General features: G+C 43.1%; 2 protein-coding genes and 1 non-coding gene across 6 annotated transcripts; all 3 read left to right on the top strand.

Moving 5' to 3' along the window:
• The first annotated feature begins 43,790 nt into the window (after nucleotides 1-43,790).
• Nucleotides 43,791-50,581, top strand: LOC134379964 (cyclin-dependent kinase 20-like). 4 transcript variants are annotated; one of them, XM_063099405.1, is made up of 8 exons: nucleotides 43,791-43,947; nucleotides 44,282-44,395; nucleotides 45,431-45,619; nucleotides 45,866-45,987; nucleotides 46,133-46,195; nucleotides 47,507-47,630; nucleotides 48,066-48,221; nucleotides 49,862-50,581. In XM_063099405.1, the coding sequence occupies exons 1-8, from the start codon at nucleotides 43,873-43,875 to the stop codon at nucleotides 50,051-50,053; spliced, it is 1,035 nt and encodes a 344-aa protein (XP_062955475.1). In that variant the 5' UTR covers nucleotides 43,791-43,872; the 3' UTR covers nucleotides 50,054-50,581. The 4 variants fall into 4 exon arrangements, with proteins under 4 accessions (XP_062955475.1, XP_062955476.1, XP_062955479.1 ...); XM_063099406.1 differs by having other exon boundaries at nucleotides 47,507-47,647; XM_063099409.1 differs by lacking the exon at nucleotides 45,431-45,619.
• Nucleotides 50,582-57,828: 7,247 nt separating this feature from the next.
• Nucleotides 57,829-93,073, top strand: LOC134381122 (F-box/WD repeat-containing protein 12-like). The gene is given in 13 exon segments (XM_063101170.1): nucleotides 57,829-57,889; nucleotides 58,194-58,549; nucleotides 61,160-61,197; nucleotides 68,986-69,149; nucleotides 69,625-69,743; nucleotides 78,762-78,945; nucleotides 78,948-78,970; nucleotides 89,117-89,275; nucleotides 90,482-90,692; nucleotides 91,755-91,796; nucleotides 91,799-91,932; nucleotides 92,015-92,142; nucleotides 92,947-93,073. Coding segments are annotated over 13 exon segments (1,746 nt in total).
• Nucleotides 61,712-61,785, top strand: TRNAI-GAU (transfer RNA isoleucine (anticodon GAU)). Its single transcript has one exon. It is a non-coding gene; the product is annotated as a tRNA-Ile (tRNA).
• Nucleotides 93,074-127,972: the final 34,899 nt, after the last annotated feature.

The raw sequence follows: 127,972 nt of genomic DNA, 5'->3' as shown, positions 1-127,972 counted from the left end.
GGGGACAGGACATCTGCAGAGGGCTCAAGGTGCCTGAGACAAGCCCCATGCTATGCTATGGAGGGCAGGATGGGCTGGCTGCTGCAGGGTCAGCATGGGAGGCATGGGGCTGGGGACAGGTCACATCCTAATGATGAAGGGACCCCATCTGGGGAAGTGCCCAAAGGCCTGGCTGCATAAGTCCAATGTTTCGTGTAGCAAAATCTTCCCTCAATTAATTTATCCAAAAGATAGTGCTCCAGGAGGTTGAGATGCTCCACAAGTTTTCATGTTAGTGACACGGACATTCCATTATGGGAGAGGAGAGTGAGGCTGTGGCTCTTGGATGATGACCCACAAAAGCCACGCTGGACTGGTTTTCTTACAGTACACTATTTATAATTAACAATCCTTTGCAATAAAGGCATAAATAAGCAATTCATGCCAGAAATGAACACAAAGAGTCATGTAAATGAAACCTTACTTGAAATCAGATGAATTCATATTAAAATAAAATATTTGTTTGATTAAATATTTTTTAAAGGTTATAATACAACCATTTACCAAAAAAAGTTCTATTTCCTATATTGCTGGTGGGAAGTATTTGCTATGACCATTTTGAAGGGCATACCAAAAACCTTAAATATGTCTATATCCCTCAACCCAGCAGTTTCACTTCCAGAATGTACCTCAGGGAAATGAACATGACTGTGAACAAAGCTCTAGCTACATGAAAGTTCATGGCAATAAAAGGGTTGAAAATTCCAGTGTTCAATAAAGTATTGTATATCCATGCAATGGGATATTTTAAATGACGATGCAGATGTGGAAAAGAAAATGTGTTTTCATAGCCAAGAAAAATCTGAGAAAGAAGATAAAGGAGAGAAATCTGTGTATGAAGACAGTATAAAGTCAGATTAGGGCTGGTCGGCTACTCAGTTGGTGAGAGTGTTGTGCTGATAACACCAAGGCCCAAGACTTGATCCCTGTACTGGCCAGCTGCAAGAAGAAAAGGCAGAGATTAAAACAACATGGTGTTGATTTAGGAATGATAGATACATGAGTGAAATTTAAGAGACTCCACAAACAGAACGACATTTATATGTAAATTCTGTAAAAAAAAAAAAAAAAAAAACCAAGAGGTATATCGAAAGAGTAGGAAGAGGTTCTGGTTATCCATTTAGACCCTTACTATATTCTCAAACATAAACTCCAGATGGATTAAACAGGAGATCATCACCTGTAAACAGTAGAAGGGAACAGAGGAGAAACATTTTCACCCTTTACAGAACTCCCTAAGCAAGAAATAAATCCAGAACCTGTGGCAGAAAACAGGCTACATGTTCACCAAAATATTCCCTGTTTCCCCTGGGCATGCAGGGCAAAGACATTTCTCAGCCCTCCCTGTCCCTGTGTGGGAACCTTAAAGTGAATTCTGACTGACAGAAAGTGGGTTAAAGAGGTGTGTGTCATGCCCAGACCTGCCCTTGCTGACTTTGAGCAGTGTTGCCTGCTCTGTGTGTCTCTTCAGTGATGGCCTTTGGAATGACAGACACACCAATGGAAGCACCTCAGATCCCTGAGTCACTGCCTGGAGGAGAGCAGACAAGAAGGGCTGCTGGAGCAGGAACATCTGCATTAGAAATAAACATAATTTGTGTGTATGTGTGTGTGAGGTAACTGAGACTGGAGTTTATGTATAAATCCATAGCCAGCACTAATAACAGAAACCATATACAAAAAGATTGTCCTGTTTGGTCTCATGAAAATTTAGAATTAATGTACAGTATGGAAAAATAGATTACAAGCAAAGTTAAAAGTCAAGTAACACATTAGTAGAAAATATTTACAACATATTTAAAAGATAAACTATTTGTAAACAAAAGTGCTCCTTAAATCAATAATAAAAAGTAAGACAATTCAATCAAGATCTAGGTAAAGGATATGACAGAGATGTTTACAGCAAAAAATGTGAAGGACAGATATGAAAAGATGCTCAACCTCATTTCTAGTCTAAGTGCAAATTAGAGTCACAATATACCCAGTATTTGCTCACTTGATTGGGAAATTTTTTAAAAATTGATTGTATTCAAAGGTTTGCAAATATGTGGGGAAAGAGGCATCTTTATGCTGTTTGGGTTTTTTTTCTAAATTGTTTTGGCAGCATGTTACAATTTTAAATGTGCTGTCCTTCAACACAACAATTCTACTTCTTAGAGTCTCCAGTAAAAGAGAAGCCTGAATTTTGACACCTCGACACTTGGAACACAATGCAGTGGTATCAAAAAACTCAACTATAAGCAAAAACCAGAATTCATCAACGCATACTGTTACATAAAATGGTATCATTTGTGTAAATATTCCCCCAAAGGTTTTTGGCTAAGTGTATATGTCAACATGTCTGTAAGGAAATAGGAATGATGTGGAGGAAAGTCCACTGAACAAACGTGGCTCCTACCAGAGTGGAGACAGGAGGGGGTGGTGCGGGGTGGTACGGGTAGGGTAGCAGTGAGCCTGCATGCTGCTGCAGTGTTTGAATCTCCTTACAAGAATCTGATAGTGTAGCACTTGTAAATTGTATTTAAAAAATGAAGAATATTATATAGGCTCTAAAATGTTCATGAGAATGAAAACTGAACATGTAGAAGAATTAGTATTAAAATGATAATAAAAGCTGTGTATTGACCTGGCAAATACTTATGATACGATCTTAAAATAAAATAAAATAAAAACATACTATAATGGTTAAAAAGAAAACATAAGATTGCTTGGGGATAAAAATTGGGAGGAAATACTGTAGTATCCTGGCTGATTCTTGAAATCTATTTTCTAAACTTTTATTTAAGGATTAGGATGCAGGTTCCCCCTCCCCACATGTAGTTTCTTGGAGGAGGGCAGAAGTCAGCTGGTAATCTTTTTGTGTGTGTGTGTGACTGATAAGGCGATCACAACCCTTGGCTTGGTGTTGCTTGCACCGCGCTCAGCCAGTGAGCGCACCAGCCATCCCTATATAGGATCCAAACCTGCAGCCTCTGCACTCCCAGCACTGCACTCTCCTGAGTCAGCCATGGGGTCAGCCCCAGCTGGTAAATTTTTAACAACCCTGGGGGTGTGGCAGGAAGCCCTGATTTGCAGTGCTTGCCAATTTCTGTGGTGTAACTACTCCCACTACAGCCAATTTCAAGCTACCACTTCAGTGTCAACCAGCTCTGAAAAGTCCTGACAAATTAAAAATCAGCTCTCTCCTGCTGATATGAGCTGGCTCGAGCACACCACTGGAGATGAGATGGGGGATGTGCAGTGTGTCCTTTGGTGACATAGAGGAAATCAACATAGTCAGCACAAAATGTGCATGATGTCAGAGGTTGTCCGCGTTAGCAAGTAAGTCTGGTAGGTGTTTCTCAATGATCTATTCAACTGTGAAAAAATTTTTTTTCTTTTTTTTTGTGACCGGTAAGGGGATCACAACCCTTGGCTTGGTGTCGCCTGCACCACGCTCAGCCAGTGAGCGCACCGGTCATCCCTATATAGGATCTGAACCCACAGTGGGAGCTCCCAGCGCCACACTCTCCTGAGTGAGCTACGGGGCCGGCCCTCAACTGAAAATTTAAGCCTCCCTTCCAGCAAAGTGTAGAACCTGAAGAACTCCCTCTGGTCCCTGCCAACTCCTGTCTCACTGAGGAGGGAAATCATAGATTTGTTTGACTGAGTTTTGGAAGGATGGTGGGAGGACAGAGGGGCCAAAAGCCAGAGGAGCTGTGGGAAGGGGAGTCAAAGAGAAGAAATCAGCAAGGAGCATTCAAGGGGCTCAGCCAAGGTGGAAGTGTAGATTATTGGAGTGTTTTCCCGCATCCTCTGGACAAAATAGACTCACAGGCCTCTAAGAAGCTTGATCCAGGGAGTGGAATCCAGACAGTTTTTCTAGACAGCTGCTACCTTGACACATGGCAGCCCTAGAATGGAAGGAGAGGTGGGAGACAAGTCCACCGGGCATGAGTAAGATGCTGAAGTGGGATGTGGGGTGTGGGAAAGGGGACCAGCTCTGAATGAAATCAAGCCTCAGAACTTTTGTGGAGCCATCTAGAGGCCTTGTTCTGACAGTGCTCAATGACATAAACACCATATTTTGGAATTCAGAATAGCGTCTAGTCAAGTCTAAAGTCCATGCGAATCTGGAATTGTGATCAGCATAAGAAACCTAGGAAAGTCAGTATCTGCATTGACTACTGACTGCTGAGTGAACAGACTAAGACGGATGGATGTGATACCCCAGCTTTGGGGTTCAGTAGACCAGCTGGTGGGGACACTTTGTTTTGAGAGTTAGAAAGATAAAGACAACCTCTATTGCTTTTGGGATATGTCTCTTCTTGGATTTTTCATTTAGGAAGATACCTCAGGGCCCTTTTGGAGCCTCAAATAACTTACAGCAGCTAATAAGGAGTGTGGTTGGGGATGCCAACTGTTGTGAGGGCTGGACTAGTTAGGTACGTAATGGGGATAATATTTAAGAAAAGATTTTCAGGTCTATTTTGTGACTGTTTCTGCCCTGAAGCTTCTCACCCCCAGAAAAATGGGTTATAGTGTGTTGGAGAGAAGCAGAGGCCAGCTAGAATGAGCCATGGCTCAGCTGACACTGCAGATGGTGGTGGTGATGGTGGTGATGGTGACGGTGATGACGATGTAGTGATGATGGTGATGACGATGGTGATGATGACAGTGGTGGTGATAATGGTGATGGTGATGATGGTCATGGTGATGACGATGGTCATGGTGGTGATGATGATGTGGTGATAATGGTGACAATGGTGATTATGGTTTTAATAATGGTGGTGGTGGTGGTGATGATGATGATGATGTAGTAATGATGGTGATGATGATGGTGACGATGACAGTGGTGGTGATAATGGTGATGGTGATGATGGTCATGGTGGTGATGATGGTCATGGTGGTGATAATGGTGATGGTGTTGGTGGTGATGGTGATGATGATGTAGTAATGATGGTGATGATGATGGCAGTGATAACAGTGATGGTCATGATGGTGATGGTGGTGGTGGTGGTGATGAGGGTGATGATTTTGACTTCACATCCAGACAAAAGAGCTGGAACTAGCTGCTTTTTAAGCTTACTAAATATATCAAGAGACAAGCTTGGTGGGATAAATCACGAAGTTTCACGCGTAGGAGGTTCCAACTAGAAAAAACAAGAGGGAAAGACTCCTATCCTGGTGCACTGTGGGAAGCAGGAAAGAGACAAAAGCAGGTGGAGGTGTCTGAGCACAAATGGGACTTCAAGTGCAAAAGACTCAGAGCCAGTATGACAAAATTTATAAACTCCAGGTTGTGAGCCCATGGGTGTTCATTACAGCTCTGTTTAAAATATTTCCTCATTTACAAATGGATTACATAAAAATAAGTCTTCTCCACAAAGTCACCATATTTATTCAATATATTCAAGGGACCATATGTAACATTTATAATTTTGAAGGTCGAACTATCACTGCACTTGCGGCACAAGCCTGAGCAATGAGATGAATACGAGCTGACAAGCAGCTAAGGTAAAATGAAGGCAAGCCTAACTGATCCCTCAATTACCGTTTGCAAAAGAATTATGAACCTCAACTTTACATTTCCCAACACTGTTGAATCCCCCGTGTGCATGGGCTGGAAGTGACAGGGAGTTGAATGCAGGGCTTTGACCACAATTGCCGAGGCTGGATGCTCAGATGGCCCTCGCCACAGAAAAGTGGAATCACGTGAGGTGCTTTGATGGGGTTTGTGTACCTGACTCCTGAGGCAAGATGTCTCTGAGGGCAAAGCCCATCAGTATTCAAAGCTAAGAGCTGGAGTCTACAGAACATGGTCAAGGAGCAAAGACAATCTGGAAACCTTCACATGGCCAGCAGCGACGTGCTGGAGAACTCTCTTGGTAATTTGTGTGCAGTTAAAAAAAGGAATTTGTATTGATTAGTTGCCATAACCTCAACACACAGAGCTGATGCACACGAAGGAAGATGTGTGCATGTGTGCGTGTGTTTGTATGTACGTGTGTGGTGTGTGCACATGTGTGTGTGTGCACATGTGTGCGTGTGTTTGTATGTACGTGTGTTTGGTGTGTGCACATGTGTGCGTGTGTTTGTATGTACGTGTGTGGTGTGTGCATGTGTGCGTGTGTTTGTATGTATGTGTGTGGTGTGTGCACATGTGTGTGGTGTGTGCACGTGTGTGTGTGTTTGTATGTACGTGTGTTTGGTGTGTGCACATGTGTGCGTGTGTTTGTATGTACGTGTTTGGTGTGTGCATGTGTGCGTGTGTTTGTATGTATGTGTGTGGTGTGTGCATGTGTGTGTGTGTTTGTATGTACGTGTGTGTGTGCACATGTGTGTGTGTGTTTGTATGTACGTGTGTGGTGTGTGCATGTGTACGTGTGTTTGTATGTACGTGTGTGGTGTGTGCACGTGTGTGTGTGTCTCTTCTTGAAACCCTCCCCTGTGGTTTGGACGTGAGCCCCGGTGCTCCTTGCTGTTTACATTACACCTTTCCAGGGCTGGACAGTCCCAACTGAGTGACAATCAGAGATCTGGGGATTCTGAAGCTGACCTTTCTGTCCTGGGTTTGGCTGTAGTTCAAAATGGCCACAAGGCAATTGGAGTTTCCTTTTTGTGGTAATTTTCATTGAGGTTAAGTAAACATGAGTAGAATATTTGAATTTTATTTTATTTAGGGCTCAGTAACTTAAGTGAAATAAGAGTTGAGGGTATTTACCTCTGTGAGGGGGAGACAAGGAAAGATACTAATTTCTCGGGGTCTGTGGCCTCTGTTATTGCCATCGCTGCCATACAGGTGGGGCAGAGGTGGTGGGGTGGGGACAGTGAGAGGAGGAAAGACTCCTGGGTCAGATCGCTGGCCTTGCTTTATTTTTTTTCCAGTGGAATCTGGGAAATGTGGAAAGAAGAAAATTGAAAAAAAAAAAAAAGAAAAGAAAAATCCAAAGTAATACAAAACAAAAGAAAAATCCCAACCCCAAACAAGGCCAGAAAAGCTGAAAAGCTAAGGAGGGAGGGGAGAGGAACAGGAGCCTGGGGAGCTGGATGTGGGTGAGTTTGGGGGTCCTGGAGTGGAAAGGATGAAATCTTAGGGGAAACCCAGATCTGAGAGAGACACTAGTGAGAGCAGTGGGGACGTCTAAAGAAGCTTTTCGTGCATTATGACCGTGCTCTCTACTTAAGAAATCTCAATAGGTTGTAGTACAATGTGGAGCCTCTTTCTATTTGGGGATCATGCTAAATTGATTTTTTAAATGCTCCTTTCTGCTGAGATGGGACCACAAGTTGGCTAGAATGTGTTTAATTTTACGTTGAATCATCAGCATTTACTGAGCACTCTCTACACAGAGACGGAGGAACTAGGCGTTGAAGAGATTTACAAACCTTTCACAGACATGTCAGCTTTGGCTACAGCAGCCAATCCCTGAAGCCTGCCTCTTTCCCTCCATCCTCATATCCAGGCATCTTGGCTGGCCTCCAAGCCCACTGGGTCTCCTTTGGCCTGGCCTGCACTTCTGGACCCCCCATCCATTCTCACTGTGACTCTCCAAGAGCTGCTTCACATCAGCTCCTGCGTAGACTAGTGCCTCTACCCTTTGCTGATTCTGGTCACCATGAATCCCCCTGTAGGGTCACTCTGTGCCTTTTACCTCCTCTCCCCACATCTGCCTATAGTGCCCAACTCTCTACACAATAACAACAGGTACCAATGACGGTCATCACAGCGGGAATGGCAGCTAATGTGCAGAGCCCCTGCCATGTGTGTGCACCCACACTCGGGGCAGGCGCTGCTGTCACCCTCAATTCCAATAGGAAACTGAGGCACAATGTGGTGACATAACTTGCCTCTAGGTCAAGGAGGAAGAGCTAGACTTTGTAACTGGGTACTGTGGCTCCTGACTTCTCTATCTAAAACCACTTGCATTACTGAATTCCTTTATTTCATCTCATATGCCCCCCATGAAAACTTTTTGATTTTCTTCTTAGTCCCCAAACACACTAAACATTTTTCTTCACAGTGACTTGTTCACAGTCTTCCCATATTCCCTTCTCTCCGTTTGTCTGAGGCTGGCCTCCAAGCTTTGTCCAATGCCTTCAATTGCCTCTGGTCAGTAAATATTACCACTTCAAGACAATCTGCCTTTAGCATCAGTTTCCTTGTATGTGTTTCCCTTTCCACATCTATAGTTTTTCCTGTCTGGTCTGGGAGATCCTTGAGGCCCACACCCTTATCCTTATGTCCATTCTTATCTGTAGCACCTCGTGCAGAATCTATCACAGCCCAGTGGTTCCACAAAATACTGGGTTCAGAGAGAGCTGGTCTTTAGCACCATAATGTCCTTCAGGTAGGTCTCTGCCAATTTTTGAAACTGGATAATTGTCTCAATCTTATTCAATGTGAAGAGTGTCATCTGTCAAGGAAATGAGGGTGTCCACTAGTCAGCAGCCAGGGAGGAACTGAGGGCCTCAGACACACACCCTTCAAGAAACTGAATTTCACCAACAGCACGTGAGTGAGCTCGGATGCAGATCATTTCTCGCTTGAGCCCTCAGATGAACTGCAGCCCTGGTTGACACTTGACGGCAGTTTTATGAGAGACTCTGAAGCAGAGGACCCATGTAAGTCATGCCCAGATTCTTCATCCACAAAAACTATAAGATAGTAAGTGTTCATATTTTAAGCTGATAAACTTTGGGGCGATGTGTTCCACAGCAATAGAGAACTACGGCACACATCAAGGGTCTCAATTGACAAGTGGACAAACAAATATATGATCAATGAATGTTAAGATACATCTCACAGACAACTGGGTCACCAGATAAAGAGATTGTCTTGTCTACACAGGAGGGCCAATGGGATAAAGGAGTTAAGTGGTTTAATTCTACGGATTGGAGTTAGGTGGTTTGGTTCCCTGGCCACATAAATGTACATAGCAGATTTTACTTTGTTTGAATTTCTACTGTTTCCCTCACTGTTGAGAGTTTTCTAGGTCTGATTTTCCCCCCTAATTTTAGCTTAATCTTGTTATGCTAAAACATAACAAGAACAGTTGGCCTCTACCCTGGTTTATCTGACAGTCAACAGCAGGAATGGCCATCACACATCCGCAGATGCGTTATTGATTATACATCTTATTTATAGACTGTTGAGAATTCTTATTTCCACTCTAGGGGCAAGGGTAGTGTGTCTCTCTGGCATGCCACATTCAATTGGTGTGCATACTTCAAACCAAACTATATGAACAAAAATTCCAAATACTGTTTTGGAAGATAAGATTTGTTGTTCTCTTCTTTAAATGATATTTTAGGCCTTTTTTAAGTTTCTAAGAATCCTGTGTTCTCCAGCTACTGGGGAGGCAAACAGTGTGTGTTTGGCTCTGTTGTCGATTGTGTTCAGGGAGAACATTCTGGGAGGCCTCCACCCAGTAAATGGCTCCGTCGGATTGAAACCATCATTTTTACGGCTGGAAGATACTTTCACATCACAACTTTAGAAACTCATAGTTCTATTTTTTAACATAAATTCAGTCACTTACATTAACAGTTAAGTAAACAAATACAAGAAAACAAAAATAAATGTTTAGTACATTTTCTCCTAGTCTTTGGTTCTTGATTTAGTTCAGTTTGGGTTTTTGGAAACAATAGATTCTATAAGGAATTTTACCTTTTCTGATTTGTCTTGTGCTAATTTTCTAAGATGCGTCATGTGGACTTAGTGTCCTACAGAAGAGACGTGGGGAGGAGGTTATCAGAAGTCACAAGCTCCCATGTCATTTGCACCTGAAATTCGGTCCTTAAGTCTCTTATCTGTAAATTGGGACAGTATTGTCCTCCTCACAGCGTTCCTGGGAGGACCCAATGAAGGCCCCAGTGAAGTCTCTGAAATTGTTCTATTGTATTTTTTGTGGTTAAAAACAGAAAACATAAATTTACCATCTTACCCATTTTAAAGTGCATAGTACAGTGTATTAGTCTCTTTCTGGTGGTACCTGAAACTGAATATATAGAGATGGAATTTATTTATTACAATTTCAGGGGCCGGGAAGTCAAAGTCCAGGGAACGAACCCATCTGGTGAGGATCTTCCTTTTGGTGGGAACTCTCTCCGGGGTCCTGTGGTGACCAGGGTGTCACGTGGTGAGAATGGGCTGAGCAAGAGAGCTAACGTCTCACTCACTCTCCTTATAAAGCCATTAGAGCCGTGGCCATGATGACTCATCATCTCACAAGTGGATTAATCCATTCAGGAGGGCACAGTCCTCACGACCCAATCGCCTCTCCAGGGCCCCACCTTTCAAACACCATGACTGAACCGCCCACCCTCTTAGCACTATTACTACAGTGGGGATCAAGTTTCCAATACATGAACTTTTGGGGGACACATGTGACCCATAGAGTACAATGTTGTTAACTATCTGCACACCGTTGTACAGCAGATCTCTAGAACTTATCTTTCATGACTGAAACTCTGTGTCCAACAATCAACTCCCCTTTCTCCCTCCCCCCACCCTGGCCACCACCATTGTACTTCTTTTGTTCATGATTTGACTATTTTAGATACCTACATTTAGATAAGTGCAATCATGCAATATTTGTCTTTTTGTGACTTTTCACTTAGCGTAACATTTTCAAAGTTCATCCATGTTTTAAGATGTGACAAAAGTTTCTTCCTTTCTAAGACTGAATAACATTCCATTGCAGCGTACGTCACCTCGTCCTCACCCACTCATCTGTCAGTGGACATGTAGGCTGATTCCGCACCTTGGCTGCTGTGAATGGTGCCGCAATGAAAATGGGGTGCAGGCATCTCTCTGGGATCCTGTTTTCGGTTATGTTGGGTACATGCACAGCTTGTCCTCCTTTCGACTTCACAGTCTAATTTCATGATTAGGATCTTTCAAATGATTTTAAATATTTTTTTTGACATGGCTATCTGCTCTTCCTGGCTGGAGTGACCTGATATCAGGGACTGCATCTTACTCATTTTTGTGTCCCTAGCACTTAACCGGTGCTCAGTAGAGAACGTTGCATGTCTGATGAATTGGACCAACAAATGACTCAACTGATGGATGTAAATGGAGACTGTGGTATAGAGGGGCCTTCAATAAATATAGTGTCTCTTTCTTTGGCAACTTAGGATCATGAACATAGAATTGTAACAAACGCAATGCATAACCTTCATTCAGTGATGTGTTCTCCACTACAGTTAGGAGACAGAGAACCTCCTGTGTCCAAATGTGAGGTTTTGAAATATAGCAATACATATTCTGATTAAAAAAACAACACTTCAGTTTGAAGGATACATGACTAATGCCTTTTTCAATGTATTCAATACTACAGTAAACAAGGGAGAACCAGTTAAAAGCTAATACTTAGTCAAAGGAAGGCAAGCCCCATGCTGCATTGGGAAGTTCCTTACTAAAATAAGAACGAATTCCTGACAGCACCTTTCCGTTTGAGCTTCCCACGTGTGGACTTCCTCGCAGTTCAGTTGCGGAAGGTCTGCGTTTATTCGCTTGTTGATTCGTTCACCCACCCAGGTAGTGGACAAACTTTTATCCAGCACTTTCCAGATTTTATTCGCAGCCTCTGTACCTTTGTAAAATTTAAATATCAGTGGAATGTAAACCATCGTCTACAAATTTGGAATATAAATGTTTTCCAGGAGGCCTTATGAAATTGATTGATAATTCATATGGAATTCCCATCGTATGGAATTGATTTCTTCTTTTAACAGAATCAAAACAGTCATGGCAGAATCCAGTATTTGAGAAAAGGGGGACATGTTTTGCTCTCTGTTTTGTCTCCGTGTGGTTGCTCTATGTGATGTGGCACTGGTTCGTATTCCATCTGGGGCTCTGCTGTTCTGGCATTTATTTAGAATGTCTTAGCTTGTCCTGAATTAGCTGTGGCTTGTAACATATGTAATGAGAGGACAGCAGCCCTTGTCTCCACCTGACCAGAGGCATGCCACAGGGAACTCCCTTGAAAATTACAACCTAGAAACCAAGGATCTGTGCTGGGCTGCTTTGCTGGTGGCATGGAGGCAGTGCAGAAGTCCACCATAGTGTCTCAGGTAAGAACAATGCTGATAAATTTTATAACAAATATGGTATCATTGTAATAAAAATACTTTACAAATGGACATTGACTTACACTTTACAAAGTGGCTTTTCAGCCTTTCCTGACCCTCATGGAATCCTTAGGAAGTAGGTTCAGACCTCAGAGGAGTTAAGTGACCAAACCAATTCTCCTTCCACACCTGCTAACTTAAGGCTATTGGAAAAGTTTGGGTAACTGGCCCAAGGTCACTAGCAAATGTGAAGGCAGCCTGGTTTGTGACAAGAACAAGGACTTTAGATTCAGATAAACCCAAGTCCAAATCCCTGCCTAACCGCTTGCTAGCTCTGCAACTGGCAATTTCTTAGGTTCAATTTCTTCATCTCCAAATTTGGAATATAATAATTCTCCGGCAGGATTGTTCTGAGTCTGAAATTGCAATGTTCTTTCTGACACCGAATAATGTGCCTTTTCCCACACCACTTCTCCAACTCTCTGGCCACCAACTGGGTGTCCTACAATTTAACTCATTTGGTCACCAACTCCTGGAGTTATCTCAGACCCCACAGATTAAGGAGCTCAGTTGCACATGACTGCCCCCATTTCAGATGCCAGCCACAACGGGGAGCCCAGGCTACCCACACTTCTGTCTGGCAGACTACAAATTCAGGGATTCCCTTGATATACTGCACCACTAGCACCAGGTCCAAGAATTTGCATAACAACCACAGAACACAGGAAAACACTTTACCAGTTTATTACAAAGGATACAACTCAGGAACAGCCAGATAGAGAAGATGCACAGAGCAAAGTCCAGGGTGGGAGGGGGCCGAGCAGACTGGAGCTTCCATGCCCTCTCGGGCACACCACCCTCCCAGCACCTCGGTGTGTTTACCAACTCCTAAACTCTCTGCACCCCATCATTCAGGGATTTTTGTGGAGGTTGCATTAAGTAGGCATGACTGATAAAACCATTGAGCTTTGATGTTTGACTCAATATACAGCCCCTCTTCCCTCCCTGGGGGTGGGGGCTGAAATTTCTAACCTTCCAATCCCATGGTTGGTTTTTCTGGCCACCAGTCTACATTCTGCAGTTATCTAGAGCTCCAGTCACCAGTCATCTCCTCAGCATACGAAAGACACTCTTGTCACTCAGGAGATTCCAAACGTTTTAGGAGGTCTGTGCCAAGAACCAGGAACAAAGACCAAATGTTTACTTTTCATTATACCACAGAAATGAAATAACATCCTAAAATGCCTGCGTCCACTGGGGATTTAACAACACTAGTTCCCTTCTCCTAGTATGAGGGAGCCAGGACCTGGCCCTGGCCATCCAGCTAAGCCCTCAGTTTCTCCTAGAGCAAAGTCCGGCCTCACGGCATCGAGATTATAGAATAACAGAGTCCTCCACCTCCACCCTCTTCAGCTCTGGCTCCAAACCTCAATTTCTGATTCACGATAAACACGAGTGATTCAACCTGCACTGACAAAGATCGAGGACACAGCATTAGGAGAGTTTTTTTTGTTATGACTCTTTATTTCCACAAGATGTGAAAGCCTAGACTAAATCTGGCTGCAAACAGCAGGTACGGAGATATTAAGATTCTTGGCAAACAGGATAGTACAATACCATTCAGTGCAATGTCATAACAGAATATTGCTCATGAATGAATAAAGAAAACATGGCATGTGTACATAATGAAATACAATTCAGCCTTTAAAAAAAGGAAATCCACTGTGTCCTCGTGGACAAGCCCGGAGGACATTATGCTAAGTGAAATACGCCAGACACAGAAAGAAGGAAACGGTGTGATCGCATCTGTGAAATCTGAAAAAGTCCAGCTCCCAGGAGCAGAGAGTAGCGTGGTGGGTACCAGAGGCGGGGGTGGGGAGGTGAGGAGGTTTGGGTCAAAGGGCGCAAACTTTCAGTTATGCAGGATGAATAAGTTCTGGAGATCTATTGTATGGCATCATGACTATAATTAATAATATGGTTTTGTACACTTGAAATTAGCTAAGACAATAGATCTTAAATGTTCTCACCTCCAAAAAAATATGTGAGGTGATGAATATTCTAATGAGCCTGACCTAATCATTTCACAATGTATGCATATATTAAAATATCACCTTATACACTGTAAGTATATGCAATTTTAAAAGTGATGCTGATATTTTTAATTGACTAATAATAATTGTATATAGTTATGGGGTACAGTGTGATGTTTACAGTGATAGGTTTACAAGTAGAATGATTAAATCATGCTCATTAACAAATTCATCATCTCACATACTTTTAATTTTTTGTAAAGAAACATTTAAAATCTGCTCTTTTAGCAACTTTGACATATACGAGTACAACGTATTATTATTTATTATAGTCACCATTCTGTGCAACAGATCCCTAAAGCCTATTGGCTGCACCTTGTACCCTCTGAGCAGCAGCTCCCCTTCCCCATCTGCCTTCCTCCCCCAGCCCCTGGTAACCACTATTCTACTCTCTACTTTCATTAGAGAAGTTTTTTAGATTCCACATATGAGTGAGATCGTACAGTATTTGTCTTTCTGTGCCTGGTTTATTTTATTTAGCATAATGTCCTCCAGGTTCATCTGCATTGTTGCAAATGAGAGAATTTCCCTCCTTTTTAAGGCTGACTAGTACTACATCGCGCAGCTACACCACATTTTCGCTATTCGTTCATCCAGATGATGGACACCCGGGCTGCTTCCGCGTCGTGGCTGTTGTGAATAGTGCTGCAATAAATATGGGAGTGCAGATGCCTTTTTGGCATAGTGATTTCAATAAATGCAATTTTTATTTGTTAGTTTTGCCTCATTGAAGCTGAGGCAGGTGGTGGGGGTGAGGGGTGAGGGGAGAAGGACTATATTTGCCACCTGACAAAATAAAAGAGTGTTGTTCAGATTCTTCATTCTGTAGCTAGAATAAATGTAACCAGTTATGTCTGGGAGTCGACATGAACTGTCTGGGAAACGAAGACAGTCCTAGCCACAGACACCTTTATACCTTATTACCCAGCCCTCTCCCCGCATCAGACGCAGGGTCACTGGCTGTGACAGGCACGAGCATGTTTCTGCAAAGTCCTTCATCAGGGCATTTCTTCCTAATCAGCGATTATCATGAAATTCAAGACACCCAAATGCAGACCTGAATGATTCGCTAACCGGGACCGCGTGCAGAAATGCTCAGGTGGAAAGACGCGCGATGCACTGAACACTGTGACCCGGGCGGGGAGGGAAGCCCCGCAGAAGCGAACCAGAAACGCCCCGTCCAGCCCGCCCTCCTCGTACCTAAAGCCCTGAGCTTCCCTGCTGGGTGACGAGCTTCATCTTAATTCCTTCCATGCAGAAGTTGAAAGACAGAATCTGCTTCCCCAGCTGTAAAATACAATGATACTGGCCAGAAAGTGAAAAAGAAACTGAAGTGTGAGGCATTAACAGAAAACATGAGGCACGATGAGGTCAACAGATCAGAGAACGACGCCGTCGAACAGATAATTTGTTACTCACAGTTTTGAGAGGAAGGGGACCGCGTGGGGAGGCCTCAGGGTCGGCCATGAGGCGGAGGACTTGGGGGCACCGAGGGCTGGAGCCTTTACTGTGGCTTCTGCAGGAAGGAGCGGGCGAGGCTGGGGAAGCAGGCCTAGGATTGCTAGTCTGAGTAACTTCAGTGGGCTCTGGGCCGCAGGGACTCTGCCTGGTTGTCGGGTACCCGGCCTTGGGGTGATGAGGGGAAGGCGGACGTGGCCCGCAGTGTGACAGCCTGACAGAGGAGGGGGTGGGCTGTGGGCTGTGGGCTGGTTGGTTTGCATTTGAAAGGCGTGATCACAGGTGAGTCCTCAGTTCTCTCTAGGAACCGATCAGCCCTAGGAGGGGCAGTTCCCTCAGGGTCAGCACGGCCCAGATGTCAAAAGCATCAGAACACAGACGATAAAAGACACGGTTAACACACTGGCCAAGTTTTCCTACCACTTCTGCAAAACCAAGCACATTCACACCGGACAGAATCCGAGTCACCTTGCCAGTGTCAAGATGGGGACGATAAAAGACACGGTTAACACACTGGCCAAGTTTTCCTACCACTTCTGCAAAACCAAGCACATTCACACCGGACAGAATCCGAGTCACCTTGCCAGTGTCAAGATGGGGCTTCGTGAGAACCCAGGTCCTCAGGCCACGCCTTTCTGGAGGACGCACAGTGCGCTGAACGGTGCCATGTGAAGCCAGCCAAGGAGCCCAGGACTTAGGGTTCCTGTGGTGACAGCTGGGGCTTAGTGGCGGGTTCTGACATGTTAAATTGAATTGGGTCTAGGATCAGTGAACTCCATAAAATATGTCCCGTGCGATCCAGTTCCAGAATCATCTGTATGTCGGTTTTATAAAGATATGAAATCATTTTTAGAAACTGAGATTTTTACCTGGAAGTCTTTTCAGGACTTTATTAATTCAGAGCGGCTTTTCATTTTTTTCCTTTTTTTTTTCTAAGTAGAAGAGCAATGATAGGACCTGAACTGTAAACACTGTGGTGTTTTTTAATTATAAGGCAGAAATCCAAATAATTTTTTAATTTTAACTTCTCAATATAGATTGTGGTTGGTTTTCGTGACCCTTTACCCGTCCGTCTCCCCTCTCCCCTCCTCCCCCACATCACGTCTGTCCACTTGTCTTAACAAGTTCAAGGAATTGTTGAGACTCTTGTGTCTCCTTCCCCCCGACCCTCTCTTTATTTGCTTGTATATTTATTTATTTATTATTTTTGGCTCCCCCAAATAAGTGAGCACATGTGGTGTTTCTCATTCTGTGCCTGACTTGTTCCACTTAATATAATTTTCTCTCCAAATAATTTTTTTTTTAATTCAAAAAAACCTGATTTTTTTTCCCTTTATCTAATATTCATAATGGCTAAATCTGTACTTTTAAGCATTCAGGCTTGATTCTGTCCAAAATGTTGGCAGGTAATTGACTTGCATTTAAAAAAAAAAAAAAGCTTGTTTTTTCCTCATATAAACACGGTCGAAATGTTCATGTACGTATTCAAGGCAACTGCAGCAAGTCTTCTCCAGGCGATGCAAAATAAAGGGCCACTGAAACCTAAGGTGGTTATTGGAATCAGATATGAAGAAAGGGCCAAAGGTAACACTCAGGACTACACTCTTGTGTTTATCAAAATTCTCCAGGTAATAATTTTTAAAGATAATTTTAAAACATGTACTAGACAACTACTTTTATAATGAAGAAAACCTCTTAAAATATGTTGTTTTAACTAGACTAATGTAAATCTCTGAACCAAATTTGACTTTTAAGTTGTGCCTTCTCTAAAGCTTCCAGGTAAGAGACGAGGTATTTGAGTACTCAGTAGTAATCACTGCCATGCTACCTGAAAAAACAGACGGGGCCTCAACGTACCATCTAAAACTAGAAAAACCTCCATTCGTTTTCTCTTCAGGTGCCTTCTCCTGACTTCTGGTTACTTTTTTTTTTTTTTTTGGCTGCCGACAGGGATGGGGATCCGAATCCTTGACCCTCACGTTTCCTTCTGATTCCTGCTGGGACCAGCTTTGCCTCATTTCTATTATCTACTCTTCTCCAACCAATAAGCATTTATTATGCACCTACCATATGCCACGGCCTCACTACATTAGATGTGGGGGATACAGCAAACAGGGCAGACACAGCTCCTGACTTCATCTAGCTTAGCATCGAATGAGAGAAAAATAATTACGTAAGAAATTCCAGATTATTCACTGTGATAAGTGTCATGATAGGGAAGTACAGCATCCAATGGGAATAGAAGAGAGTCACCTACTGTGGATTTTGGGGGATCAAAATTATTCGTCATCAGTAGTGGGTGACTTAACATGCTCCTTCCCGAGGGAAGCCCTGGTCCTTTACATAATATTTGAAAAGAAAGACTGAGCCACCTGGTACAATAAGGAGTGTGTGTCCCTGGTTTGCTGGCTCCCATCCTGATACTGGAGGAGACGGTCTGGGGAGGTTGGGCAGCTGACCTCAACCCTGTCCTCTACCAGGTTCTTGACTCTGACACAGGAAAGAATTCAAGAGCAGAACCACAGTAGAAAGCAAAAATGTTTAAAACAGAGAGAAAGATACACACTTCACGGGCGAACTGCTAATGCCACATTTAATACAAAAAGTGAGAAATACACACCTCACAGGTGAAGTGCGAGCTGGCTCCAGGGGCAGTGAGTGGTGGCTCCTTTCTTCCTGGATTCTACCTTTATAGTTGTCTGTTCTATACATTTTCATGCTAATGATGAATATTCAACTAAGGGGGTGGTTCTCAGTTATGTAATAGGCTATGTAACATAGCCTCGCACATGCTCCATTCATCTCTTTGGAGCATGCTCATTCATTAAATTCCAACATGTGCACCAAAAATTACTTAAAATATACATGGTGTTCTCTAGTGCTCCCAGTGTTAGGTCATTCAAGGACAAACTCCTTTTACTGGGCATGCTCAGCCACTGGAATTACATAAGTCTGCCTCCTGCTGTCTCTATTTCCATGTGTTGATGCCAAAAAATGGAGCAAAAAGCAACAGTAGCTCAGGACTCAGAGGAGGGGCTTGAGTCCTAGGGGAATGGTTTGAGACCTAGGGGAGTGGCCTGAAACCCAAACCCAGGGAAACTGAACACCTCCTACCTCAATCCTACCAGCATGAAGAGAGCCAGCTTTGCAGTGAATCCTATTCTGCAGGAAATAGACAAGAGGTGACACTACCAAGAGTCTGCCCTTGACCAAAATCCATTCTAACTTTGACCTCTTCATGCAGCCATTGTAGAGAATGGTCTGGAGGTTCCTCAAACAACTACAGATAGAACTGCCATATGATCCAGAAATTCCACTGCTGGATGTATGCCCAAAGGGATAGAAATCAGGATACCTGCACTCCCATGTTCATTGCAGCTCTATTTACAATGGCCAAGAGTCAGAACCAAACTAAATGTCCATTGTCAGACAACTGAATAAATGAAAATAAGGAAAATGTGGTATATACACACAATGAAATGCTACTCTTCCATAAAAAAGAATGAAATTCTGCCATTTGCAGCAACATGAATGAACTTAGAGAAAATTATGTTAAGTGAAATAAGCCAGTCATAGAAAGAGAAATACTTATGTCCTTGCTCATAAGTGGGAGCTAAAAATAAACAAATAAATTAAGAAGAAAGAAAGAGGGATACAACAATCATAATAATACATTGAACTTTCAAAAGGAAAGAACAGAACTGAGGTTACCAGAGGTGGGAAGGCCAGGATGGGGGGAGGTAACGGAGGAATTAGTAAAGAGACACAAAAATCAATTACATCATATAATGATGAATATACTAATTATCCTGATTTGAGCATCATATATTGCACACGGGTATTGATATACAATGCTGTAACCCTACAGATTTATACAATCAACTATGTTACAATAAAAAATAAAATTTAATTTTAAAAAAACTTTGACCTCTTCAGTTATGGGAGCAAATAAATGTCCTTTGCTATTTTATTTGTTTTTTTCTGTGCATGTAATTGACACCATCCTAACTGACTCATTTGAAATGATGGCGGAAGGGAGAGAACATTCTAGAGAGAGTGAACAAATGTGAAAGGCCTGCTGGAGATCGAAGGGGGTGTGGGGAGGGAAGGAAGTGGCCATCGTAGGTGCCTGTTGCAGGTGGTTCAGGAAAACAAGGGTCGACGGCGTGCTGCTGAGTTCGGAGCATGCACCACTAGTGGCAGAGCATGGGGAGGTAAGTGCAGAAGTCAGGACTCTTCCCCTGCCTTCCACCCTTCATACCACTTGCTGGACTGAACACCTGCTCTGTGTCATGCACAGGGCTAGGGGCCAGCATATAATATTGAACATGATCCTCACTTTTATGATGATTATAGTTAATACTGTGGGAAGGTAGAGAATAAACAAGTAAACTGATATATATATACTCAGATAATTTTATGGAAACCCTCAAACAAGCTCTAAAAGGTAGAGAAGACAAATTCACATTCCCTTACATTCAATGCTAAGATCCAAAATGCTTTAGAAACTAAAAGTTTTTCATAACTCATTTGGTGGCAAACCAACTGAGAAGATTTTAAGATGGTACAATACATTTTTTTTAGCCCATCGAGTGACTATTGACACTACTCAATGGAGAAATATCAATGTGCTTGATTGTAGTGCTGCCTCAGACCTAAGTGGAATTACATGTAAATTACAGTATCCCTTTAAAATCTAGAGACTTCTAAATTCCTAATGAATGCACAAAAATTTCAGAAAGAGGTCATGGACCTGTACTGTCTCCATTCTACTGATGAGAAACAAGACACAGAAAGGTTAAGTAACTTCCTCATATTCACACAGACATACCAGGCTACCTCAGCAGACTGTCTCCCTGCAAAGATAGCCAATATCTAGGAAAGTAGTCCATTTATCCATTCACCCATCCATTTGTCGATCCAACCATCCTTCCATTTGTCCATCCATCTTTCCATCCATCCATCCAACCTTCTTTTCTTCCATCCATCCACCCACCCATACACCCATCTCTCCATCCATCCATCTATTCATCCATCCATCTATCCACCCACCTGTTTATCTACCCCAAAATATGTACTTGTTTCCCAGGCTGTAATACTATGGTTCAAATTGCTGGGGAAGTGGTGAAAACTACTTTAAAAAATAAAAATAAACAGGAGTTGCAAAAAAGTCTTATTTCCACAAACGTTACTCGAGGGCTCTGGGAACTAAACAGCTGATTAAATGCTGAGTTGAGTCCTGGCCACATCAGGTATTGATCAACAGGGGCCTCCAGCTCTCTTACCACTTACTGAAAGGCATGGACCACATCTCATCTCTGTGTCCTTTATACTGTCCTCATGGGGCCTATTTTAGGGTGTGGATACTGTGGTCTCTCAAACAAACAAACAAACAAACAAAAAAACCCCAAAACATAAAGACTGTGCAGAATTGAGTGATTGATTAGCTTTGTACTGCAGTAGACAGAAGGATAAACACAAGGCAAGGGCAGTACAAATGCATTTCTTACGGCAGCCACCAAAGAAATTGCAGAAATATTTTATGAAAAACAGAATAAGAGAAAGTGTGCCTTAAAATTTCATGAGAGAAAACTACTCCCAAAGGGAGAGGAAAGGCTATGGGAGAGGAAAATATAAAACAACACAACTAAGTGCATGTTCTGGTAACTGTGGGAAGGGCTGTGAGGAAAGGCATATGTAGGGATCACAGAGGTGCTAAGTGCTCAAGCATCACAGCAGAAGTGAGTCACCAGCCCGGAGCCAAGAAACACATCCCAGGTGCATGGAAGGAGCAGCAGATTAGGACATCTGACGTGGAGGAACAGAGGGCAAGGGGGAAATCACATTTCAAGGCAGAGAATCGAATGACATCTACTCTGGAGAGTTGGGTACAGAATTCAGACTGCCTGGGAAGTACCAGCACCATTTCTGGGAACTTTGGCTGAATCATGCATGGAGACCTGGAACTGAAGCTTCCCACAGCTGTTGCCTGGGTGGAGTGGTGTGTTTTGGCCTTTACTCTGCTAATAACTCCATGAAGTGGATGTAACCTGCAGGTTCTAGAGAAGACCGAGACTTTCTGCAAGAGCACGACACGAACCATCATTGGAGGAAATGGCCCCAGACATCAGAGTCCTCGCTCCAGTGTTGGTACCTTGTCCATTTTGTGACTCTTGACCAGGGGCTCGACCACAGATCTGGCTCTGGGACATGCCCTGCTTCTACACCAGGGTGTCTTTGCCTCTGTGTTCACCCTGTGCCCCACCTGCCTCGTGGTCTTGGCTTGGTATCTTTGCTTCGTCACCAGAGCACATTCCCACATCCCAAGCTGTGACCACATAGGAACCCTGAACCTCAGGATGAAATCTTTATTTTAACTTGTTTTGTTAGCAGCAAAACCTCCCCTCTGCCCCCCACAAAATCTAGGCCCAAGAGCAATCCTTAAAACAGGTAAAAGAGGAGGCTTTCATGTGGAAGCTGAGCTGTGCTGGGATGGGATGGGGTGGACAGAGCCCCACTCCACTCAGCTTACCAGGCCCTGAGACCCGAAGATGTGGTGACCTTGGAGGTTACCATTTTGTTGATTTACTTAAGAGTTTTCACTGTGAAAATAAGCAAGGGTATGCTTTTATGATACGTGTGCCTGCCTGTGATATGTATGTTTTTCTGTACTCTATCTTCTGCTTTTATAAAAGATGGAGATAGTTCACTGAATAGAAGAGAAAAAGCAAAGATAGAGATCATAAGTACGCATTATCTAGTTAAATAAAATTAGATCCTGGGTTTCAGTATTGCGTTTCAGATCATGCTCTAGTTAGAGAAATTATAATCACACAGCTGAATCTAATCAGCCTATGTGTTACCGATCAGTTTCTGAAAAGAATTATTTAAAATTTTTTCTTGATTCTTTAATGATTCCAATGAAATTAAAACAAACTCCACCTTAGAATAGTTGTTGTAGGGATTTTGTGAATTCTCCACTTCTGGTCCCCACTCAGAGATTTAGCAGTTTCTCCAGGCGAAGAGAGAGAAAGGAAGCTTTATAGACACAGGCAAGGAACTGAAAAATCCAATGACTAGAAACCCCAGGCCAGAAACTAAACTTTCCGTTCATGTGGCTGCAGCAAACCACTGCAGGAAGGGGGGCTGCCCATCTTTGAAACAGACACATGCGGACTCCACTGGGTGTTTTCAGGGTGGAGAGCCTGGGAAGCAGCCCATGCCTGGGGTTTGCTCAGTGCCCGCCTGAGCCTGAGGATGGTCGACAAAGTGTGGTGGCTTTAACGACCTCCTCCTCCGCTCTTTTATTGCCATCTGTTGCTAACTGTTGCGGACACTGATCCTGTCCCACCACATGGCTCTCCCGGGAGAACACGCCCTGTCATCTGTCAGCCCACCTAGTGATGGGTGTCGTCAGCTGGTGCCGAGGGTGCACATTTGCCAGAAGAACTTGCTTTTTCTGCCAATATTGCAAAGTAATTGGAAATGTGGACTCTACGCCTATTGGAGAAACCAAAATCTTCACTGCTCTTAGAATTTTATATGGATAATCTCATTTATGTCCCCAAACTCCTAGGATCTGGGTATTATTGTCATATGTGAAATCAAGGTTTAGAGACGTTAAGTAAGTTGCCTAAGATCACACATTGAATAGGAGACTTAGTCAAAAGCCTGGGACTCTTAAAGACTTCACTAGCCATGCAAATAATATATTTTATTGTGGCAGGAGGAAAGAAACTGTATAGCACTCTAATAAGTCACAGGAATGTGCAGCTAGTGTGGGCAATGACCGCTCTGATTTGTAAGCATTTGATGGGAGGAAAGTCCCACTAATAAAACATTGTTTTCACAAAAATGAGATTCATGATTTTATCAGTAGTATATTAATTTTTATTTTCTTGGAATCAGAATATATCTAATACTTTATTTCAGTTACATAAAAAGAGCAAAAATAATAATAATAATAGACAGCAACCATCCAAAAAGGCAAAAATAGAATAGTAAAATTTCTCAATAAGGCAGTATCAGTCATCAAGAAACAGCCAGGAGTTTATTTTTCTTTTGTGGAAATGGAGTAAAAACAGCCTCTGGTCTCTCCTCCTACCTGACTGCCCTGGACAGACGTTCCTTTTCAGCACTATTAAGACGTCGTTCCATTATCTTCTGTTTTTACTGTTTCTGCTGAGAAATTAGCTACACATCCGAAGGGACTTCACAAGTTCATGACAAGATTAGTATTACCTTTAAATTCTATTTCCCATGAGCTTTTTGAGGTACCTCATACATCCTACTGTCGCCCCTTTGAAGTTAATATTCCTTATTAATTTTTTCTGGCTGCTCTAAAGATGTTTCTCCTTGTTGTTAATTTTCAGAAGTTTACTCTGATGTTCGCTAGGTATGGTTCAAACTTCTTGCTTCTGTGCGTTCCATGAGTTCTGAGAAATTCTCTTTAAATATTGATTACACCATCATCTCTTCCCCTCCCTTCCTAGCATTTCAGTCATCTGTATATTAGGCCACTTCATCATGTCACATTTGTTTTTCATATATGGTTTTTTTCGTATTTTACACTTTTTTTAATTCCCTGTATTTCATTATGGATATTTCTACTGGCTTATTCTCCAGTTTCCTGATCTTTTCTTCAAATGTAACCATTCTGCTGTTAAATCCACCTATTCAGCTCTTAATTTCAGTTAATGCATTTTACAGTTCTAGAATTTTCATTTAGTTTATTGATTTGTTTTCTGCTAAATCTCCATTTTGTCTTCTAATTTCTTAAACATACGAATCACAGTTATTTTAAAATCTAGTCTGATCATCTTCCTATCTGAATTGTTTTTTATTGTCTACTTTTTTTCTCTTGGTCCTGTCTTCTGGTGTGCCTGGAGTTTAGTTTCTTTTATTTCATGCTAGACATTGTGTGTAAGAAACTGTAGAATCTCTATCTGTCCTGTCCAGTAAGGCAGCCACTAGTTGGCTATTAAACACTTGAAATGTGGTTAGTTTTGTATCAAATACTTACTGGATTTCAAAGACTTGATGCAATAAAAAATAATGCAAACTAACTCATTAATAATTTTTATATTATTTATATATTGAAGCAATGATATTTTATTTATTTATTTTTGAAACAATAATATTTTAAATATATTAGTTAAATAAATGTATTATTAACAATAATTTCATCTGTTTCTTTTTACTTTTTTAATGGGGTTACTAGAAAATTTTCAATTATATATGTGACAAATTATACTTCCACTGGACAGTGCTCCTCTGCATGGCAGTATCTTCTTCCAGGGAGGGTTCACTCTAGCTGCCTCTGGCAGGCTGGTAAGACGGGCAGGTTACATCAGTTCAATTATGGATTGAGCTGAGTTAGGCTGTCACAGTCTTCAGTGCCTGGTAGAGTTCTGGTGGACGTCAGTCCTTCAGGGTCCCTAACTGAAAACCTGGAGAGTTTACTAGAACCCCTGCTCAGTGACAGACCCTAAGCTCGTATTCCTCAACATTGTGAGACTACCAACATTTCTGTTTCTTTTGCCGATTGTCTTCACCAGCTTGGGCTATCATAACAAAATGCCACAGACTGGGTGGCTTAAACCACAGAAATTTATTTCCTCACAGTTCTCCAGACTAGAAATCTGAGTTCAAGAAGCAATACGGCCAGTTTCTAGTGAGGCTTGCAGATGGCCACTTTCTGGCGGTGTCCTCACGTGGTGGAGAGAGATAGCAAGCAAGCTCTCAGGTGGCTGTTCTCATAAGAGCGTTAAATCCCATCACAAGGGCCCCATGGACTCATCTAAACCTAATTACCTCCCAAAGGCCCCATCTCCAAACACAGTCACATTAGAGGTTAGGGCTTCCAAGTATGAACTTTGAGGGGACTCAGTTCAGTACATGGCACCAACCAAGTGTTTAAAATCTGAAAATGTCTCAAAGGAAAACTTGGATCTAAATGTTAGTCCCACTTCTCTGCGATTTTCTCCTGTTCAGACGATTGGCCCCTTGAGTGCAGGCATTTTGGTAGCCCTGACCACCATTTTTACCTCAGCAGCTCCACGTGGCTGCTGCCACTCAGACTTTTTGCTCCTAGCTTTTTGCGAAGCTATAAATTCCTGCAGGGGCGAAGCTGTGTCTAATGCTCAGCTCACTGCAATGTGTTTTCCTTCTCTCTGGGATCTTGGTCAAGTTCTAGCTACCAGGTCTTAACATCTTCAGACACATGCTTTGGTATTTTGTCCAGCATTTCCAATGAGATGTCAGCAGGATCGGGCTGCTACAAAGCACACTGTTAGAGCAAGGAGAGGGTTTCCACGTGTCCTGCACGGCGACCTCCCTCCACATATAACCTCCTTTTCCCCTCTTTGTTCATCTCTTGAATTCACAACACCTGCTAGAATACACCTTCCATTGTCTTTTAATTGTCTAAACTCAAATAAACAGAAACCCACTTTGTGCGACATAATTTATAGAAAATGTTTTCTAGCCATTAAGAAAGTTTCTTTTTTTTTTTTTTTAACTTACGTTGCTTCACTCTCTGTGGCTTCGTGGGAAAATATGCAAAAGTGAAAGTGCGCTGCTTAGTGAGTTAAACATAAATCCAAACTCCATCGGATGGGCCCTGAAGCAGCAAAGGGTCACATACATGTCTCCTGTTTATGCAAATCTAATGTCTTTTTAGTTTAAACTTCATTTTTTATTATAAAAATTAGCTAAGTTTATTAAATAAAATTTGGAGAATATGGAAAGTACCGAATAAAAGAAATCACTCAAGATAACCCTTCCTGTCATTTTTTTTTTTTTGTCAGAAGAAATCATTATTGTCTGAAAGAAAACTCTGAAGGTCTGTGAAAGCCAGAATCTGTGTCATCTGCAACTTCCAAGAGGTCAGAACTGTAAATGTTTTCTGGCACTAGCACTGTGTTTCTGATTAGAAAAGGAAAAATGAACAGAGTTTCATATGAATTTGATACTGTACCAAAATTGCTACCCTCACCCTATCATATCTCAGAAAACTACCAGTTTGGCCATGGCTGAAGCGATTTTTTAGCAAAAGTTTCATTTAATCCCAAAACCAAGCGTGAAAAGCTGCTCCACACCCCCTCACCCTGCAGATGTGCATGTCAAGGCCAGGTTGAAAGGCCTGGGACAAAGGGACGGTGTCGGCGGTGGGAATGCAGACACTTGGCTTCCACCCAGCCCTCAGATGTGTGCAGACGTGTGGTTCTTTGAGCAGAGTGGCCCAGAGGGCTGGGGGACAGCGCCAGAGAGGACCCTGACCTGTGATTAGCCCGGGCAAGAATCCCAGGGTCAAGGAGCAGACGCGGCCCACACTGACTCACCACTGCTCCTGACCCCACGGACATCAGGGGCAGCATGAAGAGGGATAAGCCCCTGATGCAACAGGAAGGAACAGCACGTCACCCCGGAAAGACCTTCACTCCTCCCGTGTGCACAGCTGCAGCCTCCACTCCCTGCACGGGGCTCCTTCGTGGCCCCTGCTCCGTCTTCCTCACTACCCTGGTCTCCTTGTCCACAAGTGTTCACCTCCTCATCTGCTTCCTGGCCACCTTGACCTCTGGCAGAATAAATGGAAGCTCCAAGAAGGGCAGGGATACGGGCCTGTTTTATTTACATCTTTATTCTCAGAATCTAGAAAGCCACCCGTAAATTGGTGTCAAACAAATGTTTGAGGAATAAAGGAATGAAATACATCATCACCACCACCATCATCATCATCATCATCATCATCATCATCATCATCATCATCATCATTATTATTATTATTATTATTTGGAAATGAAAAAGAAAGGCAACAGTAACTCCTGGGGAAATAAAAAAACAAAACTCCAAAGATATTCACAGTGTGAAAGCAGTTTCTGGGAAATAACAAAAGAAAATGCATTTGGTTTTTGAGCAGAAACATTTTTCTTCTAGCAGCAGACAGAAACCTACAGAGAAAATTGTAATTTTGTCTCACCACTTGGTCTAAACAGTGAATAACAGTAACACAAAAATTGTTAAGGCTGTATTTTTTTTTTTCAACTTTTAGTGTCAACCTATGGTCTGAGTGTAGAAGTCTGGGCAAGACAGAATGTAAACGTTCCAATTTTGATTAATTAAATATAAAAGTGTAACTGACAGGTGTTGGATGGATGACAGGGCTAGGAGGGGGGACAGCTTAGATGATAATGTTTTTTTCTCATATTGAGTGGAGTCAAGTTACTCCATGAAGTTACTGGAATGGGGAAATAGAGATTTAAAGTACATCATTTAAATCAATAAATAAAAATAAGAAAAAAATATTTAATTATATTCATGGAGGAAGAATAGCGAGAGGAGAGTGGAGGGTAACGCAAGGGAGGAAATGCCCATAATCCATCATGGATGGTGAGTCAGTGACGTCCGAGAATAAGAAAGAAAAGAAGAAACATGAGTGTGTCATTTAAAATGTAGTGACAACTGCGAGAATCGTCAAAAGAAGCTGCCTCCCGGATTTGGGCTGGAGCGGGCGCTGCGGGGAGATGGTATTGAGGAGGGAGACTCACTTTTTGATTTTCAGTATTAAAAAATTTATTAGACACATGGCTTATCTCAATTGAACAATACAGCAGTTTTTTTGAATGACTGTCAAAGAACTTTCTCAGGGAAACTACTACAGGGAAACTCCAAACCAGTCTTTTAAAAGATCACCTGAGTCACGACACCTTTCAGCTCAAGTCAATTTTTGGAAACCACTTTTCCCTTTACTCAAAGAGAAGGATGACTCATTAGATTTGCCAAGAAAGAGACTTCCAGCAAGGAGCAGTTGAGCAAGTTTGGGTTTTTCTACCACTATGAAAACAGTTTTAAGATGCACAGCCTAGTTCAAAAGAATACAAAGGAATATTCTCCAAAACAAAGAGGGAACTTACAGCACAAGCTGACCCCAAGGCAGCCCAAGGCATTACTGGGTGTGGACCTAGTGCAGAAGTGGGGTTCGACCATCATGGAAATACGGTTTTAACACTCAGGGCTGGGGATGGAAGTGAGGTGCCTGGGCGAGGCTCCAACCTGCAAGGTCTGATCACACTTCCTCCAGAAGGTCAATAAAAACTCCACCATCAGTCGAGGTAAGTAGCAACGAAGCTTACCGTGTGCCCAGGACTCTGGACAGGAAGAAAGTATTAAGTAATAAATTGAAAACCCCAATTTGTACCATGCAAAAGTTTTTACAACTCATGTGGTGTGAATTTCACAAGCTGAGAAATTAATCTGGAAAACTCACAGCGACCCAGCAGAATGAGCACCACACCATTCTGTAGGACAGCCCCGAACCCCAGACCCATGGAGCTGCCACAGAGGGAGAAAAGCCCCCTGCCAAAGCAGCACTCACAATTGAAGACAAAAACCAAACTGCAAACCATACAAGGAAACAGACCACAATGAGAAAGGATCCAGTGACAAGACATCACCCAATATTAATAAAGGCTAACATTTACTGAACACTTACTGTGCCCAACACGGTTCTAAATGCTTCACTCATCTTAATTCCTTTCCTCTTTACGACAGCCTTGTGAGGGTGTATCAGCTAGCTTCTGCTGCATGACAAACGACCCCAACACATAAGCTTCAGATGGCAAACACTGATGATTGCTCACAGTTCTGTGGGTCAGCTGGGCAGTTCTCGTGGCTGGGGCAGACCTGCGTCACTGTCGTATGCGTCTGAGGCTGGACAGTTTTGTGTCTAGGGCTGGAGGACTGGGGACAGCCCCACTCACAAGTCTGGTGGTTGGCCCACTGTCAGCAAGGGTGACTGGACCTCAGAGGTGCCCTGGATGTCTTTCATTTCCCCTGTGATTTGTTCTCTCCCTCCAGCTCCACCCTTCTTCTGCCTTGGAAGCCTCCTGAGTGGCTGAGTCGACAGACTCCCTCGTCCTCTGGCTTCTAGTTGGGCTAGACCAGTGGGAGGCCCCAGCAAGAAATCAGAGGGAGGTGGGGAGCATGAAGTCAGGGTCCTTGTCCCTGCAGAGTCCTCAATGTGGTGGCCTGGGGCTGCTGCAGGTGGCCTTCTCTGCCTGACTCTGTCCTTCAGGTCTTCAGTAACTGAAGTGGCATTTCTCCCCTGGTCCTAGTGTACCGCACTGTCCTTTATGGTCCCCTCACCTGCCAACCCCTTTAGGAGTGATCTATTTACGAAACCCTCCCCAGGATATCCTAATTTGAACGTGCTGTCTGCTCCTCACTAGTTTCCATAAGTGGAGCCCGAGGCAAGAGGGCCTCTCTCTTCTTGGTTTTCTAAATTAATATGTATCTTAGGAAAGGGACAGATCTGCAAGCCCTGGACTTTGTTGCTATGACAGATGACATGGCTTCGTCCCTCATGGGTGAGGATGGAGTGCTGGTTTGCAGAGAATGACACACTGGCTTGTGTTGCTTCTGAGCTGGAAAGCCTCCCTAGGCTCCAAAGGACACACCTACCTGAGCAAATGCCCACAGCCACGGCCCTGGCCTGGGCTCACACACGCTCTGTGTGGGCATTGCAGACCATTTGTCCAGTTCAGCATGCCCCAAATTAACACAGGCTCTGCTCCTTCCTAGCTGCAGATTCTGAGTAAGTGACCCATTCTAGTGGACACAGATGTTTCAGCCCCACATTCTGAAGGCAGCTGTCCTAAAGTGGAGCAGAGACAGAGATTGAATGATGCAAAGGCTGCAGTTTGTAATGGAGTCAGGGCACGTGGCCCACTGCAGCTCGTGCCTCTACATCACAGCATCCGGAGCTGCAGAGGAAAGCAGAGAGAGCAGAAGGAACAGGGTGATTGTCAAACTGTGAGGAACTTCAGGGTGGGATTTGCACACATATTCAATCTTTGCAACTTAAAAGCTTGTTACAACAGCTCAGTTGTTATGTTTTGCACATTTCTTTCTATTCAATGGAGATATTGCACTGGGTAAATGTCACACAGAATCCAGATCTGGCCTTTCCAGGGAAAGGGACTTTAAAACAATCGTGCAGTGTTGCACAACTCTTGAAATTGAACAGCGAGTGCTCATCCCCAGCCCCAGCCCCTGTGGAGAGTTTGCAGCGAGCTTCTCCACGCAGCAGCTGTCTGCAGTGCTGAAAGTTGTAAACACGGTGGGGGGAGAAGTGGAGAGCTCTGCAGAATCAGAGGTGTGGAAGGCAAGAGCAGGGCTGGGCCGCACCTCCATCATAAATTGGATTCTCCCCTGTGCACCAGCACATGATAGGTGTTCAATAAACATTTTTATATGCATGTGTATAGGTGATCTTCAAGATATTAGTAGGAGTTTCAGGGGACTAAGGTGTTCCAGAGGCCCAATAGTTTGGGAAATACTGGAGTAAACAGAGTTAAGCAAGGCTCTGGCTCTAAGTCATCCTAGCATCTGAAACGTGCTGGTGGACATAACGAAGTCCCAAATAGAGACACCTGTGGGTCCTTCCTCAGTGTCCCTCATCACACACTCTTTGGAGAAGGGGACAGAGGAATTATCAGTCACTCTCAGCATACGAGTGTCCAGGAAACACAAATTTGGAAAAAGGAAATCCAGCCAAGTCTCCTTATTTCACAGGTAAAAGAGCCCTTTGGCTTATTGGAAAAAGGTGATGTTTTAGAGTCAGAAAACAGAGGCTGGAATCTGTTGTAATACTGAAAACTCATTTCTGTGCATTTATTCACCCACCTGAGTGAGGGGAGAGTTGTGGCAATGATCTGTAACTTTTACTCAGCACAGGGTAGGGGGTCTTGAATGAAGGAGGTGTTCAATAAATAATAACTCAAAATTAAAATTGGAAGACTTAATCCTGGAGAGTTCCAACTGACCCTGGCCACTCACCAAAGGAGGTGCAGGGCCCAGCCGGGTCCCTGGGCTTCCCGCCTCCACACAACATGCCTTTTACTGCGCTGCGCTGGCTGACAATGGGGGTTGTACTGGACGTATTTCTCTCATAAGCGTAACAAGTCACATAGACTTTGCCAGATGTTTCTGTTCACAGAGGAATGAAGTTAATGGGTGTATATCAGGCTCCAACGTGAGATTTAAAGAAAGATTGCTGAGCATGAGCAGCCATAAAAGGCGTCTAGGGTGGTATTTCAGCATTCCCGGGCAGCACAAACCCCTTTGGTCACCTCTGGTCTCCATGAGGACTAAAGTGTTGCATAAATACATGCATGGTTTATACATGGAGGAGGCCCTATTGAGACAGGACAGGCTCTGTTCTGCTTGAGCTCCGCAGACAGAGCCCAGGAAGCTGCCTGACAGTCTGGGCAATGCTCTCCCCTGGGACAGGGCCCTGCCCTCCCATCAGTGCGTCTGGGGCAGGACACCATGCTTACCTGCCCATTCCAACTGCCCTTGCTCGAGGCCAACACACCTGGATGTTCAGCCTCCCAACAGAAAGCTCTGCTTACAGGCACCTGGTGGAGTTCAGTTCAGAAGTTAGAGAACAAATGCGTCAGTGACCCTGTGGGCTCCATCCATCCACCTGTCCATCCATCCTCCCATCCACCCATTCATTCATTCATTCATTCACTCATCCACCCATCCCCATCTATATCCATCTACTTATTCTTCCGTTTGTCTGTCCATTCATCCACCCACCCGTCCATCCGCCCACCCATCCATCCATCTACCCATCCGCCCCATCCATCCACTTATTCAACCAAAACTAGCAGACTTGCATGTGCAAAGCACTAGTCTAGGCACAGGGAACCCAGCAGCAGACAAGGCGGGCGTGCAGCTGACCCTTGTGCCACATTCCAGAGGGAGTTACTTTAAGTAACTGCCCAATTATTCATTGGCCAGGGGATAAATTGTCAGAGGAATTACAAAATGCTCCAAGAATGTGTAATGACAGATACCTCTTAACTAGGAGGCCAGAAAGGGCTTCCGGGAGCTCAGAGGATGTGCAGCGGGTGTCCCCGAGCCCGGCTGCAGCCCCTGCTCCGAGTCTGGCTGATGCACGGTCTGTTTTGTTTTCTCTCAGTCCCGCAGGATTTGCGGTTCATGCTTTTCCTGGTGACGTAAGCTGCACCATCAGCCTCAGAGCCGCAGGCAAAGGCACGGGTGGCAGCGCTCAGGTACTGCTCCCACTGGACAGCCAGCTGACCCCGTGTGCCTCTGCTTCCCTCCCCTGTGTGAAGGGACGGGTGTCGACAGGGCCTTCTAGCTCCTGTTCTCAAGAGCAGATCTCTTGCGGGATTTGTCTTTCTGTGTCTGGCTTATTTCATTCAGCTTAATGTCACCAGGACCCAAGGAACACATTGCTTCTCGGAGGCCCTGGAACGAGAACGTGCACTTGTGGTTTGAAATCCGAGAGCTGGAAAGGGCCCTCTTCTTTCCTTGTGTGTCACTGTGATGTGTTCCTTGGGTCCTGGTGACAGGGTTTGGGCTTGTTTTGTTTTTGTTCTTGTTGTGAAGGGAATGACCAGGGTGGGAGAGCTATTTCCCCTGTACTTGTTAGGGTCAGTGTTTCTCTTCTCCCTTTGAGTTCAGTACAGCCTTGAGGTGAAAACCAATAATCTGAAATAAAGCACATCTCGGCCAGGCCCTGAGCCCAGGGGAGGGGACAGACTAACCGCCCTGGTGACTTCCTAGTGTCACAGCGAGAGAAGCCCGGTTCTCATTTTCTCCTAACCTAAGCTGCAGCACGAGGTAACAGACGTCGTTTATCCCATGGATCTCTGTTTTGCTTTCTCAAATCCCTTCCTTCTTTTCTTTGACCTTTCCCTCTTTCTAGAGACCTAATATACAGCCTGGTGACTTTATTCCATGTTCTGTGTTCTGGAAAATTCTATGGATTCTCTAACCTTTCTAAAATTTCCAAGGATTTGCAATAAAAATAGCCACTGTATTTTCTTTATTAAATTGGACCCCATCTCTGTGAGTAAAATGGCCAATTATTTCTCTGATTGATAACAGAAGAGACAATGGACAAAGAAGCCGCCTAAACCCAGCCAGTGTTGTTTGCATTTAGACACTGGTTGTTAGCTCTATAATTTGTTGTTTTCCAAGGTATCATTGTACTTCACTTTCCATATTTAATGTCCTCCCCATGTTGACCGACCCTGACTCAGAGGCCACCATTCCTCACGATACCGAGGCTCAGTTGAGTTGACAAGCCCATGCCCAGCCAGTGTTGTTTGCATTTAGACACTGGTTGTTAGCTCTATAATTTGTTGTTTTCCAAGGTATCATTGTGCTTCACTTTCCATATTTAATGTCCTCCCCATGTTGACCGACCCTGACTCAGAGGCCACCATTCCTCACGATACCGAGGCTCAGTTGAGTTGACAAGCCCATGGGGATGTCTGAGAGTGGGATGCTTAGATCGGAGTGTTGGATGGTCTTTAGCAGAAAGCTTAGCTTCTGGTTATACCAGGAGCACACGCCCATCACTTATCAAGATTCTTCACCATGCCCAAGATAGCCCAGAAAGAAGGTAGAAAAGAGAGGAAAAGAAAACCAGAGCTTGCCCTAGACACCCAGCAGGGAAAATGTGGTGGTTCCAAAGGAGCAACATGTGGGTCTTCAACGGTAAACTTGCGGAGGTGATGTGTGAGGCGCCGTGTGTCTGTGCCGTGTGACACTCCAGTTTTATAACAGCGAAGTGTCAACCACCAATAAATGGCCTAGGGAAGGGGATCATGACTTTTGAATTGCATGGATCAGCAGGATTTTAAAGGGACATTCAATCAACCAAACCACTATTTATCATCTCCTCAATTACAAGGGAGAGGACAGTTTAAACCCCCAAATGCAGGAAGTACATTGTCTCAGAAGAATGACAGTCTTTAAATAGGATAAACTTGTCTTTATGGAGAACCTATTACATTGTTTATGTAGTTCTATTATGTACATATAGGGACTTCATTATTGACAGCCTCTGGTCCTGTCCTGTACTGGACCATTGGCCTAGAGCAAGGGTGTCACATGGGTTTCAGCTTTGGGGCCAGCTCCAATCAGTGGCCAGCTGCTGACTGGAACACTGTGTTGAGAAGGATTCTGAAGTGGGCCCAGGTTCAACCACTAATTAGCAATATCTGACAAGGGCATTATGGCGACTCTGAAGTGTGTTCACAAATCTTTTGCATTCGTCTCATGAAAAGGTGGAGTCCAACTCCCCTCTTCTAGAATATGGGGCAGCTTTAGTGACTTGCTTCTGACAAGTAGAACTTTTGAGCACTTGCACTTGGAATTCAGCCACCATTGTGTGAGGAAGGCCAGGGCCCATGAGGCGGCCACACGTAGGTGTCCTGACCAAGGGCTCCAGCTGAGGGCCCAGCCAACAGCTGGCATCCCCACCAGGCCCGGGAGCAGCCTGCAGATAACTCCTGCAGCCACCATTGAGTGGCCCCAGCTGAAAGTGTGAGAAGCAGAGATGAGCTGTCCTGCCACACCCTGCCCAGAGCGCAGATTTGCAACTGGAAAAACAGTCATCACTGTTTCAAACCACTAGTTCTTTGGGTGGTTTGTTATGCAGCAGAAGATAAGCAGAACAATCAGAAGATGAAAAATGCAGCAAATATTTACTGTCTATTTCCTAGAGTGTCTGAAATAAAAAATAAAAATAAGTTTTAAAAAACCCCACTTATTCTTCTACTAATCTCTTTTCATTTGCAAATTTAAAAACTAAATACACCTCACCTGAGTTGATGGAAAAGGGACAAGGTCGTGTTGATTTTAACAGGTTACGCTCAAAACGACCTATCCTCTATGTTGAGTTAAACATCTGCAAACCCCTCTGAAAGACAGAGCAAGGTTCCAACAGCAATGTGAACACCTCAGAGAGAGAAATGAAGAGCAGGGGACAGGACAGTGCAGAGACATTCTTGCTGGGAGGATGTTTCTTAACACATTTTGTTTACTTCCAGGCCAAACTATTCACAACTGGTTTTCTCTTGGCAAGAAGATTTCATCCAACAATTTATTTTCTCTCCTGCAGAAGCAAAACAGTCTCTGGAAATAACAGAGAGATTACAATATTTCCTTCATATCACTTAAAAAAAATCTCCCACAGCTGCTGGGGCAGAGCAGCAGGGACCGTGAGGTCATCTTCTCTGCCCACTGCGGGCTCGGCCCACCTGCCTGGCTCAGGGTGGGTCTTTCAGGAGTCCTTGCCCATCTACCAAAGCCCTCCACATGAAAGACTGTTGGAACCAACTGAATTCTGCTTTCTAAAGTGGTTGCTTCAGAAGAGCCCAGCCTGAGGTTAAAATGTGGCATGCAAATTTTATAATTTAGAAGAGAGGAGTCTTACGTAGAGAGCACTAACATTTATAAGGCAAGTGTATTTCACAGGCCCAGCCTCCAAAGCCCTGTTGTTTCAGGTTTAGCCTAACTTTTTAAAATTGCACATAGAAATGTTAAGCTTGCAAAAGACAGGAAAATCTCCCCAGGCTAAAGTCTCTGTTGTAGATAAAGAATTGTAACACAGCAAAATTGCTGACTCAAGGACAGATGTCCTTGGTGCAGGTTAACCTACTGATTGATATGTTAAGAAAGTTGCTTGATTGTTATGTAAATATGTCAAGGAAATTGCTGTAGGGAAAGAAAGTGTTTGCTAAGAACAAGCTTTTGTTGGTGGACCGACTTAACTTTTTACTAATTGCGTTATGGAATGTCACTTTGTTATTTCAATGATGTTACCAGCTTCTATTGTTAAACTATACTTGGCCATAACTCCACCTATGTTCCTTTTCTGTAACTTTCTGCCCTGGAAAATAAATACTGGGAGAAGACCGAAGTCTGGTTTTATTTTTCTGAGGAGGAATGCCTCTCTCTTGAGGGTTCCTGGAAAATTAAACCTTTCAGGGCTTCTCACTGCTCAGAAGAAATGGACTTTGAGTAATCCTTTGCATCTCTGTCACCCAGGGGGAGAGAGGTGACAAAGGAGAGGTGACAGTCCTACATCCCAATACCAAGGGCAATGCTCCCAGGCTGGACTTTCAGATGCACAGAATGGTGTGTACCGTGGTTGGGTCATTTGTTAGATGCTCCCTCTCTCCAGTGACTCGTATAGACAAATGAGACGTGTGTCATGCTGCAGGTGGTAGCTCTGATGTTTCTACAATTAGTTAAACTAGTATCTGTGCTGCATGTATCATGATGACTAAGGCCTCTGAAGACTCAAACAGAGTGAATGTGTGGTCAGACATAAAACTGCTCAATTTTAGTGCAATGAGGGAAATCAGAGGAGTGGAGAGAGCAGCCTTCTGGAGAGCACATCCTCTGTGCTCCTTCCCCAGGATGAGCTGAGTGAGCCAGACTGAGGTGCCAGGAGGATGGGGTGCAGCTGGGGCTGGGCATGGGCATGGGCACAGACGCTAGAGGCAGATACTGCTGCTTAGGCTGTGGGGTATGTGGCCCAGCCAGGGTGACCATATTGAGGGAGGAGCGGAAGGCTGCTCCAGGGACCCACAATTTCTCCCCGGGGGCAGTGACAGCCACAAAAAGAGGCTGCCAGTGGGGAAAAGGGGCTCATGGAGTCTTGGGGTCCCCGCTTCCTCCTGCAGCAGCTCCCACTCCCATCCCAGGATCTGCTTGAATGGCGGAGAGGCTGCAAAAGGAAGATCCAGCTCTGCAAAGCCTTTCTTGACTCACAGACATTGGCGGTCCTCAGTTGAACTTTCCAAGCCCTCTGGACCTGAGCTTCTGCCTCCCACCCCACAGGCCCCAGTCTGGCCCCTGGGAGCCTGCATCTCTGCCCTGAGGTCCCCCACTCCCCTGGCCTGCCTGAGCCCACTGCAGGGTACCTCTGCCCCATGCTGCAGTCCCTTAGGACTGGCCTGTGAGGAGTGACCCCCCTTTCCCCAGACCCAGTATGTAAGACAGGATACAGTGGGATGAGGACCCTTGAGCACAGATCCTGGCCCGAGAGGCAGATATGGGGGAGGTGAAGGTCTATTAGCACAGCCTGGGATGAGCAGACCTGGGATGGGGACTGCATCAACCTCCCTTCTTCCTTCCCCTTGACCCCTAATTCTAACTCATGCACAGGCCTGAGGTCAAAGGTCACTACTCGAGGGAGGCCCTCCTGAACCCTCAGGTCTATGCACACTCATAACCTTGTACCTCGTGCATACCACAACTTAAACAATAATTTTAAGATGAGTGTTTATTTATTCGTTCACTGTTGAGGTCTCAGCTCTAGAATGCCTGCATGGGAGGAGCCCAGTCCAGGGGAGCTGAGGGTCAGGCAGGAACAGTTCATGGTGATGCTGTTCCTTTAAAGCCAGAGTGGGGAGGGGGAGAGGCAGTGGGGGGGAGAGGGAGATACAGAACCGGGCCAGCAATGTCTTTTGTCTTTTGCCCTTTGTGGCCTAGCTCTGGAGGTCACACCAGATCGCTTCTGTGTGACTTCCAGGTTCTACCCTCCATACCCCAGGTTTCAAGATAATGAAAATAGAGTCCACCCACCCCTGTAGAGGATTCATAAAACAAATGTACTTCACAGGGCCTGGTTTTCCAAAGCCTTGCAATTTCAAATATTGACCTTGCAAAGGACAGGAAATTTTCCCCAGGCTATTGAGTCTCTGTTGCAAGATAAGAATTGTAACACAGCAAGGTTGCTGGCTCAAAGACAGACAAGTTACTGATTAATATATAAAGTTACTGCAAAGCTGCTGGAGAGAGACAGAAAGTTTGCTAAATCAAGCCTTTGTTAGTGGGTCACTTAATTGTCTAATAGAATGTCATCTGACTTGTTTTTACTAAATGTTACCAGTTTCTATTGTAAAACTTGTTAAATTGTACTTAGCAAAACCCCACCTATGTCTCTTCCTGTAACTTGCTGGTCTGGAGAATAAAGGCAGGAAGAGAGCCCCAATTTGTGGTTAATTACCCAAACGGAAGGATGCCTCATGCTTGAGGGTCCTGGGATATTAACCCCTTTCTGGGGCTTCTCACTGCTCAAAAGAGATGGGCTTTGAGTAATCTTTGGTGGCTCCATCACCCAGGGGAAAAGGGGTGACAAATCCATGGGAGGCAAAGCAACACACCCCCTTTTGTAGAAATCATGGCACGATTCCCATGACATAACTAACATTTACCATCTTAACCATTTTTAAGCATACAGTTCAGTGGTATTAGTACATTCACCCTTAATAAAACTGAAAACAAATGATGAAGTTCAGTTTTACAGTAATAGTTTATGAACCATACTAACATTTGAAGTGTGCTCATTAATATGCAATTTACAAGGTTAAAGCTAATAAATGATACATGTGGGGGGAAAAATACATTGCCATTGTGCAACCATTACCACCATGCATCTCCAGAACCATCCTTGAAATTAACCTTCTCTAGGAGACCTAGTTCAGAGGAAACTTTGTTGCAAGAAAACTGGAAGCAGCCCTCAGACAGGAATCACATCCAAATTATAAACTACATCTAAAAGAAATCTAAACCCAGCCGTCTGCCGGTCAGCACAAGTACCCTGGACTAAGCTGGCTCTGTATAGACCCTGCCTGGGTCTGGACAGGAAGACTGAGCTCCCAGCACCCACGCCTCTGGGCTCAGACAGCTCTCAAAAGGTCGTTGGTCCAAAGCCCCCCATATCCTGAAACGTAAACACTGCATAATAAGAACTTTCTTAAAAGAAGATGGTTTCCATCATTTCCCAGCTGTCTGAGTTAATGGGCTGCTTCTCTGAGAACTAGAGAGATTAGCCCTACTAGGAGATGCAGATGGCCAAGTGTGAGCCCCGGGGGACCGCGCCCTTGCCCTTCTCACAGCTGTTTCCTAATTCACTTTTCTTCTTCAGTAAACACTTTTCTGCGCTGCTGGTTGGAAACAGAGCTGGACTACCAGAGACCCTGTGATGTTGATGGAGAATAAAGCTGGATGGAGACCGCAAAGAACTAGGCCAAGAGACACAGAGGAGCTTCCGCAGCTCTCTGGAGCGTGAGGACTGAGCAGCTCCTGTGAAAGCAGGACTTCTGCCACGGCAGGAGCACGAGACACTGTGTGGGAAGCCACAGATGCCGTGTCCAGCGCACCTCGTCCCTTGCCAGATCATGCTTGTCTGAAAGAGTAGGTGGTTTATCTGGGGCCAATATTAATAGAAACATTCCCATTCTTGGTTTCCGTCATTGCAGGTCAGCATTTCCCTGCAAGCTCTGTAGAAATATTCCCACGCAGAGATCGAGATCAGAACATGAAGCAGGGATCTCAGAGGTGCCTGGGAACCAGGACTCGGATGAAAGTAAGATGGACTGTCTCCCTCCAGGCTTCTCCGGTTGGACGCATGTGCTGGGAAAGGCAAACGGAGTCACAGGGAAACAGCAACAGGCTCTGGGTGGGCGCCCAACATCTGAGCAAAGGGTCCTAGTGCTGCATTCTGACCTGTGGTGCTGTCGCGTTCTGTGTCTCGGACACATTTGGGTAGAGGCAGGGCAGGCCTGATCCTTGCTGCTGGACAGGCTGGGAAGCAGCCAAGTGTGCTATCCACGTGTCTGAGCACCAGGTCTGCAGGTGCAAACAGGTGGGGAGGATGCTTCCTGGTAGGGCTAAGGATGGCACACACATGTGTAAAATGCCTCACTGTACCAGGCACAGAGTTGACACCCAGTCAACGCCAATTCCCTTCCAGCTCTTTCAACTCGATCCGACTCTGGTAAGTCAGACATAACATAGCATAAACACGCATAAACAGAGCACAATTTCCTGTTCTATATTTTGCCTTCTTGCTCGATCGTATTCTCAAAAGTGTTTTCTTATTTCTGAGTCTTCTATAAATGATCAAGGAACTGATTCTCATATCCAGGGAACCCAGTACCTCTACCAGCTCAGAGCAATTGAGAGTTATTTTGCTTTTCAGGAGTAAGGACCCGAGACCTCTTTTACTTTTTTATTTTTATTTTTTGAACAAAACAACTTTAACCAGTTGGTCATTATATGTTAAATTCAAAATTTACAAATAGTGTAGATGTATTGTTATTATATTCTTATTTATTTATTTTTAATTGAAACATAATTGATTGTACATATACGTGGGGTACAGCTTTGAATATCAATACCTGTGTGCATTACTGAAAGAAATTTAAAAAGACACAAAAAGGTGGAAAGATATCCTATTTTCACAATGTCCATACCACCCAAAGTGTCTACAGAGTGCAATTCCCATCAAAATACCAATGACATTCTTCACAGAAATAGAAAAAACAATTCTAACATTCACACAGAACAGCAAAAGATCCCGAATAGCCAGAGCAATCCTGAGCAACAAAAGTAAAGCCAAAGGCATAACACTGCCTGACTTAGAACTATACTACAAAGCTGTAGGAATCAATACCTGTGTGCAATCCACAATCCTCAAATCGGGGTAATTACTATATTTATCATTACATAATGTATGTAATGTACAATGTACCAATTTATCCCAAACCTCCTTCCCCTTTCCCATCTCTGGTGGCCTCAGTTCTGTTCTTTCCTTTTGAAAGTTCAACAAATTATTGTGATCGTCACATCTATCTCTCTTTCTTTTACTGTTTATTTGTTTATTTATTTTTAGTTCTAACTTGTGAGTGAAGACATGCGGTATTTTTCCTTCTGTGCCTGGTTATTTCACTTAACATAATTTTCTCTAAGTTCATCCATGTTGCTGCAAATAGCGGAATTTCATTGTTCTTTATGGCAGAGTAGTATTCCATTGTGTATATATACCACATTTTCCTTATCCAGTCGTACTTTGATGGACATTTAAGTTGGTTCCAACTCTTGGCTGTTGTAAATAGAGCTGCAATAAACATAGGAGTGCAGGTGTCCCTTCGACATGATGACTTCCATTCCTTTGGATGTACACCCAGCAGTGGGATTGCTGGATCATATGGTAGTTCTATCTGTAGTTTGAGGAATCTCCATACTGTTTTCCATAATGGGTGCACTAATTTACAGTCTCACAGCCTCCAAATACTTCTCACTTCCCACCCCACAACTGAACATATTCATCCTACCACGTCCCCCAAATAATCATAGATCTGTCCTCACCCACTGAAATACTCATACACATTTCCTGAAGATTATGAAAAAACAAACACACATAACCATCCAGCATACCCTGAATACACAAATGGTCTTCCTACATTCCCCAAATCTATAAAACAGATTGCACATCCAAAGAAATATACACAAGCACTTTCCCTAACAGTGCCCGTATGCACAAGCAGAGAACACTTCCACACCCACCATCAGACACACAAATCCTCAACATTCAGAAAAAACACACACGTAAAATATTCCTCCAAAACCCAAATAACAAACACCTAAACTCTTTGAGTATAGATGCATTACATCTCACACCCTCCACATACACCAAACCCTATACACTCTAGCAAAAAGTCAGGACCTTTCCTTAATCCCAAATATCCACACAGACACAGCCAAACAACGTGTGAATACGCATATCAGAAATTCTCACCAACCGATGAAATACATAGCAATTCCCAAATTATAAATCCATATAATCACATTCCAAACAGATCCCCAAATAAAGACATACAACAAACCATTCACACATCCTGTACTAGTCTGTTTCTGTTGCTTACAACAGAATACCTGAAACTGGGTCATTTAAGGAAACAAAATTTATTTCTTACACTTTCGGAAGCTAGAAAATCCACAGTCCAGAGGGTGCATGTAGTGAGGGCCTTCTTCAGGGTGTGAACACTCTCTAGGGACCCACAGTGACCCGGGTATAACACGGTGAGAAGGGCAAGAGCAAGACAGCTAACCTCCTCACTTGCTCTCCCTATGAAGCCCTCAGAACCACGCCCTAGAAAACCCATTAAATCATTATCCCATTACTCCATGAATGGGTCCATCCATTCACAGGACACAGTCCTTCCCATCCAATCACCTCTTAAAGGCGAACCTGCATAAAGAATAAGTACAATTTGCAACAATATATATACTAGTAATATTGATTTGATCAACATATGTCAACACTGAACCCCCAAAATATGTATAATCAATTATGATTCAATAAAAATTAAAAAAAAAATAATAAAGGCCTGCACCTTCCACCACAATACTGGGGGTTAAGTTCCAACACGAGCTTAGGGGGACATTCGAGCTACAGTACCCCCTGAGTTCCTATATTCCCCAAGAGGCCCACACACAAGTACATCACATTTTCAGATACACCTAACGACCCTGACTCTCACACCCCCAAAATCAAAAACAAAACTTTCTCTCATCTTCAAATATACACACTGTCCCCCCAACCAACCTATAAGTATACACACATACATCTGTGTGATAAGTTTTACTAATACAATAGGGATGTAGCATACAATTTAATTTACATACAATAATAACATATATATTCCTCTTTACTGTAAATTCCATTTAGGCAAATGATTCTCATGTAATGCTTTTGTTGATTTCTGCCAAACTCTCGCATCCACAGTCAACCCACACTTCCAAGTTAATCATGATTTCACATCAGACTATGAAAGAAAGCTACTCATTTAAGTTTGCAAAGTTGCTCACATCAGTGACAATTGAGTGTGGTCACAACACAAATGCTGTCTGGTAACTTCATGGTGACGGGTTTTATAAGTGAAGCAATGACATGTACATTACAACTTCACTCATTTTCAGTGACATGAGCTGCGTCTTCGCTGAATTGGATACGTCTTTTTCCTTTTATCTTTGGAGGGGAGCGGCTAGCCTGTATGGGGGATAATCGTTTTCAAACACTGAAGACGCAGGATACTGGAGACGTTTTCCTCCAGCTTTTGCACTGTTCGGAAAGTAGGAGATGCAGAGGTGACACACATTTATGTTCCCTGCATTATCACATTTCCCCCTCACTTGCAGTCCAGGCACGGAGAGAACAATGCGAGGAGCCCTGATGTGCTGCGTTTGTCACTTTCCCTGTGGTAAACATGGAAATGGCAGTTCCATACACTTAGGAGTGGGGGGTCTGAGCACCGTTCCACTGTTTTTAAGTAACTGATTGGCGGATGACTCCACGGAGAACCGCAGCTAGAGCACACCGTGTCCCCTCCACGCATGCGCACCTCCTCGAGCGCGGCCGCCGCAGCAGACATTGGGAGCCGGTTGCCCGTCAACGCAGGAAGTCAGAGCCCCGCCCCTGAGGGCGTGCGCGTGCGCGGGGCTCGCAGGGGTTGCTGGGCAACGGCGTCGCGCTGGGGTCGCCGCGCTGGGGCGGAGCCGTGGTGGGGTTGGGAAGCTGCGGCGCGGCCCGAGGCTGTCCCCGATGGAGCAGTACCGCATCCTGGGCCGCATCGGGGAGGGCGCCCACGGCGTCGTCTTCAAGGCCAAGCACGCGGAGGTGAGGCGGGGCCGCGGCCGGGCCGGCGGGCGTGGACGCCACCTGCCCTCTGCCCCACGCGCCAACTCCTCCGTTCGGTCCTTGTGAGGCGGCCGTTCTCTCACTTCCCGCGGTCCGTTCCTCCTGCCTCCGCGCGGTTGTCTGGCCCCCGTTCACCCAGCGGCGGGACTGCGGTCCCCGGGCTGGTCCCAGACCCGCTTTCCCTCCGTGCTGCGATTGCGCCCCCGCCAGGAGGGCCTCGGCCTCTGGCAACCCGGCGGGGCCGCGTCTCCTCTCTTCCCGCCCTTCTCCCAGCCGGGGGTGGGTGGGCCGTGTCTCCTTCTTTCCTGCACAGACTGGCGAGATAGTTGCCCTCAAGAAGGTGGCCCTGCGGCGGCTGGAGGACGGCATTCCCAAGCAGGCCCTGCGGGAGATCAAGGCTCTTCGGGAGGTCGAGGACAGTCAGTATGTGAGTGGGGCCGGCGGCGTGGGGACGTTCCGAGGGGTCGCGTTCCGGCGCCTTCACTCCCCCCCCCCCCCCGTGCTCATTCATCAGCCCGTCACTTCCGTCCACTTGTGCACCCTCATTCACCTCATTACCTCATTCCTCACTCATTCCATCGCTCATTTGCCCACTTATTTCTTCACTTACTCATCATCATCCATTCATTCACCAGCTTGTTCTTTTCAAAGCATTTAGTGATTTCTAGTAATAACTAGCACCTGGAGAGCCCCTCACGTTCTGCAGGCTGTTAAATGTTCTGTGTACATTTGCGCGCTGAGTTCTCTTCACTGCTCTGCAAGGTAGGTTCCAGGCGCTGTTTCTCACTGGAGGGGACAAAGTGGGATCAGCAGCTCATGGGCCATCACTGGTCAGTGGAGGCACTGGCCCAGGTGTGACTGCGGAGTCCAGACATTCTTCCCTTGGGGCCTCCTCTAGGCTCTTTACCCTGTGCTGGGCACTGGTGACACAGAGAGGAACTGGCCCAACCCAGCTCCTGAGAACTTAAGTGTGCCAAGGTAAACAGACAGAGGCAGCAGGGCCCACCTTGTGTGGTTCGTGCTGTGCAGCCCTGACACCTCTGACACTGGTGGCCTCAGTGTGTGTGATGTGTCTCCAGCTGTCCTAGCGCCTGAGAAGGTGTGGTTCCTGGTGCCCTTCCCTTTGTGCTGGGATTTAATGGCTCTAGAGGAAACAGGAGGTCCGTGTTCATGTATGTGTGTGCGTGTCCATTGATTTTCAGGTGAGCAGGCTGTGCTGGGGGACCAGATGCTGCCACTGAGTGACCTTCTTTAGACCTTTTCCCTGAGTGTTAGTGGAGACTTAGAGTGGGACGTGCCTTGTCTTGGGAGAGCAGAGCACCGAGCTTCCTGATTCTGAGTTCAGGTCCCATGTCATCTTCCCTGCCTGGTCCTCTGTTACACATGGTCTGGGGGTCTCAGGTGGTTGCATAGAGGGTCTGGCGTTGGGAGTCTGGGGACTGATGGGCTGCCCCACCCACAGGTGGTAGAGCTGAAGGCTGTGTTCCCACATGGCGCAGGCTTCGTGCTGGCCTTTGAGTTTATGCTGTCAGATCTAGCTGAGGTGGTGCGCCATGCTGAGAGGCCGCTGGCCCAGGCACAGGTCAAGAGCTACCTGCAGATGCTGCTGAAGGGCGTCGCCTTCTGCCATGCCAGCAATATTGTGCATCGGGTCAGTCCCACAGTGGGCCAGGGGTGGGGCTTGGGGGGCTGACTCAGTTTGGAGGTAGGGTTAGCCCTTGAGGAAGGTGTAGTCAGAGGGGGACAGAGGTGGTCAGGACCTTTAGGTAAGCAGACCAGGTGTGTGGCCCTGGAGGAGGTGGGGCTGGGACTGACCTGGGTGGTCAGCCTGCCAAGCTCCCTGTCCCATGGTTCTGGGGGGGATTTGGGCAACTGATGCCTCCTTTGGTCCCCCCAGGACCTGAAACCTGCCAACCTGCTCATCAGCGCCTCAGGCCAGCTCAAGATAGCAGATTTTGGCCTGGCCCGGGTCTTCTCCTCAGACGGCAGCCGCCTCTACACACACCAGGTGGCCACCAGGTATGGAGGGCCAGATTCTCTCCAGCCCTCTTTCTGGGGATGAGGTGCTTCTGGGCCTTCAGAGGATGGAGCTGGGGTGACCTTCTGGAGCAGCATCCTTTTAGAGCAGTGGCCTGGCTATGACCACCAGCCCTCTTCCTCACAGGTGGTACCGAGCCCCCGAGCTCCTGTATGGTGCCCGCCAGTATGACCAGGGCGTTGATCTGTGGTGAGTTTCCTGTGGGCAGGCAAGGGATGATGTCGTCATGAATTTCTGTGAGGCTTTGGGGCTCTAAGCTGTTTGGTGGTCTTTTCCTTGGTCTGAGCTCTAGGTTGCCTTGGGGGTGTCTTCCCTGGTTTGGGTATTCTGAGCAGTTTGGGGTCAGTGTTCCTCACCACGACGTTTTTGCTGTGGGTGGGGAGGTGGTCTGAGGCTCAAGGTGGGGAGTGTCTGAGACGAATGTGATATCTCTGAGCTGGTCAGAGGCCTGTGTCCCTGGCTGTGAAGGCACTGAGCCTTTTGGGGAAGAGGATGGTTTGTAGCACCTGAGGTTCTGAGATTTGGGGGCCTGTCACAGTTCACTGTGTGGTGGAGATGCAAAGATTACTCAGAGCCCAAGTATGAAGAGCAATGAGAAGCCCGAAGGGGCTGCACCGAGACAAACTCCTTCCAGGAAGAGGAAGCAAGGCGCAGCCCCAAGTCGGTTTTTGCTTCAGCTTTTATTGTAAAGACAAGGAGGTTACAGAAGAAAAACAGATGGTTAATCAGTCATAGTAAGAACATAAAAGAACTGGCTATGAGACAATCTTCATCCAAGTGTGTATAGCTAAAAAATAGTTTAAACAATATATTATCAAAAGGAGTCATAAATCTAAGCTATGAAATGTACAAAAAGAAACAATAAGATATTTAGCAGAGTGCCTAACTTTAAAGAAACTGCTTAGGGCAGGAGATGGAACGTCCCCCATGTACTAACTAATCTACCAGAACATCCTTGAAAATTTTAACTTATGTACTTTCCCATCATTAACTTCTGCTGTACTAAGGGCAATTGCTTTAAGAACAATCCCTGTTCTGCCTCAGTGCTGTTATCCACATTAAAGGCTTTAGTTTTGTGTAAATTCTCTGGTCCTACATTCTTTCCTAAAGGTTTGGGCTTTGGCCCCATAGCTGTAGGCTTTGGCCTCCTAAACTAAGGACTTTGGTCCTGTAAAATTTACGTGTTTTAATTCTATCTTATTAATAACCTTTTAATCAATATCCTCTCCCGGGACCATTTTACTGGCCTGCCCCAGAAAGTGCAAGGGGAGCTGTGCATCCTGGAGTGTGAGGCTCTGAGCAGTGTCGCAACTAACCGTTGGGGCTTTGCTCTGGGTTCTAGGGTTGAGGTCTTTGTTTGGGGGTCTGTACCCCTAGACATGAAGACTTTGGGCTGGCGTGCAGGGGTCTTGCCCCTGGTGTGAGGTTTGGAGCTGATGACAGTAGGTCTTTGTCCCATGGTGGGTGATCTCTGAGCTGCTTGGGGTTCTGTGTCCACAGGGCTGTGGGCTGCATCATGGGGGAGCTGTTGAATGGGTCCCCCCTCTTCCCGGGTGAAAATGACATCGAACAGCTTTGCTGTGTGCATCGCATCTTGGGTACCCCCAGCCCTCAAGTCTGGCCGGTTTGCAGGGGCCCTTGGTAGGGAGGGTGTGGGGCAGGTTTACTCCATTGCCCATCAACAAGTGGCTGCCTCCCCGCGCTGCCACACCTTTTCTCTCATGGCCCCGACCCCTGTTGACCGACAGGGACCACTGTCCTTGCCCAGTTTGGGAGTTCCTCTTTCCTGCCATGCTGGAGGTGGGAGGGCCAGGTCCTGTCCTCTGCCCCTTCCCACCCCAGCACGCGCATGGCTTGGCGTCTCAGCAAGCTGGGTACCAAGCTGGTATCTAAGAGGGTGAGGGGTTGGAGGAAGGAATGGAAGAGTGAATGAGTGATAATGGGGACACATAGATGGGGAGCTGTGAGTGAGCTTGTGTTAGGGACAGGAGCTGGCCTCTAGGGGAGTGGCAAGGGTGGTGCCTGCTCTCATGTTCCCCCCTCCTCTTCCGTGTCCCAGGAGATCACTGAGCTGCCCGACTACAACAAGATCTCCTTTAAGGACAGGGCACCGGTGCCCCTGGAAGAGGTGCTGCCCGACGCCTCTGCTCAGGCCTTGGACCTGCTGGGCCAGTTCCTCCTCTACCCTCCTCGCCAGCGCATCCCAGCCTCCCAGGTAGAGTAAGGCCATGGTTTCTGCTTCTTTAGCTTTTCTCATCCCCGCCATTGCCCCAGTACTCTGTACTTGATAGCTGTGTGACCCCATCGTGTCAGCAACCCTCAGAACCTCTGATGGGTGGGGATGAGAACCAGGCATCCCGGACACCTGCACTGTACCCAGGACCCCCAGGGGCCTCAGCAGCTGTGCCTCTCATGAGCAGACTCCACTGGACATCCCCAGTGTTCCCCGAAAGGCTGCAGGAGAGCAGCGATGACCTGTTAGAGGGGCATGCCCATCTCTCAGGAGAGCACAGGTCCAGGTGGATGGGTCCTGGTCTGTCTCAGACCATGTGGCAGATACAGCAAGAGAGTTGTAGGGGACTTGCTCCTTTATTCCTGCAGCAAATATTTATTGAGCATCTGGCATGTGCTGGGCATTATCCTGGGCCCTAGAATAGACAGAGAAGAGCAGACCTGCCTCTCCCCCGTGTCGAGGCAGCTTCAGGCCCAGAGGGTCACAAGAGGGCCTGCCCCTTATCTGTGGGAGCCCGAGAGGGATGCGGGGCCAACTGTGGGGTCTAGCAAGGCTTCCTGGAGGAAAGGCGGGTTTAAGCATGAAGAGGTGTTTGAGGAGGTGTGCACCGAAGAGAGAAATGGTGAGCAATGGCCTGGAGAGGAGGCCCAGGAAGGTAGGTGTGGCTGGAAGGCAGGGAAGTACAGTGAGGATGGCAGGAGCCACAGGCTGATGGTGTCAGGGCCTCTCTCAGGCATACCTGTCTCTCCAGCCTGATGGCCACTGTTCCCAGCCACACTCGGCACCACGCATGTCCTCTCAGTCCCCACCCAGCTCCCCTATCAGTCTCAGTCAGCAGCTCCTGTGGGCTCTGCCTGCACAGTGCACCCAGCCGTCTGCCCACTTCTCCCCCAGATCACCCCCAGCACCTGCATCCCTCCTCCTCCAATTGATCTTCTCTCCACCTGGCAGAGACAGTGGCCTTGTCCCAGCAAAGCTGGTCACAACCCTCCTCTGCCAGGGCCTGTGGCTCCCTCTAACTCAGGAAAAGCCAAGGCCCTTCTGATGGCCCACAGGTATGGTGTCCTTGGGCACCATCACTTCTTGACCCTGCCTGCTGGTGTCCCCCTTGCCCATTCCTCTCCAGCCCCACAGCCTCGTCCATGTCCTGGAACACACTGGGACACTCTCTGGGCTGGAGCGCTCTTCTCCAGGTATCCTGGCGCCTGCTCACCTCTTGCAGGTCATTGCTCAAATGTCCCCTGTCAAGTGGCCTTCCCTCACCACTCTTCAAATCTGCAGCCTTTCTCCAGTATTCCTCATGCCCCTCTCTTGCTTTCTCTTTTCAACAGCACCAATTGTTATCTGACATACTGTATATTTTACTCCATTTTCTTGTTTATTATCTTACCCCTACCCCTCCGCCTATGTCAAAAAGGCAGAGCTTTTGTTTGCTTTGGTAACCGCTGTGTCCCCAGCCTCCGGAACAGAGCTTCAGACACAGTGGGCACCCAGGAAAGCTCTTCCGAGTCAGCTGGAGGCATGAGTGGGTGAAGGAAGACGTTAACGGTCACCCTCAGCCTGAGGCTGGGGACAGGGAGGTGACTGGTTTCCTTCTGCTGTCCCTTACTCACCACCCCCAGGCCCTTCTGCATCAGTACTTCTTCACAGCTCCCCTGCCTGCCCACCCATCTGAGCTGCCGATTCCCCAGCGCACAGGGGGACCCGCCCCCAAGGCCCCCCCAGGGCCCCCACACATCCGTGACTTCGATGTGGACCGGCCTCTTGAGGAGTCGCTGTTGAATCCGGAGCTGATTCGGCCCTTCATCCTGTAGCAGGGAGATGCTGGCCCAGGCCCTGACTGCCTCCCTGCCAGGGCCACCGGGCTGCTTGTTCCTCTGCCTCCTGCCTGGCTTGACTTTCCACGGCCTCCCCACAGCCATACTGGGCCCACTCCACACCTCGCCCTGCTCCTACCGTGTCCTACTCTTCAGCCCTCGTGAGGGCTGGTCTCAAGGAGGCAGAGGTCATGTTCCCAGCACATGAGGATGTCCAGTCCAGCAGAGGAGGCCCGCGGCTTGTACTCAGTTGGCCTCACATCTGTACACTAGTGACTTGTAAGTCAGAAACAGATCTCTGCTGCCGTCCAGGGACCACCCTCGGATAGTGGCCATGCCGGCCTGTGCTGATTCTCAAGGCCCTGCGTCCTGGTCAAGGACATCCCTGTTAGAAACATCTGGGAGAAGGGTAGAGAGTAAGATGTCCTCATGTTGGAAACTCAAGTGGGAAGGAGGATTTTGGTTTAATTTTGTTCTAGTTCAGTATTTGAGATTTATTATAAAAGCCCCAAGTGGCTCTGCCTATGTCTGCTCCTCCTCTATTCATCTCATGGTCCTAATTTTTTCGTGGGTCACTGAGATCGTAGCTCTAGTTATGGCCACTCTTACCCTGAGGGCTTCCTGGGTGCCTCATACGACTGAGCGCTCATTTGGAAGTGGGGTGGACAGAAGTCTCGACCCAAGGATGGCTCAAGATCCAGCAGGCGACCCACGCACATTAGGCCGGGTTACCACCGTCTGCTCCCTGAGGATGAGGGGGAGCCAGAGCAGCTGTGTGAATAAGGAAATAGGCACTCCTGCAGTTAATTTATGAATTCAGTAAACCCCAGTCTAATCCCAGCCAGTTCTTTTTCCTTATGTCATAATAATTTGATAAAGATGATTCTAAAAAATATATGGAAATGCAAAGGGCCAAGAGGAAGAATCAAAGCAGAAGAAGAGGAAATGATGAAAAGACTTGCTCTGTCAGATATCAACACGTTGTGTAAGGTTATGTAATAATTAAGACTGTGGTATTGATTCAGGGATAGGTAAACATAGACAGACGAGAGAAACTTATTTTCAGCAATCTTTTATTCTTAAGATGTTTGCTTTATGCTTCATGTGGATACATGCTTCTGGGAGCACCGAGGATACCAAAGTGACTAACACTGCTGCAGCTGCCGGCCTCCAAGCACTTAGTGGGAAGACACAACACGGTAAACCCCAGTTGCTGCTCTCAGGAAAGTCTGATGTTTTCATGATCTGACCTCTGTTTATTTCTCCAGCCACATCTGCAGACTCTAAGCTCCAGTCAGCCTTAGTTAATTTCTGGTAGTTCTCACCTCTGCATAAATGGGAGCCTGCACTTAGGCTTGATGTGTTTGGAAACAGTTTAAATAAGATGTGGTCAACTGATGAAAAGCTCATTTGGTGATTATCAGTTGAGGCCTTAGGTTTTTTCTACAAAAGCTTTTCAAGCAGCGTACATTGTACAGTGATAACCAGGCACATGAGGAGACAAGAACGTAAATAAGCAGCACAGACAACAGAAAACAGACTAGGTATTCCAGGTAGTGGACTCACCAGACATACACTGTGTAACAGCTGTACTCTGTCCAGGATGCTAAGTAATTTACTAAATTTCTAGAGTTATATCAAATCTAGAATGAAGCGTATATAATTTCTAAAACTACAAGGAATAATGGAATAATAAAAAATACTTGCTACAACACAGGTACAAATATCTAGCACATAGATGATAGTTTTAAACTAAAAAATATTAGTAACATAAAGAATAAATGCTCCAGCTGAAACAAAGATTGTTATCTCAATTAGAAGGAGAATGAAATTATGTGGTATTTCCAAGAGAAGTCTAAAATGTAGATACCAAAAATTTGCAAGTAAGAGGATAAAACATTTACCATGTACACACAAACCAAAAATCTGGTATAGTTATTTGATATCAAACAATAGGTTTTAAGGCAAAGAACAGTTAATATCAAACAAAAGATTTTTCTTTTTTTTTTTCTTTGTCTTTTTTGTGACTGGCCGCACCACGCTCAGCCAGTGAGCGCACCGGCCATCCCTATATAGGATCCGAACCCGCGGCGGGAGTGCTGCTGCGCTCGAGAGTGCGGCACGGGGTTGGCCCCAGACAAAAGATTTTAAGGCAAAGAGCATTGCTAGAGATAAACACGTTCAATGCTAATGATATTAAATCTATTGGCAAAATTTTCTCTAAATTAGTATTCACATAATAATATAGTCTCAAAATTTAAGATGAATATAAATCACAGTAACAGAACTAAAAACCAGAAAGACAAATCCACTTCCAAAGCGTTAGATTTAGAATAGCTCTCCAAGAAACAGGAGGCCAGTCCAAGTGTAGTTGTGTTCACAACTAATCAGTCACAACCAGTTGCAGATTTCCTTGTTCCTTTTCCGTTTCTGCTGCTTCACTTGACTAACCCAAACAAACAGGAAAAGACAGAACAATTCGGAATGTAGTTTGCCTAAGAGGATGAACATATTGACCTAATGCTTGTATATTTTAAATAAAAACAAATCCAGACTTGAGAGGCTATTTGAAAAGCCTGCTGCAGTACAGAGAGCACTCCAACCTCAGGATCTGCAAGCATCTCCAAATCAACAAAGGGCTTTGCTTCCATAGAGAGGTGAGCAGGGCAGCAGTGGGGAGAGCAGGCAGCGTAATCAACGTGGTTTAACAGGACGTGTTTATTTCGTTGCTCACCAGGTTCTTGGAATGAGCTGTTACGGGAGCATGTCTACATCTTAGTGCTTGTTTAAGCTTAGGGGCGAGCCAAAGGTTAGGGGCCTAAGGCGGAGAGAGAATCCTGACTAAAGGTTGGTCAACTCAAGTCAGTGGGTAAGTAACAGGCAATAGTGAGCACTTGGTCAACAACAGAAAACCAAACAACACAGGATACACATTCTTCTCAGGCACATGCAAAACACAATAAATCGGGCCAGCCCGTGGCTCACTCGGGAGAGTGTGGTGCTGACAACACCAAGTCAAGGGTTAAGATCCCCTTACCGGTCATCTTTAAAAAAAAAAAAAAAAAAGACAAAACACAATAAATCGATCATAGACTGGGCCATAACAAGTCTCAACAAATTTCAAAGGATCAAAATGATCCAAGGTGTGTATTTTTTTTACTCTAATGTAATTAAGCTAGAAACCTGGAAGATAACATAATTACAAATATGTCTGAAAATTAAGAAATACACTTCTAAAATAACCCATGGATCAAAGAAGAAGAAGCAACAATGCAAGATGGAAAATGTTATGAACTGGCTGATACTAACGTTACAACATAGCAATTCTTGTGAGATACAGCCACAGCAGTGCTTAAAGGTTAATTTATAATCCTGATGATATGGATATAATATCAAAAAGGCTGTGACTAAGCCGTGCATCCATCACAAGTTTAATAAAGAAAAGCAGTTACATCTAAATAGAAGGAAATAAACAGGAAGAGAAATTAACAAAACAAAAAAGGTATGATGTGGAAGAACAAAGCCAAAAAATTTATTCTTTCAAGAGATTAATAATGTCAAAGTGGGTGATGCTGATCAAGAAAGAGAAGGCACAAACTATCAATATCCGAAATGAAAAAGGATTCAGAAGAATAATATTAGGAATAACTTCATGTTTATAAATTTGAAATTTGGTAAAATAGACAAATTCATAGAAAAGTTCAACTTACAATAGGCAAAAACAAAAAAACCCAAAGTGTCTTAAAACTATTAAACGGAACCTCCAAATCAGAATATTTTCATGATGCAACCACCAGGCTCGGATAGCTTCACTGCTAATTTCTACCAATCATTTAAGAGAAAGTGCCAAGATGCCAGAGAACAGAAGAGAAAGCCTACTCAGCTTATTTTGTAACATCAGCGATAGTCTTGATACCAAGATTCAACAAGGATATTACAGAAAAGAAAATTGCATGATTACTCTTACTCATGAGTGTAAAAACATATCATGGCTTGGTAACAGTTGTTTGAAGTAATGAAAGAATATCTGTTAACTGAGAATTTTTACCCAGCAAAAATATCTTTCAAAAATAAAGGAAAAATAAGGCTGGCTGGTCAGCTCACTCAGAGTGTGGTGCTGATAACACCGAAATGAAGGGTTTGGATACCCTTACTGGCCAGCCGCCAAAAAATAGTAATAATGATAATAAAACAAAGAAAAAAAACCTTTTTCAGACATATAAAAACTGGAAAGAATTCGTTTCTAGCTGATTCACTCTAGAAGACGGCAGAAGGAAAATGATACCGATGGAAATCTGCATCTACTCAACAAATCAAGAGCACCAGGAATGGTAACTCCTTGGGCAAATATTGCTGTTTTCTCTTACTATTTAAATATTTGGTCGGATTCTCCAGTGAAACCATCTGGGCTTATAAAGTTCATCAAAAATCAGGAAAGTCTCAGAAATTGTTGTAGTCAAGAAGAACATGAGACATGACATAATGAGACAAGATATGTATTAAACAACCCAAATAGTATATGAGTCAAAGAGAAAGTCTCAAGGGAATTTCTTTTTTTAAAGTATTGAACTGAGTGAAAATGAAAACATGATGTATAAAAGCAGTACTCATGTGGAAAGTTATAGCACTAGCTGCATATATTAGAAAAGAAGAAAGGCATTTAGTGAATCACCTCAGTTTTTACTTTAAGAAACTTGACAAAAAAGAGAAAATTAAGTCCAAAATATGCAGAAGAAAGGAAATAATACAGATCAGATAGAACAAACAGGAAAAAAAAAAAAGTGAAACTGAAAGCTGATTCACTGAGATCTATAAAATCGATAAACATCTAGCCACACTGATCAAAGGGAAAAAGAAGAAAAGACACAGAATACCAATACTGGGAATGGGAAAGATGTTATCATTACACAGATATTTAAAAGTATCATCAGAGAGTATTATGAATTTTGTGCTGATAAAGTCAACTTAGATAAAATGGGCTAATTCCTTGAATGACAGAAATTACCAAAGCTCACTCAAGAAGATATTGATAACCTGAGTAGCCCCATATCTATTAAGGAAATAGAAATTAAACTTCCCACAAAGAAAACTTCATTATATTAAAACATTAAAAATATAAAGAAAATAAGACAAACCAAAAATGAAAATATATTGTCCTTATTCTGACCTTGAAACTGCAATTTACTCTGAACTTTACTCCGATACTGATTCTGACCCATCCTGATCTTTAACTTGGGCTTGAAACTGACCTTAATGATAAACCTGACCTAGATCCCCCATCTTGATCCTCACCATGTCCTTGAACTTGATACTGACCCCACACTCGCCCTGACCTTACTCTGACCTTTGGTTAACCCTGTTCTGACACTACATTGGCCCTGAACATCTTCCTGACCCTGATCCTGATGCCAAAAATCATGCCTCACCTTCACCTTGATCCTGAACCTGAGACTGAACCAGACACTCACGATCAAACTAATTCTGAACCTCAACCTTACTCTGTCCCTAAAAATAAACTTTATCCTGACAATTGTCATCACATTTACCCACCCTGAATTTGAACCTGACTTTGAACCTGACCCTCGCTCTGACACTCAACCTTTTTATAACCCTGGTTCTTAACACTGTACATGATCATCAATCTGACCCTGCTCTGGAACTAGACAGAACCTGTCCCTATTACTGAACTTCACCTGACATTGATGCTAATCCAGATACTGACCCACACTGACCCTGGACCCTCAACCAATCCCATCTACACAAGACATTAACCCTGACCCACCCTGACCTTGTACTTGACCCTAAACCTGACTCTTGACCTTCAGCCTTACACTGAACCCAACAACCTCAATCTGACAATTAACCTTATCCTCATGCTTAACTTGATCATCACCCTGACCTTGATTTGACCTTGACCCTGATCCTGACTCTGACCCTGACCTACACACTCACTCTCACCCTCATCCAATTCTTTGGCAGACTCTGATACACTACCCTTACCCCCACCTGACTTTGAACTTAACCTTAAACCTGCCCATGACCCTGAAACTTGTTCTCATATTTACTCTCTCCCTAACCCTAGCCCATTTCTGACCTTTATCCTAACCATCACCCTGACTCTGACTGCACTTGACCTGGAACTTAACCTTGACCATGAACTTGATCCTCACCTTCACCCTGACTCTCATCTTACTCTGATGCTCACCATGACCGTGATCCTGACCCTGATGATTAACATGACCCTAACACTCACCCTGACCTTGGCCCTGACAATGACATAGCTCTCACACTGATCATGACCCTGAACCTGATACCACCCCAGAACATTTATCCTTAATGGGACACTCACCCTCAGTCAAGTTCAGGGACCCTAATCCTGAACATCAACCTCACACTCACCTTGACTCTGGAATTGACCTTGAATCCTATCCAGAACTGGACATTCACTGTCAACCTGAATGAGACTGTCAATTTTACCTCACCTCACTCTGTCATTGACCATGTCCTTACCCTGACCAAACCTATCCCTGATCTTGACCTTGACCATAAACTGATCCTGACCCTCTAATGTATCCTCATCCTGACCTTCACACTCATCTTGACCTTCAGCTTGATTTTGAACCCAACCCTAACCCTAAAACTTCCCTCACACTAATTTTGACCTTGAGCCAGATTCTGACACTGAACATGGCCCTGACTTCTCCTTTACTTTGATCCTTAACTTGACACAGTCCTTTATTCTGAACTGGACACTCTGATCCTCATCTCTCTGTGTCTGATCTCAACCTCATCCTAGCAATGACCCTGACCTCGAACTTGATCTTGACCTTCACTCTGCCCTTCACTTTTACTTTAAATCTGATCTGAACCTGTATAGGCCAGGACCAAGACCACATGAGGTCCATGGCTGCTATCAAGGCTAGCATAAAAGCCAAGGTGAGGGTCAGGGCAGGGCTTGCACAAGGGACAGCGCCAAGGTGAGAGGGAGGCTGAGGGTCATTGTGAGGGTGACTGCGAAGGTCAGGGTGAGGGTGAATGTTAGGTGAGGACAAGCACCAACATGAGGGCAAAACCAGGTGAGGGTGAGGAACAGGGGTCAGGCTCAAGTTCATAGTGAGGGTGAGAGTCAAAGAGAATGAGGGCAAATGTAAGAGCCAGGGCAAAGACCAGGTTGAGGGCAAGGGTTCAGTTGAGGGCAAGGGTTCAGTTGAGGGCAAGGATAAGGGAGATGGCAAAGCCAGGCCAGGGGAAGGCCAGGTGAACTGCCAGGGCTAGTGCAAGTACAAAGTTCAGGGCCCAAGTGAAGGCAAAGAAGGGGTCCAGAGCGAGGATGAGAGTCATATGGCAAGGGCGAGGGGAGGGCAAAGGTGAGAGCAAGTAAATGCAAGGACCTAGGCCAGGGCAATGACCAGGGTGAGGGCCAGGGCCAGTGCCAAAGCCAAGACAAAGGCCAGGATGAGGGTCAGAGTTGAGGCCAGGCCTGGGACAGATGTAGGCGAGGGCACAGGTGACAGGACTCCTGTGACCAGGACCAGGGCAAGGATGAGGGCCAAGACCAGCATTAGAGAGAAAACCAATGGTAGGGAAAGGGATAGTGAGGGTCAGTACGATGGCCAGGGCCAGGACCCTGCCCTCTGGGAGGTTCAGGTAGTGGTGAAGCAACAGTGAAGGCCAGGGACACAGTGAATGTCAGGGTCATGAGGGCTGAGGTAAGGGCAGCAACAGGTGTAGGGGTAGATGGCAGATGGTGGCCAGCGCCGGTCAGAGTCAGGATGAGGAGCAGGGTCAGGGTGAAGGCCCAGGGTGAAGACCAGGGTCAGGCCCAGGTCAAAGGTGAGGTCGAGAAAGCGAGAGCAAGGTCAAGGGGCAGGGCCGGCGTCCAGTGCAAGATCCAGTGCAAGGGAGCAGGTCAGACCGAGGGCCAGGACAAGGGTTTAAAACAGGGCTGGTTCAGTGCGAGGATCAGGACGAGCGCGAGGGCAGAGGCAAGTTGGCAGTCAGGGAAAGAGGAGCCGGCTGGCACTTAAGAGAGTTAGCGGAGTGGGCTGGGCGTGGCTGTCGGGGCGCGGCGGGCTGGGCGGGAGCAGGAAGGGGCCGGGCCGGGAGGGGCGGAGCGGGGCGGGCTGGGCGGGAGCAGGGAGGGGCGGAGCGGGGCGGGCTGGGCGGGAGCAGGAAGGGGCCGGGGCGGGATCGCGGCGGGGGCTCGGCGGGGGCGGGGCGGGGCCGCGGCGAAGGCGGCGGGAGCGCGGCGAAGGCGGCGGGAGCGCGGCGAAGGCGGCGGGAGCGCGGCGAAGGCGGCGGGAGCGCGGCGAAGGCGGCGGGAGCGCGGCGAAGGCGGCGGGAGCGCGGCGAAGGCGGCGGGAGCGCGGCGAAGGCGGCGGGAGCGCGGCGGGGCTGGGCGGAGCGGACCCGCAGCTGGGTCGGGACGAGCTGCTCCGCGTCTTCTCCTTCTTGGAGGCCCCAGACCTTCTCTGCGCCTCGCAGGTGGACAAGGTGACGCGCTCTGTGCAGGGCGAGAGGCAGGGCCTGGGCTTGTGGTCGCCGGCGCGTCCGCGGCCGGGGCTTCTCCTCTGGACCCTCGGTCTCCCTGTCCGTGGCGGAGGCTGTCGGTCTGCTCTGAATCCGTGAAGCGGCGGGAGTCGCTCGTGGTCCCGGGCGGAGACCTCGGCGTCCTCGGGAGGCTCTAGCGACCGTCCCTTCTCCTGCGCTGGGCGCCTGTGAACCAGACGCAGGCTCCCTGCCATCAGGGTTCACTCCTAAAATTGGCTTAGAGACCGTTTTTCTTTCCATTCTCGCCTTTTCTGGAATGTTCTGGAACTTCCTTCCTGGGAGCTTTTCTTTTACCCGTTCCCTGTGCCCAGACAGCCACACTCCCGGTTCTCCCCGTGATGGTGATGCTGATGGCTCCGCACCTGCCGGCTCAGAGGCGTCCGTCCCCAGCCACTCGCACCCCCCGTCCGTCGTTTCCTTCATGCCGGCGCTCACGAATAAACACTGGTGGAGTGAGCTCGTCCCGTGGGTTCCCCGCTGTGCACCGCCCTGTGTTACAGGCACGCTGTCTTCTTCCCCCCGAGGACTCCGCAGAACTGTAATCTCGTGATTATTTGTATCGTGTATTTGTTTAGTATCGGGTTTTCCCTGCTAAATCCGTTCTTAAGAGAGGGAGTTTGTACTTTTCATCACTGTCTCTGTCACCCAGTGTGTGCCTTGACGGTTAAGTTCTCTCAGTAAATATTTGTTGAGTAAATGAATTTCTTTAAGGAACTTAAAATACATATTATATCGTTTTACAAAAAGGTTAATAAGCAGATCCTTGCTAGAATACCGTTATTATCCTTTTTTTTTTTTTTGTCTTTTTCGTGACCGGTACTCAGCCAGTGAGTGCACTGGCCATTCCTATATAGGATCCGAACCTGGGGCGGGAGCATCGCTGCGCTCCCAGCGCCGCACTCTCCTGAGTGTGCCATGGCCTCGGCCCCTGTTATTATACTTTTAAGTGTATCAAGTGAAATATTGGGCTTTTGCCCTCATATTTACTGATCAGGATACTGAATATCACACAGTGATTTGCCCAAGGTCACCCATGGAGTTATGCACAGAGCTGGAATTGGATCCCTAGCTGTTTCCATGGCAGTAGGCTAGGGGTAACTTAGGGGACAAGTTTGAAAGGGAGGTGCCCAATACCCTATGGTAGCACCAGTTTCCCCAGGTCATAGTTTCCTCATAGGTAAAATGAGGTCAGTAATCCCTGCCTCACGGTGTCATTGTGAAGGCCAGGAGCTAACAGAAGGATCCTTAAAGGTGGGTAGCATTTATTTTGCAGGGTGTATTGTGTATTACAGTTCTCTGTCTGGGAAACAAGATCTCAGTTGGGTTTTGAACTAGGAACTATAGAAAGGAGAGAGAGAGAGAGAAAGGATATACAGAGAAAATGCACAGATCATCTTGCCTGGTTTGAGTTTGCAGAATATAAACTTTACACTTCTGCCAGCCAAAAAGACTTCTTAAAGGCGTAGGAACTTTGAGTTGGCAGGTGAATGAGGGCTGTTGAAGGGGTCGCTTGGGCTCAGAGAGGGTGGTCATTGCTTCTGCCGGGGCTTGGAAAGCCACATGTCTGGGATGGGACCCTCAGAGGTTCTGGCCCACCGAAGGCTCTAGAGAGTTGCCCACTGAAGCTGTGTAGGCTCCAGAATTCTGGACGTCTTAGCTGGAGAGGGTAGGAAGTTCCATGAGGCAGGCCTGGGCCTGAGGGGGGGAAAGGTCTGGCACCCTGTTCCCTATTCCGTGAAACTATCCTGAGCCTCCTGGTAAACACTACTGCAGAAAGCAGTCGTGGGAGGATAGTCTGTGTAGAGGATACAGGACAGCCTGGGAGGCTGGAGGCTGCCCTCATTCTGCCGTCCAGCATTTCTGGGATATCACCTTGGCCCGTGCCTTAATTTACTTCATTGCAGCAGCCTTCTTACCAGGCATACTTCTCTGCTTTCAGCTCCAAACCTTCCTTCTCACAGTAGCCAAAGTGATTTTCTGAGATGCAGTTTGACCCTACCACTCTCCTCTTCAAAATTCTCAAGTAGCATCTCACTGTTTTTGCCATTACGACTTTTGGGAGTTGGTCTAAGCCAACCTTCAGCTCCTTTTCCCATTCTTCTCCACCCAGAATCCTATGTTCTAATTAAGACAAATTACTCATTCATCTTTTTCACCCTTAGGAATATTCGCCCAGCTGTTGTGTCTCAGCAATGCTGCAGCCACGTAAAGAACCGCTACTCATTCTTTGAGACTTGATCAGTCATCCCTTCTCTGAGTCCCTTGGCACCCCACCCTTTACCCCCATTGAGTTGCTCATTCTGCCCTTATTTGATTGTTTTTGATTATTCAAATATGTCTCTAGCTCTACCTCAGGGTGCGTTTTCTTGAGTGCAGGGACTGAGTTTGATTGTTTTTGATTATTCAAATATGTCTCTAGCTCTACCTCAGGGTGCGTTTTCTTGAGTGCAGGGACTGAGTTTGATTCAGCCTCTTGTCCCCTCCACAGGGCCTGGCAGGCTAGGTGCTCACTGCCTGTTGTCTGACCACACACTTCTCTCCTCCTCGTTCTAGGTCTGGAATGAGGTTTCAAGGACCAAGGAACTGTGGAGGTGAGTGAAAGAAGAGCCATATGTGGTCCTGCAGAGGAGCGGTGGGTGCACTGGTTAAGGCTTCTGAGCATCTGAATTTCTGGCTCTGCTGAGTGCATAAGAAAGGATTATCCACGATCCCTACCAGTAGGAGAATCCTCCCTGGTTAGGGATGTAACTGTTTTTCTAGAATATTGAAATATGAAAGATTATATTAATCAAATGGGAAATAAGGTAGGGCCATCAAACTCAGGGGCAGAAATATACAGCAAATGAATGCAGCTGGCTGATAGAAGACAGATCAACAGAAATATGATCAAGCTGCCTTTATTTTAATTCAGCTTTGGTGTAACAACATAGCAACACAAACTTGTATGGTATTAGAAGTTATAAAGATCAAATGAAAAAAATAAAGTTGAAAATAAAAGACATTTTAATTGTCAAGTTATTAATTTTTTTTTTTTTTTTTTTACTAATTCATTTCTTTGGAACCTGACATCTTTTCTTTTGTACCAAGGTATAACTGTCACTGGCTGGCCGGTTAGCTCAGTTGGTTAGAGCATGGTGCTGATAACACCAAGGTCCAGGGTTCGATTCCTGTACCAGTCAGCTGCCAAAAAAAAAACCTGTCAGATCTCCTTGTTGCAGAATACAGTGCTGCTCTAACTGCCAACTAGGAACTATAATTGTAGCCACTCATGATGGAGAACAGCTGTTCACACATTGTCTTTGAAACATGGAAAGACTTTATTTTTAGGATGACTGTGCCTTGAGATATTGGGGACATCTGGAATGCCAGTCTTGCCATATTTAGTTTGCAGTATCATTTAGCTCTATTCCATTTGTTGGTTTTTATTAAGTTTTTATTACTAATATTAACTAGAAAAACAGTACTAATCTCTAGCCAGTTTTGAAGTAAGAGAACTTTTATGAGAATTCGGTCTTTATCTGTACAATTGGGGGAATGTAGTCTAGATATAACATTCAGTTCCAGAAAGTGACTTTTCTATAAGAAAGTGGACAAGATTATGTCTTAGCAAATGCGTTTCTCAAAAAAATTGTTTCACTAGGAATAAATGAATTGACTCACGTATTGTAACTTTGTGGAGGTCCTGGCCCAAGAATATTTACATGTTTAAAGAGGTGTGATGCCAATCCCAACCCTAGTCTTTGTTATCTTTCCTCATAAGCCAGGGTAGGAATTTTCTGAGTGAAATGTATTTCTTTGAGCAGTTCAAGAATATTCTCTTCAGCACATCACCTAATTTCCAGGTAGTGTTCATATGTTACCATCCTGTGCCTCCAGGTTCCTCATGCAAATTGTTCAGTTGTCTGCAGGCCAAATCATGAATAGGTTTTCAGTTCATTACTATTTTATAGTTTTGGTGTCATCCCTTGTGTTTGTATCCTTGACTACTGTCCTTATAAAAACACTGGGTTTATGTTTCTTAAGCTCAGACAACAGCATTCCGAAGGCATCATGACCTGTGGACACATGCATGTGTCATTTCCTGATGCTGTGCCTTGCATGGGTGCCATGTCCAAAAGCTCTCCAGGCCCATTGAAATTCTCATGGACACAGTGAATAAACATGGTTGACCATGTGATATATTTTTAATTTGTACTGTATAATTTCAATTGAAAATGCTACAGATTACTATTTTAAATGCTTTGTGACCTTTGAAATCCTGTAATTTCTTCAACACATTAAGCATTAGCTTTTTGGTTAGAAGTAAAATTGCAAATAATTGCTTCCATTTAAGGTATGTAATTTCTGTTGTGGACAATAGCTTCTTTTTTGTTATTAATTGCTATCTGTGAAAGGTTTTGGTGCCAAAGTATTTTTTTCACTTGATACATCCTTGTATTTTAGAGGTATAACACTTACTTTATTCATATTTATACTTTATCGATGTTCACCTTTTTTCCTTTTTTGGTTAAATCGTTTGGTTTTATTATCTCTTTTCTAAATATTGGTTGTAGTTCTCACTATGGTTTGATATATGATGGACTTAAACATGTAGGAATAGATTTCACTTCCACAGAGAAATGTGCCATCTCCTGCTTTTTTAAAACCACATTATCTTCTTGGTCTAGCTTTTATGTTTATACTTGTGTTAGTCCATTTCTGTTGCTTATAACAAAATACCGGCAACTGTGTGATTTATAAAGAAAACAAAATTTATTGCTTACAGTTTTTGAGGCTGGGAAATCCACAGTCCAAGGAACACATCTGGTGGTGGCAGGCAGTGACCCCTCACATTGCAAGATAGTGGAAGCAGAAAGAGCAGAGAGAAAGCAAGAGAGAGACAGACTCTCCTCTCTGTTCTTTTGAAGCCCTTCACACCACGCCCCTGACCACCATTATTAATCCATTCACTACTGCACGGTCCTACAATCCAATCACCTCTTCAATGCTCCACCTTTCAACTACCACAGGATTTCCCACCCTCTTAACAGTCACAGCGGGGGCTAAGTTTCTAATACATAAAATTTGGGGGACACAATTCAAGCTTCAGTGAGTTTTGGGGGGACATAATTCAATCCGCTTGTTTAGATTGAACTATGTGTACAAGAAATACTTTACTTTCCTTTTATTTCAACTAAAATAAGATCAACAGAATAAGAGTGATGACATAAGGAAAGTGACATTCAGCCTCAGAGTCAGGGAGATAAAGGGAATGATGAAGACCGTGGTGAATCATTGTCATCTAAAGGGTACAGCCGTGTGGCTCCAGGCAAATTTTGCCAGGTGGGAATTTGGGTTCAGTATTGCTAGACCTCCTGCTTTTATCTGATTTTTATGTAAAATCTCCTGATTTTTAAGTGTTGGCAGCTAGTTCATGTGGGCCATTCCTATGCGGGCCAAACAAAATAATCTGGGGGCCTGTTCTGCCCATAGGCTGTCAATATGGTATTTCTGGTAAAAGGCCAGAGATTCAGCAAACACAGTAAACCTTCACCCCACATGAGCACTAAAACTCTTCTCAGTGTTTTGGAAGCTCTTCAGTGCCTAGAACAAAACCTGACACATAAGTGTTCAATGAGTGTGCAAGTTAGGATGATAGAGACTTTGTGTTGTACTTGTTCAGACTGTGGGGATATGAACAAGTTATTTTTCATCTGACTTCATTCTCCACCTCTTGAGGTATGAGTACTGGACTGGAGCCAGAGGATGCCACATCAGCTCTGATGTACCATAAGTGCTGAAAGCCTCTGTCCATAAAGCCTCCCTCACTTTCCAGCCAGATATCCACTCTCCTTGTGCTCAAATCGCATAGCACCATAAGCTGCTTCTTCCTTCTAGAACTTAGCAATTCTTCCCTGAATTTTATTTTTGCTTATCCTCTAACTAACCACCAGCTGAGAGTGCCTCTAGGGCAAGAATCATGTCTAATTCACTCCAGGGCCCACAGATTAGGCAGGTGTTTAGTAATTGTTTGCAGCATGGATGAGCTAACATTTTATTCTCAACAATCTATGAGAAAGGTACTATCATAGGATTAACAGTGGTCACATATACATTAAGAATGTAGGCTCTTGGAAGATGGCAGAGTAACAACCTCCAAAAGTTGTCTTCATAAAAACTATGAGAAAATTGGCAAAAATGGTCAAAACCAACTTTTTCAGAACTCTGGAAATAACCAAAGGCTCGCAGCAATCTGGGAAGTGTTTATTCAAGAAAAATGACTGAATCTCAGTAAGAATATTCCTATTCCTCTAACACCCCTCTAGCTCTATATTAGACTTGGATATCAACAGCTCACAATAACAGTGAAAACTGGATTCTGGCAGTCACTGGAGAGTGAAGAATGGGATTGGAGATCCTTAAAAGGCTCATTCCCAGAGAACTGTCATTACTTGACCTGTCTGGTGCTTCTTAGAAGACCCTATTTGTAAGGCTATCTTTATTTGACCTGATGTGGAGTTCAAAAAAAATTTACTTTGGGACATTTGTTGAAACAATTACAGACATCTGGTTAACTTTGTGCCTGGCTGACAGTTGGGCAAACAATAGACTGACCAAAAAGCTTAAAAAGAAAAGCTGGGGAATGAGATGTCCTTAAAGACTTTGAAAACTCTAACATGTTCCTAAGAATCTAGAGGGTGACATGCATGCCCAGGGCTGTGTGCAAGCTCAGAAAAAAAACCTAAGAAAACTCTAAACTCCTACTGACCCTGAGACTGCATTAGCAGGAAGTGAAGGCTAAGGTCGAGTTGTCAAATTCCCTGCTGAATGTTAAAGATGGGCCCCAATCTACATACAGAACCCCTTGGCAAAGACTGGGAAACTTACTGGTTCCAGACTAAGGAAATCTCTGTCAAGTTATTAGTAAGCAGTAATCTAACTGAGCTGAGATTTCAGTGGCTACCCATAATAAAGAATACAGACTTTTCAGAAGTAGTTCAGAAACATCACTGACCAAACAGTAACATAAAACAGCAAAAAAAAAAAAAAAAAAAAAAAAACCAGAAATGATCTGATTTCCAGAGTTACACATAATATTATTTAAAATGTTCAGTTTTCAACAAAAGTTATGAGACATACAAAGAAACATGAAAGAATGGTCAATGCACAGGAAACAAAGCAACCAACAGAAAGTGTCCTTGAGACCCCAAAAGCATGGGCAACCAAAGGAAAAATAAACAAATGGGATTATATCAAACTAAAAAGCTTCTGCACAGCAAAAGAAACAATTAAAAGAGTTGAAAGACAACCAACAGAGTGGGAGAAAATATTTGCAAAATATACATCTGACAAAGGATTAATATCCAGAATATATAAGGAACTCAAACAACTTTACAAGAAGAAAACAAGCAACCCAATTAAAAAATGGGCAAAAGAGCTAAGTAGGCATTTCTCTAAGGAAGATATCCAAATGGCCAACAGACATATGAAAAAATGCTCAACATCACTCAGCATCCGGGAAATGCAAATCAAAACCACACTGAGATACCATCTCACCCCAGTTAGGATGGCTAAAATCCAAAAGACTATGAACGATAAATGCTGGCGAGGCTGCGGAGAAAAAGGAACTCTCATACATTGTTGGTGGGACTGCAAAATGGTGCAGCCTCTATGGAAAATGGTATGGAGGTTCCTTAAACAATTGCAAATAGATCTACCATACGACCCAGCCATCCCACTGTTGGGAATATACCCAGAGGAATGGAAATCATCAAGTCGAAGGTATACCTGTTCCCCAATGTTCATCGCAGCACTCTTTACAATAGCCAAGAGTTGGAACCAGCCCAAATGCCCATCATCAGATGAGTGGATACGGAAAATGTGGTACATCTACACAATGGAATACTACTCAGCTATAAAAACGAATGAAATACTACCATTTGCAACAACATGGATGGACCTTGAGAGAATTATATTAAGTGAAACAAGTCAGGCACGGAAAGAGAAATACCACATGTTCTCACTTATTGGAGGGAGCTAAAAATTAATATATAAATTCACACACACATACACACACACACACACACACACAAAAATAAATAAATAAAACGGGGGGGGAGAAGATATAACAACCACAATTACTTGAAGTTGATACGACAAGCAAACAGAAAGGACATTGTTGGGGGGAGGGAGAAGGGAGGGAGGTTTTGGTGATGGGGAGCAATAATCAGCTACAATGTATATCGACATAATAAAATTTTAAAAAATGTTAAAAAAAAAAAAAAAAAAAAAGAAAGTGTCCTTGAGGAAGCCTAGACATTGGACTTAACTAGACAAAAATTTAATGTCAGCTAATTAAAATATGTTGAAAGGACTGAAGGAAACCACATGTAAAGAACTAAAGGGAAGTATGAGACAGCTTGTCTCACCCAATACAGAATACCAATAAAGAAATGATAAAAAATAACTAGAAATTTTGAAATTAAAAAGTACTGAAATGAAAAATTCAGTAAAGGGAATCAACAGCTGACTCGTGTTGTGTCTTAGTTTTCTGTTGCTTATAACAGAATACCTAAAATTGGTAATTTATAAAGAAAATACATTTTTATCTATTATTTATTTATTTTGGGGGGGGTGGCTGGCCTGTACAGGGATCTGAATCTGTGATCTTGGTGTTATAAGGCTGTGCTCTAACCAACTGAGCTAACCAGCCAGCCCAAGAAAAGAAATTTATTTCTTACAGTTTTGGAGGCTGGGAAGTCCAAAATTGAAGGAGTGTACCTGTTGAGGCCTTCTTACTGGTAGAGACTCTGCATAATCCTAAGGTGGTACAAAGCATCACATGGCAAGAGGGCAAAGCATGCTAGAATGCTCAATAAGTCTCTTTCTCTTGTTAAAGAAAAAGCCACCAGTGCCACTCTCATGGTAACCCATTATTCCATTAATAATGAATGGACTAATCCATTCATGAGGGGGCAGAGCCCTTAAAATCCACTCACCTCCTAAAGGCCTCACCTCTTAGTATTGCCACATTGGAGATATATTGGCTCTGTAAGAAGTACTAAAGGGAGTCTGCAAGAAATACTAAAGGGAAGTGAAAGGACACTAGATAGTAATTTGAATCCACATAAAAAAAGAGTACCAGTAAAGGTAACTTAATAGGCATATATAAAAGGTAATATAAATGTATTTTTTGTTTGTAACTTCTTTTTCTTATCTGATTTAAAAGACTACTATATAAAGCAGTAAGTACAAATCTCTGTTGACAGGCACACAGTGTATAAAGATGAAATATGTGTGACAATCACAGCACAAAGGAGGCAGGGAGGAAATGGAGCTATATAGGAGTAAAGGTTTTATATATTATGGAAATTAAGTTGGTATTAATCAAAACTAGATTGTTATACATTAAATAGTAATCTCCAAGACAACCACTAAAATATGGTAGAAGAGATGACAAGGGAATTAAAATAGCACCCTAGAAAATATTTAACACAAAAGAAGACAGTAATAATGGAATGACCAGTGCACTCACTGGCTGAGTGCTGGTCACGAAAAAACGACAAAAAAAAAAAAAAAAAAAAAAAAAAAAAGGTAGAGGGAGAAAAGGCATAAGACCTAGGAAATAAATAGCAAAATGACATACATATATTCTGTCTTATCAGTAATTCCATTAAATGTGTATGGATTACACATTCCAGTAAAAAGGCGGAGATTGGCAGAATGAGTTTTAAAAATGATCCAATTTTATGCTGTCTGCAGGAGACTTACTTTAGGTTCAAAGACACAGATAGTTTGAAAATAGAAGAATGGGAAAAGGTACCATGCAAAAAAATAACTAAAAGAGCTGGTGTGGCTATACTAATATCAGACAAAATAGACTTTAAAATAAAAGATGTTATTAGGGACAAAGAAGGATGTTTGATAATAATAAGCAGGTCAATCCATCAAGAACATACAGCAATTATAAATATATATGCCCCTAACAACAGAGCAACAAATACATGAAGGGCTGACAGAATTGAAGGGAGAAATAGGCAATTCAAAAGTTAGAGTTGGTGACTTCAAAAAATGTGGGTTCTTGCATCCCAGCTGCATAACTTTGAGTAAGTTGTCTAACCACTCTCTGCCTCCACGTCCTTGGGTGTAGAATGGGGATGTGATCTTATTTAATAGGGTTGTTATAAGAAGCACTTTGTGCCTAATGTATAGTGAGCACTCATTCAGTGTTATGTCATCCTTATCCCCATTTTACAGGAGAGAAAACTGAGGCCTAGGTAGGTAAAGTGAATTGCCCAAGGTTTCATGGCCAATAAAAGGCAAAGCCAGGATTCAAAGCTAGGCCTAGTGGCTCCAAAAGCCATGACTGTTATATACCGCCTGGAATTTCTGTTTTTCAGGCAGCTGTGTCTGAGACACTGGTCCTCCTGCAAAGCCTCTGAGGTTGTCCTGGGCACACAGACATGGAAACAGTACTATCTCTGCTGGTCTGAGCTGGAGTTCCGAATGGAATCTGGGCAGCCAGGGAAGGACTTCATCTGCAGAGCCATTGCTGGGCATGCAGGTATGAGGTGGGGAATGTGGTAGCTGTGCTCACTCCCACTGCTCACTCTCTTTCTGGACATGTCTCTGGTCAAGTCAAGTCTCCTTCTGGTGCAGTCATGGCATTTCAGCCAGTGACTTGGAAAGCATCACTTGATGAGTGCATGTCTTGCTGTGTTCTATATCATTTGTGTTATGTCATTTGATCCTTGCAATAACCTTGTGAGGAACGGCTCATTATGTCTGTTTCAGAGGAGGAAGAAACAGAAAGTAAAAGTGCAGGGGGTAGATTAAGGTTACATGGCTGGAGGGTGATGGGCAGTCCTGGGAGCAGAATCCAATTGTAACTCTGAAGCCCTAGTTCTTTTGCCATCCACACTGTCCCCTAAACGAGCATCCATTGTGCTCCTGAGACACAGAAGGAGAAATGGTTTTCTTGCTTGCCCTTTTACCAAGTTGAGTGTTCACATCACAGGCCTGTCTGTGTTCTCTTACAGGACAGATAGAGGAGCTGGCTTACGTCACAACTAGTGAGTACCGGTTTGACAGGAGGGAGAAGTCTGTGGTTTGCACCGTGTCCTCAGACTGCACTGTGCGTGCCTGGGATTTGCATGAGGTGAGCAGGCCCCCAGGAAGGGAAGGTGAAGATGAGATTGATTGAATCCTTACTGTGTCCTTGGTCAAAGGGTCTCAGGCCCTTTATCTTTATGATCTCATTTAATCATCATGGAAAACTACTGAGGTGAGGAGTGGGAACCTTATTTTGCAGATGAGAAATCTGAGCTTGCAAGAGGATCAATTAGTGTGCCAGGTCACACTGGTAACAAGCACGAGTGGACCCGTGTTTGAAACTTGAGTCTGACTAGTCTCAAGTGACACATTTTTGGCTTCTTGCTGCACTGACTTTACCAACAGCGCCTGCTGGGGGCCGTGTTGGCGCCTGCTTGGGATGGCTGCTGCCATGCTGTCCCTCGCACCTTCATGTGAGCGTCATCGGACTTTGATCTGAAGCCACGCTGTCATGTGATTCTCCACATGGGGACCGATGCTGGCCACTGGGTGGTTTTGCCTAGATAATTACAACTTTCATTTATGCCCACGTGTGAAAACCTGGATAACTAAATTAATACTTCAAACTTTGTTGGTGCTTATGGTTAAGAAGTTTTCATAGCCATTTTCTCATTACAGCAGCCAAGCAGGGTATTCGTTATTATCATCCTAATTTTATAGAAGGATACATTGGGACTGAGACAGGGAAAGTGTCCTTAGTCTTGAACCATGTGGTCGCCCTGCAAATCCAGGAGTTCTGCCTGGGGCCACACAGATGGAACACGACCTCCTAAAACGGATATTTTCCTGGAAAACTGTCAATTATTTCACATGTTTGAATGTCCTAGACAGGCAAAGGTACCTTTACTGTCTTATTTTATTATGTAAATAAACAGTCTCTTGGGAAGTGAGTGCTCACCTCTCACTGTTCATCAGGTGCTGCAAGTCAATGCTGCCTCTAAAAAGTAGCAGGTTCCTCTCAAGTTAACTAACACAAGACAGCAGCAGCAGGGGGGGAGGAGGGGCCGCCCACCAGGGTGTCAGGAGACCAGGTGGAGTTCAGGTCTCAGCTGCACCCTCACTCCTTGTGGTGTCAGGTCTCCTGAAAGTTATTTTGCATGATACTATAATGGTGGATACATGACATTATGCATTAGTCAAAACCCGTAGAATAAACAACACTAAGAGTGATCCCCAGTATAAACACCGGATTTCAGTTAATAATGGTGTATCAGGATTGGTTCATCATTTATAACAAATGTACCAGCCCCATGCAAAAGGCTAACGGGAAACTGCAGGTGGGGCAGGGTTATGTGAGCACTAAGGTACTACCTATACTTTCTACTCAGTTTTTCTGTCAGCGTAAAACTGCTCTAAAAATAGAGTCAATTAAGTTTTAAAAAGATTCAGCCATTTCAAATTCAAGGTAAACATTTTCATAAAAATTTAAACAATAAAAATTAAAAAATTAAACAATAAATGTGTTTAAAGTAAAATTAATATCCTCTGCCCCTTTCTCCTGATCCTATGCACTAATGTTACCAGTATTAACTATTTGGTCTGTACCCTATTTTATTATGCAAATACATACAGGCACACTCATGTGTGATTATGTAGAGAGGTTCTTGGTTGTTAGAAAGTATTACTTTAATTTCTTAAACAAGATAAGATTATCTTGCACACACTTCTGTAAGTAAGTTGATGGACGTTCCTTCTTGTCAACTTGTATACAAGTAGTTCTCATTTGTTCTTTAATACCCCTTTAATATAGCATAACATGGTTGTGTCGTAATTTATTCAGCCATTTCTCTATGAACATTCAGGTATCATTTTTGTATTTTATATACATTCAGGTATTTTTGCTATTACATATAGCATATATATATGCTCTAAGCACTATAATCCTTATGCATATATACTTAGAGAGTTTATTCTTTTGTGTAAATTTCCGTAAATGGGGTTGCTTGTCAATTTCATGAGTAGTTTAGATTTTAATAAACACTGTCATATGTGTTAAAAGGTTTGTGATAATTTATACTTCCACCAAAAGGGTAGGAAAACACTGGCTTCCTGCATCCCTACCAGTGTTGCTTATAATTATTTTTTGCCAGTCTGACATGCAGAATGTTCAAGTTGTCATTTCTCTGTTTACTTGTGAATTTGAACATGTTTTACAGTGCTTACTGGCCTTTTGCTTTTTCTTTTCATATTCTTGGTCCATCTGGCAGGGGCGTTGTGTGTCCTTTCCATATCAGTGTGTAGTGGTTCTTTATATGGGAGGATACCAATAACAATAGAATAGCTGATGAACTCACTGAATTCTCCCAGATCCTATGCCTGGAGGGGTGTTATAGTTTAAGAAGGTGAAGCCACATGTTAAGAGGTGAGGCCTCAGCAGTCTGGCCTCTGAACCCCTGCTCTAACTGCTGCACCCTGCTGTCTCCAGGGATGACTTGGGGTTTCCTGCTGGAGTGACAAAGACTCCTCAATATTACTATTTAGTATTTTTTTGGTAGTATTGTTTTTTCTTCTTTTTTTTAATTTATTGAAACATAATTGGTTATATATGTGGAGGACAGCATAGACTATCAATACATGTGTAGAATATGTGATCTAAAATTAGGATAATTAATATATTTAACATTACACAATATAATCATTTTTTGTGGCCCTTTACCAATTTCTTGCTACCCCTACTCCCCCTACTCCTTTTCCACCTCTGATGACCTCAGTTCTGTTCTCTCCTTTTGAAAGTTCAACGAATTATTGGAATTGTATCTTTATTTCTTTATTTTTTTAGCTCCCACTTATGAGTGAGGACATGCGGTATTTCTCTTTTTGTGACTGGCTTATTTTACTTAAGATAATTTTCTCTAAGTTCATCCATTTTGCTGCAAATGGCAGAATTTCATGCTTTTTTATGTATAAGTAGTATTCCATTGTGTATATATTCCACATTTTCCTTACCCTCTCATCTGGTGATAGATGTTTAGGTTGGTTCCAACTCTTGGGTATTGCAAATAGAGCTGTGACAAATATGGGAGTGCAGGTATCCCTCTGACGTGCTAATTTCCATTCCTTTGGGTACATACCCAGCAGTGGGATTGCTGGATCATGTGGCAGTTCTGTCTGTAGTTGTCTGAGGAGCTTCCACACTGTTTTCCATAAAAGCTGCACTAATTTACAAGCCCACCAGCAGTGCAGGGGGTTCCCCTCTCTTTTTGCATCCTTGCCAGCATTCTCTGCCTGTTTGATAATAGCCAGTCTGACTGGTGTGAGATGATATCTCTGTATGGTTTTGATTTGCATTTCCCAGATGCTTAGTGATGTTGAGCAGTTTTTCATCTGTTGGCCATTTGTATATCTTCCTTTGAGAAGTGGCTGTTTATCTCCTATGCCCATTTTTTAATTGGGTTACCTGTTTTTTTACTGTTAAGGTGTTTGAGTTCCTTGTGCATTCTTGATAGTAATACCTTTTTTGCAAATATTTTCTCCCATTCTGAGGTTGTCTTTTTGTTCTGTTACTTGTTTCTTTTGCTGTGCAGAAGCTTTTTAGTTTGATATAATCCCATTTGTTTATTTTTTATTTTGTTGCCTGTGCTTTTGGGGTCTTATTCATAAAGCCTTTGCCCAGTCCTACTTCCTCAACTGTTTCCTGTAGCTTTTCTTTTAGAAGTTTTATAGTTTCAGGTCTTATACTTAACTCTAATCCATTTTGAGTTGATTTTGGTAAATGACAAGAGGTACGGGTCTAGTTTCATTCTCCTACATATGGATGTCCAGTTTTCCCAGTACCATTTATTGAAGAGGCAGTCTTTTCCCCAATGTATGTTCTTGGTGACTTTGTCAAAATCAGTTGGCTGTAAGCATGTGGGTTGATTTCTGGGTTCTCTATTCTGTTCCATTGGTCCGAGTGTCTGTTCTTATGCCACTACCATGCTGTTTTGGTTACTGTAGCTTCATAGTATAGTTTAAAATCTGGTAGTGTAACACCAATGGTTTTATTTTATTTATTTATTTATTTATTTATTTCTTAGGATTGCTTTTGCTATTTGGGGTCTTTTGATGTTCCATATGAATGTTAGGATTTTTCTTTTTTCTATTTCTGTGAAGAATATCATTGGTATCTTGCTGAGAATTGCATTGAATCTGTAATGTTAATTCTTCTGGTCCAAGAGCATGGAATGTCTTTCCATCTTTTTATGTCCTCTTTAATTTCTTTCAGGAGTAATTTGTAGTTCTCATTTTAGAGATCTTTCACCTCTGTTCTATTTCTGTTGCTTATAACAAAATACACAGAACTGGGTACTTTGTAAGAATATGAAATTTATTGCTTACAGTTTCAGAGGCTTGGAAGTCCAAAGTCCAGGGAACGCATCTAGTGAGTCTTCTTTAGTGGTGGCTTTACAGCAATGCAAGGGTCTCACATGGCAGAAAATGGCAGAGCAGAAAGAGCAGAGAGATAGCTCCTCATACACTCTCCTTTTAAAGCCCTTAGAACCACACCCATGACCACCATTTTTAATCCATTCATTAAGCATGATCCTCAGAATCTAACACATCTTCAAGCCACCACCTTGCAATTACCATAATAGGATTTCCCACCCTCTTAACAGTCACAGTGAGGGTTCAGTTTTGGGGGGACATTCAACCCAAGGCAACGTCCTTGGTTAAATTGATTCCTAGGTGTTTTATTTTTTTTTTTGATGACTATTTTAAGTAGGCTTGCTTTCTGGATTTCTTTTTCTGCTAGTTCATTGCTGGAATATAAAAATGCTACTGATTTTTGCATGTTGATTTTTGTATCCTGCAACATTACTGATATTGTTTATCAGCTGTAAGAGTTTTTGTAGAGTCTGTAGGTTTTTCTCTATATAGGATCATGACATCTTCAAACAGGGACAGTTTGACTTCATCTTTTCCTATCTGGATGTCCTTCATTTCTATCTCTTGCCTGATTGCTCTGGCTAATACTTCCAATACTATTTTAAATAGAAATGATGGGAGTGGGCATCCTTGTTTTGTTCCTGTTCTTAAGGTAGAAGCTTTCCCCCATTCAGGATGATATTGGTGGTGGGTTTGTCATATATGGCTTTTATTTTCCTTCTATATCGAGTTTGATGAGAATCTTTATCATGAAGAAGTGCTGAATTTTGTCAAATGCTTTTTCTGCATCTGTTGAGATAATCATATGGTTTTTGTCTTTGATTTTATTGATGTGGTGTATCACATCTATTGACTTGTAAACAACTCTACATCAACTATACATCACATATATTGTAAACAACTATGCATCAACAGATTCGAAAACCTGGGAGAAATGGATAAATTTCTGGACAACTACAAACTAGCAAGACTGAACCAAGAAGAAATAGAAAACCTGAACAGACCAATAACAAGTAACGAGATTGAAGCAGTAATTAGCAGTCTCCCAACAAAGAAAAGCTCAGGACTGGATGGCTTTACTGCTGAATTCTACGAAACCTGTAAAGAGGAATTAACAACAGTTCTCTTCAAAGTACTTCAAAATATTAAAACAGAGGCCATTCTCCCGAATTCATTCTATGAGTTCAACATCACCTTGATACCAAAACCAGACAAGAATACAACAAAAAAGGAAAACTCAATATTTTTCTTTCTTAGATTTTGCTTTACAGAAGTTTAATTTTTACCCAGTCACAATTTTTTCCTTCTTTTATGATTTCTGGGTATCCTGTCTTGGTTTAGAAGGCCTCCCTTATCCCACCTTGAAGTTCCTCTTTTCCTATATTTTATTCTAACTTTTTTTTACGTTTTTGATATTTAATTTATAAGAATATCTTTTTATATGTGATTGGAAGCATAGGGGTCTGACTGTAGTTTCTTCTAACTAGGCCACCAACTGTTCCAACATTGTCTATTGGATAAAACCTCCACTGACTTATAATGCCTCCTATTTTATATATCAAATTTCTATTTAGATTTGGGCCTGTGTTTATAAACTCTTGTTTCATTTATATGAATGGCTGTTGTGCTGGTACTATATCACTTTTTATACAATAGCTTTATAAAAGTTTGATGTCTAGTAGGGCAAGTCTTCTTTACAATTGTTATTTCAAATGTTCTTCATGGTCCTTCCTCCATATGAACTTTGGAATCGTGTGTGTGTGTGTGTGTGTGTGTGTGTGTGTGTGTGTGTGTGTGTGTGTGTGTGTGTGTAGAGAGAGAGAGAGAGCTCTTTTTGTATAATCTGAAACAATAAGAACAGTATAGGAACTGCATTAGTCTGTTTTCTGTTACTTATAACAGGATACCTGAAACTGGGTAATTTATAAAGAAATGAAATTTATTTCTTACCGTTTTGGAGGCTGGTAAGTCCACAGTCCAGGGAACACATCTGGTGTGGGCCTTCTGGGTGGTGACTCTCTACAGCAACTCAAGGTATCACATGGTGAGAAACTGCTGAACAAGAAGAGAGCTATCTCAGTTGCCCTCCTTATAAAGCCATCGGAACCATGCCCATTACTCAGTGGATCAATTCATTTGTGAGGGCACAGTCCTCACAATCCAATCACCTCTCAAAGGCCTCACCTTTCATATACCATAATTGGATGTCCGACCCTCTTAATATTGTTACAGTGGAGATCAAGTTGCCAGTACATGAACTTTTGGGGGACACATTTGACCCATAGCATGAATGAAACACTTTTTTAAAAGATGGAGTGAATTCACTCGTGAAATGTTTGGACCTTTTGTCTCCATTGTGATTAAACTTTACCAGCCTTTTCAGTCTCTCCTGTAACTCCTTTTCTGTCCAGGATTTTGCCTGTTCTTGAATCAAGCTGAATCACTTATATTTTGCTAGAAAATTACATTCCTTCTGAGTTTTCAAACGTGTTGCCTTAAAACTGCCCATGGTTGGCTGTGATTGTCTCATCGTTCTGGCTGTGGTATAGTCCTTTCTCATCTCATTAGTACATTAGTCTTTTTATATACCCAGCAGTGTTGAGTTTGCCAATAATTAATTTAAAATTTTTTGGATCTATATTCATGAATAAATTTTTTAAATATTTGCTTATTTGTAAAATTCATCACAATATTTTTTGAAAAAAATAACTAAAAGCATGGCAAAGTTTTGCAGTCACCTGATGGGTGATTGAAATCGGGGTGCTGCTAATATTAGAGTTGTGCATAGTTTAAAGGTCAAAGTTCAAAAAGGATTGTTTTATTTTGGGGGTAGAGGGGGCACGGCTGGCTGGCATGTGGATCAAAACGCTTGACCTTGGTGTTATAAGGCTGTGCTCTGACCAACTGAGATAACTGGCCAGCCCTAGGATTATGTTAAAACCAGTCATGCCTTGCCCCTGTATCTGCAGAGGAAACAATGTTCCCAAAGGGAAATTAGGCATCTCATTATTAGGCATCTGTTGAGTTCTTTGGCAGGTGATTTAACTCTTTCCTTCTCTTCCCGCACACAGGTTTAACCTTCCTGTCCCAAAACAATTATACTGTGATTTTGTTGAGGTCAACATTTATTGTATACATTATTATAATTTTGTAAATGCACTTCACAGCTGAGTCATGAAGTAAATTATCTTTACCATTCCTTCCCCTTCACCCCTATAGCATTTTGGTTTCCCAGAAGTTAGTAATTATCTTTCTTTTAAAAAATTTGCTTAATTTTATGCGTACTTATAATATTCAACTCCACATTTTGACTGGAATCTATATTGATTTCTGACATGGTTTCTCACGCCATGCTTTGTTCTCTGATCCCTGGAGAAATCTAAGGTTTGAGATTGTCTCCTTCTAGTGTCACAGCATATGGTGCCAGCAGAAACATCCTTCCGCCTACAGCCTCCACTTTCCTGTTTCATGACCTGCATGGGATTCCCTCCCCTTGGGAGGCACATGGAATTGGGGACTACAGGCAGGAATTTGAGTAGTGTGTTCTAGCATTCTCTTTCACTGGCTGCTGCTTTTCCATTCTGACATAGGAGGAGAGTTGCATTGCTTTTTGCCCACTTCAATACCACTAAACACTTGTAAATATTCTGTGTTTCTCTGAGAGTCACTTGCCATCAGCCCAGTCCCTGGTGCTGGGGTCTGTCCTAGTCACGTTAACTGTTTGAGCAACAGAAATCAACTGAGGGAGAAAAAAAGAAACTAATAGAGGAATATCAAGATATGACTAGAAAAAGAGATCATGATAAAAATAATAAACCATGGTAAAAAAAGATATAATAACCCCCATTTGTGAAGCAACCTAACCATGGCAGGCCTGGGAAGTGGGGAGCAGCAGTCAGTGGTTCACCCGAGGCCCTGACTCAGTGGCACTAGGCTCTTTACCTCTGCATTCCTATTTTATAAATCCCAGGAGACCGTGGAGTGGATCCCACTTGGGGCAGCTGTTTTCCCCTGGATCAGTGAACTGTGTGTGGGGCTAGGCTTTGGCCAGGGCTGGCCCATGGCAGCACTGCTGGTGCACACCCTGAAAAGGGGGAGGTATTCAAAGCAGGGCAGCAACCGTCTGTGCAACGTCAAGTATTTATTCACATCCACAAGCCTGAATTTGCTTGTCAGTTATACTGGCTACCATGCGAACAGAGTGAGACAGTACCTGTGGAAGTTCTCTGTAGACTGAGAGCAGGATGCAGCGGTGCACAGCCCTGGCTCTTGAGCATGGCATCAGGCTTGCATCCAGCCTCCCTGTCCATCCTGCGCCTGCCTTCCTTTTCACTGGACCCTTGGTAATGCCGAAAATGCTTCAGATACATGGGGCCATTGTGTGTGCCGTAACCCTATGCTTAGGCTTGGTAAGTGCTATCCAGCCTCCAGCAGGTCTTTCCAGACACTCCAGCTTTGCTTTGTGAGTTATTACTCTTCATATATCTAGGACACACCTGTTCTTCCTCTTCTGTTTTCCCTACTGCGCTGTAGGGTGAGGTCATGTCTTTTTCACTTGCATGTTCTTGGTGTGTACTGTGGAACCTGGCACAGAGTAGACACAGGTAACTGTGTGTCAGTTGAATGCATAAAGGTATATGTGTTTATGAAATAAATGGATCACTGTGTAAGTTGTTATGTTAATTTTGTTTTTGCCCAGGGCACAGAGATCTGGTCAAGCCCTCTACAGCCTGCTGCTCTGGTGAATTTGGTGACTTACCCTCAGCTGCAGCTGATTGTCACCATGGACAAGCAGGGATTGATTAAAGTGTGGAAAACAGAGAATGGGTGGGAGGGGGCCTCCTTCTGTCTGTCGACATTCTCATCTGCGATGGAGGCCTGTGACATCCAGAGGGCCCCTTCCTGCTGGTGAGTGACTGGTTCTTAGGCACCGTTGCAGGTCCTAGCCTTCTCCTAGGGTTTGTGGACACTGGCAATATGACTACTATGATGGATGAGCCTTGAGCCAGGCCCTCTCGACAGCAGACCATGTCACTCTCCTCTTTGGGTTCCCCAGCTCCTCCTTGCCTGCATCGTAGAGTGAAGATGCCTTGTTCTGGCCTTCAGCCCTAGCATGCAGCAGTAGCCTTTATATGTGGCCCCAACTGGGTAGCCTCTCCCTTTCTTTCACAGTGAGATCCACCTCTATGGGCTCCCTCGGGGTTTTTGTCCATGTGCCCCTGCTTTCTTCTACCTGAAGTTTCTTCTTACTACTGCATTTTTACCATTTGTTCCTGTTTTTCAAGTCCTTGCTAAGGCCCAACTCAGGAAAAGCTGACTGTTTGACAGAATGTGAACATTTACCCAAGACAGTGAAGGACTTGAGTTGCTGGGACATTTAATTTAAAGATGACATTGGAAAGCATTTGACCAGGCAGAAACACCATGAAGGTGGTGTTTAAGATGACAGATCTAGGAAGTAGCTCTCATCTAAAGACAGTGTCATCTACTTGTGGGGAAGAGGGTCTTTGGAATTATGGGCAAGCTGCTGTTTCTAAATAAAAAGATGAGTAGATATCCAGGAACAGTGTAATGTTTCAAAAACAAAACAGAACAAAACTAATCCTGTAAAGGAGAGGAACTTAGCTCAGCAAACAAAGTAGGACCTAATGAGACATTTAATATAAACAACTTTATAGTTGTCTGAGTATGAGCTAACAGTATAATGTTCACCAAACTGAGAAGGTATCCTGAGACTGCAGAGTGAAGCAGGCAGCTCCCTATGGCTTACAAGTAGTTTATTATTCTGATTATCATCATTGGCGGGTGATTACTTACAGGGAATGGATTGGATGGACTCTCGATCCCAGTGCTGTGCAGCTGCTTTCTCCACAACCCTGGGGAGTTTTGGGGGAAAGGAGTTGGAGCTTATAAGGTACTTAGGGACAAAAGCGGAGCCATGCCAAAGAGAGAGAGGCTGCAGAAGGAGAAGATTCCCCGGCACCTCGCAGCCTCCTCTTGCTTATCCCTGGGGTTGCTGGCGTCATTCCCCTTATCTTAAACAAGCATAGCATTCTGTTCCTTCCCTTTCTCATTTGCCAAGCAACCTGTGCAGGGGAAAGATTGTAACTATTGAAGCCAGAGCTCTGAAGGCCATGAGGATGAAGTGAGTTCTCGTCGGCGTTCCTGTAAGTTGTTTAAAGACTTTAGAATAAGTGTAATTAATAGCTCCCAGAGAAATTTGAGAATGTTATTGTATAGATGAAGAAGAAACAACTATGATTCTCCTGTGGGAATGGCAGACCATGGAATTCACACTGTTTATGAGGGACAACTAAGAAAAATGAGGGAAAATGTATCCACACACAGACAGTGTATGTATCATCCACTTGATAATGTGAGAGAGCTAAAAAAAAAAAAAAAAAAACAACTTCTAGGGCGAGATTTAGGAGATGGGATCACAGTGGTGACCCCATCACTGGGGGCTATTTTTGCCTTGGGAATATTTACTCCAAGGCATTTGAGAGACTGAGCAGAACTTTGACAGCCTAGGGGACCAAAGCCAAGGCCACCAAGTATGGCAAGCCTGTGAATCCTCATGCACTGGGTGGGATTAGCAAGTGTTGCAACCTAAGGGTAAGGGTAGGCTGTGGGTCAACCAGCCCTTGCATAGGCTGTGGCTCAGCACCCCTGATCACCTGGTAGGAGTGAACAAAAATCCATTTTGGAGAAAGATAACATCACTCTATGCCTCACAGTATTTCTACTTAAAGCTAGGCATAGGAAGAGGTAAGATAATATGAGCTAGAACTGGCAGGAGAAATAGTAGACAATATAAAGAGAACCACAGGGGCTTCAGACGTTATAGATATTAGACACAGACATTAAAACACCTATGGTTGCTATGTTCAGGGAGGTAAATTTCAGCAGAGAACTTATGGATATAAAACATGACATAATAGATTTAGAAAATAACCAAGTAGAAATTCTAGAATAGGAAAATTCAGTAACAATGGTTAAGAACTCAGTGGGTGAATTTAATGGCAGGGTAGACAATTGAACCACACAGTGACTGGGTGTGGGGCAAGGGGAGCTTTTGAGCTACTGGCAATTTAGCTATTTCTTAACTTGGGTGGTGACATGAATACTTGCTTTGTAATAATTTATTGAGCTCTACACTTTGTTTTGTGCAGTTTTACATATGTGTGTTACATATCAATTAAAAAGTTAAGAATGTAAAAGTGAATTAGTGAACTGGACGAGAAAGCAAAAGAAACTGTCTAGAATGATACGAAGAACATTAAATGTGGACGAGAGAGTAAGAGAAATAGGCCAGAGCTCAGGTGCTAGTGGGCATCTGATCACCTGGAGATCTTGTTTAAGTGCAGATTCTGATTCAGTAGGTCCCTGGGGATGCCTGAGATTCTGACTCTATCAAGCTTCTAGGTAATACTGATGCTGCCTGGGGTCCACAAGGCTATAAAGGACCCACAGAAAGTTCCAGTATTTGTTTAACTGATATCCTAAGGGTAGAGAAGGGGTGAATGGGGCAGAAGAAACTTTTGAAGAGATACTAGCAGATACTTTTCCAAAGCAGAGTAAGGAAATTAATGCATGGAATCAAGAAGACCTACAACACCAAGCAGAATAAATAAAAATAAACCTGCATATGAACCTGTCAGAGTGGATTGAGATAGCTGAAGACTAAGAAAAATCCTAATAGAAGCCAGAGGAGATCAAATTACCTTCAAGACTGACTTCTTAACAGCAACAGTGGAAGCTAAATGACAATGGAATATCTTAAAAGATAGAACTGCCAACCAAGGATTCTATAACCATGTTGCTTTGTGTTGCTTTGCCCCCCATGGGTTTGTCACCCCACTTTCCCTGGGTGACGGAGATGCAAAGGATTACTCAAAGCCCATCTCTTCCGAGCAGTGAGAGGCCCCAAAGTGGTTAATCTCCCACTGGAACCCTCAAGCAAGAGGGATCCCTTCCTCAGGAAATTAACCCTGAATTAGGGTTCTCTTCCTGCATTCATTTTCCAAACCAGGAAGTTACAGGAAGAGACATAGGTGGGATTATAGTTTAACAGCATAGGCTGATAACTTTCAGTGAAACAAGCCAGATGACATTCCAGTAAGGCAATTAATGGTCCTATCAACAACAGTTTGATCTTAGCAAATATTCCTTAACAGCAATTTCTCAGTATCTTTACAAACAATCAGTAACTAGTCTGTCTTTGAGCCAGCAACCTTGCTGTGCCACAATCCTTATCTTGCACCAGAGACTTATAGCCTGAGGGTAATTTCCTGTCCTTGCAAGGTCAATATTTGAAACTGCAAGGCTTTGGAAAACCAGGCCCTGTGAAGTACATATGCTTTTTAGTATATTCCACATAACTAGAAAAGTTTTTAAAGGATGATAGTAAAACAAAGACTTTTTTTCAGGAAAAGAATGGAGAATTTGTACCAAACAACCACTACCACTAAACAAACAAACAAAAACCCCAAAACTAATGGGACTTATTCAGGGAGGAAAAAAATGATCAGAGATGAAATTTCATTGAGTCAGCAAAGATTGAAGAGCAACAGCAATGGTCAATAAAAGAAAATCTAAGTGAATCCTGACTTTGTAAAACAGCAGTTAACAATGTCTTGTGGACTTTAAACTATATATGGAAATAAAGTGCATGGCATTTGCATTTAAGTTAGAAGGTTATGAGATCCTTGCATTGTCTAGAAAGATTAAATGTGCCGATTAATAGTATAGTATTGTGGGCCGGCCCCATGGCTCACTCGGGAGAGTGTGGCGCAGGTAGTGCCAAGGCCGTGGGTTTGGATCTTATATAGGGGTGGCCGCTGTGCTCACTGGCTGATCCTGGTGCAGACAACACCGTGTCAGGGGGTTGCAATCCCCTTACCAGTCAAAAAAAAAAAATAGTATAGTATTGTAAGTTAAGATTGCATACCATAATCTGTAGTGTTAACTTCAAAAGATTAGTGAAAGAGCATATAGCTAGCTCTAAATCATAAGAGGACAGCAAATATGTCTGATGGGTGCCCCATGGGGACAGTTAACCCAACGCAAAGTTTGTTTAGGATTTCAAGGCAGATCTGGAAATGGCTTGAGAGTGTGAGGAGGAGGGACCGGCATGGGCTTTTCTGGTGGCCAGGGGGTGGGGCTGGGGTGAGGGTGGCCACCTGGGCCAGTGTTGATGTGGTTTGAAACTTCCTTTCTCATCAGCTTGCCCTGACATGGAGCAGAAGCGGAACAGAGCGGGTGGGGTTAAATGTCAGCAAACATCAAAAACTGAGCCAGACTGTTATACTCATCCCAGTGTTTAATGACTGAAATGTGCATGTTTTGTGTAACTGAATTTGAACTTGTGGAAGCAAACCATTAGTGTTTCAGTCCATTTTGTGTTGCTATAACAGAAATACCTGTGACTGGGTAATGTATGAAGAACAGAGGCTTATTTGGCTTATGATTCTGGGACAGCTGCATCTGGCACGGGCCTCAGGCTGCTTCTACTCACGGTGGAAAGTGGCAGCAGCTGGTGGGTACAAGCAGATCCCATGGCGAGAGGAAGCAAGAGAGAGAGGACGTGCCAGGGTCTTTTAAACAACTCTTGAGGGAACTAATAGAGCGAGAACTCACTCATTACTCCCTCCACCAGGGAGAGCATCAATCCACTCATGAGGGATCTGCCCTCATGACTCAAACAGCTTCCAACACTGTCACATTGGGGATCAGATTTCTGCATGAGTTTTGGGGGGAAAACACATCCAAACTCTGTCAATTAGGGTACTCTGGGAGGCCTGTGTTCTAAGGCTGATAACTGAAGTGAAAGTCCCAGTGAAAGACTTGTTCAAGAGCCCATTTTGTATTTTGAGAAGTGAAATACTTTTGTCTCTCTCTTTAATGTCTGATTGTATATAGAGTATAAGGAGTGTCTTAAGTATGTGCAGAGACATGTGTAACCTTGGTTTATATTTTGGGTATCTGGGAGGCAAGCGATTCCCCGAGGTCTTTACCCCCAGGAGGGAAACCCTGGATGAGGAATTGCTTTTTTGGCCGTTGGTCGGCCACACAGGCAGACATTTGGCAGTGGCCCAAGGGTTTGTAAACATGTGCAGATGGGCGGACTGTGGGCCAGGGCACTGAGGTCTACGGTAAAGTGCAGCCATCTGTGCCGAGCTTTGGGTCCCACCCTTTATCAGGGACATTCCACCACAGGGATGGACAGCAGCAGCCCTTCAGTGCAGGGGTGGCAGTGCCATCCAAAAAACATGTGAATGCCCATTCTAGTTTACTCAGGTGTTCTCAAGGAACCTCTCGGGTAGCCAGTGGGTCCTGGAGAGTGGTGGCTTCGTCCAGTGCCCTTGTATCTGGTGAGGGTCTGAGCACAACAGGAAGCTGCTTCCCCCTATGAGGGGAATGCAGGGAATACTCCAGATGGCCCAGGTCTGCTGTCATCCTGAAGATGTCATTTATGTTTAGCGAGGAGGCTTCTGCGTGACCCCAGCCACAGTGTGCAGCTGGGTACAGAGTCACAGGCTCAGGAGCTATGAGAGTCTCTTTCACCAGGAGGACCCAGCTATGGCCAGCAGTGTCCACGCGGATGGTGGAGAGTGTGGGGACAAGAAGGGCAGATTTTTGGCACCAGAAGCCCATGAGCAGCTCACGGCCATCGTGGGTGTTCCAGAGACTGAAGGAGGCTTGAGAGGAGGTTGCTGAAGCCTCCACGGGGAATGAGTCTCTGGGGCACTAACAGGATGCCTGCTGTGATGTAACTCGGACAGTTGCTAGAGGCTTTCGGGATAAAAAGCAGCATTTAGAATGGGCTGATTTGTGGGTAACATAAACAGGCCTAGATAAGTTTGTAAATGAGGAATGTGTGGCCCCCAGAACCCAAAAAGTCCTAAAAATTGTTGAGTTTGTTGCAACGTGGGTGCTGAGAGGGCCAGCCACAGACCAGACACAAAGTTCTGGGGCCTAGTGCACGCACTAAGCAAATTTATTGGGAGAAAGCAGGTATTACATATTTTTCAGCCAGCTGCAAACCCCTCCCATCACCTCTCCCATCATGTGTCCTAGGTAACTCAGTAGGAAATCTGTGGCTTGTGGTTAAGCCTTGCAAAATCTTGCTGACACAGTGTATTCACATCCTGCTGAGACGGGCAAAATACAGGAGAGCAAGAGTGTCTCCATCTTTAACAGGTGTTCTCCTTCATTTTCCTCCACATAACTATTATTTTTTTCATGGTGAATTACAGCCTTTACCTTGGTAAAGTGTCTTTATTATTTCATTTCATGCTTTGGACCTGAATGCAGCCTTTTCTGGTCCAGGATCATACACCTGTCTTCTCACTGATTGCGTTTGTCTGGTCCTCTTCCCCTCCCACACTGGCCTTTCTGTCTTGGATGGGTCTCTTGAATGTAGTACAGAGATGTTGTGTTGTTTGCTTGTTTATTAACCAACCTGAAAATCTTTTAAATAAGTGAATCAACCCATTTTCTTATTAAGATGATATTACTTATGTGCCTAATCTCAACCTTGCATTTAATTTTATGCTACGTTCACTGTATGATGTGGCGTATTTACTCAGTTCCTTTCTCTGTGTCTATTTTCTTCCCTTTTTCATGTGTGCATTGGGAGGAGCGCTGATACCTTTTATAAATTAGGAAGGCCTTGTATTTTTGTTGTAATGGTTCCCTTTATCTTAATACTTTTTGGAGCACCCTTAATCTTCTTTTCTTTTTTATTAGGCTTGTACTCTTTTATTTGTTGGCTTTAAATGGTATGTTTTTACTCTCATGACAGTCACTGAGCTGTGCTATTTTGATCTTTCTTGCTTCTCTTCCCATTTTAAAAAATGCATCATTTCTACTGTGGTGAGAACATGAAACATTTACTTGCTGTTCTTCCCTTCCCCCCGCCACACCCCACTTTTTTTTTTTTAACTCTTTGGTCTACAGTTTAATGTACTTAGTTCTTTTGGTGAACTTTTCCTTGTCGTCTCCTGGTTTGAGGAAGATCATCCTCTACTAGATTCCTGAGGAAGCGCGGTGCGGACAGTATAAGGGCTCGTGAGGTCAGTTCTTATAGATTTAAAACCGCTTTTCTACAGCCTTGATGCTTGGTGGGGCGTAAAGTCTGCGGCTCACACTTTTCTTGAATTTTATGAAAATATTATTTCAGTTTGTATGTTTCTGTTGAAAAGTCCAATGCCAGCCTGACTTGTTTTCCTTGTTAGGCATTTGGATGCTTTAACTGAGGAAGTGAAGAATTTTAAAAAATACTTCGGTGCCTGGCAGGTTGGCCCCTTGGTTAGAGCACAGCGCTGGTAACACCAGGGTCAAGCGTTCAGATCCCTTTACCAACCAGCCGCAAATAAACAGATAAATATATAAAATAAAAAATAAACTTTAGTAGTTTTATTACAATATGTCTAAGGTCATCATCTGGGTCAGTTTTTCCAGGAACATGATAAACCCTTTCAGTATGTAGATTCAGGCCTTCTTTTATTTCTAGTTTCATTGTGTAATTTAACTGTTTAACTTTTCCTCCTTAGGAACTTCACTTTGTGTTTACTGTATCTTCTTTGCCTGTCTGCTCTGTCGCTTTTTTCTCTGATTCTTTTCAGCTCTTTATTTCGCTTTGTTCTCTTGTCTGTTTTTATTTCCGTCTCTAGTGTCCTTCTTATCTGTTCAGTAATATTCTCCCTTAGACTTGTTCATCTTCATTTTCTTTTCAATTTATCAATATATAATGTAGTTGATTTTCATGTCCCTTTACCAATTCCTCCTTTGTTAATCTTCATTTTTAAGATAACTTTATTTAATATCTTTCCTGAAATAATTTTAACTCTTATTTCATATCTTCTTAGTTTTTTGTTTTGTTTTTTGTCCATTTCAGTTCTGAGTGTTGAATGTTTTTCTTTTTCTTTTTAAAACAAGTTCTGGCCAGTTTTAGTAAAGAAAAATTTTGCGTAGTTTTCTTTCTCCAGTCTCCTCTGGCATGCTTCTAACGGTGTCAGAACCACCAGGATCAGTGACGGCCCGTGTGCACGCTCCAGTGTGTCATGAACACCGTTGTGGCCAACATGGCGTAGTGCTCTATTTTGTATTTCCTCAAGGCGGGCAGCTCTTGGCAAGGACAACCAGTTTTGCTTTGTCTTGTCGGATCATCTTCAGCCTCTGCCTGTACCCCAGCAGTTACTTTCTACTTTTTATAACAAGTTGGAGCCTAGAGTTGATCAGCTCCAGGGAGCTTTCTGTTTCTGTTGTGGCCGTGATCTGTCTGCCTCAGGCGTGCGACAGCCTCCAGCCAAGAGCAGCTGCCAAGACGGCCGGGGCGCAGGAAAGGCTGAGGGTTGACTTTCTGATTTAGGGTGTTCTTTCAGATCTGCAAATACTTTTTGTAGATGTAAATATTGTGGTACTTAATTCATATTGGGGTGTGGTTACAGATCTGTTTTCTTGGTTGTTCTTTGGAGTAATATTTTCATCAGCTAAAATATTTTGTTTCTTACTTACTGTTTAACTTTGTTTGAGTGTTGCCTGCCATTTCCTGTGCGTTTTGAAATATTTGTGTTGTCTTGGACAGTAGTAACAGGTGTTTCTACATATATAGAACAGAAAGTCCAGAATGGATTCCACGTGTAAATGTCTGTGGCAAAGGTAGTCTTTTATTTAATTATTTATCTTTTTGTTTTTGTGTTTGTTTGTGTGAGTGTTTTAAGATGGTCTTCTAAAAGAGTAGGTAAAGGGCAAACTATTCAAGAAATGGGACACTTAGCTGTTAGGAAAGCAAAAGTAAGCTACTCTATATCACTCCATTTATAAGAATAATTTAGAATAATTAAGAAACCGAATGTAAAAGGTAATGTTATAAAATTTTCTGAACAATATACAAGTGGTTTTAAAAATCAGTCTGAAAGGGCTGGATGGTTAGCTCAGTTGGTTACAGCATCGTGTTTTAACAACAGCAAGGTCAAGGGTTAGAATCCCCATACTGGCCAGCCCCCCCAGAAAATCAATCTGAGATGTACAAGGCCTTGCTAAGCAAGACAAAACTGGGATCAAGAAAATATATGCAGATTTGATTTACTTAAAAAATTAAAAACATCTAAATTATAAAAGACGGTATTTATAAAATCAAGACACATGAAAAGTTATGAGAAAACATTTATTTAACCAAGGATTTGTGTCAGACCATATAAAGAGTAGAAATCCAATAGAAAAATAGGTAATGATATGAATAGTCAATTCATAGAAAGAAGTACAAATGGCCAATAATATGTAAAGCCATAAACATAACCTAGTCATCAAGAGAGTGACATTGAAATGAGACTTTTCACCTACCAGATGAGCAAACTTTTAAAGATTAATGTTATAGTAATTTGGATGAGGAGAAGCAGGTATTTTTATACACGGTAAATAGGAATATAGTTTGAAGCTTTTTTGAAAGTTTTTTTTCTCTGTTAAAAGTTTTAAATATGCATAGTCTTTGACCCAGTGATGCCTGTCTCAGGGGTCTGCTGTGAAGAAGTGCTGGCATCTGTGCACAGGGTCACCTGCAGGATGCCCACTGCAGCAGTCACTCTTCATAGTAACAAGATTTGCAAACAACTGAAATTTCCATCAGTATGAGAGGAAGCAAAAAGTCGAAGGAAACTGTCCATGAATGTGGAAAGATTTCCAAGGAATATTTTAGGTATAAAACATAAAAGGCAGGTTGCAGAATGGCTCTCCAGCGGTGACCCAGTGTGCCATATGCCAATGGCTAGAAAGGGCCCTGGATGGTCACATGCCAGACTTTTGCAGGAAAGGGATAATGGCTTTTGCTGTGAAGACTTACATGCTGTTTGAGCATATTCATTTTTGCCTGTATATTTGAAAAAATATTCTAAGACATGACTTAAAGCTAACTGGCACCCTGTAAGGGAGGCAGTTTAGCAGTTACCGTCTCCATCCTTCAGGCGAGGAAACACCACCCAGAAGGGGATGGTGCTTCCTACTTAGCCGGTGTCCTGGCTGCGGCTTTGTTTTGGCTGCTTTCTGTTGCAGGTGGCCTGTGTTGAAGGGACCCTCTACACACCGACAGTGCCTCAGCTGCAGGTGGTCTCCAAGGTGTCTGTGTTTCCCAGCAACTCCATGACCCTCATCTGCTCTCCTGGCCGAGAGTGGGTGTTTGTCTCTACACAGAATTCAGACCTGGGCTCAAAGGTCAGTGTCTGCGGAGCCCTTTCCTAGGGAGCCAGCATGTGAGGAAGACGGAGGGTCTGGAACCCCAAGGTTGTGGGATGCATGTTAGGACCAAGCCGTGCAGCCGGTTGAGGGCACCCAGGTCAAGTGTCGCTCATCGTGAGCCACACCTGTTCTTGTCGGGGTCTGTTCCCAGCAGTAGTGTCCTCTCTGCTGGCATTTACTACCTCCCTTACGCAGGAAGCTCAAGGCCACTGTTGAGTCTGTCCTCAGGGCTCCTGCCCCTGTAGCCTCTGCTCTGTCCAGGCTGCTGTGTTGCCTGTGAGCTGAAAGGGGCTGGCACCCAGGCTGGGGAGGGTAAAGTTTAGTTTTGAACAGGTTTGGGCCTTAGTGGAAGTTTTTCAAGAGCCATTTGTTTGGTGATCTGAGGACAGAGCGTCAGTGAGAATGAGAGTGAGGGGAAGGCATGGAGGGGATGCTGACAACGTGGAGAGGGCATCCGGTGCCTGGCAAAGGAAAGCCCAGCGCTTCGCTGTGCCTTCTGCATAGGGGTTGTGTGAGAGTCCTGATGACTCGTGGGCACAGGGACATCCAGTCATCTGCTAAGGATGAGGCACCTGTTGAGTGCCAAGGTCTGAATTAGGAGTTAGACTAGAGTATAAGGCAAACTGCTGGTGATGGTCTTTTGGAAGAAGGAAGACAGAGAGAGAAACTGATCACAGAGCAGGAAGGGACAGAGAGCCCCGGGACCTGGTAGCTGGGCAGGCGAGTGGTCAGGGAAGAGCAGCCATATGTAGAGAGGCCACCCTCTGAAAATGCAGTGCCAGGGCCCGTAGGGGAGGCATAAGGAGATGGGAAAGGAATATGCTGTGTATTTGCAGGCAACGGCAAAACAGTGACCAAGCTGTTCAAAACCAGAAAAATGCTGTTTATTTGATTCATCCGTCACACCGACCTCACTGCACCTGGCCTACCAGCAGGGCCAGACATGGGCTGTGATTAGCCTTGAAAAGCCCCTGGTCTATGAATAGTTGGAAAGGAGGATCCACAAGTGGCATGGCCACCCTGTGGGGCCAAGTAGGGCAGGGGTGGGGTTAGAGGTGGGGGCAGAGCCCGATTCCCTGGCTAGGTCCCCTAGGGGTGGGGAAGGGTGTTTCCAAGTGCTCCTGGGCCTGCGAAGCCCCCTCCCTCACCTGCAATGTGACCCATGCAGGTACGTTTCCCCAGGTGTTCTACACTCACTCCTTGCTGCACCCGTTGGAAGACGAGCCTCCTGTCTCCACCACCCTCCCCGTCTGGCTGAGATCCAGAGCCTGCTGGGCTCCTGACGAGGTGGCCAGGCTGATCGTGATGCACAGAAATGACAATGGCATGCAGCTGGTTGTCACTGCCTATGAGTTAGGGGCCAAGAAGTCCAGGGATAGAGTGAACATTCTGGGTAAGGGTCCCCGTGCTGGTGCCGGCGGGTCTGCATGTCACCACCGTCATAGTATGATTCTTCCAGCACAGGTTGCTCACGTTTCCTCTGGGACACTTTCTTTTTCCTCTCAGTGAGATATAGGGATATAGTGGCCCCTCAGAGGTGGTGTTGTTTGCAATTTTATGTGCTGGTTGAGCAACTGAGCACTTACTACATGTTGGGCCCTCTGGACAGCCTGGGATTCAGACATTAAATGCTGACTCTTAGAGTCTCACTTCTCCTTACTGACCTTCCTGCTTTTACTCATTTCTGCCTCTTTTTCTGGCTTTGTCAAAGGCCCTGTTTGGGCACTGAGTGCACACAAACATGAACACAGCCATGACTATCTCTTCCCTAAGGAGCTTCTAGTCCAGAAGGAAAATAAGACCCACAGCCCTCTTCACACTGTCTCCTTATCTATGTCCCAAACCCCACGTCACCCTGACAGGCCTTCCCGATGGTCCTTAGCATTTTTTCTTTTGTATTATGTTTGTTTTCATATCATTATTTGACCATAAATTTCATTCTGAGCTTCCTGGCAGCCAAGGAAAAAAGAGAAACAAAATGCATAATATAACCCCTTGTCTGATATGAGAGAACACATGAATTCTTCAGAAGAGGTAATTTTTTTCCTGGTAAAAAGGAGTTATACCATATAAAATATAGAATCTTCAATTGTTTTTGGCAGATGCCATAAATGTCATATAGTTCTTAAGTGGCTATTTCTTATATCATCCTGTCATAGATGAGAAAGGGTAGAAGGAAGGGCACCTCATTCCCTGAAGGTGCTACTTGCCAGATACTCTGCTGGTCACTTCCACGAGCATATGGCACTGAATCTTTACAATCACCTGTAATTAAAGTGTTGTAATCAGTATTTTGGAGCTGATGAACTGGAGATATAGGGGAGTGAATGCATGGGTCAGGAGTGAATGCAGGTCTAACTGCAAAACTATTGCTCTTTTCAATGTACCACATCATCTTAGGTTAGGCATATGTCTATTCCAGAGAAGCCAATTTCTGTGTCTTTATTTCAAAAAGTGCAACAGATCGCCAGTTTCCTCTTCCCAGACACCATGGTGCCTCCCACCTCATGAAGGGCCATGGCTCACAGGTGATCCTGCTGGTCTCTGGCGCAAAGCTGGTGCTGTTCACCATTCATGGCTTGAAGCTGGCTGCCTTCCAAGACCACCAGAAGCCCATCACATCCACGTGGGTGGTGAGTGTGGTGCCCCTGCCCATGTTGCGGCTTTCTGCCTTCTGGAGTCCACATCCACACTTACTTGACTTTTCGTTTCAAGGACCCAAACCAAGTCATCACCTCTTTCCTTGACTTCTCTTTGCGAGTCTATGTGTGGAACAAAGGAAAGAAATATCCCATCCTCAAGAGCTGCTATCATTTGCTTGGGGGATCCCACAGATGGGCCAGGTAATTGGCTCTGTTTTCCTTCACTTTGCCTGTAAAATGGCCTTACATGGCCTACAAGCAGTGTTTTCTAAGGAAATGTTGGAAAGGATGTTAATAAGACCTACTATCATAAGCCCAGCCTCTCCCTTCCTAATGGGACCCAAGGCAAGCACTGCTCAGATTCTGTTTCCTCTTCCTCTAAAGATGTTGGCTGTAGCTATGCATAACATACATTGTCTCCTGTAATGTGCAAAAACTACCACATGCAGTTGGCATCACCCATGTTTTACAGATAAAACAGAAACATACAGATGTGGATATTTTGTCCAAGGTCCCACAGAGAGCACACAGCCAAGCTTGGCTGAACCCTGACTTTGACCTTGTAGAAAATGTCCACACTCATTAGCTCTTGTGCCTACATTTCTTTCATTCAAGATAGCAATGAGAGTGATCAGGAAGTGATAGATTAATTCTAAATTCTGGGGAAATGACTCAGACTTGCCCAGATTGGATTAGGTGCCCCTCCTCCTATATCAGGAGAAGTTTCTAGAATAGTTGAAATCATTGTGATTCAGGAGCTCTTCTGAGGAGGGCCCAGAACTGATATTCCCACTTAAGAATGTGATGTTTGCTAATTGTTACAAATGAATTTAGGTCCTCAAATCAAAGCCCAGAGTAAGCAAGAGATAGAAATAGGGCCAGATGGGGTGGACTGGGTGGGAGACGGCTCAGGGGGCTGAGTTCCACCTGCATGTAAAGGCTTTTACTACTTAAGTTCTTGTCCTTTTCTCAGATTAACACCCAGCATGCCCCTTCTCTTTGCAGTAAATTTACCCACATGGAAAGCAACGGCATGAGCATTGTAGGCATGGAAACCAATAACATGGAGAGAAGTAGCCTGAGGTCATACTGCTTCAAGGTGCAGCATGGCTCAAAGGGTGGTACCAAGTGAAAAGGGACTCACTTTGAACACATGCAGAGACTGGAATGATGTTACCAGCATTGGGGCAGGAATTAGTAATTCTTGGGTGCCTACTGTGTGACAAGCACTGTGCTGTGTGACTTTACTTTTAAATCCTCACAAGTCAACAAAATGGGTATGTTTGTGTCTGTTTTTCAGACAAGGAAAATGAAATTTAAAAAGACAGTAATTGAAAGAGATAGACCCCAATACTGTAATAGTAGGGGACCTAAACACCCCTCTCTCAAAATTGGACAGATCATCTAGGCAACAAGTCAATAGAGAAAAACAGGATTTAAACCACACTTTAGACCAACTGGACTTTCCAGATATCTACAGAACATTTCATCCAGCCACTACAGAGTATACATACTTCTCACCAGTTCATAGAACATTCTCTGGAATAGATCACATGCTAGGTCACAAATCAAGCCTCAATAAATTTTTAAAAATTGAAATCATTTCAGGTATTTTTGCAGACCACAATGGATTAAAACTAGAAATCAACAACAAGCAAAACTCTGGAAACTATACAAGTACATAGAAATTAAACAACAGGCTCCTGAATGACATAGGGGTCATTTAATTTCAAGAAGAAATTAAACTGGAAATCAAATAATTTCTCAAAACTAATGAAAATAGTGAAACATCATGTCAAAACATATGGGATGCTGCAAGGCAGTTCTAAGAGGGATGTTTATTGCATTAAATGCTTACATCAAAAGAATAGAAAGTTTTCAAACTAACAACCTAACACTACAACTCAAAGAATTATAAAAACAAGAACAATCTAATCCCAAAGGTAGTAGGTAGAAAGAAATAATTAAGATCAGAGCAAAACTAAATGAAATAGAAACCCAAAAAACAATACAAAAGATCAGTCAAACAAAAAGTTGTTTTTTTGAGAAGATAAATAAAATACAGAAACCATTAGCCAGACTAACTAAAAACAGAATAGAGAAGACCGAAATATCAAAAATTAGAGTGAAAAAGGAGACATAACAACCAATATCACAGAAATACAAAGAATCACTAGAGGCTATTATGAATAACTATATGCCAGCAAATTTGAAAACCTGGAGGAAATGGATACATTTCTGGAAACAAACTACCAAGACCAAACCAAGAAGAAATAGAAAACCAAAACAGACCAATAAACAAGCAAAGAGATTGAAGCAGTAATCAGGATTCTTCTAACAAAGAAAAGCCCAGGACCAGGTGGCTTTACTGCTGAATTCTACCAAACATTTAAAGAATTAATACCAATTCCTTTCAAACTATTCCAAAAAATTGAAACAGAGGCCATTCTTCCCAACTCATTCTATGAAGTCAGTATCACCCTGATACCAAAGCCAGACAAAGATTCAACGAAAAAAGAAAATTATAGGCCAGTATCTCTGATGGACATAGATGCAAAAATCTTCAACAAAATATTAGCAAACAATACAGCAACACATCAAAAAAGTTATACACCATAATCAGGTGGGATTCATCCCAGGGATACAAGGATGGTTCAACATACGCAAATCAATAAATGTGTGAAACATCATATCAACAAAATCGAGGGCAAAAACTATATGATTATCTCAGTAGATGCATGGTAAAGACTCTCAGCAAATTAGGTATAGAAGGAGAATATCTCAACACAATAAAAGCCACATATGAAAAACCCTCTGCCAATATCATCCTGAATGGATCCTTGAGAATGGGAATGAGACAAGGATGCCCACTATGACCATTCCTATTCAATAGAGTACTGGAAGTATTAGCCAGAGCAGTCAGTCAAGACAAAGAATTAAAGGGCATCCAGACTGGAAAAGATAAGTCAAATTATCCCTGTTTGTGGATGACATGATCCTGTATATAGAGCAGCCCAAAATCTCTACAAAAAAACTCTTAGAGTTGATTAACAACTTTAGTAAAGTTGCAAGATACAAAATCAACATGCAAAAATTGGTAGCATTTTACACTCCAACAGCAAATTAGCAGAAAAAGAGATCAAGGAAGCAATCCCATTTACGATAATCACCAAAAAAGTAAAATACCTAGGAATCAACTTAACCAAGAAGGTAAAAGATCTCTACAATGAGAACTACAAACTGCTGTTGAGAGAAATTAAAGAGGACACAAAAAGATGGAAAGATATTCCTTGCTCATGGATTGGAAGAATGAACATTGTGATAATGTCCATACTTCCCAAAGCAATCTACAGATTGAGTGCAATCCCCATCAAAATACCAATGACATTGCTCACAGAAATAGAAAAAAAAAATCCTAACATTCATATGGAACAACAAAAGACCCTAAATATTGCTCAAGGCAATATTGAGCAAAAAAATAAAATTAAATTAAAATAAAAATAATAAATAAAATGCTACCTGAGTTCAAACTATGCTACAAAGCTATAGTTACCAAAACAGCATGGTACTGGCATAAAAACAGACACTTGGACCAATGGAACAGAATAGAGAACCCAGAAATCAGCCCACAAACCTACAGCCAACTGATCTTCAACAAAGGCAAGAAGAACACACATTGAGGGAAACAGTGCCTCTTCAATAAATGGTGCTGGGAAATGAAATTAGACCTGTACCTCTCACCATACACCAAAATCAACTCAAAATGGATTAAAGACTTAAATATAAGACTGCAAATGATAAAGTTCCCAAAAGAAAATGCAGGGGAAACACTTCAGGATGTAGGAGTGGGCAAAGATTTTATGAATATGACCCCCAAAGCACAGGCAACAAAAGGAAAAATAAACAAATGGGATGATATCAAATTACAAAGCTTCTGCACAGCAAAAGAAACAAAACAGAGCAAAAAGACAACCTACAGAGTGGTAGAAAATATTAGCAAACTATGCATCTGACAGAGGATTAATATCCAGACTATACAAGTAAATCAAACAACAACAGTAAAAAACAAATAACCCAGTTTAAAAATGGGCAAAGGAACTGAACAGACATTTCCTAAAGGGTGATGATAGAGTTTGGATGTGCCGTCACCACCAAAACTCATTTGGAAATCTAATCCCCAATGTGGCAGTGTTGGAGACTGAGTCATGGGTGTGGATCCCTCATGAATTGATTAGTGCTCTCCCTAGGTGGGGGGAGTAATTAGTGAGTTCCCACTCTATTAGTTCCCATGAGAGCTGGTTGTTTAAAAGATGCTGGCACCTTCCTTCCCTCCTTGCTTCCTCTCACCATGTGATCTGCTTGTACCTGCCAGCTGCCTCCTGCTTTCCGCCATAAGTAGAAGCAACCTGAGGCCTATGCCAGATGCAGCTGTCCCAGAATCATAAGCCAAATAAACCTCTGTTCTTTATAAATTACCACATCTCAGGTATTTCTGTTATAGCAACACAAACGGACTAATACAGGTGATATGCAAATGGCCAACAGACACATGAAAAAATGCTCAACATCACTCATCATCAGGAAAATGCAAATCAAAACCACATTAAGATACCATCTCACCCCAGTTAGACTGGCTGTCATCAAAAACAGAGAACAACAAATGCTGGTGAAAAAATGTGGAGAAAAAGGAACCCTCCTACACTGTTGGTGGGACTGTAAATTGATGCAGCCATTATGCAAAATGGCATGGATATTCCTTAAATAACTTCAGATAGAACTGCCATATGACCTGCAATTCCATTGCTGGGTATATACTCAAAGGAATGGAAAGCATCATGTTGAAGAGATACCTGTATTCCCATGTTTATTGCAGCTCTATTTAGTCAAGAGTTGGAACCAACTTAAATGTCCATCATCAGATGACTAGATAAGAAAAATGTGGTATATCTACACAATTGACTATTACTCAGCTGTAAACAAAAGAATGAAATATTGCCATTTGCAGCAACATGAACAAACTTAGAAAAAATTATACTAAGTTAAATAAGCCAGGCACAGAAAGAGAAATACCATATGCTCTTTTTTTTTTTCAAATTTTATTTTATTTTGTCAATATACAATGTGATTGATTATTGTGGCCCATTACCGAAACCTCCCTCCCTCCTCCTTCTCCCCGCTCCCTCCCAACAATGTCCTTTCTGTTTGCTTGTCATATCAACTTCAAGGAATTGTAATTGTTATGTCTTCGTCCCTCCCCCCCAATTTTTTTGTATTTATTTATTTATTTTTAGTTCCCACAAATAAGTGAGAACATGTGATATTTCTCTTTCTGTGCCTGACCTGTTTCACGTTAATATAATTATCTCTAGGTCCATCCATGTCATTGCAAATGGCAGTATTTCATTCTTTTTTATAGCAGAGTCGTATTCCATTGTGTAGATATACCACATTTTTCGTATCCACTCATCTGCTTATGGACATTTGGGCTGCTTCCAACTCTTAGCTATTGTAAAGAGTGCTGCGATGAAAATTGGGGAACAGGTATACCTTCGACTTGATGATTTCCATTCCTCTGGGTATATTCCCAGCAGTGGGATACTGGGTCATATGGTAGATCTATTTGCAATTGTTTGAGAAACCTCCATACCATTTTCCATAGAGGCTGCACCATTTTGCAGTCACACCAACAGCGTAAGAGAGTTCCTTTTTCTCCACAACCTTGCCAGCATTTATCATTCACAGTCTTGGATATTAGCCATCATAACTGGGGTGAGATGGTATCTCAGTGTGGTTTTGCTTTGCATTTCCTGAATGCTGAGTGATGTTGAGCATTTTTTCATATGTTTCTTGGCCATTCATATATCTTCCTTTGAGAAATACCTATTTAGCTCTTTGGCCCATTTTTAAATTGAGTTGCTTGTTTTTTTCTTGTAAAGTTGTTTCAGTTCTTTGTATATTCTGGATATTAATCCTTTGTCAGATGTATATTTTGCAAATATTTTCTCCCACTCTGTTGGTTGTCTTTTAACTCTGTTTTTTTTTGCTGTGTAGAAGATTTTAGTTTGATATAACCCCATTTGTTTATTTTTCCTTTGGTTGCCCTTGCTTTTGGGGTCATATTCATGAAGTCTGTGTCCAGTCCTGCTTCGTGAAGTGTTTCTCCTATGTTTTCTTTAAGAAGTTTTATTTTTTTAGGGTGTATATTTAATTCTTTAATCCATTTTGAGTTGATTTTAGTATATGGTGAAAGGCACGGGTCTAGTTTCATTCTCCTGCATATTGATATCCAGTTATTCCAGCACCATTTGCTGAAGAGGCAGTCTCTTCCCCAGTGTATAGGCTTGGTGCCTTTGTCAAAGATCAGATGGCTGTAGGTGTGTGGATTAATTCTGGATTCTCTATTCTATTCCATTGATCAGTGTGTCTGTTTTTATGCCGGTACCATACTGTTTTGGTTATTATAGCTTTGTAGTATAGTTTAAAGTCAGGTAGTGTTATGCCTCCAGCTTTTTTTTTTTTTCTTTTTGCTCAGCATTGCTTTGGCTATGTGTGCTCTTTTGTTATTCCATATAAATGTTTGGATAGTTTTTTCCATTTCTGAGAAAAATGTCTTTGGAATTTTGATGAGGATTGCATTGAATTTGTATATCACTTTGGGTAGTATGGACATTTTCGCTATGTTGATTCTTCCAATCCAAGAGCATGGGATATCTTTCCATCTTCTTGAATCCTCTCTAATTTCTCTCAGCAGGGGTTTGTAGTTCTCAGTATAGAGATTTTTCACATCCTTGGTTAACTCAATTCCTAAGTATTTTATTTTTTTGGTGGCTATTGTAAATGGGCAGGCTTTCTTGATTTCTCTTTCTGCATGTTCACTATTGGAGAAAAAAAATGCTACTGATTTTTGTGTGTTGATTTTGTATCCTGCTACTGTGCTGAAATCATTTATCAACTCCAAGAGTTCTTTTGTAGAGGCTTTAGGCTGTTCGATATATAGGATCATGTCATCTGCAAACAGGGACAGTTTAACTTCATCTTTTCCAATCTGGATGCCCTTCACTTCCTTCTCTTCTCTGATTGCTCTGGCTAGTACTTCCAACACTATGTTGAATAGGAGTGGTGAGAGTGGGCATCCTTGTCTAGTTCCTGTTCTTAAAGGAAAAGCTTTCAGTTTTTCCCCATTCAGGATGATATTGGCAATGGGTTTATCATATATGGCTTTAATTATGTTGAGATACTTTCCATCTATACCTAACTTATAGAGGGTCTTTGTCATGAATGAATGCAGAATTTTATCAAATGCTTTTTCAGCATCTACAGAGATGACCACATGATCCTTGTGTTTGACTTTATTAATATGGTGTGTCACATTTATTGATTTGCATATGTTGAACCAACCTTGCATCCCTGGGATGAATCCCACTTGATCGTGCTGAATAATTTTATGTATGTGTTGTTGTATTCTGTTAGCTAGTATTTTATTCAGGACTTTTGCATCTATATTCATCAAGGATATTGGCCTGTAATTTATTTTTTAGTCGTATCTTTACCTGGTTTTGGTATCAGGATGATGTTTGCTTCATAGAATGAGTTTGAGAGATTTGCCTCTGTTTCAATCATTTGGAATAGTTTGTAGAGAATGTTTGGTAGAATTCTGCTGTGAATCTATCTGGTCCTGGGCTTTTCTTTGTTTGGAGCCTTCTGATAACAGCTTCAATCTCCTTTATTGTTATCGGTCTATTCAGATTTTCTACATCTTCTTGTGTCAGTTTTGGTCACTTGTGTGTGTCCAGAAATTTATCCATTTCCTTCAGATTTTCAAATTTGTTGGCATATATTTGTTTATAGTAGTCTCGATTGATTCCTTGTATTTCAGATGTATTAGTTGCAATATCACCTTTTTCATTTCTAATTTTTGTTATTTGGATCTTCTCTCTTCTTTTTTTTGTTGGCCATGCTAATGGTTTGTCAATTTTGTTTATCTTTTCAAAAAACCAACCTTTTGATTTGTTGATCTTTTGTATTGTTTTTTGGGTTTCAATTTCATTAAGTTCTGCTCTGATCTTAATGATTTCTTTCTGTCTGCTAACTTTGGGTTTGGATTCTTCTTGTTTTTCTAGTTCTTTAAGGTGAAGTGTTAGGTTGTTCACTTGCCATCTTTCCATTTTTCTGAAGTGAGCATTTAATGCGATAAATTTCCCCCTTAGTACTGCTTTTGCAGTATCCCACAGGTTTTGGTATGATGTATCATTATAAATTTTTGATTTCCTGTTTAATTTCTTCTTGGACCCATATGTCATTAAGTAGAATGCTGTTTAATTTCCATGTGTTTTTATAGTTTCCAGAATTTCATTTGGTATTGATTTCTAATTTTAATTCAATGTGGTCTGAAAGAATACATGGGATAATTCCAATTTTTTTGAATTTGTTGAGACTTGATTTGTGACCTAACATGTGATCTATCCTGGAGAATGATCCATGTGCTGATGAGAAGAATGAATATTCTGAGGTTGTTGGATGGAATGTTCTGTAGATATCTGCCAAGTCCAATTGGTCTAGTATGTTGTTTAGATCTTGTGTTTCTCTGCTGATTCTTTGCCTAGATGATCTGTCCAATATTGACAGTGGGGTGTTCAGGTCCCCTGCTATTATGGTATTAGTGTCTATTTCCTTCTTTAGATCTAATAGAGTTTGCTTTATAAATCTGGCTGCTCCAACATTGGGTGCATATAGGTTTATGATTGTTACGTCTTCTTGATGGATCAATACTTTTATCATTATGTAGTGGCCTTCATTATCTCTTTTGATGGTTTTGAGTTTAAAGTCTATTTTATCAGATATAAAAATAGCTATTCCAGCTCATTTTTCATTTCTGTTTGCATGGTAAATCTTTTTCCATCCTTTCACTCTTAGTCTATGTGAGTCTTTATGGGTGAGGTGGGTCTCTTGAAGGCAGCATATAATTGGGTCCTTCTTTTTAATCCAGTCAGCCAGTCTGTGTCTTTTGATTGGGGAATTGAAGCCTTTTACATTGAGTTGTTATTGAAAAGTTTTGATTTAATCCTAGCATTTTAGTGATTATTGTTTGGATGTCTTAGGTGTCTTTTGTTCCTTGCTTTCTGATTTACTGTTTGTTTTCTGTATTTGTTGGTTCCTTGGTTTGTAGATAGCCTTTCTGTTTGTTTGTTTTCTCTTCATGAATGCCATTTTTATTATACTAGTGGGTTTTGATTTTTCTTGGGTTTTTATGGCAGTGGTAGCTATTTTTCAGGTACCAATCCCAGTACTCCCTTGAGAATTTCTTGTAAGGGTGGTGATGTGGTAGTGAACTCCCATTTTTTGTTTGTCTGAGAAATATACTATTTGCCCTTCATTTCGGAAGAATAGCCTTGCAGGGTAGAGCATTCTTGGCTGGCAATCTCTGTGTTTTAGTGTTTTGAATATATCACCCATTCCTTTCTGGCTTTTAGGGTTTACGATGAAAAGTCTGATGTTAGTCTGATTGGGGCTCCCTTATAGGTGATTTGACACTTCTCTCTTGCAGCTTTTAAGATTCTCTCTTTGTCTTTGAGTTTTGCCAATTTGACTATGTCTTGGAGAAGACCTTTTTGGGTTGAATACATTTGGGGATCTTTGAGCTTCCTAAATCTAAAGATCTGTGTCTTTTCCAATAACTGGGAAATTTTCTGCCACTATTTTGTTTAAAATGTTTTCAATGCAATCTCCTTTTTCCTCCCCTTCTGGAATACCTATGACTCGGATATTTGAGTGCTTAAGGTTGTCTTATATCTCTCTGATTTTCTTCAATGCCTTTAATTCTTTTTTTCTTTCTTTCCTTTTTTTTTTGTCTGCCTGTGTTATTTCAAACAACCCATCTTCAAGGTCAGAAGTTCTGTCTTCTACTTCTGCAAGCCTACTGGTTAAACTCTCTGTTGTGTTTTTTATTTCGCTGAATAACTTCTTCAGTTTGGCAAGTTCTGCTACATTTTTTTTCAGGGCATTGATTTCCTCTTTCAAGTCCTGTATACTTTTCCTCATTTCATCATGTTGTCTAGCTGAGTTTTCTTGTATCTCATTCGGTTTCATTAGAATTATCACTAGAAATTCCTCCTCAGATATTTCAAGGGCTTCTGGTTCTATAGGATCTAGGGCTTGAGAGTTATTACCCTTTGATGGTTTATTTTCTTGATTTTTCATATTTCTGGTATTTTTCCTTTGATGTTTAGTCATTGTGGCAGGGGGTTTCACAGTCTACAGGTTTGACACTATTGTCTTGCTGGGATGTTGCTGGGGTTGCCAATTTGGTATGGCTACCTCAGTGTATGCTCAGTTGGCCACTAGTGCCTTGCATGTGTGGTTGCCTCAGGTCTTGGGCCTCTCCTGGGAGCCACCTCTTTGGTCAGCATGCACTCGGCTGGGCTGCTGGGTCACACAGCAGCACCGCAGGGCATGTGGTCTCTGCGGAGCTTTTGCCACCCCTACTGGACATCTCCCTGCTCTGAAATACCATATGTTCTCACTCATAAGTGGGAGCGAAAATAATAAACATATAAATAAAAGAAAGAAAGATACAACATTCCCAATAATACACTGAACTTTCAAAAGGACAACCGGGGTTATTAGAACCATGAATAGCAATGATAATGTATATTATTGAATATAATAATTATTCTCATGTGAGCACCACATATTGCACTTGGGTTCTGATGTCCAACTCTGTACCCCACAGATATGTATTATCAACTTTGTTACAGTAAAAAAAAAAAGACAGTAATTAACCCATTGTTAGCCCCACTTTCCAGATGCTAAGCAACCTGCCCAAGATTATTCAGAAAGTAAGTGGTAGAAAGAAGTTGAATACTTCAAAGTCTCGAGCTTCTAGAAGGCCCATGCTTATGTACTGGGATTATAACATAGTTGTTTTTGTTGTCCAAATATGTAATTAAGTAAATATTTTTTATCTTCCTATTCTGTGTTGTGTGCTTTAGACACATTAGTACATAATTCTTGCTTTCACATAGATGAGTTTTGTGGTGCTGCATTGCATAACTCTAGGCTGCCACTTTTTATTTTCTAACAGTGGCCCCTGGAGTTGGTCAGTGTGGAAGCCCTGGCTGAGATTTTGGGTGTATCATTTAGAGTTCTTAATTGCAAGCAACAGGAGTTGACACTGACCGACTGAAACCAAAAAAGGGATTTATTGAAAGAAAATGAAGTAGCCCACTAAGTCAGTGGGAAGGCTGGAAAAAGAGGAAAGACAAGGGCATCTGGGCAGCAGGAGACAAGCAAGGCCTGCTCCAGCAGCTCCACTGTGTCACCACCACCATTTCCCTCAGGCTCCGCCCTTTGCTGCCGCCGTACTGCTGCCACTGCTGCTGAACAGGCACCACAGCCACCATCTGAAAAACTTGCCAGCTTCTCCTGAGGAAGGTGATGAGATTCAGAATGCTGTGTGTGTGTGTGCGTGTGTGTGCGTGCGTGTGTGCGCATGTGCGTGTGTGTGCGCGTGTGTGTGCGTGTGTGCGTGTGTACATGTGCATGCTCCCAACAAGACTCACAGGGTGGAAAATTCATCAAAGGTAGGAAGAAAAAATTCCTCAAAAATCGAAAGTAAGGATAAAAAGCTGTTGATAACAGTCTATTACTTTCGTTGCCCAATATCCAAATATTCCCTATTTCCTATGTTTGCCCTTTAACAGCAGTATTTTACATAACTTAGCCACTGTGTCCTCTATAACTAAGACCAGATGCAGTCACTTCCCCAAGGTCTTCATTAGTTCTTAAAAGTGCCAGGGGTGGGCTCCATACCTCATCTAGTTTTATCACAGTTTTGTGTGATGTCCTGAAACTTGTGGACTAATTGATGAGGATGGCCAGGACAAAGGTGTCCCATAGACAGTAGTGGGGGAGACAAGACAAAAGAGAAATTAGCTGACAGAAATACACATGGCACAGTAAAAAAAGGAAATAGCTGTTATGTTCAGAAGATGAAAGGAAGATTCAGGTAAGTTCAGAATGCAGGGGTTATTGCTGAAGACACAGTGGGAAAGGTTGGGGTAAAGGCAAGAGACTGGAGATCAGATGGGGATGTTGCGTTTCCAGGTCTACCTGAGAGGTGTGGGCCCATGGAGACTGAGGAACAGTCCGAGAAGTTCTTAGGGGAAGGGATAATCAGGTGCAGTCCCACCGTTCTTTGTGGGTCAGCTCTGATATTAAGGGTGGTGCCATGTCTGCATCTAGTGGCCCTACCCAGGAATGATGCATCTCTGTAGATCCCTGCTGTGGGGATACATGGTGGTTCCGTAAGGGAAGTCCTAATGGGAGCACAGGAAGCCCCTCTTGCTGTAGGTGTATTCTGCATCTGGCAGATGGGCTCCTATCAGGACAACGTGGTCTACTGAGGTATGGTGCCCTGGCCCCAGAAAGAAATACATGGGAAATATGCCATGCTCTCACGCTCTCCAAGTCCAAAATCTGAAGGCTGCTTTTATGGCATTCAGTGGGCACTGCTGCAACTGGGGTAATGTGAGGACCTCAGTAGGCTGGTGGAGTCCTCCAGAAGCATGCAGGTCTCTGTGGACCCTCCTCAAATCCTTCCATTAACTCAAGTCAGAAAGAAGGGGAGGGTGACAGTGATCACCACCATAATTAAGTGTTGCTCTGGTGCTAACACATGTAGGACCTTTTTTCCCCCCTTCCCTAATACAATTGAGTCCTAAAAAGATTAGAAAGGAAGAAGTATATTCACCACATTTTCTAAACAGTACTATCTCTTTTAGAAACCTAAGAAAATCATTAGAATTAGTAAGCAAAATTCAGCATGATTGGTGAATAGGTTATCTGCATATTAAAGTCAACATACCAAAAATCTGAAAAATATGAAAAATAAGTATGACAATCACAGTAACAGCAGAAATTATATCTAGGAATCGTCTTTTTAAAAAAAAAATTCATGGAGGAAAGACTTCTCTAAAGGAATAAAGAGATATTCCATTAAAAGAATATTAATAAGATATTCAATGTTCGTAGGTAGAACTACTATTTTTATTAAAGAGGTCAGAAATTAAAAGCAATATCATTAACATTGCTACAGTTTTTTAAAAAATGGAATGTGAATAAAAATGATTCTAAAATGTATGTGGAGTTATAAGGGTGCAAAAATAGCCAAGACTTTTGCAGAACCAAGAGGGTTAGAGGATAGAGCAACCGGCTCTGTGAGTTATAAAGATAAAAATGAACTTTAGTCATTGAAACAAGGTGGTGGTGGTCACAAGTAGACAAACAGAATAGAGGATGAAGAAACAAAGCCACATATATCTGCAAGTTTAATGTACACCGTAGATGACATTTCACATCAGAGGAGAAAAGTAATGCTTCGTAAGTGATACTGGAAGGACTAGCTCTCCAAATGGTATAAAATCAGATTTCTTCCTCATACCATGCACAAAAATTTCTTGTGTTTTATACAGGATGTAAACAAAATTTTAAAATTATAAGAAAAAAATAATACTAGGGGAGACCTTTAAAGAAGAATTAAGTAACAAAAAAGTAAAACCCACAACAAAATAGTCTACCAAAATTTAAATCTTTGGTAGCAAAGGACACCGTAAATTTAAAAGACATGCAGTTGACACAACCCCCCAAATGAAGTAACAGGTGAGAATGTTAGTGAAATTAGAGGGAGTCCCCTTTGCTGAATCCTCTTATCCAAACTGGTGCTTTGTGCAGTCTGGGTTGTTTGCTTGTTGGGGTAACCCAGACCTTCATGCCTAAGGTGTCAGCCCTTAGTTGGGGTTGTGTTCCTTGCTCTTTAAAAAAGTTTAAAGATACCCCAGTTACCTAGGTTCCAGACACACTCCTCCCTACTACCATTATATACTATAGCCCCAGTCCCTGGTGTTTATCAGTTACAACCCCAATCATTATAGTCACTCCTTTCTTTGCCTGTTGGGCCACTGACACACACACACACACACACACACACACACACACACACACACACACACACACACACCACTGACACACACACACACACACACACACATACACACACCACACACACACACACACACACACACACACACATACAAACCAAACCAACAAACAAAAAAAACAGGTGGAAATCTCAGCTTCCAGTCAAGTAGAGCACCTGCTGTGACCCCTGAAAGAATTGTCTCTACTCCCACCTCCAGGAACTAGGACTGCTAATCACTGAGAGCCCAAGGCTGCACAAATGTAACACAGAAAATATGCACGTGTATCACTGGGTGTAATAAAAGGGGCCACTCCCACACCTGTTGGCTCTAGACTAGTGTCTGCTGGTGACATGTAGGTTTATGAGTCATTGCAGCAGAGCACATACCACATCCTGGATTGGAGGATTGTGTCCAAATCTCAGTGTTGTCCCTCCAGCCATTTCTTTTACATGTTTTAGCAATTTTTTACTGGTTTCCCTGAGAATTACTATTAATATCTTAATTACAGTTTAGCTTGAATCAATACCAACTTAATTTTAATAGTATCCAAAAACTTGCTTCTATATAACCCCTTTCTTTGTCCCCTCCTATCTGCTGTTGTTGTACAGATAAGATCTTTTTACATTTGTGCCAACAACACAGATTTATAATTTGTGCTTTATGCTTTGTCTTTTTAATCATGTAGGTGAAAAAAAGCATTAAACAGTAAATACATTTATGCCATCTTTCATATTTACCTCTTTCAGTTATATTTACTGATGCTCTTTTTTTTTTTTTTTTTTGTCTTTTTGTGACTGGTAAGGGGATTGCAACCCTTGGCTTGGTGTCGTCTGCACCACTCTCAGCCAGTGAGTGCACCGGCCATTCCTATATAGGATCCCAACCCGTGGCCGGAGCGCCGGTGCGCTCCCAAGCGCTGCACTCTCCCGAGTGCGCCACGGGGCCGGCCCCTGATGCTCTTTTTAATGTCCTTTTCATTTAGTATGAAAGATCCTCTTTATATTTCTTCAATATTTTTTAGAGATGAAATTCACATAACATGAAATTAGCCATTTTAAAGTGTGCAATTCAATTTCCTTTAGCACATTCTCAATGTTGTGTAACCACCGCCTATATCAACCCAAGAAACACCACATACCGCGTTAAGCAGTCATTCCCATTCTCTCCTTCCCCAGCTCCTGGCCACCACCTATTTGCTTTCTGTCTCTATGGATTTACCTATGCTGGATATTTCATATAATGTAACTGTATAGTATGTGATCTTTTGTGTCTGACTTCTTTTATTTAGCATAATGTTTTTAAGGCTCATATACATTGCAGCATTTATGAGTACTTCATTCCTTTGTATGGCTGAATAATATTTCATTGTGTGTATATACACCATAATTTGTTTATTCATCTGCTGATGAACATTTGTGTTGTTTCCACCTTTTGGTTATTGTAAATAATGCTGCTGTAAACATTTGTATGCAAGTTTTGGTTTAAACACCTGTCGTCAATTATGTTTAATTTTTCAAGGAACTGCCTACCTACATTTCTAGTGGCTAGACCATTTTACACTCCCAACAGCCATGTATGAGGGCTCCAATTTCTACACATCCTCACTAATACTTGTTAGTTTCCTCTTTGTTTGTTCGTTTTATTCCAGCCATCCCAGTGGTGTGAAGTGGTATCTCATTGTGGTTTTGATTCATTTTTCTAATGACTATTGATGTTGAACATCTTTTCATCTGCTTTTTGGCCATTTGTATATTATTTTGGGAGAAGTGTTTAAATCCTTTCTCAATTCTTAAATAGGATTGTCTTTTTGATGTTGAGTTGTATGAGTTATTTATATTCTGGATATCAAACATTTACCAGATATATAATTTTCAAATATTTTCTTCCATTCTGTAAGTTGTCTTTTCACTTTCTTAATAATGTCCTTTGATGCATGAAAGTTTTTAATTTTGATGAAGTCCAATACTTTTATTTTGTCTTCTGTTTCTCATGTTTTTGGTGCTGTAACTAAGAATACATTGATGAATCCAAGATTCCAAAGATTTCTTCTAAGAGTTTATAGTTTGGGCTCTTATATTCAAGTCTATGATACATTTTGAGTTAAGAGTGGAGTTGGACCTCTCTACATCACCCGCATGATGTAGAGGTCCAACTCCACTCTTTTGTGTGCAGATATTCAATTGTCCAGCACCATTTGTTGAAGACTGTTTTTCCTTTTTTATGGCTAGGCACACTGTCAAAAATAAATTGGCCATAGATGTTTATTTATGAAATCTCCATTCTATTCTGTTGGTCCATATGTTTATCTTTACCAGTAGCACACTTTTTAAAATCTCTGTAGCTTTGTAGTAAATTTGGAAACTGGAAAGTCTGAGTCCTCAAAATTTGTTTATTTGTTTAGGTCTTCTTGAATTTCTTTCATAAGTATTTTATAGTTTTCAGTGTAAAAGTTTTTCTCTTCCTTGGTTAAATTTATTTCTAGATATTTTATTCTTTTGAATGTTTTTGTAAATCAAAATGTTTTCTTAATTTCCCTTTTGATTGCTCATTACTAGCACTTAGAAATATGACTTATTTGTGTTGATGTTGTATCTTGCAACTTTGTTGAATTGTTTTATTAGTTCTAATAGATTTGGGGGAATTCTCTAGGATTTTATATATAGAAATTGTGTTATCTGAAAACAAGGGTTGTTTTACTTCTTACTTTCCAATTTGGAAAAAAGCCTTTATTTATTTATTTACTTTTCCTAATTCCTCTGGCTAGAAATTCCAGTACAATGTTAAAAACAATTGATAAAAGCAGGTATCCTTGTTATGTTCCATATCTTAGGGGGAAACACTTTCAGCCTCCCACCACCAAGTATGATGTTAACTGTGGGTTTTTCATAAATGCCCTTTATCAACTTTAGGTTGTCCCTGTATTCCTAGCTAGTGTGTTTTTATAGGGAAAGGTATGGGATTTTGTTTGATCCTTTTTAAAAAACATCAGTTGGGATGACCATATCTTTTATTTCCCCTTTTATTCTATTTATGCGGTATATGAGGGTACTTCCAAAAGGTCATGGGAAGATTCATATTATCTTTTAATTCTATTTTTCCATGAACGTTTTGAAGCACCCTTGTATTATACTGATTGATTTTGTGTTGCGTTCCTTAGTTAGTTTTTGTAGTTTATGTGTTTCTAGGAATTTGTACATTTCATTTGAGTTATCTAATTTGTTGCTGTACAGTTATTCATAGTGTTCTTGTATAATCCTTTCTATTTCTGTAATGTAGGATCATGACCCCACTTTCATTTCTGATTTTAATAATTTGAGTTTCTCTTTTTCTTAGTCAATCTAGCGAAAGGTTTACCAATTTTGTTCATCTGCTCAGAGAACCAACCTTTAGTTTCGTGGATTTTTTCTATTTTTCTATTCCTATTCCGTGTATCTCTACTTTAATCTCTATTCTTTCTTTCTGCTGGCTTTTGGCTTAGTATGCTCTTCTTTTTCTAGTTCTTTAAGGTATAAAATTTAATTACTCTTTTGAGATCTTCTTTTTCAATGTAGGCATTTGCAGGTTTAAATTTCCTCTGATCACTGTTTCTGCTGCATCCTATAAGTTTTAGTATGTTGTTTTTCCTTTTCATTTGCCTCAAAGTATTTTATCATTTCCTTTATGATTAGTATAGCCAGCCTAGTCCTCTTTTGGTTACTCTATAGGCTTTGAGTTACTGTCTAGTATCCTTTCATGTTAACCTAAAGGACTCCTTTTAACATTTCTTGTAGAGTATGTCTAGCAGTGACATACTCCCTCAGCTTTTATTGATCCAATAATGTCCTTGGCTGTTAGTGAATTTTTTATTCAGTAATGATACCTTTCAAATCCAGAATTTATATTTTGTTCTTTTTAATAATTTTCATCTACTGACACTCTCTATTTGTTGAGACATTATTCTCTTGGTTTCTCTTTCCATGTCATAAAAGGCATAAGTGATAAGTGACCAAACACAGACCTAATCTGCAAAGACTGGGAAAGTTTTTTTTCTTTTCTCTTTTAATCTTTTTTGTTTTCTTTTTTCTTTCTTTCTTCCTCCCTCCCTTCTTTCTTTTTCCTTTTTTTTTTCTTTTACAGACATTCAAGGAAATCCCTATCAAAACTCTAGCTGACTACAAATTAACGAAACAAAGACTACAGAAACCACATACAACAAATAACAGACACTTTCCAAATAGAGTTTTAAAAAGTCACTAAACAAACAAACTCCTACAATCCACAGGAAATAAAAACCACAAACCCTGGGGAGAGGGAAGAAGCTGTTTTCCAGCATTATCACATTATGGTATTTAAAATATTCAGTTTTCAACAAAAAGTTACAAAGCATTCAAAGAACAAGAAAGTATGACCCATTCACAGGAGAAATTAGCAGAAATTGTTCCTGAGGAAGCACAGACATTGGACTTACTAGACAAAGACTTTAAGTCAACTCTCTTAAATGTATGACATATGTGTACTCAAGAGCAAAAGGAAACCAAGAGAGAAATGTCTCAATAAATAGAGAAGATCAATAAACACAAATTATATAAAGGGATCAAAAAGAAATTCCAAAACTGTAAGGTACAAAACTGAAGTAAATTCACTAGAGGGTTCCAACAGCAGATTTAAACAGAAGAATCAGTGAACTTGAAGAGAGGACAAATGAAATGATCAAGTCCGAGGAGCCTGAAATCCTCACACTCATCACATTATATGTATATCTTATGTGCAGTCATGCACTGCATAACAACGTTTTGGCCAACAACGGACTGCATATATGACAGTGTTCCCATAAGATGGTAATACCATATTTTTACTGTTCCTTTTCTATGTTTAGCTATGTTTATACACACAAATACTTACCATTGTATTAAAATTGCCTACAGTATTCAGTACAGTAACATGCTGTGCAGATTTGTAGCTTAGAAACCATAGGCTGTGCCATGTAGCCTGGTAGTAGGTTGGACCATCTAGGTTTATATACGAACACTCTGCGATGTTCACACAATGACAACAGTGTCTAACAACTCATTTCTTAGAATGTGTCTCTGTTGTTAAGTGACACATGACTGTATGTGTCTATACCATCCTTCTTGCACATACGTGTTTCTGTTGCGGATGATTGGGATCTAGTGAAGCAGGATCTCATATCTGAGATGCAAAAGTAACGACTCACACTAGGAGTGTTGAGTGTCCACAAGGCCATTTATTAGCCCGGAAGCTCCAATTGTTGCCTGTTTCTGGAAATAACAACCACCACAGCAACTGTATAATGAGTGCCTATGATATGTTAGATGTTGTGCTAACAGATCTATGTGTGATATGACAGGAAGACATCACAACAGTCTTTTGAGTTAATATATTCCCATTTTATAGCTGGAAAATCTAAGCAACTTAAGGTATATAAATGTTAGGCAACTTGCCTAATATGAAACAACAGTACCTGGCAGGATTTGATTTGGAATCTAGATCTATTTGCCTGCAGAGCCTAAACAAGTCATAAAGACATGCAACTTAATTCCAAGGCCTTTCAAGAAGTGTGTTCCCTTTGCTCTGTAAGTCAGCCAGCATATCTATCATGAGAGGCTGCTAAGAATATATCATATTTGAATGTCAAGTATCTTTAAATGTGAGGGTGGGAGATAAGTCATGGCTAAGTAGGAACATACATCCAATCCCCTAAAGTCACGCTGGTATGCATGCTAATTGCTAGGTCTTTTCTCTAGGGTGCTTCAAACACATTTCAAAGTAGAAGCATGGAGTTTTAGCATTGAAGAACTTAAAGTCAGAAGGGCCATTGGAGATTATCTAGTCCAGCTCTCACATTATAGCTTTGGAAAAAACTGATGTCCATGAATGGAAATAGATTTGCCTAGAGATCGTAGGATATTCGTAGAAGAATTAGGAATACAACCTGGGCTTTATTACACAGTGGTAAAAATAGTAATGAAAACAAAAATAATTACAATAAGAGCTACTACCATTTGGGGGGTATCTGCAATATGCCCTGTATATATATTATCTTACTTAATCCTTAAAATAATTTTTTAATATAGATATTATTATCTCCATCTTGAGTAAAAGAAAAGAGTTTCTAACCCCAGGATCACACAGGTAATACATGACAAAACCTAGATTTGAATTGAGTTCTCTTATAGACTCAATATTCTATGCATTTGCCACTATTGTGTTACTTTCATCTTAAATTTAGCATCAACTTTTATTTATTCGTGCTATCAAAACTATACAAAAATAATTGAAATTTCTATTGATGAGAAAAAACAGGATTAAAGCAAGTACAATATGTATTTCATGATCAATATCAGAAATCTCTAAAATAGCTAAGCTTGTTCTTGTCTCAAGGAAAGTTTGTAAGAAAACAATGTATACACTGTATTTTACCACCTCGAGTTGTAAAGAAATGGATCATTTGGAAAAAATCCATGTCTTATTCTCTCTATTGTAGGAAATTGTTGATTCTATTGTAGACATTCCACATTCCATTTGTGTCTTCAATTGTACAGTCTTTTTTCTTTTTTGGCTTGTCCTAGAAGTTGCTTATATTGCTTTCTTGGGTCACATAGAGATAACAGGAGACTTAGATGTGTTCTGTAATGAAACTTTTAGATGAACTCTTCACCCACAGAGGCATCGGTCACCAGAACTGCACTCGAGGAAAACAACCCGTTGTCTTGTGAAGCTTTACCAAAAACTTCTTCAGGGCTGCTTTTTCTCTATCGATCTCCCTGAGCTGGATATTTAAAACCTTCTGGAGTTTTTGAATGTGAAGCCTGGTCCTCTTTTCCTCTCCGAGGTTATACACAAGGGCCTTCCGCAGGTACATGGGGTCTGCTCTGAAGGTGCCCTTCTTCGTTACATAGCCCATTCCAGCCATGTGCAGTCTTTGGCTGAGGAGGTTCAAGACAGGACAGTGGGACTGCCTGTAAATGTCTCTAAAAATTGATTTTCCTGTGCTATGGAATATTAGAACCACAGCACCATGGGAACAGAGTCTCACAGAATCTTGGAGTTGAATGTCATCAGATATCCAATTAGCCCAAATCCTTATATTTACTGATCAGAAGAAGGTTGCAAACTTGCAGATATTTTTAGTGTAGGAATAGAGATGAGTGTATTGATAAATCAGAACGGCTGTCAGGACGTCTACTGCCATCTCGTGCTTCACCTCAGGTTGAATGGTAAGTGCTTTTGGATGCTCATAAGCAGGACCAGAATGCTTACGGAGAGAAAAAGTTAGAAAGTTGATTCAATCATTTGGCTTAGTTTTAGAAGCTATTCCCCCCCCCCAAAATTAAAGAGAGAACAGAACTGCGGTTTTTAGAGGTAAGATGGGGGAGGGGAAGAGAGAGGGGGCTGGCAGGAAGCTAGTTAAGGGTCACAATGATTGACGATGTTTTGTAAACATGAGCATACTAATTATCCTAATTTGATCACCACATAGTGTGCACATGTATTGATAGTTGATTCTGTACTCTACAAATATAAATAATCAATAAAAAATAAAATAAAAAACCATTCATCCCTTTATGTATTCACTTGAAGTTGCTAAATAATTGCAAATGTGTCATTTGTGTAGGTTTAGGGTTAGACTAAAATTAGATGAGAACTTTTTCTTGAAGTATCTGGTATTCATATAAGAAAGCTCAGGAAACAGGAAAATAAATATGTATCCATTAATTTGCACAAAAATGAAACAAGAACTATAAACAAAACTGATGAGATTATGAGAGATGAAAAGAGACAAGGTGGTGGGATGGGATGCTTCTTTGAGTATACCTTTTAATTGTTCTTACATATAGAAATATGCTCATTTTCATGTGCTCAAAAATAATTAAATTCAACAAGGGTCGGGGGAAGTGGCACCTAAACTACTTTATGTGTATTCTAGAATCAAGCAAAGAAGTAAATATTGTGGATAATGAGAGCCAGGTTCTCTTTGTTGGAGAAAGAGCTACACATAAAGAAAGGAGGAGGCTATAATGTGGTGCTGGGTTGGACTGGTAGATATCGCTCTGAATTTATGTTTCTATGACTCTATGAATCTGTGGTTCTATGAATCAGCATGAATTCTTGTGAAGAAATGGCTCACTGGAAACTCTGGCCTTCAAAGATGCCGTAGAGACTTGGGACACTGACTCTCCCCAACGTGGACTGAGTCTCGTTTATTCCCGGCTTCAAAATTCTTTCTGGAAAATGCAGGAGACAGGTTTCATGTCCTGCTCTCTGAGTTTTATCTATGATTTTCACTTAAGCCTAGATTCTACTATTTTATCTCTTTTAAGCTCATTATGGGCAGACACAGGTATAATTCTTCCAGTCCTCTATAACCAGGAGCAGAAAACTTGAGCAACGTGGAATGTTCCTAATATATAGGAAGGCACATTTTTCTTCTGACAGGAGAAATTTACTGATTTTCAGCTTTGAACTTTGGCCTTTGGAAACCATCAAAAGATTTAGCAACGACTTATTCATATTGTTACTAACTACTCATGAATATAATAGCTGATGGCCCTGTCAGACCATGCTCAGGAGATGACTCTGGCCCACACACCTGGAAGTGAGGTCCAAAGGGGCCTTTACAGACAGGACACACTGGCAGAGATGATCAGGTTAGCAGGAAGTATGGAAATAAATGTTTGGGCAGAGAAGATCTGGGTAAGACAAGATAATGTCTTAAATCACTCAAGTGCTGTCCTGTGGGAAAGGGAGCCAACAGTGTATCCTGACAGCAGAGCCAGGATCAGTGAGTGGAAACTGCAGATCATAGCTCAGGGGGATGAGGGATGTTCCCAGCCTCTAGAGGTGTCCACTAATAAAATAACATCCTTGTCACTCGAGGTGTCAAGCTGAAACAGAAGGGTCTTCAGAAAGTGTGTGCAAAGCAAGAAATCCATGGCATTCTGCAATATGTCATCACTAAGGTCTCTTCTAGATCAGAAATGATGATGAAGATCACTACTTCATCATTTACAACAACCCAGTGGCAGGAAAGGATTTCTTTTCACATTTTACATGTGAGGAAATTGAGGCTCAGAGAATGGGACAACTCCATCCAAAACTGAGCTAGGAAGTGTTGATATGAGGGCTGCCAAGCCCACAGCACCTTATGACTCTCTCCAAACCTCTACACTGAGAGACGACTTACAGTAGCCTGAGGCCATGTCCTAGGATGACCCCAGCACACCCCCATCCCCATTACAATACCTGCTGAGAAAGCTCAAGGCTGCCAGGAGAATTGGCTGTTCTAGCCAAAACCTGATATAGGCCCCTGACCTCTTCCTCAGAGCATTTACTAAAAAGGCTAAAAAGTAAAGGTACATATTTACAATTGTGAACATGTATCTCCCACACCTCAGGGGTGTCTTTCTTAAGGATCTGAGAGCCATTCCTTTGAAGCGTAATCATTAGGAGTAACAAAGCCTCTGTCTCCCAGTCTCTATGGAAGGACAGGCTCCCAACTCCAATAACTGACAACTGGCAGACACGGCTGTCCTGATGACCCTTTTGTAATTTTTCACTTCTCTGACTTGACTGAGCTCCACTCACCCCCTCCTGACTCCCTCATCCTCCCTTTGAAATGCCTCATCCCTCCCTACTGACAGTGGTTACTGAATAAAATCTGTTTTCACCTCCTTGACTAATGTCCTCTGTGTTTGTCTTTGACAGGTATAATTGAAGACTTGTTTCTCCATCATTTAACCCTACATGGCTCCTGCAGTCACTATCCTGCCTCACCTAAAAAGACAGGATTCTTTAGATCCCACATTCCATCAGTGAAGCAACTTTTGGGTGTGTAGCAGAATCTGCTTGTCCTAGAAGGGGTCTGTCCAGACCTTGGGGTTCCTCACCCTTTCCCTGCCCAAACCCAGCTCAGCTACAGGATTGCTCTATTTTGTGACACTGGGAGGGGCTGGGATCTGAGCTGAGCAGAGCCACAGCCTGGACCCACGATCTCCTTTAGCGTCAGGCTAGTCCATGTGGTGTGGGCCCAGGCTTTGACCTGGTTAAAAACCCTCCACATGGTTACAGCTGGGTTAGTCAGACCACATTGCCAGGACCTCAGGGTTTTTGTGCCGGCTCTTTTCCAACAGAGTACAGGGAAACAGCTGGGTAGGAGAAGAAAACTCTCTTGGTCAGGGGTGTGTATGTTGTGAGATTTGGAACTGAAGGTGACCATGACACCATTAACTTCATCAGGGCTTCACAAAAAATTTTGAGGATGGCACTGGACTTCCACAGAGCATGAACCTGGAGGTCTAACACAATCTTTTCTAGTTCTTATTGGGCAGAGATAGTCTAGCTGACATACAAGGTTACATATTGAACAATAACACCAATTTAAATAGTATTTTAAATGTTGTAACAGACAAGAAGGGTCTAAGATCATTATGGACTTATTTTAAGCCCTTTCCTCTGTCTGGAGCAAGTAGAACTGGGGTGGAGACTTTGTCAACAGAAGACAGTCACTGGGGGGACCAAAGATAGATTGAACCTTGAGGAGTATCAGTCATGGCACCTCGGGCAGTTTCACCAATACTATATTGTCCACATGCAGTGGCAGTAGAGAAACAGAAATGAGAGATCCCACAGCAGAGAAGGTGCAGAAAAGGGCGGAATGAGGTGGAGGGAGTGAGGCAAGGCAGGAGGATCAGGGCTGAGGTCAAGAATCATAGACAAGTGCCACGGAAACCCTTTCAGTTGGTCCCAGCATGTGAATCAGGGCAGACACAGCAGTTTAAGGGGACCCAACTAGCCTGGACACAATAGTCTTTTCCTCAGGTCATCATCAGTGTGGAAAACAGATGGGGTCTCCTCCTTTGGAAATACCCTCCACAGACCTAACATAGATGTGAATTATGTCCTTGGGTTGGCTCCTCCCAGACACCCTGACTGCTGCCCAGCTTTGGAGGACGTTTGGACAGTGGCCATGGCCTGGGAAGATCTGGGCTGCTCTCCCACAGGCCACAGAAATCTAACGTTAGCTGGTTTTCACCTGCATCCAGTTTTCCTGTGATCAGTGTCTCCTGACCAGGACCTGCTCTCTTCCTGTAAGCCCCCAGACGGAACATGGGCCATGGAAAAAAATGCATCTGACACTGTATCTCAGGATCTGCCCACTCACTCCCAGATTCCAGCATCAGACATTCCCTGCCTCCTCCTCTCCACTGTCTTGCCCAAACTGATCCTCCTGTCCCTCCTTTCCTGCCATCTTTAATACTGCAGTCTGGCCAAGGGACATCTCTACCCATGAGTCCCATTCCTTACCATGGCAGACAGGGCAAACTCTCTCAAACCTACTCTTTCTAGATTTACCCTCAGCCACTGCGCCCTGCCCCTTTTGGGACACATGGGGACGCTGTTCCACAGTGAGCTTCTTGCTCTTGTCTGATGCGCCATGATTTATCCCACCTCAGGCCTCTGCACACTCTCTTTATTTAGCCTTTAAATTCCTCGTTATCTCTGCAAAGCTTTCTCTGGCTTCCTCAGGACTTTGGCAGCTCCCTCCCCCATGTACCTAAAGCAAATGCCCATGCCTCTATTGTAGGATTGCATTTATGCTGTGATTTGTAGCACACTACTGGATTTGTAACTCCTGGAGGTCAGAAGGGTTTTGTTTTGTTTTTACCCCTTATCCCTATGACATAGCATAGGACCTGGTACCTGTGCTCAATAAGTGTTTGATGAATGAATAAATAATGAATAAACAAGTAGGTACACATCAGGGCATGCTGCACAGCTGGGAACAAGTGTGACTATATGGACTCATAAGGGCACTCTCTGGCATACACATACACATATAGACACTGGGACATATGCAAGCAGCCACAGAGATAAAACTGGCACAAGAGGAATCATGAAAGTATTCCTGCACAAATGGAACTTACCCATGCACAGACATCCACAAACCAGGACACATACAAACACGTGGTACATAGACAGACTCTAGAGCAGGGCCATCTAGCAGGGCTTTCTGGAATGATGCAAATGTTCCATACTGTGCTGTCCAGTATAGTAGCCACTAGCCACGCATGGCTACTGAGCCCTTGAAATGTGGCTATTGTGACTGAGGAGCTGAATTTTAAATTTTGTTTAATTGTAATTAAATTTAATTTTAGGCAGCCACATGCAGCTGGTTGTCATACACCCCAGTGACTCAGAGCTACAGATTATGGAGGTAAAGTCAAGCTTATAGAGAATGGGAAAAGAAAGGCAGAGTTGATACAAAGCTTCAAGAGTCAACATGGGGTTTGGTGAGAAGGGGCATCAGAAGTTTGTGTGTGTGAGCTCAGCTCATGCTTGGGTACAGAGGGTGCTGCTATGTCAGACAGACAATGGAGCCTGAGTATAATCACTCTCTTACTTGTAGATGGCCATCTTCTCCCTGTGTCATCACATGGCCTCTCCTCTGTGTGTGCACATCCCTGGTGTCTCTTTCTTTGCATGTCCAATTTTCTTCTTCTTATAAGGACACCAGTCAGACTGGATCAGGGCCCACCCTAAGAGCCTCATTGTAACTTAAGCACCCCTTTAAAGACACTGTCTCAAAATACATCACGTTCTAAAGTACTAGAGTAAGGGCTTCAACATATGAATTTTGGGAGAGACACAATTCACTGCATAACAGCTGGATATCTCACATGACAGCTGATGCATTCCAGTACCACATCCTAGTTCTGGGCTGGACAGCTAGGCTGAAAGCTTCTAAACAGCAGAGTGAACTCTCTAGTCTCTTAGTTCTTTGGAAATAAAGACTCAACAGTAACAGGGACCTACTTCAAACACAGTGTTGAGTCTCTCCCATGTGACATTTTTAACTATGTGGGGCAGGAAGCTGAAAAGCAGCCTTCACTCTCAGAAGGGCTAGATCTTCCAGTCTTTCAAAGAGATTGATGATGGGAAAGAAGGCCATGCTCTCAATCAAAGCCTAAGAGAATAATCCCCAAGAAAAGGGGATCAACTAAAGAAGGATTAGGTCTTATTTACGGCCATCCAGTTCCACTCAAAAATATATAGCAAATGAAATGAGATATCTCCCATGATAGAAGATATCATTGTGGAAGATTCCATGATGGAAGACCTCAAGAATATCTATCTGTGTCTATTTCCGTCTATATACATCTTTGATGCATGTCATCCAACTTAAAAGAAAACATTACTAGGTATACAATAAGGCAAGACAATATGCCTGACGACAAACAGAAGAATGAGTAACACAAGCAGACACACAAGCAATCAATATGCTGAATGGAGGTACAAGTAAGCGCTTTAACTATGATCTGTATGTTAAATAAAATAGAGGAAAAGGTGGACAAAATATTTGAAAGGACAGAGAATTTCAACAGTGAATTGAATTGTATTAAAATAATGAAATGGATATTCTAGTTGTAAAACTTAACAGTATACAAATTAAGAAATCAGTGGGTTAGCATAACCACACTTTGGAGACAGTAGGCCCCAGGATTAATAAATTGGAAAATAGGACAAGAGAAAATACCCACAGTGAGGTACAGCATGAGAAGGCTGGAGGAAGAACAGGACAGAGCTTCCGAGGCATGTGGGAGCATCTCAAATGGCTTTCAGAAGAAAAGCAGACAAAAACTGGGAAAGAAACAACATTCAAAAAAGTAACAGCCAAGAGTTTTTCCAAACTGATGAATGGCCTCAACCTAAAGAGTCAATAAGTATAATGAGAAGCACACAAGATTAATATGCATGTATTTATAGAACCAATAAAAATGCAATATTTAAAATATTTAAAAACTATCATTCACTTGCAGGCTGCAAAGGAAAACAAAGTAAAAACAGGTAGCTAACTGGACTTGGCTCAGAGGCTATGGTTTGTCAACACTTACACTACACTAGAGTCTGCTCTAGTTAAAAGCAAGCCTGAAAAGGATCAAACTGTTTACAAGTAACTAATCACATCCCAGAAAGAAGATAAAGAGCATTAATGTTAATACAAAAATATCCAGCATCAAACAGGCTAAAATTCAAAATGTCTGGCATCTAATAAAAGATTATCAGGCACACAGATAATCAGGAAAATAGGAACCAAAATGAAGAGAAATATAAATCAATTGAAAATAACTGAGGAATTACACATATGATAGATTTAGTAAACAAGGACATTAAAATAGTTATTACAACTATATTCCATGTGTTCAAGAAGTTAGAGAAAATGTCGAACATTTTAAGTAGAGATATCTAAAATATAAAAAATACCCAAATTGAATTTCTAGAGATAAGTTTACAAGGTCTAAAAGGATAAAATATATAGAATGGGATTAACAGCAAATTAGACACACAGAACACATGAACTTCAGGATATAACAATAGAAACCATCCAAAGTGAAACAAAAACAAGAGACTAAAATAAAGAACAGATCATAAGTGACCTGTGGGAAAACTTCAAGTGACCTAGTACAAACAATTGTAGTTACTGAAGAGGAGGCGAGAGGGAGAGAAAAAGTATTTGAAGAAATAATGGCCAAAAGTTTTTCAAATTTGATAAAAGCCACAGATCCACGGAACTCAATGAGCCTGGAGCACCGGAAACAAGAAGAAAACTAAACCAAAGCATTTCATAATCAAATTGTTCAAAACTAGTAATAAAACAGCCAGAGGAACAGGATACATTACATATAGCGAAACAATGGTAAGAATGACAGAAGATTTCTCCTAAGAAACAAATCAAGCTACAAAACACTGGAGTACTTATAAAACTGAAATTAAGAACAAAACAAACTGTCAACCTAGAATTATATCCCCAACAAAAATAATTTTTGAAATCAAAGTCCACAATGAAGGTTTTTCAAATAAGGAAAACCTAAGCGAATTAACCACCAGCACATGCGCACCAGCACATCTGCCCTATAAGCAATGTTAAAGGAAGTCCTTCAGGCAAAGGGAAAAAGATGCCATATGAAAACCTGGATTTTCACAAAGGAATAAAGAACACTAAAAATAGTAAACATGTGAGTAAATGTAAGTGATATATTTTTTCTGACTTTAAAATTCTCTTTGGAAGACTTTCTAAGGCAAAGTAATAAGTTAGTATGGGGCTTATGACATCTGTATAAGTGACATGTGTTACAGTAATAACACAAAGGCCAGTAGGATGGAAATGGAAGCTACAAAACACATTTGATAAAAGCAGTGAATTCAGCTTCCACCTTAAAAAGCTAGAAATGGATAAAAACGGGTTAGAGACTTAAACATAAGACCTAAAACTCTAAAACTCCTAGAAGAAAACATAAAAGCTTCATGACATTAGTCTTGGCAATAATTTCACAGAAATGGCACAAAAAGTACAGGCAACAAAAGCAAAACTGGACAAGTGAGACTATATCAAACCCAGAAGTTTCTGCACAGCAAAGGAAACAAGTGAAAAGGCAACCTACAAAATGGGAGAAAACATTTGCAACAATGTATCTGATAAGGGGCTCATTCCTGAAATATATAAGGAACTTCTACAACTCAGTAACAAGAAAACAAATAACCCGACTAAAATGTGGGCAAAGGACTTGAACAGATCTTTCTCCAAAGAAGACATATAAATGGCCAATAAGTATATGAAATGGTGCTCAAACTCACTAATAGTCATCAGGAAAATGCAAATCAAAACCACAATGAGATATCATCTCACACCTGTTAGGATGGCTAATATCAAAAAACAAAAAATAACAAGTGTTGTTGAGGTTGTGGAGAAATTGGAAACCTTGTAGACTATTGAAGGGAATATAAAACGGTGCAGCTGCTATGGAAAACAGTATGGAAGTTCCACAAAAAATTAAACATAGAACTACCACGTGATCCAGCTATCCCATTTCTGTATGTATCCAACCGAATTGAAAGCAGGATCTCAGCGATATCTGCACGCACATGTTTACTGCAGTGTATTTACATTGTGAAGTGCATCACAAGAACTAAGATTTGGAACAACCCAAATATCCACCAAGATGTGAATGGATAGAGAAAATGTGGTATATACATATCGTGCAATACTACTCAGCCTTAAAAAAGGAAATCCTACCATTTGTGACAATAGAGATGGGCCTGAAAGACATTATGCTGAGTAAAATAGTTAGTCACAGAGGGACAAGTACTGTATGGTTCCACCTATAAGTGGTTTCTAAAACAGGCAAACTTATAGAAGCAGAAGACAGAATGGTGGTTGCTAGTGGATGGCAGAGGGGGAGATGGTGATGGAGTTTGGATGTGTTGTCCCCTCCAAAACTCGTGGAAATTTGATCCCCATTGTGACAGTGTTGGAAACTGATTGAGTCATGGGGGCGAATCCCTTATGAATGGATTAATGCTCTCACTGGAGGAGGGGTAGTGAGTGAGTTCTCGCTCTATTAGTTTCCACAAGAGCTCATTGTTTGAAAGACCCTGGCACCTCCTCTCTCTCTCTCTCTCTCTCTTTCTTCCTCTCGCCATGTGATCTGCTTGTTCCCACCAGCTACCTGCCACTTTCTGCCATGAGTAGAAGCAGCCTGAGGCCCATGCCAGATGCAGCTGTCCCAGGGTCATAAGCCAAATAAACCTCTGTTCTTTATACGTTACCCACTTTCAGGTATTTCTGTTATGGCAACAAAAAATGGACTAATGCAGATGGGGAGTTGTTTAAAAGGTATAATGTTACAGTTATACAAGGTAAGTTCTAGAGATCTGCTGTACAACATAGCACCTATAGTTAACAATTATGCACTTAAAATTTTGTTAAGATCTCCTATTAAGTAGTCTTACTACACACATAAAATAGCAATAACAGCAATAAGCAAATAAAAACCAACAAAGGGACGCAAGGGAACTTTTGGAGATGATGGATGTTTATTCATGATTGTGGATGGTATCCTGAGTATATGCATGTAGAGCTAGGGCTGGGTCTGGAGTTCACAGACCCCTCAAGCCCATTGTCTAGACAGAGTCACAAACCCTTCACATGCAGGTCTATGAGATAGGTAACAGGAAAAGGGTCCTTGGAGCCATAGGTGAAGAAAAAATAGTCTTTATTCAGCACACACATGTCTAAGAGCTAGGCAGTCCAAAGAGAAACTGAGCAGCTGCCAGCAAAGTAAACACACTCTATTTTTAGACATGAGCTTTGCCCACCAGCAGTTCAGAGCGGATGCTTCACACACTGAAGAACACATAAGAATAGCAACAAGCTAAAAAGATACGTGGGCATGCATGTGCACTAACTCTACCCCCACACAACCTGTTTACAAAGAATGTGCTGCAACACCCCAAGCCAGACCTGAGGCGAGGGGGCCTGACTAAACTATCCATTTTCTCCACAATGCATATGTCCAAACTCATCAAACTGTATACATTAAATATGTGCAGTTTTTTGTATATCAATTATATCTCAGTAAAGGTGTAAAAAAAGAAAAGAAAAGAAATTGAGCTGACACAAACACACAACAACAAATTAGAAAAGGATAAGCAAATTAGACCCAAAATAAGTAGAAGAACAGGAAGGAAACAGATAGTATCAGAAGCCATGAAATAGAAAAGAGAAAAACAATAAAGAAAATTAATTAATTTAAAAGCTGGTTCTTTGACAAGATCAATAAAATCACAGATTCTACAGATATTAAAACGATAAAAAGAGAATATTAATAACAACTTTATGTTAATAAATTCAACAACTTAGACGAAATTGACAAATCCTTGAAAGGTAAACATCACTAAAGGTCATACAAGAAGAAATATGTCTATTAAAAATTAAACTTAGTTAAAAACCTACCCATAAAGAAAACCCCAAACACATATGGCTTCACTGTTAAATGGCACCATATATTTAAGAAGGAAATAATACTGATTATACACAAACTCATCTAGAAAATTGAAGAGGAGACATTTCCCAACTCATTCTATGGAGCCAGTGTCTTATTCCATTTAGGCTTCTATGATAAAATACCTTAGACTGGGTAATTTATAAACAACAGGAACTTCTTGTTCACAGTTCTAGAGGCTGGGCCCCCAAGTAGGGGTCATCACAGAAACCTGCCCAGCAGAGGCGGCTTCCCATGACCCTCGACCGCGCAGCCGAGACAACCCCGACCTGCCCAGGCCCAAGGAGCCTGCCCTCTGGCCAGATCATCAGGAGTCACGCAAGCTGAGGGCTGCCCATCTCAGCTCCCCTCCCCAGGGCCACAGACCCTCCTCGCCTGGTCTCCGGGGAGCCTGTCCTGTTATGCCTGCGCAGGGCCCGGCAGTCAGGTCCAGTGAGGTCGAGGAGGACCTCCCCAGCCTGGATTTCCTCCTGACCTTGCAGTACAGCCTGCAGCCCTGGGGGCTGTCCCTGAGCCCCGTCCCTGCTCGGCGTCTGGCTCGACCCTCACGTCCTCAAAAGGGGAGGGGCGACCCATTGGTCTCTGGGAGGAGGAAGAAGCAGCACTGCAGCCAGTAGGGGCCGTGGGCCAGCCTCTCAGGGGTGCCAGTCCCTCTGGACTGGATTTGACCCTCACTGCATCCTGTGGCCCGAGGGATCCCGAGCTCCCATCACCCAGTGCTGACCCAGCTGCTCCTCAGCTACGGGCAGGGTGGGGGAGGCAGGACAGGGGAGAGAGGGTGGGGGGGTCTGGATGGGGAATTGGGGTGGGGGAGGGGGGCCTGTTTGGGGGATGAGGGTGGGGGAGAGGCGAGGCACAGGTCCGGGAGGCAGCACGTTGGGGGCGTTGTATGTAATGGGGGTTTGTATACAAGTGTGAGTAAAAGTGGTATTGTTGGGAAATGCCCTGGGACTACTGCCTGTGTTCTCACGTCTGTGCCACTAAGTGGAGACAGGCCTGTGAGGAAGGAAGGATCTGGGAGATGCCAGGCTCCAAGGACCCACCAGTGCCCGACCATCACCTTCTTTAGATTCTGAGATCTGATTCCTCCCCCAGGGCCCATGTGGGATCCTTGACTAAAAGGGTGTCGGCCCCCACATGCAGAGCTGTGGTCATGGGGTGGGGGTGTCCCAGCAACAGTGGCAGGTGGGCAAAGCCGTCCAGCACCACGGTGGCCTGGCTGTCTGCTAGGGGGAGGAAGGGGCCATGTCTGGGCGTCTCCTGCCCATCCACCCACGGAGCTCGCTGGTTAGCCCCCAGATGCTCCTCTGCACCTTTCCTCCCCTGTCCCACGTCAGCAGCATCCATGTCCCACCCGCCCCAGTGCCTTTGTGAAGTGTGAAGGAAGTTAACTCTTGGTGGCGGGTCACCTGGCTGCTGCCCCTCCTATTCCCAGGTGGGTCTCCACATTGGAGAAGGCCTCAGAGCTTGGCTAGATTAAGACGGTGTGGTGTGAAGCTGCAGACCGCGGCCCTCAAGCCCAGAAGCTTCCAGAACATCATGCCATGCAGGTCCTCGTTGGTGGCATCCTCACGGGAACCCACAACTGTCCCTGCTGTCCAGCTCAGCACACACATCAGGCGCTGAGGGAAAACGTGGGGATCGAAGGCTGGAGCCCTGGACCCACTCCTCACTAGTTCCCTGACTCTTCCACATTCAGAGCTGTCCTCAGGAGCCCCTCTTAGGTTTCAGGAATGTGGAGCAAGTCATGTTTGGAGGGGACTTGGCCCAAGCCCTAGTACGTGTGGGCACTCAGTCGAGCACGGGCATCATCTCGGTCACACCTCGGGGCTCCTGCTGCTACTCCTGTCCTCGCCAACTGACTGCTGTCTGTCCTGGGGCCCTTTTGTGGTTGGACAGTTCCCAGGAGGAGGCAGAACCTCTGCTTCCCCAGCACCGTGCCCTGCCTCAACCTTACAATCTGCCCCTGACCCTGCACACTGGGGCCGGCTGGAGGGCTGTTACAGTCTCAATGTTGTGTCCGCCAAATCTGTATGTTGAAGCCCTAAGCCCCATCGTGATGGTATCTGGGGGTGGTGCCTTTGGGAGGTTGTTGGGGTAAGAGGAGATCATAGGATGGAGCCCTAATGACGGGGATTAGCACCCTTATAAGAGGAGGAGGAGACACCAGAACTTTCTCTTCCCCATGTGATGACACAGCAGGAAGGGGACCATCTGCAAGCCAAGAAGAGGGCCCTCACCAGGAACTGGCCGTGCTGGTACACTAAACCTCGTACTTCCAGCCTCCGGACTGGGAAAAAATTAATTTTTGTTGGTTAAGCCCCCTGGCTATTGTGTTTTGCTAGAGCAGCCCAATCTGACTAAGACAAGGTCCATAATCTCCGGAACTTTCTTCCTGACAGGCAGCCGGAACTGTGGCTCGCAGACCACCAGAAAAATGAAGAAAGGCTTAACATCTTACTAGTGTCAGTACATCTCCATCACAGAAAAATAAACAAGACATGAAACTCTGCAAATATGGTGTATGAGATAGGGATCGGGAAAGTGGTAAAACAAACTGACAGAGAATGATAAAAACTGGCCATGTCACTGCATCCAACCTCAAGGAAAATCATGATGCTTGTACACAGCAGGCGCTTCATGTGTGCTCAGTGCTCTCCTCTATGCTTCACCTCCTCACTCATGGAGTCTCCACAAAGCCTGTGGGGAAGTGATACTTATTGTTCTGTGAGGAAAACTGGTCTCTGGAGGTCAAGTGACACTGGGAGCCGGTCACACTCTAGGAACTAGCATGGCCAGGTGGCTCCAGAAGGTTTAGCTCCAGAGCCCTCTCCCTTCCCCGCTGGGCAAGATCCCTGGAAGAGGCAGTGACATCCTAGGGAAACTCCAACTGACAGCACGAGCGAGACCCCCACCATTACTGAACACACTATGCTTTCTGACAGTGACAGGGGTGGACCAGCTCCATGTGGCTGCCCTCTTGTAGCCACATGTTTGTTCTAACTTCAGCGTTGCATGGTGGCCTACAGGTCCCTGTACCGGGCAGTACTGGTGAGAGTCACTTGGTTTGGGGGACCTTGGCCAGGCTGCTCCATCCTGGCCAAGCAGCTGATAAATGACTCAACCTGCCCACGTCTGCTCAGTCAGTCACTGGCCAGCCTGGGCACAGGTCTCACAGGAGGCTCATGGAAGAGGGGACACTGGGTCAGGGGCTGATGTCAAGACAGTGTGGCACGCTAATGCCCTTCCACAACCTCCCAAAGTACTTGTGTGGAGATTCTGGGCTGTAAACGAAAGAGCTTGGGAAGTCCCCACTTGGGAGCCTCCATGACCTGTCAGGACCCTCACCCTACACAGACTCTCAAGCATCCCCGTTGCCCTAGCACGTCAGCAGGTTGTCGCACTTGTACTGTGGGGAATGAAAACCATTTTCTCTCTATGTCCCACCATTCCTCATTGCCTCCTTGGTGCAGACACCGGCATGGGTGCTCTGGAGGATTCTAGGTGAATAGGTCTGCCCCTGTCCCTGAGGTCAAAACCCTGCAGGAGACAGAGGTTGAAAGCACTAATTTTGCAGTGAGGCAGAGATGGAGGGTGGGGTTTTAGGAGAGAGCAGGGAGCCCATGCCCCCTGGACCATCTGAAGAGTACTGCTGTCCTGAGTGCAGATGGGAGGGGCGCTGTGTTAGGGACAGGGGCAGGTGTGTGTCCCATACAGACTCATCATCAGACTAGCTAACATTTATGAAGAGAACTCACAGCACGCCAATCACTGCTCCAAGCACTTTACACAAACTCACTCTAATCTTCACAACCCTGGAGAGCTAGCCTATTACCCCCCATTCTACAGAAGAGGGAGCTGAGCCTCAGAGAGGTTAAGCTGCTTGCCCAAGGTCACAAGGTCACAGAGCCTAACTGGGGCCTCTGGGATTTGACAGTCTGGATCCACAGCCTGGACTGGTCGCCTGACCCAGCTGCCCCTGGAAGAACCTCCCAGGCCTTGGAGAGGTGCTGAGTGCAGAGAAGGCACTTCATACTGGAGCGACACCTTGGTTACCTGCTCTGGAGAGGAAGCTCCACCAACACTGTGGGGTCCCCATGGGGAGGGTCACCCCTCCAGGCACCTTCCAGTTTCCGCTTTCAGCAGGGGGAACAGTCTCCTCCCTGGGAGGACACGCCATCTCTTGCTGCTGCTTCCTGAGCTGAGCCTGGGTTT

The sequence above is a fragment of the Cynocephalus volans genome, chromosome 6 (genome assembly GCF_027409185.1).
Source record: "Cynocephalus volans isolate mCynVol1 chromosome 6, mCynVol1.pri, whole genome shotgun sequence".
In the NCBI taxonomy this organism is placed as follows: domain Eukaryota; kingdom Metazoa; phylum Chordata; class Mammalia; order Dermoptera; family Cynocephalidae; genus Cynocephalus; species Cynocephalus volans.
The sequence above is the reverse complement of the archived record's forward strand: the minus strand, read 5'-3'. Positions and strand labels throughout refer to the sequence as shown.

Coding starts and splice junctions, on each gene's coding strand:
- LOC134379964 (XM_063099405.1), top strand. CDS start 43,873: ATGGAGCAGTACCGCATCCTGGGCCGCATCGGGGAGGGCGCCCACGGC. Junction 43,948..44,281: donor TCAAGGCCAAGCACGCGGAG/GTGAGGCGGGGC, acceptor TTTCCTGCACAG/ACTGGCGAGATAGTTGCCCT. Junction 45,620..45,865: donor CCAGCAATATTGTGCATCGG/GTCAGTCCCACA, acceptor TGGTCCCCCCAG/GACCTGAAACCTGCCAACCT.